This window comes from Dermacentor variabilis, chromosome 9 (genome assembly GCF_050947875.1).
Source record: "Dermacentor variabilis isolate Ectoservices chromosome 9, ASM5094787v1, whole genome shotgun sequence".
Taxonomy (NCBI): Eukaryota; Metazoa; Arthropoda; class Arachnida; order Ixodida; family Ixodidae; genus Dermacentor; species Dermacentor variabilis.
The window spans coordinates 69,038,671-69,182,849 of record NC_134576.1 but is presented as its reverse complement, the minus strand read 5'-3'; the positions used below and the strand labels follow the sequence as shown (position 1 = coordinate 69,182,849).

Sequence of the window (144,179 nt, the reverse complement as noted above, 5' to 3'; positions counted from 1 at the left end):
TTTGGACCCCGATACGCCGACGAGGACTGTATGAGAAACTATTGCACGCTATTTCAGACCCTACAGGGTCATCCGGCGTATTGGCGCACTAGACTATGAGATCGTGCCAGACGGCATTTTGCATTCACAGCGGCGCCGCGCACAATCTGAAGTGGTCCGTGTGGTGCGTCTTACACCCTTTTACGGACGCTGACGAACTTCCTTATTTTCTTCTTTTCTTTGCTACAGGTGTTTTTATAACTTTCGTTTGTTTGCAGCATCGGGTCGATGCTTTTTAAGAGGGGAGGGGGGGTATTGACACGTGTACTTGTTTGTCTTTATCGGGCGACACGTTTCACCGCCTAACGAATGTTATCGCACAACTCAGGACGCGCCTGCATGTGTCGGAAGTTTGTGGAATGTTATTCATGGTTCCATCCGCTGTCTGTGACCGAATCTTGTGTAATCTGATTGCATGTGTGCGCGACGCGAATAATGTAGAACTTTGTGGAAGGCACGCGGGCCCCAGCGATTACTCTGGAACATTCGACGACTGATGTATAAAAGCCGACGCGCTTGACCCGCTGGTCAGATTTTCGCCGATCGCCGACTGTGTTCACCGCTGTCGCCGTTCTTTGAGTGTAGCCCGTTTTTGAGGGCACAAGTTCGCCCAATAAAACGCTAGTTTAGTCTTTCCCAGTTTGGCTGCTTTCTTCATCGTCACTACCACGTGACAATATGTTAGCACCAGCAGAATGCATTGATTGTACGCGTTTATTTTCAATGATAGTGGTAAGCGTCCAGTCAGGATCTGTTGATGCCTGCCGTATGCGCACTGACTCATCTTTTCTCTTCTGTAATGTTCCTTTTCATGATCAGGGTCCCCTGCGAGCAATTGACCTAGGTGAACATACTCCTTCACAGACTCTAGAGGCTGACTTGCGAGTGTGAGCTCTTGTTCCCTTGCCAATCTATTGGGCATTACCATTGTCTTCTGCATATTAATTTCCAACCCACTCTTACATTTTCTCTGTCAAGGTCCTCAACCATTTGTTGTAACTTATCCCCAGTGTTGCTGAACAGAACGACGTCATCTGCTAACCGAAGGTTGCTGAGATATTCGCCGTTGATCCTCAATCCAAAGCCTTCCCAGTTTAACAGCTTGAATAGTACTTCTTCTATGCATGCAGTGAATAGCATTGGACAGATTGTGTCTCCTTGCCTGACCCCATTATATATATATGTATTTTCTATTTTGCTTTTGGAGAATTAAGGTAGCTGTGGAATCTTTGTAGGTATTTACCAAGATATTTACGTAAGCGGTCTGTACGCCTTGATTACGTAATGCCTGTATGACTGCTGGTATCTCTACGAAATTAAGTGCCTTCTCGTAATCTATGAAAACCATATAGAGAGGTTAAGTGTACTCTGCAGATTTCTCGATTACCTTATTGATGACATGGATGTGATCCATTGTAGAGTATCCTTTCCTGAAGCCAACGTGTTCCCTCGGTTGACTAAGGTTCAGAGTTGCCCTTATTCTATTGGAAATGATGAATATTTTATAGAATACTGGACCTAAGCTAATGGGACTATAATTTGTAAATTCTTTAACATCTCCCTTCTTGTGGATTAGTATAATTTTGGCGTTCTTCGAGTTCTCTGGTACACATGAAGTCATGAGGCATTTCGTGTAAAGGGCTGCAAGCTTTTCAAGCATGATATCTCCTCCATCTTTAATTAAATAGACTGTTACTCCATCTTCTCCTGCCACTTTTCCTTGGGTCATGTCTTACAAGGCCCTTCTAACTTCATCGCTAGTTATAGAAGGGGCCTCTGCATCATGTCCATTACTACTTAAAATGGAGGTAGCATGGCTGCTCTGGGTACTGTACACGTCAGAGTAAAATTCTTCTGCTGAATTTACTGTATCATCGAAATTGCTGACGACAGTGCATACATTTTGCTTGTCCTATGCCAAGTTTTCTTCTTACTGTTTTCATGCGGCATCCATTTTTTACTGTTTACTCACGTTATAATTTCGTATATCCCTTACTTTCTCCTTGTTGGTCAGTTTTGACAGATCCGCGAATTCTATCTGATCTCTTAACTTGGAGACGTTTATTTTTTGTCATTTCTTTGTTAGGTCCTTCGTTACTTGGGAGAGCTTACCCAGGTAGCACAAAAGAGATACGTAACGTTTTCGTAGCGTTGAGCCAAGACGACAAAAACGGGTTAAAGAAGACACGAATGAGAGAACTTCGGCGCGAAAACGTCGTATACGTCTGCTAATGTCCGGCTTAATTACTTTCTTGAGACGATCTAGAACAGGTCTGCAAGACGTAATAGAAAAGCTGGTCTAGAAATAGGATTGCGAAAGACACAAGTAATCCCTTTGTCAAAACTATTCGTAACCAATTTCTAAACGTTTTTAGGACGTTATCAAAAAGCTGGTCTAGAAGCGGTCTTGAAAGGTTTACGATCATCTGAAGCTAATTTTCGCGGGTGACGGGTGCGATCAGATATCGTTGTTCAAAACACGCGTTTAGTTTCGCCTCACGCGACTGGCCTATGCCGCGCAGACGTCGTCAGCCGCACCCGTTGGCACGGCCTAGGCCAATCGCGTGAGGTGAAACTGATCAGGCGTTTCGAACAACGATCTCCAATCGCGCCCCAGATGAGTAGAAGCGTCGGTGTTGACTGTAAGAGCCATGGCGCAGTGCCAAGCACTGTTCCCCGCATGACCGGCGCATCCTCTACCAAGTCACACGAAAATGAGCCTGTTAGGAATAATGAACCTTTAATACCGCCGTTAGCAAGCTACGATGCTTGCAACCAAAATGGGAATGACATCCTGCAAAGAACAAATGGCCACGTCATTGCAGGCGGCCAGACCAAGCCCTTCATTCCAAGAGTGCATGAAATGAGAACATTGTGACAAAGCAAAAACACTTTATTACAATGTAATGCTTATGCAAGGTTCGAACAAACTGTGTGAGAAATGCAAATAGAAGTATATCAACAATGTCAAAAGTCGCAGAAAGAATTCGTAATGAACTCGAAAGTGAACATTCACTAGTACATAAACAAAATTCCAAGTACACATACAAAAATGAACAGAAAAACCTGGAGTGTACTTAAGTTTCTCATTTATCATAGTAAAGAGCACGTGCTATTAGCTGGACTATAATTATGCAGAAGTGACATCGGAGCGAATGGAAGTAGACTGAAAAATGCAAGAGTATCAATCGGATGGTAACTGCCTCCAAGCAATGTTACCAATCAGCTAGAAGCTTGAAAAGAGCACAAAATTAATACCACCGCATACCATCATAAAACAATCCTGTGACAGAAATAAAAAAAAATGGGAACAAAGCAAAATTGGAAATATTGCCTTTAGGATATATCAAAGAAGGTAACGGTGAGAAAAATAACCATACAACAAAAAAGCAATAAAGTAAAGTTAGTACAGAACACTTAAATGGGGGATTCAGTGTAATAAGTGAACACTACTGTAGTACAGCGAACGATGAAACAGTAATGCTGCATCTTGCCACTTCGGAACGTGAGAAATTAATATGCTAGCCTCATATTAGAAACTTACATAAACATGGAAATAAACTGGAATGCACTGGAAGCTGCATTTGTGTAACAAAGGAAGCAATTGTCATAATAAATAGTAAGTGGTTTATCTAAGAAGCCCTGTACAAGAGGCAAAGTTGTACCTCTCTGGCAAAAACAAAGTTGCAACGAATAATTTGCAAACCAGCAAATACATTACTTAGCACACTGACATGTCACACTTTGCGCACATCTCCAGTCTCCTAAAGTAAACGAAAGCACTCTGAATGAGAAAAAGGTTTAACACATGTAGCACCGAGCAAATTCTTTGCCAATTCACCCACACTTTCACATCCAGAAACATTTGCCACAAAGTCCAGGCACAGTTCAACTGATGTTTACCAATTCACCCCCACTTCCACGTCCAAAAATATTTGGCACACAGTCCAGGCAGAGCTTCATAGATAAACAGCTTGAGAGCACCCTACTGATTATTCTGCAGTCCCGCTGCTGGAAATAGAACTGCCGCACATGCTGGTAGTGGTTTCAATGTAGACACACTTGCTGCCCTGGACAGGTATGCTCAGATATCTGCACTGGTGCTCCATTTTGTCGAAGTAGACACATTGATGCACTACGCTGGTAATTGAAATGTTGTGAATGCACAAGTATTGGCTTCACCAGAAAGACTTGCCCACATACCACCACTGGCACATATATGCACTTGCTCTTCACTCAGTAGCATTGAACTTAAAGTGTTCCCTATGTGGGAGCCATGTGTAAAACCGGTGTCACACGAGCACTCTCGATCGCGATCAAGCCCGATCCGGATCGAAATTATCGATGCGACTGGCTCACTCGCGTAGCTTGCGCAAAGGAGCCAATCACAACCGAGAAATTCGATTTGTAACGAACTGGATAGCGGTTAAAACAGCCCCATGTGAAACCTGTATCAAATAATGCACAGACGTACGCTAGGAAAATGTGTTGCACAAGGACAAAGAACTGCAGCATGCCCTGTTGTGCGAAGCGCGTGAACAGAACACATATAAAAAAACCGCACGAGCGCTTCGCAAACTCCTTGCGCACACATGGCACCCGCACGAACTCGACAGGCCGCCGACAAAGTAAAGCGGAAGGGCGCACAGCGTGCATTCCGACACATGTCCCAAATTGCAAACAATCGTACTACCTAAAGCATACTGTTGCGTTTCGCCTGCGACACGTGGTTTTGCCGGCGCGACTGCGGCGGGGCGGCAGACATTTTGGCCCGATCGTCGTCGCCGCAACACTCATCGGCAGGTGTTTCCAGGCGCGACTGCGGCGATGCGACCGCAAAGGATCACCCTCTCATTCCAGTCATTGTGCCCGAAACAGGCGATGCCAAAGCAGGGATCATCCTCTCATTCCAGTCATTGTGCCCGAAACAGGCGATGCCAAAGCAGGGATCATCCTCTCATTACAGTCATTGTGCCCGACCGGCAGCGCTACAACAGGGTGCTACGAGATCGTGCTCGACATGGTGCTACGGCGTCGCTACGACAGGGTGCTACGAGATCGTGCTCGACATGGTGCTACGGCAGCGCTACGACAGTGTGCGTCACCATTAGCCCATTGTACATTCACGTGCTCGTCTTTTGAGGGGTTCCTTCTTGCCCTCAACTGCGAGAGTATAAAAACAGCTGCCCCCGGACGCCAAGAAGGAGGGCTCCGATTTCTTCTGTTGAGTGAAGTGCTCTCCCGTCTCTCTACTTCGGTCAAACCTGACCGCCAACTCTTTGCGATGTTAAAATAAACAAGTTGTTTCGTTGTTACCAGTCGACTCATGCTTTGCCGGGACCTTCGGATGCTTCCAGTTGTACCCCAGGCCGCCAGGCCAACGCTACCCTTGGGGCTTGCGACCCAGGTACAACCACGGGCGTCAGCGCCGAGTTCCCAACAGATCGTACCAGCGGTGCGATCCAAACATCTGGTTGGCAGCGGTGAGATCGCCTCCGACTTCAAACAACTGTCTGCCAGCGGTGAGATCGCGACAACGGAGGCCAGCAGCAAAGAGATGCAGTTGACTGTATGCTGAGCAGCTCAACGACGATCCGGGAGCAGTGCAACGAGCCCTGTGTGACGACTGGTTGCCTGCAGCGGAACGACTGCGCGGAATTCCTGCCTGCGAGGTTTGGTGAGTGCGGGACTTTCTTCTTCTGAGCTTTGCCAGGCTTTTTGTTAGTGTCAGAAACAGAGCTGGTAATTGTGGTTGTCGTTGCTGCCGGGTTAGTTTGCGGCAAGACAATAGTAAGCAGTAGAGAAAGCAGCATTCAGAGCAGCCATGGATTTGAAGTCGTTGCGCAAACCGAAATTGTTGGAGCTTGCAAGAGAGTTGGGTCTGGATGTCTCAGACAAACTAAGAAAACCTGAACTGCTAAAGGCTATTCTTGAGTTAGAGGCTGAGGATGACGAGCTGTCGGAATGCCTTGAGACTATTGAGGAGAGGTCAAACAGACAGGAGCGCGAATTTAAAGAGCAAAAAGAGAGACAGGAGCGCGAACTTAAAGAACAGAAAGAAAAAGAAGAGCGTGAACGTAAAGAACAGAAAGAGCGAGAGCAACAAGAGAAAAAAGAAGAGCGCGAACACGCTTTGGAAATGAAGCGTCTCGAGGTAGAGATGGAACGCGCTCGTAATGGAAGTCAGGCACACGGTGCAGGAGAACGCGTATTGTTCAAAATGACTGACCTGATGCGGCCGTTTAAGCTTGGAGAGGACATTGGTTTGTTCCTGGTTAACTTTGAGCGAACGTGCGAGAAGCAGGGGTTCTCTCGGGAAACGTGGCCACAGCGCTTGCTCACTTTGTTACCCGGCGAGGCGGCCGACGTAGTCGCTCGCTTGGATAGAGAGGAGGCAGAGGATTTCGACAAAGTGAAATCGAGTCTTCTAAAAAAGTACCGGCTGTCTGCGGAGGCGTTCCGTCGGAAGTTTCGGGAAAATGAGAAAGGCAAAAGTGAGTCATATACAGAGTTTGCGTATAGGCTTATGTCGAACATGCAGGAGTGGCTCAAAGAAGAGAAAGCGTTTGGTGACCACGATAAAGTTCTGCAGTGCTTCGGGCTAGAACAGTTTTATAGTCGGTTACCGGAGAACGTGCGATACTGGGTCTTGGATAGGCCAGACGTTTGTACGGTGGCTAAAGCCGCTGAGCTAGCCGAGGAGTTTGTGACGCGTCGGGCTCGCGGAGCTAAGGACGGTCAAAAGGGTGAATTTGGCTCGAAGTTTGAGAGGCCGAAGTTCACACCCATGAGAGCAAAGGGGGACACGCGTAGTGAGGATGCGAGTGAAAGCAGTCCGACCAAACGTAAAGAGACGGCGGCAGCCAAACGCAGAAAGCGGTTCGAGATGAGGCGAGCGGGCGTTTGTTATACGTGCCAGAAGCCGGGTCACTTTTCGGCGCAGTGTCCGGAAACAACACCAAAAGTTGTGTTTTTTTCAATAGGCAGCACTGACGAGAACATGAAGCTTCTCGAGCCTTACATGCGAGACCTCCTCGTGAACGGGAAAGAGTGCCGAGTGCTTCGCGATTCCGCAGCTACGATGGATGTAGTTCACCCGTCTTACGTAGAATCCCATATGTTCACGGGCGAGTGCGCATGGATCAAGCAAGCCGTGGAAGCTCATAGCGTGTGTCTGCCGGTAGCAAAAGTGCGTATTGAAGGACCTTTCGGAGCGCTTGAGACGGAGGCGGCAGTGTCATCTATGCTGCCACCCCAGTACCCGTACCTATTTTCAAACAGGTCCGATCACCTCCTGCGCGAGAAGGGGCTTTTGTTTGGTGAAGCTAGTGTTCAGGCCTTAACCAGATCGAAGGTTCGGGAGCTCGCTGCAAAGGCGGTAGTTGCGGGGCCGACGTTATCAAACAACGAAAAAGGGTCAGAGGCGCAGCAAGCTGATATTCCGAGCACGCCCGAACTGAATAAACTTGAGTCTGTAACGTTAAAGGCGCCAGATACTGGAGAGGAAACGCCCGACACGGGAAAGTTAGAAGAGCTATCTACTGATTTGCTCATCGCGCCTACGTCAGACGGACTTGATAGGTTGCTAAAAGTCAGCCGGTCGGCTTTGATAGCCGAGCAAAAAAAGGATGGTAGCCTAGAAAACATACGCTGCAATGTCAAAGAAGGTATCGCCAGGAAAACTGCGCGTTTTGTGGAAAGAGGTGGAGTCCTGTACCGGAAGTATCTAGACCGCAGAGGAGTGGAGTTCGATCAGCTGATCGTGCCTCAATGCTATCGTCAGGATCTGTTGCGCTTGTCACACGGGGGTTCGTGGTCCGGACACCTTGGAGTTAAGAAAACTAAGGACCGTCTCTTGCAAGAGTACTATTGGCCAGGGTGTTTTCGGGACGCAGACCATTTCGTGAGGACATGTGACACGTGTCAGCGGGTGGGCAAACCCGGGGACAAATCGAAGGCGCCGTTGAAATTGGTACCTATCATTACGGAGCCTTTTAGACGGCTCGTTATTGATACTGTGGGACCTCTGCCGGTAACAGCCACGGGGTACAGACACATTTTGACTGTGATCTGCCCAGCGACAAAGTTCCCTGAAGCAGTGCCGCTTAAAGAACTCAGCTCAGTTGAGATAGTTAATGCACTACTGTCCATATTTGCGCGAGTTGGTTTCCCTGCGGAAATCCAATCAGATCAGGGCACAGTGTTTACTAGCGCTTTGACGACAACTTTTCTCGAAAGGTGTGGGGTAAAGCTGTTACACAGCTCAGTGTACCACCCACAGTCGAATTCCGTTGAGAAGCTCCACTCCGTCATGAAGCGCGTGTTGAGAGCATTGTGTTTTGAACATCGAACTGACTGGGAGCTGTGTCTGCCTGGGGTGATGTTTGCTTTACGGACCGCGCCGCATGCAGCTACGGGGTTTTCGCCAGCTGAACTGGTGTACGGTCTCTCGCTTCGATCTCCGCTTCGCATGCTTCGAGAATCATGGGAAGGTAGGGGCGACGACCCAGTCGTGGTGGAGTACGTACTTAAGCTCCTCGAACGCTTAAGAAGGGCACAGGAGTTGTCAGGTGAAGCAATGACAAAGGCCCAGCAGAGGGCCAAGGTTTATTATGATCGGACAGCCAGGGCCCGTCGTTTTGAGGTTGGCGATGAGGTCATGATATTGCGCACATCGCTAAACAACAAACTAGACGTGCAGTGGGAGGGCCCAGCACGAATTGTTCAGAAACTGTCGGACGTTAACTACGTGGTAAGTCTGCCAGGAAAGCGGAAAGCACAGCAAGTTTACCACTGTAATCTGCTCAAACCTTATAGACAAAGGGAAGCAGTGGTGTGCATGATGGTAAACGTTCCTGAAGAGCTTCCGGTCGAGCTTCCGGGACTAGGCTCAGTGACGAACAGGGAAGACACCGGTCAAGTCATTAGTGACCTTATCAGTAAAGCGCCGCTGTCGCCTGAGCAGAAAACCGAACTACACCAGCTATTACAAGAGTTTCAAGGTCTGTTCTCTGAGAGGCCTGGTAGGACTTCTGTACTTACTCATGATATAGAACTTACCTCCCCAGAGCCAGCACGATCCAAGGCGTATCGGGTGTCACCCCGCCAGAGCGATATTATGGAGGCTGAGGTAAAGAAAATGCTACAGCTCGGTGTTATTGAGGCAGGTGAGAGTGATTATACCTCCCCTTTGATTTTAGTTGAGGTACCGGGCAAGGAACCTCGTCCTTGCGTCGACTACCGCAGGCTTAATTCCATCACTAAGGATCAAATTTATCCGATCCCTAACATCGAGGAGCGCCTTGAGAAAGTTAGTAGTGCTCAGTTTATTTCCACCCTAGATCTTGTCAGGGGTTATTGGCAGGTTCCACTTACAGAAGAGGCTAGTAGGTATGCGGCGTTCATTTCACCAATGGGAACATTCCGTCCTAAAGTGTTGAGTTTTGGTTTGAAGAACGCGCCATACTGTTTTTCAAGTCTCATGGATAAAGTGTTGCGGGGACAGCAAGAATTCGCTTTACCGTATCTAGACGACGTAGCGATATTCTCCGCATCCTGGTCTGAGCATATGGCACACTTGCGGGCAGTGCTAACCCGCCTGCGCGAAGCGGGCTTGACAGTCAAGGCTCCTAAGTGCCAGTTAGCACAGGCCGAGGTTGTCTACCTCGGTCACGTGATTGGTCAGGGTCGTCGCCGCCCCTCTGAAATAAAAGTGGCCGCTGTGCGAGACTTTCCGCAACCGCGCACCAAGACCGATATTCGGTCGTTCTTGGGTGTCGCCGGCTACTATCAGAGGTACATCCCTAGGCACTCTGATATCGCGGCTCCCCTGACGGATGCTCTAAGAAAGACAGAGCCTCAAACAGTCGTCTGGGACGAGACAAAGGAAAGAGCTTTTAGCGCCCTAAAGAGTGCCCTAACAAACCAGCCTGTGCTACGATCGCCAGACTATACAAAAGGGTTCATTGTTCAGTGCGATGCTAGTGAGCGAGGCATGGGCGTTGTACTGTGCCAACGGGAAAATGGAGAAGTAGAACACCCCGTCCTGTATGCTAGTCGTAAGCTGACCAGTCGTGAGCAGGCGTATAGCGCCACCGAGAAAGAGTGTGCGTGTCTCGTGTGGGCCGTTCAGAAATTGTCATGCTATCTAGCCGGCTCGAGGTTTATCATTGAGACGGATCACTGCCCTCTCCAATGGCTGCAGACCATCTCTCCCAAAAATGGCCGCCTCCTGCGCTGGAGCCTCGCTTTACAACAATATTCCTTTGAGGTGCGTTACAAAAAGGGGAGTCTCAACGGTAACGCCGATGGCTTAAGTCGAAGCCCCTAACGTAGGAATCAGCCTCAAAATTGTTGGTTACTGATGTTTTTCTTCCTGAGGCAGGATTTTTTTTAACATATTGCTTTTGTTTAGTGTTTCAAGGTGATGATATGCTTTCTAGTGCAATTTTTCAATTTGTGGACGCGTTCTGAGTGATGCTAGACTACTGTAAGGAACTAGGCAGTGGTATAAAAAGGGGAAAGAGCCTGGCAGGGCTTAGTGAGGGTTGTGCCGTGCTTGCTGACTGAGCGGTTGAGTTTCAGCGTAGTTCTAACGCTTGCCGGGAACGAGAACAAAAATGTGAACTCTCCCGAAGTCACTTTGCAGTGTCCCGTGCGAACCTGAACGAGAGAACGAGGCCTTCTCTGTGCGCTGCGCTCAAGAAACGTCGAGGGACGCCCGAATTCGGTTATGAGCATCATCGAGCGACATCCCTCCGGCCAGCGGATGCAGTCCCCTGTCCATCGGGATCTCCTTCCCCCGGCGGGGCGGTCTGTTGCGTTTCGCCTGCGACACGTGGTTTTGCCGGCGCGACTGCGGCGGGGCGGCAGACATTTTGGCCCGATCGTCGTCGCCGCAACACTCATCGGCAGGTGTTTCCAGGCGCGACTGCGGCGATGCGACCGCAAAGGATCACCCTCTCATTCCAGTCATTGTGCCCGAAACAGGCGATGCCAAAGCAGGGATCATCCTCTCATTCCAGTCATTGTGCCCGAAACAGGCGATGCCAAAGCAGGGATCATCCTCTCATTACAGTCATTGTGCCCGACCGGCAGCGCTATACAACAGGGTGCTACGAGATCGTGCTCGACATGGTGCTACGGCGTCGCTACGACAGGGTGCTACGAGATCGTGCTCGACATGGTGCTACGGCAGCGCTACGACAGTGTGCGTCACCATTAGCCCATTGTACATTCACGTGCTCGTCTTTTGAGGGGTTCCTTCTTGCCCTCAACTGCGAGAGTATAAAAACAGCTGCCCCCGGACGCCAAGAAGGAGGGCTCCGATTTCTTCTGTTGAGTGAAGTGCTCTCCCGTCTCTCTACTTCGGTCAAACCTGACCGCCAACTCTTTGCGATGTTAAAATAAACAAGTTGTTTCGTTGTTACCAGTCGACTCATGCTTTGCCGGGACCTTCGGATGCTTCCAGTTGTACCCCAGGCCGCCAGGCCAACGCTACCCTTGGGGCTTGCGACCCAGGTACAACCACGGGCGTCAGCGCCGAGTTCCCAACAGATCGTACCAGCGGTGCGATCCAAACAATACAAGTTATTTTATACCAAAAGCATACTCCGCTCACGTGCGCTGTATCCACAAGCGAGTTATGCAGCGTACATGCTGTGTCCATTCGCCAAGTATAGTAAGATTGATAACAAGCACAAAAAAGGGACTCACTACATTACTACCATTTGAGGCGTCAAATAAAATCGAATTTGGCCGTTTCATATATTGGACACAATATATGGACACACGTGGTACCCCGTAACACCATGAAATACCCATCACGTGGGTAAAGGGCGCGAAAACACAATCGAGAACCTGAAGCGCAAACGATAAAACCACGGTATGGTGCACGCAAAATGTTGTCGGTGCGCTGTCGCGCGAGGGAAGAAAATAGGGCGGGCACTTGACCTCACCTTTTGGGATACCGTACTAGTACTGAATCATTTAAAAAAAGCCTGTTTGAACCAGTTCTCTTGTCTGCAACACTCTTGCTAAACGGGAGACTAAAATAGCACGATGACGGCTCTATTGCGGAGATCGGCAAGGTGCGCAGACAGAAATTTTGCCGCCTTTCTTCGCATTCTGCAAAATGCTTTCTTGTTAGGATCACGCGCAGCGGCCGATCCCGACGCTAGGGACACACAGGCACGATTTCGTCCCCCTAACTTTCGTCCTTATACTGCCCTTAACGCCTTAATTACAGCGTCAGTGAAAAGGCGCCTCACATAACATGACAATGAACTTGAAGAGCTGATTAGTGCCCTCCACTCGGCGCCCTGCAATTGAAAACACTACTGATTTCCAAATTAAAGTGACACAAACAGATCGCAGAACCCAAACTAATCGCAGAATGTCGTTTTCTTGACGGCAAAACACTGCAACACTTAAGCTGGAACAGCATGGCGCGTTTTTCACGAGCGAAAAACGCGAAGGGCGGCCTACGCCCGCGTTGCCGCCGACGCGCGAGCACCCGTACGAAAAAAAGGAGCGGCGCTTTCGCGCCGCGTTTTCCGGGTTGCCAGACAACATAACTCTCAACGACATGTATTGCTGTATTGTCTCTGTTACCGCAGATATAATATGCCCTTAAACTTACAGAACACTACAATGAAAATAATCTGAGTGTAATTAGACAGCGACATTTCTTTCCGAAGTGTATTTATCAAGCTTAATTTCAAGCAGCAATATTCTGTGCGAAACTGCGACTATATACCTTCCGCAGGCTGAGAAGCCGCTGCTTGTTTACAACTTCACATATAAAAAGGAGTGTCGGCCGCTTACTACCGAGCAGAAGAGGCGATTGCTACTATTAAGGGGGTTGCTGATACTGAAGCAAGAAAAAATGCGGGTCAGGAGGTACATGTGGGTGCGGCCGGCGCTGGGTGCACGCGCGTGGCAGCAGACGACCCCAAGTGGAGTCCGCTGCTGCCACGCATGAAGACGTCACAAAAAGAAAGCTTAATAAAAAATACGTCAAGTGCTAACGTTATCGTTTTGTTGTTAAATGCACTACGCCTAAATAAATAAAGCGTTTATTTTATGTTGCGTTTTAAAATCGAAAATGACTGTCGGCGCCTACACACGCGTGCACGCAGTGGGAGGACCATTGTGATTCCTTGTGGCTTGGCTGTGTGGTGTGTACTGTAATACTGGTTCACTGTGTAATATCGGCGAGTACGAATAACGTTGCCATTACGAAGCTACAGATGCTTCGAACGAACTGTGCTGCATCCACGAAACAGCACGACATGTCGCCTCATTTGGACTGTCGGTTTCGAAGAGTCGTGGTAACATAGCGCCGACTGCATATGGTGCCGACACGGATGATGCATATTGCAGGGTGTGTCATATGTAGCGATTCTCTAAGTTGTGTGTACGCCTTCTGGCAAAGCCGGATGCCTGTTTGGCCTTGGACACCACGTCGACACACTGCTCTCGAGCTCGAAAACGCAGAAGTGGTGCGCGTCGTCATTGACGTCGATGTAGGGTGCATACACATTTCCAAATCGCTTTGCAAAGTAAGGGCGCCTTTTGTCGATAAGCAAAGTGCATTCAAACATTTCGCGTCGCCTTACGCACGCAGAAGCCTAGTAACGAAAGCCTGGACGTGAAACGTGAATCTAACAGAAAGGCCTGTTCCCGCCTGAAGGCAATGTCAGCAAGTGTCCGTGACGAGTGTCAAGTGACTCACACGAGGCTGGGCGTTGTACAATGTGTGGAGTGCCGCTGCTTCAGACTGGCCAGGGCCCAACCCGCTTTCATGAACCATTTGAAATGCCCAGTGTATTAGTTGCTATAGATTGTGGTGAAGTGAGACAGCCATTCCGTAGCAGCCATGAAAATTACCTGTGGAAGTAACAGTAATGCGATAGGCTTTCGTGGTGATTGTCATTATGTATCACATGCATTGGAGTGCGATCATTTGCGCCCTGTGCACGTGTTTAGATAAATGCTTTATCTTCTGAAGATATGGTACAGCACCTGGACCTTGAGTGGATCTTTCACTGTACAGGCTATACCAAAACGTTTCTACCTTTGTGTGCTTCATTTTTGCCAACTGCCTTTGCTCTACAAAGAAGGCCAAGTTTCTCTCACTGAGTTTAACTCACTAAGGGAACAGGCTTGTGCGTCTTAGCTGGACTTGCAGCAATAAACAGGGGTCAAACACATGTGGTATAGCTTTAGTGGTACAATATTCAATTGGGGGCCATCGTACATGCACCCCTAGGAAATCATTTTCTATGGCAAATACTAACGTAGTGGCATTTCTTTTTTAAATTTGTATGCCTTAATAATATTTTTCAAATATAGAAGTATGTCTGCAAATTTAATAAATTTGGAGATCCTGACGTAATTCCTAATGCATGTTGGTACGTTATATTATTCCCAACGGACTCCTCAGTATCGCTGTTATTTCTCAGCATTCTCCCACAGCAGGTATTGTTCTTTCATCTTTGAAACAAACGAAAGTCGTCCCGCTTTTCAATCTGGTGACTGAGGCATTTGTAGCTATATATAGATTGATCTTCTTAGGACCTTATTCAAGTAAAATGTTAGAATACATAGTTTATAAGCATACTGTTGAATTCATTCAATCACATAATGCCCATGTAAGTTCTAACGTTGCTTTTTGCATGGATTTAGTACCATGTCGCAGTTAACTCACGACGTCACTCATGCTTGTGTTTTCTAGCAATGTCAATCATGATTAATAGTTTGCACTTCATTTGCTTGCTTTTTTTCACATTGCATAGTGTGTGCATATTGTTCTTGTATGTATACCTGAATAAAAAATTCAGTTACAAGTCAGTGCTCCTGTTGCGTTTTCACTGTCCTTCATACTTTGTGCACTGTTTCTACTCTTTCAAAAACGCACTAACTCGTCCAGCTCTCAGTAGGGAAGCTTAAAGTCAGCTGTTAAAATGAGAATCCAGTAAACATGGAGACTGTCTGTAGGACAATAGCAATGATTTTACTGTTTGCAACATGCAGTTTGTACATGTTGGTACAAGAAGATTTCAAAGAGATATACGGAGTGTTACAGTGCGCAAGGTTGAATGGTCCCGTCCCTGCCATGAGTACTGCAATATCATCATAAGTGTGCATAGGTCTTGCACTGCAAGCCAGAGACTTGCTCCAGGGCTTTCTTATTCTATTAAGTGTCGGCTGCTTGCATTCATAACGTGGTTGGTAAATTGCTTACCTATTTCCCATCTAAGTTCCCTGCATTTCATTCTGCTGTACTCACCGACTTATTTTCAGCACCTTTCTTTCAATGACATTAAGGGTTACATTCATTTTGTGTCAAGGTGTTTTCTAATGCACCAAGATTAAAGATTCTGACAAGTTTTCAAACCTGACGCAATGGCAAAAATATTCTCGGCCATAAAGTGTGCTCATTGAGACACCAGGCACCTTGTCCCACAAAGCATCAATCAATTCTATTTTTAGATAAAAGCACATCAGTTTCTTACTTGTCAAGCTACATCTCTAGGCGCCGCATGGTCTTTCCAAAAAGAAGGTTGCACAAGTATTTAAATGCACTGTTTAAAAGCTTACTGTTAAGACCTGTGTTTCCTTCATTTCAGTTGCAATATGCGAAGTAGGTAGCAAGAGTGCTTAGCTTTAGTGCATCTGCTGTTGACAGAGCTAAGCTGACATGAAGGTGAAAGGGCATCCCTACATATATCAACCCAATGTAAAGGTATGGCTTGATAAAGACATGTTGTGCTGGAAAGGTTAATTAAAGGTCAGCAGGATTCTGTGGTAATGTGGCACGCATAATACAGCTGGGAAACACTATGCTGATTACTTTGCAATTACTCATTCGTGTCTTGCTTTCTTTCTACAGCATAAGTCTGCATGCTATAGTTATTTATCTTCATAACATCATAAAAAAATTGCAATTCATTGCTCAGCCAGCTAAGCCATTCTTGACATAAAGCTTCTCAGCCTGGTCTCTACGTATGTTAGCTTTGAGAATGTCTTTTCACACAAACATGTCACAGGAACTCTGGAAAGGAGGTCAAGAACGCAACATAAATCTTTGGAAACTGATTTGTCCAGCCCAGTATCATTTTACGGTCCTGGCTTTCTTGATGCCAGTTTAGGACTTAAGAAGCCGCAGCTTAGCATGCAAGGTGTCGAACTATATATATTTCAGGGGAGCTAGACTTGAAAAGCCATTTTATTATCCCCCACATAAAGGCCCAAAATGCTCTACATGAAAACTATGAGATAAACTTGCGTAAATCCCACGCAATGTGGGAATTTGATGGTATGTGAAGTATTTTACAGGTAGTTGGCTATGCCAAGGTGACGTGTTGCTATCAGTTGTTCCGAAACGAACACTCGTGTGAAACTTCCTTTTGAATCTCAAACAGAGGCGACCAACAACAGGTGTGTGTGCTGCCGCTGAGACACCTGGATCTTTTCATGTGAGCCATCTGGTTCCAACGCAGGTAGCGTGAGAGTTGCGTGACAAAGCTAGAATGACGACAATGCAACGAACACGATGGCATCACAAACACAACACATCCACACATCTAGTGGCACAAGCTAATATACAACTTGGGCTACTGGGTTGGCACAAAAACATGTAAGAGTAACAACCCCCATTATTGAAATATTTCAATACAAACTATAACAAAAAATTTAGTGCTTTCTTGCACCTATAAAACTACATAAAAAATCCTATACTAACATAAGCAAATACACAATAAAAAGTCCATTACAGCAAAAGCAATATTGTATTACTTATGCGACTTTATTTTATTGATGAGGCCATGAAAGTAGAAATGCCAGGTGATAACACTTTGCCAAAGCTCAAGCAAATGTCTTGTTTAGTCCACTTCCTTTGGTGGACTTTAATTTGCTGGTCGTTGATGCTTGTACATGTTGACATAGCTCCTGCCAGTCATAGCAAAAGCTGATTTTATTATGATTATGGCAAGCAGTTTCTCAACTCCAAGCCCAGCTGCTGCTCTTTTCTTTAGCATAGCTTCCTTCAGTTGCAGCAATAATATACAGTTAATATGTACTGGGCCAATGTACAGATACTTCTGTACTCTTGCATGTCATCCTATCTTTTTACTTCTCCCATTTCTGCCCAGAATGATGCAGTTGATTCGATTTCCAAGGTTGCTTTTGCATTGCTTGTAATTAACCTTGGAAGGCAGCATTCTCCACTCTTTTTCTGTCTTTGCTGGATTAAGCAAGAAGCAAGAATACTGCTTCAGGTGGCACAGTGGTTGCTTTATTTTGTCCTCCAATGTAATAGCAGTTGCTACAAACTTAGCAAGAACCTGGTCCAGATGCCAGCAGTCCTTTCTTCACCTTTGTCACAGATGTCTGACAATGCAAATTAATTGGCAGAAAATTTACACATCATCCACTTCAACTTGCTCACCAGCTTCAATGCAGGTTGCTATGCAACGCTTGCAGTAGTTTGTCCAGCTAACACATTCCACTGCCAAAAAAACTTGTGTGTCTGTATCAGCATCACTCTTTTCTCTGGTGTTTGGTTGGATGAAGTTCTGCAAGAGAAGAATCTGCCTAATCATCGCACGAATTCCTGAGTATACATTAACCAAAATAATAATTGAATTGGTTTAAGCAATGTAGGTTGTTGGGCGAGTTGGTTCAGCGTTGCAGGCTTGTAAAAGTCTGTAAGATACAAGGACAATTAAAAGAAAGGACAAGAATCAGTAGTGCATGTGCTACGTGTGATTTGTCCTTTCTTTTGTCCTTGTACTTTAGGTGCATTTACATGTCTGAAATTACTTAAGCATGTCGCATCTTAGTTTCAACAGGTATGGCTGACTAGATTTCTTGTGGTTTTTAGTTTTCCTGCATGGGGTTTACACCTGAGAGAGAAAGAAAGGAACAAGGAAGGCCGGATAGGTTAACTAGAAGTACATCCAGTTGGCTACCCTGCATGGGGGTGAGGGTATGAGGGGTTAAAAGAAAAAAAGGAGGCAAGTCGAGACAGTCCACTCGCACAAAAGACAGATGGTGTCTATAAGTATCTTTTCAGATTCGTTTATTTTAGAAAGTCATAAGAGCATGTATGCATAGCTTTCGTCATTAATATGGCCAAGCACCCAGGATCCTAGCCTCTGTGAAAGGTCAACTTGGGTGCACTCTAAAAGTGCTGACATTGGACATCAAAGACTGACAGGGGAGGTGTTCAATGGTCTTCTTGCAGTTACAGTGGTCACATTTAATAACGAAGGACAGTGAATTTGTAAAGGTACTTGATTAAGTATGCCTCTAAATACCAGGGGTTACAAAGAAGGCCCAGATGTCATAAACAGTTCTAATAGAGCTTCCTCTCACCCCGAAAGGGAGATGGTGATGTTGCAGCAGGAGCAAACATCTTTAAAAGTGGAGGCTAGTGAGTAACAATGGTTCTTGAAAATGTAGCCCGAGAGCTCACCACTTTCAAGCAAACGAGATGGTACTCAAGCAAGATGGTGGAATGTTGAATATGTGCTCTGAGCCCTTAAGTATATATAGCTATGTAGGCCGAGATTAGGTCTCTGATGATTGCAATTGTAACAATTCAACTGTTAACAATCGTGAGTGTGTTTTACACGCAGTAGATTCAAGAAAATACTACCTTGACCATGGTTATATCACTAATTTAACCAGTTCAACACTAAACTTACATTTCAAGATGCTACAGGTCTCGTTAACAGCCATGCGCTCAAGAGGGATTTATTTAGAATTATTTGCCCAGCATGCCATACATGTACCCGCCTGTTGTGTTGACTAGGACAGGGACCATTGATTTATATTTGCAGAGGCTTTGTAACAGTGAGGGCTGTCTTTAGGAATTCAGTAGCCACACAATACACGATTTGTAGTGCAACCAAAAGTATATCTGACTGTGCTCCACAAAGGCAATGAGCAAATCACTTTTGTGATAGTGCATTTCGCACGGATGTAAGTGTAAGTCAGTGTGCTTTTTTTTCTTTTTTTCTCACTTCCTTTCTTTAGTCCCTTGCCGTCTAACACGGAGAATAGTTTTCCCAGCCTGGGGCTGGGGCTTCTCTAGATGCAATTAAATTTTCTCTCGAAAGAGAGAAGAGCTAGATGTTGAAGATTCCACAGCCACTGACAGTCCATAGTACACTCTAAAAAAAGTTTACACCCTTTGGGGCTTGTTTTGTCCTACAGCGATAATCGTCATATCTGCCTTACTTGCATGAATATTTCCTTTCTTGAAAACTCGGCGCTCGATACTTTACTGTCGAGAGGGCCGTGTCAAGCTGATTACGCACAAGCCATTCGGGACTAGGAAGTACCGGCAAGACAAATGACGATTATTGTTTGGGAACAAAATACAACCCAAAGGAGTAAACTTTTTTTAGAGTGTAGTCATAGCTTACATAAATCCACATGCGGGCGAGGTCTTGTTTGCATCTCATAATGGTCGACAAATTTGCTTTATTTAGCTTCACCACAACATAGACATTTTGTGGACTCAATTGTACAAAATGTAGTGCAGAGAAGCATATGTTCTAATATATATATATATATATATATATATATATATATATATATATATATATATATATATATGTACACCTACACGTGGGCAAAGGTCTTGTATGTATTTCTTAATGGTTGTTGACAGATTTGCTTTATCTTTACCACAATACAGACAATTTATGTGGTGAGTTATACAAACTGCATTGCTGTGAAGCATACTGAGATTGCAATGGGGCTCAGTTCAACTCTCACGGGGACTATAATAAGAGTCCCTAATTACACACGTGCGTACGCGTCGTCTCCGGTCACAGTATGAGCACTGAACCATCTAATATGTGTGCCGACATGCACTCAGAGGTGTTTCTGGTGTGGTGTTTTAAGCCGTTGTTTTGCCCTCAGGATTTCTCTCTGTTCGCGCCCTCTTTACACAACCACTTGCGAACAACAATAAAACCAACTAATAAACCCAGCTATTCGCTGCAATTAATAATTGATGTCTGCAAATGGGCTTTACAGCAGCATTAAGTATTATGCAGTGAAGCGCTATCAGAAAAAAATTTTTAACTCCGGTAAACACATTCCGCTTCATCATGTTTTCGCAATGTTCAGTGTCTCGCAGGAAGCCAATATATAAATGCAAATCAAGTTTTTACGATATGTTCTCAGCAGTTGCAGTGGCTGCGATGAACTTTTACACCAAAATCTATCGGCTTCATCGCATAAAATTTGTGCTGCAGTGAAAATGTATTCGACGTGTACTACACATATCCGACTGCACTGGTACAATAAACCATCCACAAAATTAAGCCAATAGCTGTTTAGCTTGAGTTTCGTAGTTTTAGTGTCTTCGTGCGAGTGAGATGTTTCCAACTTTCTAGTTTTTTATCAGTGAGGTTCATTCTTACGTTGTACTGCAAAGAAGCTGCATGTCAGAAGTACATATTCTTTACTCGCTGCGCAGCGACTAACAAATTAGTGGTTCTCGCCATGAACTGCTGTCCATATTCACAATGGTCACAGTGATCTCACAGTCTCTGCAAGTCAGTACTCATTCGGCTCATACTATGTGTCTTTTGGTGTGCGCTACCAATCAGTGACTCATTCTGTCTGCTATTTGCAGTCGTCCATTAAAGCTGTATCTGCTAGCATTTAGAAACTTGGACAATGTTAGAAACTTGGACAATGTGCACTGATTTACTTATTTTTATGTTTTATATTTACATTTTTGTTATTTTTCCCTTCTTATCTTTAATGTAATAGAAGGCGTTGTGCAGGTTAACGATGCAGTACTTGTAAATTTATTAAGATAGCTCTGTTTTTTGAACACTCTTAACATGCATGGTTTTGAATCTGCCTTCGGTTATGTGTAAAAGGCAGGAATATCTTTCTGGTATAACGTTCTTGGTTGCAGCGAAGGATGTATGAATATAGCTGATTTTGTAATAGCTTCACGATTTTTCTACGCCGCAGTTCTTTGATAGCGCACTACCAATACATACAAAATACACTATAAAAATGTCTTTCCGCACTACACATTACAATTTTTGACGGGGTGTTTGCACCTGTGAAATTCAGGAGCTGTTGTGTTGTTGCCGCCCAATTTACGTGTCCGACATTTGTGGCACATTCGCTAGTATAGGAAACAAAGGTGGCAGTCAGAAAGTGCTCTGCTTTCTTTTTACCCGATCATGTTGGTGTTCTGATGGTATATCCTTTAGGTAGTCAGAGTTGTAAGTTCATAGTTCGTTATCTACTGTCATCGAAAGCTTCATAGTTAGCCTTTGCGAAATATGAAATAGATTATCATATCTTGGTGGTGAAGCAGCGCACTGACAAGGACAAGGCGAAGACACCTAAGAATTTATGACACTAGCTGCAAGGTATGATGATTAATCGCCAACTAGCCCAGCTTTCCACATTTATGAAATAGATTATTTACTTGTAGCATGAAACAATGACGCAATAGAAATTTCAGCTTTTCATATGAAAGCATGCAGTGATTCATGCATGTGTACTTTTTCAATCCAGCGAGTCCACTAAGGCAGCCCTGTCAGAATAACTTATTCTTATGTGAGAATAAACCAAAGTTATTGTTGAAATGTTCTTTCCCATACTCACTTGAATGACTGAGATGCCTTTGTACTTAACTAGAGATAGCTAGTTGGTCAGCACACTTGGTCAGACAATGGCCTGGCCAACTAAGGTACCACCTTGCCAGAAATTAATGGTGGTTTTAAATTACACCTTATTGTGCAAGTAGAACACCACACAATAAATTAAATGAGTGACAGTCACTGAACAAGAGAATCTTCTGCCTGGAGTCAATGTTTGGACAAAGGGACTCGCCTTATTAACAACTGATTTCCGCATAGCTCATCGCTCGCAAGGGTCGAGGAGGATAAGCAGGTGCGTAAGAGTAAAATGAAGGCTATAGATAGAGGAAGTGGAAAACTTTGAAGGCAAGGATTAGTTTGCGATACTAAAAGGGGTGTGCTAAGGGTTCTCCCAAGTGGGGTAACGAAAACAACCCACAGAACTTCAAATGAACCATTACATACAAGTAGGCGTCAACCTACTGTGGCAGCCTTTTAGGAAAACCTTCTAATTAAGGTAAGACTTGCACTGTCAACTCTGTGGACAGCTGAAAGTATCTCGTAATCATTTCACGTAATTTCCTGGCCATGACCAAATATAATCTGGAGCTCCTACTGTTACACTTGCCCTTTGTATTTACTATGATATAGTGTTACCTGAAAACACATCTTTCTTTATGGACAGCTTTTAAACTTGCAAAGCCTTTGCTCACTTTAACATACTCGGGCTTCTTAAGCAAGATGTCAATTTTATGAGCTTTTTGTCAATGGGTAACTGTTCTAAGACCTGTGGTGTACAAAATTTATTTGTCTTCCGATGCTTACTTGTTCAACATCTCCCAATATTGCACATCATTTAATATTTAAGACAACAGCAGTTATAGTGGACTAAGGAGGGCTCTATTGACTGATGGAACTACCCACATGAAAATATTTCACTTTTAATACTCTTAAGAGTTCAGCATTTGAATTGTTGAAACATTCAAATGTGGTCAAATACACTGGGTTACAATTATTGGATTGTGTCTGCATTAGAAAGAAAAGAATGAAACTGCTGCCATGTCATGTACGGAACACCTGGCTTATAAATTAAGTCATGAACTCAAACCCTAGCAGGAACATGGCTTTCGTTTTTTCTACAATGGTTTTTTTTTGTAGGATCACTTCTGATCACTAACTCAGTCACGGTAGCACCTATGAGTGGCTCCCTGACGGCTAAAGTAATATGTGGTACGTTATATTTTAAGCTTGTTTTTTTAACTAATATATGCGCTTGAAGTGACTTGACTTATGGTTGTGCAACTTTGCTAAGGTTCACTTTTTATATATTGTATACGCGTTTAACGGGTTCATGGCAACTCTATTTTCATTAATCACTCTGTTGTGGCAATCTAAATGTACCAACAACCATCATCTTGCACTCATTTCTCTCCTTCCAAGTTGAAAAAGAAACACAAAAGAAAGAACCATGGTCACTAATAAAAATGTTTTGCCTTTATGTACATAAGACTAAACCTGTATTCCATACGTACTAATACAACTAGGAAGACATTACAGCATGGAGCCCCTCTGGTTACTTGAAAGTTCCGAGATTCGTGCAGCTCTAATCAATATCAATATAAGTGACCTTTCCTCTGTATATGTTCCAAGTACTACTTAATGAACTGGATTGTGGAAATAGGCCTAATGCTGATGCTATTAAGCTAATTTGTCAAAAGACATTGCTACCTGATTTGTGTGAAGCCTGTCTGCAGCTCCTTTCTATAAATATAGGTGTATAAAAAAGGGTAATATTATAAACCTGATGATAAGTAGTCGTTGTAGAGAGAATCTGGTTCATACTTTAATGTTTGGAACAGGAGCCAGGAATACCACCGATTTCACCTGCCATTGTTAATGATTGTTGGCATGTCCTACATACATTATTCTTAATCTGCTAGTGAGCCCCCCCTCCCCCCCTTTTAAATCATCTTCTTTAAATCATTGCCCAAACAGAAAGAGCATGTAGGTGGCTGTGTTAAGACTTATTCTTCATTATTGCCTTTCACTGAAAGCCATGACCCAAGGTCTTAACAGTATTCCTTAGTCTAAGCAATGCAACTTTTTGTCGTGAAGCTTAATATTAAAAAGAACTGGTCTGCCAAAGGCATTTTCATAGTAGCCTAATAATTTACCCGCAGTTTCTTTGCAAAAGCCACCCAACATTTTTCACCGCATGCCTTGCATTCTTAGACTTTTGTCCTTGCTGTCTAGTTTTGGAATCGCTGATGTACATCATTTCAGGCGTGCTTTATAGCAAAATTGGTAGACTTAGCTTTCCGTCAATTGTATAAGCAATACTTGCCAGGTGTGCCAGCTTGTGTTCCCCTACTCGATTCTGAAATGAAATACTTGTACACATTGTGGTATGTTTAACATTTCCCGTGCCTTCGACGAGCTAGGTTCCTCCGTGGCTTTTTGCTAAAAATGGCTAAAGACAAGCTCAGCTTATAAACAGTACTTCGCATTCTCTAGCAAAGCCATGGACAATATAAGATGTGTCTCAATGCTTAGTTAGGCTTTTGATCGAAGGCAATGCATAATCCATGGGGCAGCACAAAAAGCAAATTTATTCTTTCTGAGCAGGTAAAACACGTTGCCAACTGTGGTTTTAAAAATACATTAGCCACTTCTGGTCAAAATAAAACGAATTGTGTGATTTTACATGCCAAAACTATGATATGATTATGAGGCACACAGTAGTGGAGGATTCCGAATTAATTCTGACCACCTGGGTTTCCTTAATGTGCGCCAAATGCACAATGCATGGGTGTATTTGCATTTCGCCCCCATCGGGGTGACAGTGCGACATGGAAGGGGATAAAAAAGCGCTTGGTAGTACATGCTGCACGAGTGTGCTTAACTGAGCTGGTTAGTGCACGTTTATAATTGAATTTAACAGTGCTGAAGATTGGTGGAGAGAAGACGACAGACATCGTTAGAGGGGTGAAGCCTCAAAACGCTGTAAATAATTTAATATAGTAGCTTTTTTACAGCCAATATTGTTTGCCAGGAAGATGCTATGCCCTGATGTTACGACGCAGTATATGGTCATGTGGCAGCAGGACATTGCGATGTTACGACACGCGCTCTAGCTCATTCAGTCGTCCGCTAGGCTGCTACATTGGCCTTCACAATTAGCAGCGCACAAGTCGACCGAGCTAGCCGGAGGCCTCACGTGACTCTCCCTTCTCCCACGTGACCACATACTGTGTTGTGATGTCACTACACAGTACCCTCCTAGAAAACGAAACCGAAAGCGGCTCTAGGAAAGCTATTATACTAAATCACGCCACTCCAAGGCTTGTTATTATATTTTTAGAGCTCGAAGCCTTAATTTAATGAGAAAAAAAGGAATAATTGAAATTATCATGTCAGTACCTCTTCAAATGGAACTTTGCAGATAATGTTCGGCCTAAGTGTATCGGGTGCTTTGAATAAGCATTTATGGTCTGAGGATATGTTGTAAATGCCAAAGAAAAGTCGAAGGGGGATAGCCCCCAGGCATAGTTTTGTTCGTAAGGTAGTTTATTTGAAAAACCTGAAGGAGCTAAGTAACATTTCCTTGATGCAAATATTGGCTTGCATAGCTGTAACTGGCACAAGAATTGTTGAAGCTTGAAGCAGCATCGACTCTTTCATGGGCATTCAAGCAGTGGGGATTCCTTCTCTGGACAAAGAACTAGAGTGAGGGGGCAGGGTAGAACTGAAAAATATTGCCGTCCAGCATGAATGCAAGGACATACTTAATGTTATGCACAACATACGGTATCTGTCAACAATAAACTTGCGCACAGTCATAAAATACAGATATGCCTGCTCGTGGATAGACATACATGGCTGCCTTGTACATGACATTTAGCATGACAGCCATCTGGCTCTGCCGAGGTATGCAGTAGTGTAACAGCCATGCAAGTGTTGGCAAACTGTATGGCAAAATCTATGCAAATTAAAGGGCAGGCTATTGCTTCATGTCAAGATAACTTGATTCAGTACAATACCAGTGCAATTTATATCTCGGTATGTCTGCCCAAAATAGACCCTATTTACGCATTGCACTTCTGCCCACTTTAACTCTCACACTGCTGCACACAAATGTTCTTTTCTTTCCCATTGCCGAACTCCTATTTTGGTCACCACTATAGCAGTTTGACTAATTAATAACCTTTCTACTAAGCGAAAACTGCACACATTCAGCTTATCCAAGCCACACATCCCGATTTCCTCACAAGGAACAAATTTTATTCCATCTATTTCAGGCTTTCAGGTTGAGTTTGCACAGTTATGCAATTTTGGAGCTGTTTATAATGTTTTGTGTATCGTACAGTGGGGCAGTATTATTTTATTATTGTGTTCAAAAGGAAATCCTTTTTTAAACATAAAGTATTATTTTTAATATTTTCTTGCATTCAGGTGCTTGAGTTCTTTCCCGCAATTTTTCTGCATTCGAGTGCGTGACTTGTCTGTCCAAGCTGCCAAGTGCCTCCGCTTCATCCTTGTACTCTTCTTAGTGCCTTCAGTATGATGCCTGTCTGTTTGATCACACACGAAAGTGCTAAAACTCTCCTTTGACTTATCGTTCTGGTTCTGATCTTAACTGCCACACCTTATTTCAAAGAATCCTTGTCTCGTTTTTCTGCAAGCTTCATCCCCCCCCCGCTTTGTTTTGCGTTTTTGTCTTTAGCACAAATGTTTAACATTTCTTTAGCAGTGGTGCCAGATGGATTATCAGTCCCAGTTAAAGGAAAGCTGTCGCCGTCTTCAGGGCAGACACAGCACCCACTGACCGACACAGCATAGCAGACCTGCTGACGGAGAACAGAATGGCTTTTGTGGCACAAATTCAGATTCGCCTCTGAGTTTCTGTGCTTTTGGAGCTATGACTGTTGCTTCTGCAACGCACCTATTTGCTGTGAGAATATCGCTACTCAAGTAGTGGTAAATTTTTGCAGCATTCTTTAGACAGAGTTACTTAGCTTCATCGATGGGCATCCTCTAGTCATGTGAACAAACCAACTCTACGGCCTGCTTATTAAAATCCCTGTTCGCATAGCGGATGTGTAACCTGCTTTCTAGTCTAATTTGGTCAATCGGACCTCGAGCTTCACTTTACTGCAGCAGATGTCCAATTCAAACTATTCACAAACCTCTACGTCGCTCTTGTTGAAAACAAACTAAGTTGAACTTAACAACTATTTGTGACATAGATGCAAGTATTCAATCACTTTTCTTTGATGTCAGTGTGGAAGAATATTCCCATAATTCTCAGCCACTCAATGCCCCGTATTTCAGTCTTTTACGTCCCTAGGGCACTTGTGAGTGCACCCCCCCCCCCCAATACAAGGATGCTACATAATTCAAATCAAATCAAATCATATTTTATTCTCCAGCAAGTATCTGGATGGTCACCTGGGCTAAAAGCTGTACGAACAGCTTGACGAAGACCCAGGAAACCATTACATGGCAGCAGCAGACAGAACGAAATAACAATAGCAATACAGCAGTAGTCATCAAATCAAATCAAGTACAGCAATAACACAGAAGTTTTCTTAAACCACATATGAAGAAATACGGATTACATGTGCACAAAGTATGTTCGCAGTTGTTTTCGACTAAAACCAGCATCTTCTTTATGTTTATTGAGAAAAAATGGCAGATTGTGAGCCAAGTATTGCAGCTTGTAATCGGTTCGAAACTGTGGTAAGGACCAAGTGTCAGTATAACGAGTGCTAACTATTGGTGTACGATATTCAAGGGAAGCTAGTTCTGTGAGGAAATTACTCATACCTGTGAAAGAAAAGTATGTTATTTGTAACAAACGAAATTCATATATATTATCTACACGGATCAAATTGAATAATGATATTGTGGGATTAATACTCGACGTTGGTTCAATGTTAACAATAAGGCGAATAATTTTCCTCTGCAATACACGAAGCTTGTTCATATTTCTTTTATTTGTTGTAGCCTATACCAGTGTACAATAGTTAATGTGAGAAAGAAATAGGCCTTAATATATTTGTAGTTTAGCGCTTGTGGGAAGAAATGTGCGGCAGCGTGAGATTACACCTGTAGCTGCAGACAGTTTTCTGGAGATTTCAACAGCATGAGCGTCCCATTTTAGATGGGCAGAAAAATAGACACTCAGAACCTCGTGCTCGGTGACTATTTCTATATGCTGATCTTGAAAAATGAATGAATTCACCGGAGGAACTGCTTTATTCTGAGCACGAAAAATAGATGCTTTGGATTTAGTCGGGTTTACTTTGATTTTATTTACTCTAGTCCATGCCGATAGTTTAGTAAGGATATCATTGCATTTTGGCTCTAGTGTGCTAATATTACTCCCACATAATTGTTAGTAACCACCAGTGATCCTCGCAGTTCCTCCCATCTTTAACACTGCCATGGTGGTACTGGATGCTTGAAGGGCAAAGCTTCCAAATTTCAGATGGGGTGACCTCAGCGTCAGGCCGCCATTGGAATATGAACCTGGTAACGTTTAACGCTAGAACATTATCTAGTGAGGCGAGCCTAGCAGTGCTATTGGAGGAAATAGAGGGTAGTAAATGGGATATAATAGGGCTCAGTGAAGTTAGGAGGCCAAAAGAAGCATATACAGTGCTAAAAAGCGGGCACGTGCTGTGCTACCGGGGCTTAGCGGAGAGACGAGAACTAGGAGTTGAATTTCTGATTAATAAGAATATAGCTGGTAACATACAGGAATTCTATAGCATTAACGAGAGGGTGGCAGGTCTTGTTGTGAAACTTAATAAGAGGTACAAAATGAAAGTTGTACAGGTCTACGCCCCTACATCCAGTCATGATGACTAGGGAGTCGAAAGCTTCTATGGAGACGTGGAATCGACGATGGGTAGAGTGAAAACAAAATACACTATACTAAAGGGCGACTTCAATGCCAAGGTGGGCAAGAAGCAGGCTGGAGACAAGGCAGTAGGGGAATATGGCATAGGCACTAGGAAAAGCAGGAGAGAGTTATTAGTAGAGATTGCGAAACAGAATAATATGCGGATAATTAATACCTTCTTCCGCAAGCAGGATAGCCGAAAGTGGACGTGGAGGAGCCCAAACGGCGAGACTAGAAATGAAATAGACTTCATACACTGCGCTAACCCTGGCATCATACAAGATGTGGACGTGCTCAGCAAGGTGCGCTGCAGTGACCATAGGATGGTAAGAACTCGAATTACCCTAGACCTTAGGAGGGAACGGAAAAAACTGGCACATAAGAAGCCGATCAATGAGTTAGCGGTAAGAGGGAAAATAGAGGAGTTCCAGATCAAGCTACAGAACAGGTATTCTAAGGTATTCTAAGGACTAAGGTCCTCTTCCTTTAACTCAGGAAGAGGACCTTAGTGATGAAGCAATGAACGACAATCTTGTGGGTATCATTAAGGAGTGTGCAATGGAAGTCGGTGGTAACTCCGTCAGGCAGGATACCAGTAAACTATCGCAGGAGACGAAAGATCTGATCAAGAAACGCCAATGTATGAAAGCCTCTAACCCTACAGCTAGAATAGAACTGGCAGAACTTTCGAAATTAATCAACAAGCGTAAGACAGCTGACATAAAGAAGAATAATATGGATAGAATTGAACATGCTCTCAGGAACGGAGGAAGCCTAAAAGCAGTGAAGAAGAAACTAGGAATTCGCAAGAATCAGATGTATGCGTTAAGAGACAAAGCCGGCAATATCATTACTAATATGGATGAGATAGTTCGAGTGGCTGAGGAGTTCTATAGAGGTTTATACAGTAACAGTGGCACCCACGACGATAATGGAATAGAAAATAGTCTAGAGGAATTTGAAATCCCACAGGTAATGCCGGAAGAAGTAAAGAAAGCCTTGGGAGATATGCAAAGAGGGAAGGCAGCTGGGGAGGATCAGGTAACAGCAGATTTGTTGGAGGATGGTGGGCAGATTGTTCTAGAGAAACTGGCCACCCTGTATACGCAATGCCTCATAACGTCGAGCGTACCGGAATCTTGGAAAAACGATAACATAATCCTAATCCATAAGAAAGGGGACGCCAAAGACTTGAAAAATTATAGACCGAACAGCTTACTGTCAATTGCCTACAAACTATTTACTAAGGTAATCGCAAATAGAATCAGGAACACCTTAGGCTTCTGTCAAGCGAAAGACCAGGCAGGATTCCGTAAAGGCTACTCAACAATAGATCATATTCACACTATCAATCAGATGATAGAGATATGTGCGGAATATAACCAACCCTTATATATAGCTTTCATTGACTACGAGAAAGCATTTAATTCTGTCGAAACCTCAGCAGTCATGGAGGCATTACGGAATCAAGGTGTAGACGAGCCGTATGTAAAAATACTGAAAGATATCTATAGCGGCTCCACAGCCACCGTAGTCCTCCATAAAGAAAGCAACAAAATCCCAATAAAGAAAGGCGTCAGGCAGGGAGATACGATCTCTCCAATGCTATTCACAGCATGTTTACAGGAGGTATTCAGAGACCTGGATTGGGAAGAAATGGGGATAAAAGTTAATGGAGAATACCTTAGTAACTTGCGATTCGCTGATGATATTGCCTTGCTTAGTAACTCAGGGGACCAACTGCAATGCATGCTCACTGACCTGGAGAGGCAAAGCAGAAGAGTGGGACTAAAAATTAATCTGCAGAAAACTAAAGTAATGTTTAACAGTCTCAGAAGAGAACAGCAATTTACAATAGGCAGTGAGGCACTGGAAGTCGTAAGGGAATACATCTACTTAGGGCAGGTAGTGACGGCGGATCCGGATCATGGGACAGAAATAATCAGAATAATAAGAATGGGCTGGGGTGCGTTTGGCAGGCGTTCTCAGGTCATGAACAGCAGGTTGCCATTATCCCTCAAGAGAAAAGTATATAATAGCTGTGTCTTACCAGTACTCACCTACGGGGCAGAAACCTGGAGGCTTACGAAAAGGGTTCTACTCAAATTGAGGACGACGCACCGAGCTATGGAAAGAACAATGATAGGTGTAACGTTAAGGGATAAGAAAAGAGCAGTTTGGGTGAGGGAACAAACGCGAGTTAATGACATCTTAGTTGAAATCAAGAAAAAGAAATGGACATGGGCAGGACATATAATGAGGAGGGAAGATAACCGATTGTCATTAAGGGTTACGGACTGGATTCCAAGAGAAGGGAAGCGTAGCAGGGGGCGGCAGAAAGTTCGGTGGGCGGATGAGATTAAGAAGTTTGCAGGGACGACATGGCCACAATTAGTACATGACCGGGTTGTTGGACAAGTATGGGAGAGGCCTTTGCCTTGCAGTGGGCGTAACCAGGCTGATGATGATGATGACCTCAGCGTTCCAGCCTTGCAAACCTTGGAGTGTCCATCACGATGAAGGTGCAGAATATTGGCGGGCAAACAGCTGGTGGTTTCAAGGGCTAGGCCTGCACGATCAGCCTTCCGATGAGACTTGCTATCCCAGCCTTGTGAGCTAAGGAGCAGTCATCGTTGTGTTTGCGAGATAAGTCTGCACTTTATGTGCCGTTCACTTCAAGGGCTAGGCCTTCAAAATGGATGTCACTGAAAAATTTTATCGCCCCAGCCTTGCAAGCTTTGCAGTTGTCATTGCAGTTGTCCTTCGCATCGGTAGGCAGGTCAGCGGCTGCTCCAAGGGCTTGGCTGACAGGTTGTGTCATTCACCTCTAGGGGCATCCTGGCTTTGTGAACTTTAGGCCGTTGTGCCGTTGTGTAAATCTTTACGATTTACTTCCCCTTCCAGGGGTCCATTAAACTTTTGTTGCATGTATGCGATGGCTTTATTTTCTTTTGGATACTACGAGGTTTTGGGCAAGTCACCAATTCCAAATATATATAACCGACATGATATCTACTGATTATTGGTAGCCATGTGGAAAGCAGGCAAATGCCGTGAATATGTAATGGATAAAAAATCACTCAACATAGTTAGATGGTCTGTTGAGATTTTTAGGCCTGCCAAAGCTATAGGAACACGACAGTGCAAGCCGTAAAGTATTTAAATTTAGAACAATATACAAAATATTATTCGGTTATTTACTATGTTGACTATTTATTAAATAAAGACTGGCATATTTTATTCCGTAATGATGCTGTGAACAGCCATGCAGCTCAGTATAGTTGCAGCCGCAATGGGTCTGTGCTGCGCAGAAATGTATATGAAGTTTATTAATTAAATATTTACATAACATCTGACGAGAACTCAGTTGCCATATACATGTAGCCGTGCAGGATCCATGAGCGCAAAAACAATTAGGCCATAAAAATCGCTGAGTGGCTTGTTTTATTTGAAACTGATTTTGCCTAAACTACACACAAATAAAAATCATCACATATCTGTCTCAATATGACAAACATAAATGAGGGGGGAAATGGCAAGACGAGGAGGAGAACAAAGCCAGAAAGATTGGGCTTGGTTCGAAACCCAACAGCAGCTTCAAAGCATGGTCAGAAGGTTGGCCCAGGATGCTAAAAAATATGTGTATGTTGGGAAGAGTTCGAGGGCATTGTGGTCAGCCCCATGTTTGATCCATAGTACTATCTGCAATGCGTGTCAATAATTGGCCTCCTGAAAGTTGTTTCCTATGTAAGCATGGCTGTGTATGTTTCAGCTCAAGAGCGCAAGTTATAGTTACCTTCTTCTGTGCCTGAATTGACAGATGAGCACGCTTAATAAATCAGGACGTGTCAATAGTGTACTGAGTAGGCGTATGTTAGCAGGCTAGGATTTTATTTGTCACCAGTTATATTTCACATCATTTTACCTGTTGCACAATGTAGACCAATGAAGGCCCAAGCACAAGAGGGAAGATGAAAAAGTGAATGCATACATAACTTTCTTTAATGACAAAATGAATGTTTTCTGCATTAATGTCATAATACATACCTGCCAACTTTTACCATTTCATCACAAAATGTCAGATTTCTAGAGGTTGCTTATAATTCTTCTATTGACGCAAATAATTATAATGTGGGCATTTCTTAGGCACTTCATCATCTGCACATGATCATCATATGATCGTGTTCTTCATCTTCATCTCTTGTGGGGACCCATCTTAAGATTCATCTGTGCCTTCAGTGTGATCGGTCCACCATGTCTTCGGGCCGTATTGGGTGGTGGTAACAACTTTATTGACACTCTGCTCAGTTATGACCTGGCAGGCCCGAGTCCTAGAATGGCCCCTCACGAGGAGCGACCCTTTCGGCCCAGGCAACGAGGGCTTTTTGTACTTTCTCGTCAGGCGTTCTGAGCAGCTCTTCCCACGTCTGTTGTGAGGGAGCTGGGTCATGCTAAATGCTACGTCACAATAACATTTTTTTCATTTGCATCCTATTAAAGGCAAAACTTGATCTTAACGGAATGCAAATATTATCAATGGGCAATTTTCAGAGCCAGACTACTCAAACCCACTCAGTTATTCAGGGTTACTGGCAGCAGTGCCACAATAAAACGGCAGGTAATATTTTGGCTGACGTTACATGAATATTTTGCGAATAAATATCACAAACATTTGTTTTTCTATGACGCAGATTATGTTTGCTGCAAATATATGGTATGGTATGAATAACTTTATTTAGGTCCTGAGGGATCAGTCTGGGACTGATGCGGGCCGCTCCCACGTCGGTACAGAGAGGCCGAGCCCCTCTGCCGTCTCGCGGCCCTTTGGACAGCCCTGAGTTGGTCCGCCAGCACTTCACTGTGCAGCATCCACTGCCACCACTGTTCACCTCGAGAACCATCACCGGCCAACGCCAAGCAGCGCCAAAGCGTGTGTTCTAAATCGAGCAAAACCCCACGCTTACTACAATAGAGTGAAACCCCGCAGTCCGGATTAATTTTATTCATGATGACCGGGTTAGGGTACGTACGTGTCTGCAGAAGCCTTAATGTAACCGCCTGTAGCCTATTTAATTAGAATGTGGCAGGGGGAATGCCCTGCGCCCTAGGTAATAGTGCTTGGTGATTTCGTTGTAGGTTAACAGCTGGTCCCTGTACCCAGGAGCGGGAGATCCAGCCCCTTCGGGGAGTACACGGCACACTAATCCTCGTGCCTCCATGTACGCCACCTCGTTGAGGTTACGCGGGGCTCCCTCCACTGTCCCCATGTGCGCCGGGAACCAAGTAACTGTATGCGAAGTGATATCCCTACCCTGCAGCAGTTTGTTAGCCGGTTCCGCAACAAGTCCTCTCGAGAAGGCTTTAATCGCAGATCGCGAGTCACTAAACACCAAAACTCTTCTTGAATCAATTAGTGCTAGAGCAATAACCACCTGTTCGGCAACCCCCGGATCTTTGGTATAAATGGAAGCAGCATTTCTAACACTCCCTTTGCCATCTACCACCACCACCGAATAAGCATTTTTACCATTAATCCATGCGGTGTCAACAAAAACAGACTCCTCCTCCTGATCCTTTGCCTCGCGCAACAAAGCCCTAGCTCTCGCGACCCGCCTCCCTACATTGTGCACGGAGTGCACATTCCGCGGAAACGGACGAACCATGATATTTGCCCTAAGGTTCACGTTCAACGCGTGTAGGGGCGCCTTATCGTGCAACACAGCCACCGATTCTTCAACTGACTGTAAAATAGACCTACCCGCTGGTGTACCTAGCAACCGCTCCCTCTGTGCAGTACGCTGAGCCTCGGCAATTTCATCTAAAGTATTATGCAAACCGAGTCGTAACAACATATCGTTTGACGTAGTCATAGGAAGACCAAGCGCAGCCTTGACGGCTTTTCTTATTAATGCTTCCAATTTCTTTTTCTCCCCCCTATTCCAATTTAGCATAGCTGCCACATACGAGAAATGACACATAATAAATGCGTGAACTAAGCGCATCGCACCTTCTTCTCCTAAACCCCTATGCCTATTAGAGATCCTTATAAGTCTTACGGCCTCCTCCGTCTTCTTGGTGATACGCTGAATGGTTCTAATGTTCGATCCGTTCGCTTCAAGTACAAAACCCAGGACCCTGATTGCTTCAACTTTGGGTATCACCGACCCTCCCCTAGTATGAATTCTAATGCAAGGCTCAACTTCCGGTACCCAACCCTCCGGCCTACGACCTAGCTTCTTAGATTTTAAGATCAACAACTCCGACTTTTTATTGGAACACTTGAGCTCCATGAGACCCAGATACTCCTCTGCAAGCGTTACCACCTTCTGCAGCCTAGCCTCAAGCTCTCCATCACTACCACCGACACTCCATATAGTAATGTCATCCGCGTAGATAGAATAGCCAATATCCTGGACAGGGTCTAGTGTATTAGCCAACTTCGACATCGCCAGATTGAACAACATAGGCGAGAGTACGGATCCCTGCGGAGTACCACAGCAACCCAATTTAAAGACTTCCGACTTTATCTCCCCAAACTTGAGACATGTCCTTCTATCCATGAGGAAAGCCTTGACAAAATGGAAAAGCCGCTGCCCCATGTTCAAGTCCGATAGCGCCTGTAGAATGAAAGAATGTCGGATTATATATAAAATAGTGTTTAATAGTGCTGCAAATATAGAGCAGCGTGCCTTTTCATAGCACCTCTGCAGAATGAAGTCATGTAAGGTTCCCAGAAGTGTTGCATAATTCCGTTTCCTAAAATCAGCTTCGCCACAATACAGTCTTGTTATGCAGTGAAGCATATGCAATGAACGGCGGCGAAGCATATTATAAAAGTGGAAAGGGGCCACTGTCACGGGACATATAATGTGTTCATTAAAGGGACATTAAAGAGAAAAATTATTTCTTCTGCATTAGTAAATTAGCTTTCTACAACACCAAAAACACCACTCTTACCAGTATAAGACGCTTGGTAGGCCAGAAAAAGCGCAAAAACGAAAGACGGGTGGCGACGCATCCTTGAAGTTCCCGCACCTGGTCGCTGTGACGTCATGGATTTGGATGGTATCTTCTAGGGCCTACTTAAGTACATAGCGGTACAGACTGTCTACATTGTGTTCTAAAGGAACCAAATGTGAAGTTTCGGGAATTTTTACTCAGCCAGCGCGGCCCAAATGCAAAACTTTGGAATCCCTGACGTCGCACTGACGCAGCTGCGTTGGGAATGAATGAATGAATGAATGAATGAATGAATGAATGAATGAATGAATGAATGAATGAATGAATGAATGAATGAATGAATGAATGTGTATTGTTTAGTGGCGCAAGGGCCAGGGATGGCCAAAGAGCGCCATGACTGATAGTGTTTTGTTAAGTGCTGATTTGTGAGTTTCGATGGTGGGATGTAACATGGCTGTAAAGTGGCCTAAAATCAAACCTAATCATAGAAGCGTAAAATGATATATAGTATAAAATTATGATAGTGATACATATAGTCTATGGATATAGTACGCGTCGTAAGTGATCATGAAGCTAAAATGCAAGAATATGGAATAAGCACCTATGCCTCCGGGAGGCCTTTGAGCCCAAACGCTGGAAGGCAGGTGCTTTCTTTAATGCAGTTACCGCAGCAGAAACCTCAGTTAAGAGGCCGTGCTACGGATTTCCTGGTGATATGACTTGAAAACTACGTACATCTTTTAGAAATTCGAACAACGATTAATATTTTAAGAGAGGTTCTATACCTATGAACATTTGAGGATGGAGTGGAATTCGCTGCCGATGTGGTAGTGGAAAATGCTTTTTCCTATTTGTGTCTAATTCCCTGCATTGCATCAGGATGTGAAGCAGGGTTAGTGGCTCACCACATTTATCACACGTGGGTGGATCGCCGCCGGACAAGAGGTATGCGTGTGTGCTGTATGTGTGTCCTATCCTGAGTCTGCAAAGTGTTACTTCTGTATGGCGGTTCTTTGATACCGGGGGCCCGTTGCCAAGATACGGCTTGATAACATGTAGTTTATTTTCTGTTTCGTTGTCCCACATGCGCTGCCAGAAAGCCCTTAGCTTTTTTCTTATTGAGGGCTTGAGGTCCATTACAGGGACAGTCGTGGAAGTGTTGTAAGCGTTCGTGTGAGCCGATGTGGCTAGCTGGTCAGCCAACACGTTTCCCTCTATCTCTCGGTGCCCCGGCACCCAGCATAGGACGATATGCTGCTTGGACGCATAGGCGGTTAGTAATGCTGAGTAAAGAGATACAATGACAGGGTTTTGATATTTCTTGACACTTTTCAAAGCGTTTACGACGCTCAAAGAATCTGTGTATATAACTGCCTTTTGGATATTAAATTCTTTAATGTGTTTAACGGCGGCCAATATCGCGTAGGCCTCTGCTGTGAAAATACTTGTGCTAGGATTCAATACACCGGAATCCGAAAAGGATGGACCGACCGCTGCGTAAGACACGCCAGAATAACACTTCGATGCGTCTGTAAAAAATTCAGGAGAGGAGTATTTGTGCTGTAATTCGAGGAAGTGCATTTGGATATGCGCGACAGGCGCGCGCTTTGTAACATCTACGAAAGATGTATCACAGTGTATAGGTTGCCACTGCCAGGGCGGGGGCCGTATAACCGGGGGCATAAGGTAGTATTCAAGCAGTGGAACCCTTGTTTCTTCAGCTATGTCTCTAACACGTAGTGAGAAAGGCTTTGCCACTGTGGGCCGGTTGCGGAAAAGTTGAGAACTGAACAAATCATTTATAGTGGAATACGCGGGGTGCTCACTGTTTGCGTTCACTCTCAGAAAATACATAAAAGACGAATATGTTCTCTGCAGTTGAAGTGACCATTCATCCGATTCAACGTACAGGCTTTCCACTGGGCTTGTTCTGAAGGCGCCTGTGGACAGGCGAATTCCTAGGTGATGGACAGGATCTAGCATCTTCCGAGCAGTTGGAGTAGCCGACTGGTAAACTATGGCTCCATAGTCTAGCCGTGTGCGTATGAGGCTTTTATATAAGTTCATAAGACATTTTCTATCACTGCCCCATGTTGTGCGGGACAGCACCTTTAAGATATTCATTGTTTTCATACATTTGTTTTTAAGATACTTTATGTGCTGTATAAAGGCTAATTTCGCGTCTAAGATTATGCCTAAAAATTTATTTTCCCTATTTACAGGCAGATGCTCACCATGCAACACAATTTCAGGATCAGGGTGCAGGCCTCTTTTTCTAGAGAAAACGACACATGTGCTCTTTTGTGGGTTCAGTCTGAACCCGTTCTCATCCGCCCATTTGGAGACATTGTTAAGAGCAAGCTGGAACTGTCGCTCACATATTGCGAGAGAACTTGATTGAAATCCTATCTGCACATCGTCAACATATGTTGAATAGAAGACGTTACGTGGTATGTGTAGACGAAGGGAATTCATTTTTACTATGAAGAGCGTGCAGCTGAGCACCCCGCCCTGCGGCACTCCAGTTTCCTGTACAGATGTTCGTGACAGAACGTTGCCCACTCGAACACGGAATGTGCGATTAGACAAATAACTTTCGATAACATTTAACATATTACCGTGTATACCTAACTGTGAGAGGTCTCTCAATATCCCAAACCGCCACGCAGTATCATATGCTTTCTCCATATCTAGGAATATTGATACGAAAAACTGCTTATGAACAAAAGCTTCACGGATACGTGCCTCGATACGTATGAGATGGTCATTGGTAGATCGACCCTCCCGAAACCCGCACTGGTATGGGTCGAGCTATTTGTTTGATTCGAGGAAGTGTAGTAGGCGACAGTTAATCATTTTTTCGAATACTTTGCAGAGACAACTTGTTAGTGATATAGGTCTGTAACTTGTTACAGAGGAAGGATCCTTTCCGTGCTTCAGAATGGGAATTATTATAGCCTCCTTCCAAGCAGAGGAGATCTCGCCGGAAAACCATATAACGTTGTAAAGGGAAAGAAGGGTTTTCTGTGTTTCGGATGGTAGTTGTTTTAACATCTCATATATTACGCGGTCTGAACCTGGGGCGGATGTATTACAACAGTTCAGAGCTGCCTGCAGTTCTGCTATGCTGAATGGTTCGTTGTACGCAGCACTTTTTGCACATTTTCTTTCTAACTTTTGCTTCTCTATTCGTGTTTTGTAATTTAGGAATGTTTCGGAGTAGTGTGACGAGCTGGATATGTGTTCAAAGTGTGTACCAAGAAAGTTGGCTTGATCTTCCAGGCTTTCTCCGTGGCTATTTACTAAAGGCAGGGAATATGTTTGCTGCCCATTGACTTTTTTCACTCTATTCCATACTTTCCTCTCATCTGTCTACGAGTTGATGCTTGATATATACTTCGCCCAACTCTCTCGTCTTGCTTGTCAGCGCGTTCTCCTCGCCTGGGATTTGACGTGTTTAAAGTTTTCCAGGTTTTCTACTGTTGGAGAAACGCGAAGCATCGCCCACGCTTTGTTCTGGTTCCTCCGTGCTTGCCTACATGCATCGTTCCACCAGGGAACACGCCGTTTGGAACCAATGCCCCTCGCTTGAGTAATACATTTGCATACGGCGTCAAGTATAAAAGCTGTAAAATATGCAACAGCATCATCTATGGTTATACCGGACATCTCAGACCAGGTCGTGTGTGTAAGAGTTCGGTACTGTTCCCAATCGGCTGAGTCAACCTTCCACCGAGGGACCTGCGGGGGAAGTTGATCTTGTTTCGGCGTAGTTAGGATTATTGGGAAGTGGTCACTCCCATACGGGTTGTTAAGCACATTCCATTTAAAATACGGTAAAAGCGTCGGCGATAAAATTCTAAGATCTATGGCAGAGTATGACTTGTTGGCCAGGTTAAAATATGTGGGCTCTTTCGTGTTTAAGAGACATGTTCCAGAGGAAAAAAGCACCTGTTCAATGACACGACCTCGCGCATCACAGCGTGAATCACCCCACAAACTACTGTGTGCATTAAAATCACCGGGAATCATATAAGGCTCTGGGAGCTCATCTATTAATGATTCTAAGTCGCGTCTGTGAAGCTGATAATGTGGTGGTATGTACAAAGAGCAAATGGTAATGAGTTTATTTAAAAGTACGGCTTGAATGGCCACTGCCTCAAGGGCCGTTTGGAGCTTGAAATGCTGACATGCTATACTTCTATCAGCAATGATAGCTACACCGCCAGATGATGTGATAGCATGCTCGCGGTCTTTCCGGAAAGTAACGTATTGTCGGAGGAAGTTAGTGTGCTTGGAAGTTAGGTGGGTTTCTTGAACACACAGCACTTTAGGTTTAAGCTTACAGAGGATTTCTTGGACATCATCTAGGTTTCTTAATAGTCCTCTAACATTCCACTGTATGACGTCATCCATGTTTAAAAAGAAATTGTGCTGTGTGTCTCAAAAGTGACATTACTTTACAGAGCCTTTGTTAGGCCCTGTAATTGATGTTTTGTCTTTTTTGGAGCGGTCAAGAGAACCTCGCCGCTCCTGCGACGCTACTTGCGCCGTTTGGCTTGGACCGGTGTCCATAGCCTCTTGCGAGGCACTGGACACCCGCTCCAGAGAGCGATGTGTGCGTCGCGTAGACTTCATCTCAAGCGATGAAGTCTTCGTCCCTACCGGGGCAGAGGTCGACAAGACCCCTGTGGCCTCTGCGGTGCCCTGGTTTCTGCCGGAGCTTGAAGAGGCCACTGGTGTGGACAGTTTGAGAGCTGGCAGGGCAGCGCTGGCTGCTCCCACCGTAGGGGCGGGTGGCGCTAGCCTCGGCACGCTAGGCGTGGTCCGGGCTGCCACCAGAGGCTGTTGTGGTGCCGCCCCCGTTGCACCACTTCAGCGAAAGTTGTTTTTAGTGAAAATAACGAGGAAACCCTTTGTCGTGCTTCACGGAATGTTACGTTCTCCTTAAATTTTACAGTAATTATTTCCTTTTCTTTCTTCCAGGCTGGACAAGCTCTGGAGTATGCAGGGTGACTGCCGTCGCAGTTCGCACAATGTACCTCATTATTGCAGTCGTCAGCAGAGTGACCGGTTGTGGCGCACTTTGCACACATAAGTTGTCCTCGGCAGCTCTGGGATGCGTGACCAAATCTCTGACATTTGAAGCAACGTCGCGGGTTCGGAATGTAGGGTCGAACATGAAGTTTTACATAGCCGGTTTCAAGTGTTTCGGGTAGAGTAGTTGAGCTGAAAGTGAGTATTAAATGCTTTGTTGGAATTTCGTTGTCATTTCGTCTGATTTTGATGCGCTGCACATGGATTACGCCTTGGTCCTTCCATCCATCCAGGAGTTCTTCTTCATTCAATGTCATTAGGTCTTCATCTGATACTACGCCTTTTACTGTATTCATGGTTCGATGTGCGCTCACAGAAACAGGGATGTTACAAAAGGCTACGAGGTGTGCGAGCTTATTGTACTGTTCCTTGTCTTTTAGCTCGAGGAGCAAATCCCCACTTGCCATCTTTGTTACCTTATAGCCAGCTCCAATGGTCTCTTTTAGGCACTTGGCCACAAGAAATGGTGAAATTGTTCTTGCTTTTGTAGATAATTGTTCGCAGTGAAGTACGTGGAATTTCGGGAATGTTTGCTTGCTTTTTGGAATGAATGGAGAGGTTGCATCGGTGCGTACCCTTTTCGAGGCACGATCGGGTGAAAACGGGTTCGAGGATCCCATAGAAAAAGTGATTTGTTCGGCAATGGCGTCTGCCACCCACCACGGAGCCCAACAAGGGGACGTGGCAGAACATGTAAACAAGTCTGCACAGCGCCAGCAGTATGCCGTTACTATAACCCAATATGGTATACCCAAGGTAGGACAGCCACACCAGGTTAACCCTTGCCGCCAGGAAAATTTGAAGTGAATGGAAAAGATGAGAGGATAGGAAAGATTAAAAGTAGAAGAGAAAGACGAACATGAGGGTAGAGAGAGACAGGAAAAGGCGACTGCCGATTTCCCCCGAGTGAGTCAGCCCGGGGGTGCCGTCTACGTGAAGCAGAGGCCAAAGAGGCGTGTTGCCTCCGCCGGGGGGCCTTAAAGGTCCGAACACCCGGCATCGGCTCAACCCCCAGGATCCCCCTTTCCCCGGACACGGCTAAGCCGCGCACGGCTACACGCGGGAGGGTCCAACCCTCGTGTGCTCGGGTCTGTGGTGTCGCAACACACCAAACGGCTGCTGACGCAGACGCCCCTGCTGGGGCAGCTGCGTTGGGGTTTCGGCGCGAATTTCAAATACTGATACTTCAAACTTCATTTTCACATCCAATAACCAAACTATTGTTTTAAAATGACTGCCTGCATAGTTCTAAAACAATGCTTTATTAGTCTAAACTAATTTATTGCTTCGCTTTAGTGTCCCTTTAATGATACGTGTGTGCACCCTTCGTCTCCTGTCAGTAAAAGCACCAATACACCTATTAATTGTACTAGCAGGCCATCAGAGCTACTTTGGACATGGCTGTGGCAATGTGAGCTCTTATTTCAACCACCTTGCAAGGATGTAGCTAATATTCTACAAATAATAAACACTTAAAAACATGAACACTATAAACTTTGGCTTGATAAACAAAACGTTACTTTCTTACAGCTAGGGCCGCACTTTTCACCCCAGAACATGGGCCTTAAGTATCCACAGAAACAGCTTTGAATGGCTGCCAGTACAGTTATTACATGTGTCGGTATTTGTAGTATGACAGGGGACAGTAGGTGCGCGCAAGTGTAATTAAGGAACACACATGTCCTGTGACTACGGCTGTATTACGGAAAAAATGACTTTAGGAAACCAAGTTATGTAACATTTTTAGACCCTTGCCCAAAGCCAACCAAATTTCTTTCACGAGAACGATTCTCGGAATTTCTTACTATATTCCAGTGTTTTCTGTCTGCAACGGTAGTACTTTTTGCATATAAAGTTGAAGAGTATGTAATACAAATGGTTTGTTTGTGTGTAAATTGTCCATCAGGGTAGCTTAAGCGCCAAGTAGAACACAAAAGGAAGATGACATATAACACAGAAAAGCTGAAATTTGGCCTAGACAGCACAAGATAGCACGAATTTTAGTTCTTGCGTAAATGTATTTTGACCATGAGTTGAAAAACCCTGTTCACTTAATGTTGAAGATAAAAGCTACAAGGAAAAGTACACAAATTCTTAAGGAATGAAAATGCACAGGGTAGGCTCATCAGAAAGTATAAGCTTTGCCTTTTAGTGAGAGTTTCTCAGAAATTTAAAGGTGGTTTGTAATGAGAGCTAATTTTGAATGCTGATACTTCTAAAAATTCTATCACATTGAAGTCATTTAATAAGGATCTAGCTTCTTCGCTTTTTCCTCCAAGTTTGGCATCGGCATCTAACCAAGTAGACGTAGCAGGATACAGCTGTACAATGGACAGGGAAAATGTGAACATTTACAGGACAAAGGACTCCTGCCAGATAGATTTAGCGGAAGGGCTCTGCACTTGCGTGATTGGTGTATTTAACATTAATAGCTCATGCAATTCAGAGATGCTCAAACAGTAAACATGTTTAATACTTCGTAGAGGCATGTCTGTCACCTCTATCGCAGGCGAAAAAGATGAGCTCACATGCAGGTAGCGCGAGAATAGATCACGCTAGCGCACTTGACCAAAGCGGCCGCGGTGTCAGCCTGCCCCGAGATCCCGTGGCACCATGACTGGCTGGCTTAAACAAACAGTGGCTATGGCGGCTACCTCTTCGCTCCGCCTCCCACAAATTGATGACACGGATAACCGAGCCCAGCCTCCCCACAACTTGGTGACCAGGACGACCGAGTCCTGCCATGCCTGCATCAGCGCACCAACTTTACCAAGGCGAGTAGTGACGTGGCCTCGCACGGTTTGGCAGACGTCCTGCGATTGTAGGGTGCACGGGAATTCTACATTGACATGCTGGACATCTGGTTCATCCCGCTAAACAATGGTTTCCTTCTCAACAAGGTTCCAGGCTCCGGCTCTCAGCCCATACTCTGGCTTGTACAAGGACTCGTGGGCAGCCATCCTTGCTCACTATGTCACCTCGAGTGCTCATTCTCCTCCAGCTGGTGCTCCATCACAACAGCTCTTGCCATCTATCGTGTCATTCTGCATCTGGTCGTCCCACATCACCTGCGTCCACCCGTGCCGGTCGTCAGCATGCGCCGACCCCAGCATCAAACCTCTACTTAGTCCGTGAGCTTCCTCCCCAGCTCAAAGGCAGCTGCTCAACGACTCTTTCCAAGAAATACACTGGGCTAAACGCAAGCGCTTTCGGCTACTCTACAGCTCGACGCTCTCCTTCCTTAGACGTTCCCACAAGCTGCCCGCTTTCCGCTTGGGGCAACTCACTCATCGACGATTTAGAGGCTCAGCCACTGGCTCCACAAGGCGCAAATTTCACTCTCGCTGGCACGGCGTTGCCACAAGCACAACCTTCGTGATGCATTGAGTGACCACTGCAACCCTGATGCTATCGGCATTCGAGATTCCACTGCAAGTAGCAGCAGGCAAGCTTTCCGATGTTGTGCTCGCACCTTCTGCGGATGCATGGCCTACCGAAGTTTTGCAGGAGCAACTCTGCCATCCGGTTTCTTCAGCTCGAAAATCACTTCTACGTCAACAACATGAGTGACCAACACTTGCGCTATCTCCACGCAAGTCCCTAGCTGCCAGACGGTCTACTTTTGGACCGCCGACTTCTACAGGCATGGTCATCTACAAGTGCCTGTGGCAGGTTGCGATTTTTCACTCTGGTATCATTGTGGCTGCGCCTCACACACAACCTATGCTGCCGGTGCTGCCTGGTATGTCTCTCTCAGATTGCGTGAACCCGACACTACCAATGACGACACCGTCTGCACACTTTACCTGAGCTTTACCATTGGACTTTATTTCAATTGCACTTCGCACTAGGAGATGGGCTCTGTAGCCGCGCGACTATAGCCTCCAACACAGGCAAAGAAGATGGGCTCACGCACAGGCAGAGCAAGAATAAAACATGCTAGTGCACGCGACCTGAACAGCTGCTCCCAAGATCCCGTGACATCATGGCTGGCTGGCTTGAATAAGCCGTGGCTACCTCTTCATGCTGCCTCCCATAAATTGGTGACCAGGATGGCCGAACCTAGCCTTCCCACAACTTCTTTGTACATACACCTCTGCTCACAGTGCTTCTGTCACAAGTCAGAAAAGATTGCCTTAGCCTGCAAGTCATTATTGCATTCATGTAATTAACCATGAGGACTTGTTAATTTGCATTCCAGCAGAAGGGTTAAACATTTACACAAGTCGGAAATCAAAATGGAGCGACTCCCATGCATTATGGGAACCAATGTTATGGTAACATTTTGCTGGTAACCCAACATTGTTATGATTAACGTGAAGTGTTGCTAGGCGGACCAACATGTTTGTGTAAAATGAACTATGTGTGTAACGAAAGCAAAAAGACGTTAGTGACTATGATTGTGTGACACTGACGGCATGATTTCTACTCCGGCCATTTGAAGTCAGCTTACAACATGCAGACTGTTGCGTTCTACATGTGTACTGGACGAGCATATGAAAGAGAAGCATGGATTGTGAAGTTATCAGTGATTATGTGTTATACAATCGTACGGTACCTATGGCTATGTCATGTGATGAATGTTAAAACGATGGCTTCATAGGTTTCTCAGCCGAAAGCAGTTTTTTAGAAATCCATAAGGGATTTCTATGAAAAAAAAGTTTTATAGCTGAAAAAAATTTTCTCCAGGTCCTGGGATCGAACCCAGGACATTGTGCTAAAGTCAGGTTGATGAGAATTTTCCTTTTCGTGAACCCTCCTTGATTTTGCGGGCTTCCACAGACCTGATTTGCCATTAATTGGGCTTAGGAGCAGGCAAATGGTCGACGGCCCTAACTTTGACCACCTAAATGCCTTGGGGTAGCATACAAGAGTTTATTGGCTACTAGCCTGCTTCTAAGGTCACATGCAATTAAAATGAGTTATATTAACTAACACATGCAGGATCATGCTAATAACATATGCCTCCATGAACTCAAGCACTGCCCAAGATCATAACACGCAAAAAGCACAGTTCTCATTAGTAGGCCTTGCAAGGCGTGCCAAGATGCACACCATGAAATTTATTTGGATTGTTTGAGTGCTTCTTAATATGGTCATTTATTGGGACACTAAAGGCAAATACGAAGTAGATGTGACCTATTAAAGTAGCATTCCATAAACCTCACAGTGCTTGTTTCGTGCCACGAAAAGACTTAGTTTACGAGAAAATTGCGTCTGAAGGGTTCGCATACCTAGAGAGCAATTCAAATCGCCTGCTCCTGAGGACAGTGTGGCGACGTTGTGCCATCACTGCCCTTCACTTCCATTGGTGAGTAAAACAGCACCCTACAGACGGTGCTACAGTTTTCTGTGCAAAATGCGTAAGCGCGGCCATGGAGCAACCGAGCCAAGACAGAACGTTGGACTCGTCGCTGCAACTGCTCTTGATCAAGTAGCATGGACTGTTCGGGAATCCCGAAACATCACATAAACATAGAATTTTCTGTAACTTGCAGTTTGTGTGAGTTTCGCGAGCCAGAAAAGCCAGCTCAGCACTATGTGATAACAAAACTACTAAAACGTGTAAGCGTGGGTGATGCTTTCAAGGGTAACCTCAATGGTTTCTTTTTTCTAAAAATCAAATAGAACTAGACGAGTAGCATTTTCTTTCATTTTATAATGCAATGCAGCAATCTTTTTTATTACTAGTAGATAAGTCCTAGCGACAGAAATTTAATGAGGAGTGCCTTCATCATCGGGCTGGTACTTGAATGTGCTGGGGCAGCCTCTAATTGTGTCCTGCAGTTACTTCCATTTATCAATTACTGAAGCTCTGTTCGCAATAACAGTGATGCCTTCGAGGTTCTCGAGCACTAATCTATTACTTTAGCTTGACTTAATAATTGCCTTTAGTGTCCCTTTAGACACTAGTCCCTCTGACCTGCATAGCAGTTGCCACAGCAGAGAGGTATTACGCTTATAACCCCCACAGCACAACACACAAAGTGCTTGGCATGGTTCTTCATACATCCTTGTTTCTCAGTACTCGTGTTACAAAGACACAATTGGGCTGATCACTTCGGTGCGGGAGAAACCACTGGGACACCATATCTACCAGCCAAGTTTTTCAATTTTGGCTAATTCTGCGCACATATGGCACGAAGTCATATCTAGTGATATCTGTCATATTATGTCCGATGGTGTGTCCTAGTGAGGAACACTTCACCTTTCAAAGAACAGATTTGGTAATAGCATGTACAACAAATTGAGTGAAGCTGGATTTCAAATGCCTGTTCATTTCATGAAATGGCATCAACAGGCCACTTGCCCCAATTGGGCAAATGGCCAATAAACCATCATACCCTATCTTAGGGCATCAAGGGGCAGTTGAAGTCAGAGCCCTCGAACAGTTGCCTGCTGATGTATTTCATGATGCCTGCAGTTAAGACGTCTGCTGCTGTGGCTGTGAGTGGTAGTGGCTTATGCCAAGGGGATGGGAGGGTGAGTGCCACAGCAGCTGAATCGGTAAGGCACCACATGCCTAATGAAAGGGGTGTGGATTCAGCTCCTACCTACACCAAGCTATCTTTTCGTCCACTTTCATCTCCCTTTCCATATTGTCTATAAATTCCAAAAATGCACAATTAATTTACTCTATGCTTTCTCCAATTTCATTGTCTATTTTCATCATCCGTTCAAACAATTATGGCTCAGCTCGATGTGGGCTACTTCAGCTTGGAAGATAAGAACATCCGAGGAGGCCAAAGGAAGTGACTTGGTTGGCAATTGTGGATACTGTTCAGAATCTGTTTTAAAAACATAGAAGGTTTTCAGCTAAACGCATAGCAAAGACAGTTGATTTGTCATAAAGGTGCTTAGAGTAAATACTCACTATTGCACTAATCATGAAAGCTTTAGCTAAGTGTGCCCCAATTGCTGACAAGAAATGCAGAAATAAGGTTACTTGTCAATCTAGTATATGCTCCTGACAGTGCAGCTTGCCGGCGAGCGCCGCAACACCCGTCACAGCATAAGCGCAACTAGGGGACAGATGGGGGAATAGGCACCCTGCAAGACAATGCAGTTTGCGGCGTTGAAGCTGGTCGGCGCACAGCATGATATTGGCGTGTTCAATAAAAGCATGAATCTTTTTAAAAGGCGGGAGATGACACATACGCTTTCGATTCCGCGTTGTGGTACTTGTCAAGTCGTCAGTCCTCACATCACCGGCAACTGCGCTTTCCGTGCTTGTATGTTGACATTTCTAACCGCATTGCCGGACATTTGTGTCATTCTTCTGCCTGTCCGCGTAGAGGCTTGGTTAAGATGTCCACTTTGCCACATTAGGGCACGACAATTGTTTAATAAAGCAAGATTAACATAAAATACATGTTTTCTTTAGATTGTTGCTCCGGGTGATCTAGTGCCTCACTTGATTCCCCCACCCCCACCCCAATGCTTCATAGGCTTCATCGCCTCTCTTGTTTCATCCTGACGACGAGACCAGGCTATAGTTACTTCAGCGTCCGGTGAAGGTATGAGCCTGGGGGTGCTATTTACATGGAGCAGCAGTGTTTGCCTAACCGGACCCTTTAATCTGATTTGCAACTAGAGACAAGTTTTACATTTAAACTAGTGTGAAGCTTGTCACCGACTTTTGATAGCACTGCAATGCATACTAATTATGCGGCAAAGGTCGTCCATGAGGCAGCCCTATTACAAAAATCTGGACTTATATCTACCTTAACGCGCCCCTAAATCAATTTTCCATTTCGCTTTCCTCAATGGCACTTGGACTATCTTGGACTATCTAGTGACGTAGATGCGCTCGTGGCATGTTTTGAAAGCATTGTAAAATCATGTATAGATCGATTTGTTCCTTTGAAAACTAAGAAAAAGAAACAATAACCTTCCCTGGATGAACCGAGAACTGCTGCACTTATCGCGATGTGCTGGCAGACTTCGCACTAAATACTCAAACAATTCTCAGACATGCGTTTTGTACGCTCAGGTAAAAAATGAACTGCAGAAAAAAAAACTCGGCCAAAAATTTCTTCTATAATGTTCAGTTGCCAAAACTGTTCAAGTCTAACCCCCGTAAATTCTGGTTTTTCATATCTCCTGGCTCTTCTTCTTCCACATCTTTTAAAATCAACAGTTGTTAATGATCCATTAGAGATTTCAGAAGCGTTTAATACATATTTTCAGTCAGTGTTCGCCTCGGATGATTCCAATCTTTCAACACTTACAACTAACGATTTTTGTGCAACTGATGATATCAACATTAGCCTAGGTGTTTTGAATCTCGTACTAAACTTAGATACTAAAAAACCAGCCGGCCCTGATGGAATTCCATGTTCCTTTTTAGTACGATTCTCGCTATGGACATCTAAATATCTGTTCATTATATGTCAGAAGTCCCTTAATAGCAGCTTTGTGCCTTCTTCTTGGAAAAGAGCTAAAGTACTACCTTTATATAAATCTGGTGACACACAGCTCTCATCTAACTATAGGCCTATTTCTTAAACCACAAGCTCATGCATATTACTAGAACACATAACTTATAAGCACATAATAATGTTCCTTGAAAATAATACCTATTGAACAGATTGCAGCGTGGCTTCAGGTGCGGCTTTAGTACTGTAACCCAACTTGCCGAATTCACTCATGACCTTTCCCATTACATCGACTTAGGTAATCAGATTGACACCATTTTCATTGACTTTAGCAAAGCTTTCGACACTGTACTACAATCTAAACTTCTTTTGAAACTCCATAATATTCTAAATAACCCTCAGTTAGTGTCTTGGGTTTCCAATTTCCTTTCTTTACGTTCCCAATTCGCATGCGGATTCATCTGTAGTCGATGTCACCTCAGGGGTCCCACAGGGATCTGTACTTGTCCTTCTACTATTCTTATTGTTTATTAACGACCTTCCAGACCATGTTACTTCAAAAATGCGCCTCTATGCAGATGATTGTGTTATGTACAGCCCAGCTGACTCACTCACTGATCATCAGCGCCTTAAAGATGCCTTTGTTTCATTTTGTGACTGGTGTGCTACCTGGAAAATGAGCATCAATTTTGATGAAACTGTTATAATGTATTTTACTAAGAGAAGCATGCCCGTATGTTTTGATTATATATCCAACGGTGTACCACTAAAAGGAGTTCTTCAATACAAATATTTAGGCGTCATTTTTACACCCACCTTGTCTTGGTCCAAACATATAATTACATTTGTAGTAAAGCGTTAAAAAAACTTGGTTACATCTGCCGGACTTTGTCTGCTGCTCCAAGGGACACTAAATTAGTAGCATACAAAACACTGATTCGCCCAATTTTAAAATATGCTTCCTCCGTATGGAACCCATATAAACAATGTGAAATTAATTGTATTGAATTGGTCCAGAGGAAGGCTATTCATTTTGTTTACCGTCGCTACGACTGAGGCTTTTCACCGTCAGCTGCTCTTGCGGAATTACACCTCCAGTTTCTTTCTAGACGGCGGCACATAGAATCTCTGAAGATTTTCTATTCTTATAAGAACTCTCTTTGTCACCTATCAGATCCCTCCCTTTTAACGCCTGTTTGCCCAACTTCAACTAGAGCTTATCATGCCTCTAATATCAGACCACTCCATCTACGCACTAACACTTTCACATAGTTTTTCCCCCGCATGATTGAACAGTGGAATTTGTTACCTGCCGAAGTTCGTTTAATACCCATTTCTCAATTTTTAAATGCTATTGCTGATGTATAGTTCCTTTTCATTTTCTATTTCGATGTTCCTGTTTCTGCATATCATAATTAGTTTTACTCGCATGTACACCCACTCCTGCCATAGCCCTAACGGGCCGCAGTATGTATATAAAAAAAATGTGTGGCCGCAGTAGCAGATCCAGCGAAATGCAGATATTTCAGTGGCGCGAATATAATGGTCACACTTTATCTTTATCGCCGTGCATTAGCTTGAGAAGCGGCTAATGACTTTGAACACGCTAGAGTGAGTAAAAATTGAGGGCTCACTAGAGCGTCGAAACAGTGCCACAAAAAAGCGAGCTACTCGAATATCAAGCCGAGTCATGCTCACAGACTCTTCTGAATTGCTATCTCAAAGCATAAATTCATATACAGTGTGGCAAAGTAAAAAACAAAAATTTTGTGTTTCCATTGCTATGAATGTTGGCTCTCCAGCAAAAAAAGACCCTTCTTTCACGCCAAAAATGTATGCAGCAGTGTACAACATTTGTCTATGTGAAAGTGAAAAATTTTGCTATCGGCTTCCAGTAACAAAGCAAAATTCGTGCCATTTCTGTTGCTCTAAGCAAGATCATGCATGCAGTTTCGATAATAGCACAACACTGGCAGACCAGTCCTACCGTGCCAGTGTTGACTCAACTTGTCGTGTGAAGCAATGATAGCTTTTGCACCGACGCGCCGCCTGGGCAGTGCCAGAAGCTTGTACGCTATTGTGAAGAAAGGCATCTGTTTTTTGTAGGTTACTCTTAATGAATTGGCACACGGTTATTTTTGTACAATGTCAAAACAAAGAAAATTGAAGACATTTGTTCCCCTCCAACCTAAGGAATTTAAAATCTAAATTTCTGCAGGTAAGGTACGGCGTCCATGTTTTGGGACCAAAAAGGAATCACCTTGGACTATATTTAAGTGGGTGCTACAGTAACAGCAGTGAATTATTTATCACTGATTGCAAAATGAGGCAGACAAGATCGACAGGCTTTTAAAAGCAGGTTTATCCTATAGGTCATGCGTGCCATGGCCGAATCCATTTCCCGAAAGCTGAAGAGCAGCTCGACAAGGACTTGCTAATCAGATGTAAGCGGAACAGACGCCACTAGACCTGAGGTGTACAAATTGTACACCTCATGTACAAATATGTGCACAAATTTACCCACAGCTTCAAGAACATGCCTGCTAGATACAATATTCCATTTGTTCCTTTACACACCTGTCAAATTAGCCCAATTGTGTTCTCCTACCAAGAGACAAGTGTGTATGAAAAATCACGCCAACCATTTTGAGCATTGTGCTGTGTGTTGGTCATAAGATATCCCTCAGCTGTGGCAAGTTCTACGTGGACCAAACGGCCCAATGCCTGAATGACTATTTGAGGGAGCATTCAAACAATTTAAATAAACCAGATGGTGCAGCGCATATTGCAAGGCCTGCTCATGTGAGCCGTGCTTTCGCACATTATGATCCTGGGCAGGAGTAGCAACAAAACATCGCGTGAGCTCACGAAGGTATATTTTATCAGAAAGGTTGTGCACATGTTAGTAGCACTTCAGTTGCCTTAATTCTTCACAGGTGCACTTGTTTAATGGCTATTTGTAGCATTACAAGACAAACTAGCACTGTCACAACATTCACCTCTTGCGTGTGCGCAAAACTTGTACACTATGTTCTATCCTTTGAATCATTAAATCAGTTGATAGTTGGCACTTTCCTGTGTCCTCCCTCTGTAAATAGATTTTCGCGCACAAAAACAATGTGCAGCAGACTTCACCAACTTGCCCAAGACGAAGTCCTAGTCAGACTTGCGAGATTTTCTTATTGTGATGAGAATTTCTGTCACTGCACGGCACTCTGTTCGAACAAGGCCTTCACTGATAAGATGGGCGAAAAGAAAGGTTATAGAGGCAAAAATTGTCACATTGCCACTCAGATATATTCCCTAATGCAATGCCTAAAAGATTTTTTTTTTGTTGGGCTAGAGGATCAGGGTAAGGCTCAAGACCTATGAGCATTCTTTTGCACAGATGAAGGGATTAACCAAACAAGCCCTGCGAAGTCAAGGAAGATTCACACAATGGAAACTTGGCATTTGCTTGAGAGTGGCATGCATGGACCTGCAAACTCACACCGGTCATATTAGCGTGCATCTCACATCTATAACCTAATGCATGTTCCTGCAATGAACCTGCATCGTGTTTGTAAACAAGTTGCGAGGAACATTCGCGCAAACCTGGTACCTCGCATAACGCCATCAAAAGAAGCAATACTAAATAGCAGCTTAGCAAACTAGCTGGAAGAAATTTAATAACATTTCTTGGTCTTCAAGACAGCCAAGCTTTACAACAAAATTGAGCCAGAGTAGAACTATGAGCGGCTGGGCCACGTTCTGCAATATATGTCTTCATTGTTTCCATTGGGGTTGCTCAACATGTGCCTTTTGAAATGTGGCGAGCAAGTGCTCAAGCAAGTCGCGATTCGCTAGCCGCCAAAATCCGATATAAACAAGGGAACAGTATGAACATGCAAGACAAGAAACAGTAGAGGTAAATGCGACATCGAGTGCCATATAAAAATTGCAACAGCTCACTTACTCGGGCAATATCTGCAACAGCAATCATACGAAGGATGAAACATCTTTTTTTTTTTCGCGATCGATGCACAACACTAAGCGGCAACTGCAGCAACAAGCACTTGGAACGAGTTCAAACGTTTTTACCATAAGAGCAAAAAGTTCTGCCAAACTGAGAGCCCACGTATGCCCCATTCACATCAGTAAATTCAACAAACAAGAGCAACAGCACTGAAAACCGTAACAGGAGCTGCACAAGACCACACTACCAACCATAAACGCGCTCCAAGGCATAAGGAAACGAGCTGCTCCAGCGTTGCGCCCAAATGTGGCTCGAGATCGCAAGCTCGAGCACCATCCCGTTCTTCCAGCACAACCAACTAGAACAACATTCTATCGCACAACACAGTAATTGTAAAATTGTGTTTTAGCTAAGCTGAACAGGTGAAGCAGCTCCAGCAGCGCGCGCAAAGCTATAAACCGGAACACGCCATACTTGTTTGAACGTCATCATTACTGTGACGTCACTTCCGTGCGTGGCAGCAGCGTTTTAGTATGGCATTTCGCTTCTACCACGCGCGTGTCACCAGTTACCGCCTTTTTCTACTCCGAGCAGCAGCACCTGGCGACGCGATTTCGTGACGGATCATGCTGGGCACGCGTCAAAATGACGCGCACATCCCACCATCCGTGCGTCAATCGCGCCTGAAATCGCGCCATGCGCTTCCGCCTTTCCATGACAAAGGGCAGCGGCAGCACATTCAGAACAGCCGCAAACATACCACAGCGCAATGCGAGTGCGATAACGCTATTATGCCCGGCTTAAACAGATCGCACACCCCAAACTAATCACAGAATGTCGTTTTCTTGACAGCAAAACACTGCAACACTTACATGAAAAAGGGCAGCGGCAGCACATTCAGAACAGTCGCAAATAGACCACAGTGCCATGCGAGTGCGATAACGCAACTATGCTCGGCTTCACGAATAACGTGGCCGCCTTGGTCACATTACAGTTGAAAACACTACTGATTTCCTAATTAAAACCACACAAACATATCGCACAACCCAACCTAATCACAGAATATCGTTTTCTTGACAGCAAAACACTGCAACACTTACATAGCAAAGGGCAGCGGCAGCACATTCAGAACAGCCGCAAACACACCACAGCGCAATGCGAGTGCGGTGACGCCTGGTGACGCGACCAGACGCGACTATGCCCGGCTCGCCCGGCTGCCCGGCATCACGAACCACGTGGCCACCTTGGTCACATGATTTGACGACGGTATCGCCACCTTGCGCAAGGTGGGATCGCGTTGATGGGTTGTTGAATATTGTAGAAGCCGCTAAAGAGGCTGACGCGCCGTGGCGTGGCGCCTTGGTGTGCGCGTCTTGCGTGTCGTGCGCATTGCGCTTTTGTACTTCTCGACCCGTGAATCATGTTGCGCAGAGCCAGACGCCGCGCGCTCTTCCATTGTTCTTTAACCACTCCATCTGCAGCAAGAGTGGCGAGCTGGAAGTTGCCACTGGGTGTTCCGCAAGGCCTTTCTGTTTCCTCTCTCATTTCGGACGCTTTCCGCTTTCAGTGCCGCGTCAGTGCGGTTACGGCGTGTTAAAAAACAATTGCCGCTTCTATATAAGTGCGATCACACCACGCTCTGCGCCCAAGCGCGGCGAGCCTATAACGACGAGTTTCAGAAATATTAAAGCGAATAGCTTTCTGTCTCTTCTCCGTCGGATGTTTTCGTAGTTCAGTCGTCGGTGGTCAGTCGTCGGCCTGTTGATTTGCAAGGAAAAGGCTCGCGCGTTCGTTCGTTCGCTCTCACGCTAACTATATTTCGCTCTCTCTCTCGCTCGCTGTCTCTCGCGTTCTTTTGTTCGCTCGCTCGCTCAGTCTAATCGCTTGCATTAACAATCATCGACGATGGTTTCTGCAAATTTTTTTCTATGTACATTGTGCTCACAGTATAGAATTCGTTGCCACACTTCCTACGAAGCACCGTTACTAGACACGACTGTACCGATGTGTCCCTCCGTTGGCACCAATAGTGAAGTTCGCTTATTAACTCGATACTTTTATTTATGCTGCATGTGACATTCATGATTTAGCGCCCTGGAGCCAAGCTCCAAGTTGTTCACGGGGCCCAGGGGGAAGCGCGTTATTTGATGAATAATGTACGCTTACTGTATTGCATATGCATAAGATATCACCTCAAATTTCATATGGAGGTGAACATGTGCACACACACATACACACATTTCATATAGATATATATATATATATATAATGGTATAACCAAACCGCAGTTTTCACTATTCAAACGATTGGGCACATTATGTTAGCTTTGTACGCACGAAAACTGTGCAGCCCTCGTGCCTCAGTAGTGAAAAAAAATTTAGTTCAGCGGTAAGGTATTCACCTCACTGCATTGTGAATACGAGGAAACACGGCAGAGCTGCCTTGTCCAGCGATAATTCTGAAGCATTTGCATGCGACGCCACTCATTTTCCAGGAGCTCATTGTCACATTTAGTGATGACACCTTTGATATGCCAAACACACTGGAAGGAACCGAGTAGTCATACCCGGTTCCTTCTCTTTCTTCCTGCTGATGGCTCAGCCGACTACCATTGCCGTAAGGGCAGCTTTGATGTTTCTGTACTCACGCCCCACTTCCTCCTGGCCCAAAACACTTCCTGTTGGGATGCCAACTTCATTTGCAATCATTCGTCTCTTCTGACGTTAGGTTAACACCGCTAAAGAATTGCTTTTTCTTACCGCACTCATTCTAATGTAGGTCGAATAGAGGAGCAGTTGACAGGACGAGTGCTGTTTGACAAGCGAGGAATTCTCCCGCCAAAAATTACGCTGTCGATAATGTACCCGGTACGCTTGATAACTAACGAGATAGAGCTAGTCATGTGAAGCCGTTTTCAAAACGTATTCACCCCTCCTTTTTTAGCTGCCTGGCTTCCAACGTTATCAAAACGTATTCACCCCTCGTTTTTAAGCTATCTTGTTTGGAACGTCTTTGATGCGTCGATTTTGGTCAAAAATCCGTTTCAGACGTTGAATCCCTTAATATGACGTTTTCAAGACTGTGTGCTACAACGTCGGTGTGCCCTTCTAAATACTCGACGAGGCCTTTTAGCTCCGGGTCTGCTCGTTGCTGTTCAGTGAAGTCTTCCGCGCTTATTATTCCAGGGAAGGCGTCGTCATCCTCGTCCTCTTGCGGCGGCGGGTCAGTGGGGGCGCGTGATAGACAATCGGCATCAGGGTGTTTTCGCCTGGATTTGTAGGTTACAGTGATGTCGTATTCTTGTAGTCTGAGGCTCCACCGTGCCAGTCGTCCTGAAGGATCCTTTAAATTCGCTAGCCAACACAAAGCGTGATGGTCGCTCGCGACTTTGAATGGCCTGCCATATAGGTAAGGGCGAAATTTCGCTGTAGCCCAAACGATGGCGAGGCATTCCTTTCGGTTGTAGAATAATTGCCTTCCGCTTTTGACAACGACCGGCTAGCGTAAGCTATCACGCGATCTCCCTTTTCGCGATCTCCCTCGTTGACTTCTATTTGCCAGTAGCCAGACTTGAGATCCATCGACGAGAAGTATTTTGCGTTGCAGAGCCGATCTAATGCGTCATCTATCCGTGGTATGGGTTATATATCCTTCTTTGTGATCTTGTTCAGTCGACGATAGTCGACGCAGAAACGTAAGGTTCCGTTATTTTTCTTCACCAAGACAACAGGGGATGCCCACTGGCTTTTCGACGGCTGGATGATGTCGTCGCGCAGCATTTCGTCGACTTGTTCTCTTATAGCTTCACGTTCTCTCGTCTAAACTCGGCAAGGGCTCTTGCGGAGTGGCCGAGCGCACTCTTCAATTATTATGCGATGCTTTGCGACTGGTGTTTGTCGAATTCTCGATGACGTCAAAAAACAGTCTTTGTATCGCCGGAGAAGACTTCTGATCTGTTGCTGCTTACTCATGGGGAGACTTGTATTTATGTCGAAGTCTGGTTCGGGAACTATCGTCGTTGGGGTAGATGCGGCAGAATCCGGGAGGACAAATGCATGACTGGCTTCCAGAATTTCCTCGATGTACGCGATCGTCGTGCCCTTGTTGATGTGCTTGAACTCCTGGCTGAAGCTTGTCAGCAACACTTTAGTTTTTCCTCCGTGCAGGCCAGCGATCCCTCTTGCGACACAAATTTTAGTCTAGCAGTAGACGTGGGTCACCCTCGATGACGCCTTCTATGTCGGCAGGTGTTTTGGTGCCGACGGAAATGACAATGCTGGAGTGGCGCGGGATGCTGACTTGACTTTCGAGCACGCTTAAAGGCATGGTGACTGCGAGAGCCCTCCGGCGATATCGCTCGATCTTCCGACAGCGTTATCGACTTCGACTTCAGGTCGATGATTGCGCCGTGTTGGTTCAGGAAGTCCATGCCGAGAATAACGTCTCGTGAACACTGTTGGAGGATAATGAAGGTGGCAGGGTAAGTCCGGTCATGAACGGTAATTCTTGCCGTGCCGATTCCAGTCGGCGTGATGAGGTGTCCTCCAGCGGTCCGAATTTGTGGGCCTTCCCATACAGTCTTAACTTTCTTCAACTGGGGCCGATGGGTCCACTCATGACGGAGTAATCGGCTCCTGTGTCTACTAAGGCGGTGACTGCGTGGCCGTCGAGAAGCACGTCGACGTCGGTGGTTCTTTGTCTTGCGTTACAGTTAGGTCTTGGTGTCGGATCACGGCTGCGTCGCGTTGACCTGTGGCTGGTACGGGGCGTCGTCAGGTTCCCTTTCGTCGGCGTATTCTTTTCTTCCGAAATTCGTCGGGACGGCGGCGTGTCGTTATGTCGTCGAGGTAGTTTCTTAGGCGTCTTCGTCGGCGGCGGAGGATCTTCGTCACTTCGAACAGCAACCGCACCTCCATCGGTTGCAGCTTTTAGTTTTCCAGATATGGGCTCGCTGACCAGCCCCGGGCTGGGCCAGTGTATGGTCGGCGCTGCGGCGACAGGTAGCGGCCTGGTGACGGCGAACGGGACGGTCGTCGAGGGCTCCGCTGAGTGGCGGCGAGGTAGTTGGCGATATCGCGAGGCCGTTCGCCAAGATGTGGTCGCGGCGCGTTAACGGCGAACCCTCGTAGTCCCATCTCCCGGCATGGGCATCGGCGGTAGACGTCACCCGCTTCTCCGCAGCGGTAACAAGGGCGGGCGGTGGTCAGGGGCGCGCCAAATGTCCGTCTTCCTCGCGTAGCTGCGCTGGGCGTAGTGACGGCGGCGGCGGTGGACGGCGGAATTGTGGCGTTGAAGGGCACTGGCGCGGTCGCGCAAGGGGGCCTTGCGGGCGGGCGACGGAGGCGCATCGCTTCCGGCTGGGGTTGCGGTGATTCTGGTTGCAGCTCAGGAACGCAAGGGATCGCTGAACCTCATCTTTGACCATTTCGGCGATTGAGGCCACTTGAAGCTGCGACCTCGGGTAAGACTTCTGCAGCTCTTTCCGCACGACCGCTCTGATGGTCTCGCGCAGATCGTCGGTGGCCAGTGGTTGAATTCCTGCGTAGTTTGTAGAGTTCGTGCTGCGGTTGAATCGCCGGTTCCGCATTTCAAGTGTCTTCTCGATGCTGGTGGCCTCTCGAAGGAACTCTTCTACGGTCTTCGGTGGGCTTCGTATCATTGCGTCGAAAAGTTCTTCCTTCACACCAAGCATGAGTATGCGGACTTTCTTCTCCTCGGGCATATCCGGGTCGGCGTGGCGGAAGAGACGGCTCATTTCTTCCGTAAAGATAGCAACGTTCACGTTAGGTAGCTGCGCTCGGGCGTCCAGCGTAGCTTCGGCCCTTTCCTTGCGCACGACTCTCGTAAAGGTGCGCAGGAAGCCGCTACGAACAGGTCCCATGTTGTCAGGTCGACTCCCGGTTCTCAAACCGCGTTCTGGCGGCGTCTCCTAAAGCGAAGTATGCATACCGCAGCAATTGTCGTCGTAGTCCCAGTTGTTGAAAGACGCGATTCGTTCGTAGGTCTCCCGCCAGGGTTCCGGGTCTTCAGTCGCTGCTCCATCAAGGTCGGTGGGTCCCGATGTTGTTGGAGGATAACGGGGGACACTAAGGGAGCCATTGGGGTTGTCTTGGCCACGTTCTTCTTTGTCGTCTCAGGTAGAATCTGTGTTCTGGGGGCAGTCCTTGTAGTCTGCGGCTAGCACGCTGGTCTTGGGCGATGTTCGTTTTGGCCTCGGGCTTGGATCGCGGCTTTGCGGGGGCGCTCGGTGCATGAACGCACAAGCACCTCCACCAGATGTCACGTGGTAGTGACGGTGAAGAAAGCAGCCAAACTGAGAAAGACGAAACCCAGGTAGCCCACAAAGTCTTGAAAACGTCGTATTAAGGGATTCAACGTCTGAAACGGATTTTTGACCAAAATCGACGCATCAAAGACGTTCCAAACAAGATAGCTTAAAAACGAGGGGTGAATACGTTGTGATAACGTTGGAAGCCAGGCAGCTTAAAAACGAGGGTGAATACGTTTTGAAAACGACTGAAGGCGCCACGCCACGGCGCGTCAGCCTCTTCAGCGGCTTCTACAATATTCAACAACCCATCAACGCGATCCAACTTTGCGCAAGGTGGCGATACCGTCGTCAAATCATGTGAGCAAGGTGGCCACGTGATTCGTGATGCCGGGCAGCCGGGCGAGCCGGGCATAGTCGCGTCGTCATGGCGTCGTCGCGTCACAGCACTCGCATCGCGCTGTAGTGTGTTTGCGGCTGTTCTGAATGTGCTGCCGCTGCCCTTTGCTATGTAAGTGTCGCAGTGTTTTGCTGTCAAGAAAACGATATTCTGTGATCAGTTTGGGTTGTGCGATATGTTTGTGTGGTTTTAATTTGGAAATCAGTAGTGTTTTCAACTGTTATGTGACCAAGGCGGCCACGTTATTCGTGAAGCCGAGCATAGTTGCGTTGTCGCACTCGCATGGCACTATGGTCTGTTTGCGACTGTTCTGAATGTGCTGCCGCTGCCCTTTGTCATGTAAGTGTTGCAGTGCTTTGCTGTCAAGAAAACGACATTCTGTGATTAGTTTGGGTTGTGCGATCTGTTTGAGCCCGGCTTAATAGCGTTATCGCACTTGCATTGTGCTGTGGTATGATCGCGGCTGTTCTGAATGTGCTGCCGCTGCCCTTTGTCATGTAAGTGTTACAGGGTTTTGCCGTCAAGAAAACGACGTTCTGTGATTAGTTTGGGTTGTGCGATCTGTCTGTGTAGTTTAATTTGGAAATCAGTAGTGTTTTCAATTGGAGGGCGCGGAGTGGAGGGCACTAATCAGCTCTTCAAGTTCATTGTCATGTTATGTGAGGCGCCTTTTCACTGACGCTGTAATTAAGGCGTTGAGGGCAGTATAAGGACGAAAGTTAGGGGGACGAAATCGTGCCTGTGTGTCCCTAGCGTCGGGATCGGCCGCTATGCGTGATCCTAACAAGAAAGCATTTTGCAGAATGCGAAGAAAGGCGGCAAAATTTCTGTCTGTGCGCACCTTGCCGATCTCCGCAATAGAGCCGTCATCGTGGTATTTTAGTCTCCCGTTTAGCAAGAGTGTTGCAGACAAGGGAACTGGTTCAAACAGGCTATTTTTTTAATGATTCAGTACTAGTGCGGTATCCCAAAAGGTGAGGTCAAGTGCTCGCCCTATTTTCTTCCCTCGCGCTACAGCGCACTGACAGAATTTTGCGTGCACCATACCGTGCTTTTATCGTTTGCGCTTCAGGTTCACGATTGTGTTTTCGCCCCCTTTACCCACGTGATGGGTATTTCATGGTCTTACCGGGTACCACATGTGTCCGTATATTGTGTGCAATATATGAAACGGCCAAATTCGATTTTATTTGACGCCTCAGATGGTACTAATCTATTGAGTCCCTTGTAGCTTTGTGCTTGTTATCAATTTTGCTATTTGGCGAACGGATACAGCATGTACGCTGCATAACTCGCTTGTGGATACTGCATACGTGAGTCGAGTATGTCCTTGGTATAAAATAACTTGTATGCTTTAGGTAGTACGATTGTTTGCAGTTTGGGACATGTGTCGGAATGTACGCTGTGCGCCCTTCGCGCTTACGGCGGCCTGCAGAGTTCGTGCGGGTGCCATCATGCGCACACGGTGTGCGCATGGAGTTCGCGAAGCGCTCTGGCAGTTTTTTATATATATATATATACATGTGTTCTGTTCACGAGCTTCGCACAACAGGGCATGTCGCAGTTCTTTGTCCTTGTGCAAGGACAAAGACATTTTCCTAGCGTACGCCTGTGCATTATTTGATGCCGGTTTCACATGGGGCTCTTTTAGCCGCTATCCAGTCCGTTACAAATCGAATTTCTCGGTCGTGATTGGCTCCTCTGCGCAAGCTACGAGAGTGAGCCAGTCGCATCGATAATTTCGATCCGGATCGGGCTTGATCGCGATCGAGAGTGGTCGTGTGACACCGGTTTTACACATGGCTCCCACATAGGGAACACATTAAGTTCAATGCTACTGAGTGAAGAGCAAGTGCATATATATGCCAGTGTGGTTGGTGGTATGTGGGCAAGTCTTTCTGGTGAAGCCAATACTTGTGCATTCAAAACATTTCAATTACCAGAGTAGTGCATCAATGTGTCTACTTCGACAAACTGGAGCACCAGTGCAGGTATCTGAGCATACCTGTCCAGGGCAGCAAGTGTGTCTACGTTAAAACCACTAGCAGCATGTGCGGCAGTTCTATTTCCAGCAGCGGTACTGCACAATAATCAGTAGGGTACTCTCAAGCTGTTTATCTGCCTGGACTATGTGCCAAATATTTTTGGACGTAAAAGGGGGGGTAAATTGGTAAACATCAGTGGAACTGTGCCTGGACTTTGTGGCAAATGTTTTTGGATGGGAAAGTGTGAGTGAACTGGCAAAGAATTTGCTCTGGGCTACATGTGTTAAACGTTTTTCTCATTCAGAGTGCTTTTTTTTTTTACTTTAGGAGACTGGAGATGTGCGCAAAGTGTGACATGTTAGTGTGCTAATTAATGTATTTGCTGGTTTGCAAATTATTCGTTGCAACTTTGTTTTTGCCAGAGAGGTACAACTTTGCCTCTTGCAAAGGGCTTGTTAGATAAAACACTTACTATTTATTATGACCATTGCTTCCTTTGTTACACAAATGCAGCTTCCAGTGCGTTCCAGTTTATTTCCATGTTTATGTAAGTTTCTTATATGAGGCTTGCGTATTCATTTCTCACGTTCTGGAGTGGCAAGATGCAGCATTACTGTCTCATCGTTCGCTGTACTACAGTAGTGTTCACTTGTTACACTTGTTACACGTTTAAGTATTCTGCACTAATTTCACTTTATTGCTTTTTTGTTGTATGGTTATTTTTTCTCGCCATTACCTTCTTTGATATATCCTAAAGGCAATATTTCCAATTTTGCATTGTTCCCATTTTTTTTTTATTTCTGCCACAGGATTGTTTTATGATGGTATGCGGTGGTATTTCTTTTTGTGCTCTTTTCAAGCTTCTAGCTGATTGGTAACATTCCTTGGAGGCAGTTACCATCCGATTCATACTCTTGCATTTTTCAGTCTACTTCTTCCATTCGATCCGATGTCACTTCTGCATAACTCTAGTACATCTAATAGCACGTGCACTTTACTATGATAAATTAGACACTTTAGTACACTCCAGGTTTTTGTATGTGTACTTGGAATTTTGTTTATGTGCTAGTGAATGTTCACTTTCGAGTTCATTACGAATACTTTCTGCGACTTTTGTCATTGTTGATGTACTTTTACTTCTATTTGCATTTCTCACACAGTTTGTTCGAACCTTGCATAAGCATTACATTTTAATAAAGTGTTTTTGCTTTGTCACAATGTTCTCATTTCATGCACTCTTGGCATAAAGGGCTTGGTCTGGCCAGCTGCCAAGACGTGGCCATTTGTTCTTTGCAGGATGTCATTCCCATTGTGGTTGTAAGCATCGTAGCTTACTAAAGGCGGTATTAAGGATTCATTATTCCTAACAGGCTCATTTTCGTGCGACTTGGTAGAGGATGCGCCGGCCATGCGGGGAACAGTGCTTGGCACTGCGCCATGGCTCTTACAGTCAACACCGACGCTTCTACTCATCTGGGGTGCGATTGGAGATCGTTGTTCGAAACGCCCAATCAGTTTCACCTCACGCGATTGGCCTAGGCCGTGCCAACGGCCTAGGCCAATGAGGTTTGTTTCGCGTGAGACGAAACTAAACGCGTGTTTTGAACAACGATGTCTGATCGCGCCCATCACCCGCGAAAATTAGCTTCAGATGATCGTAAACCTTTCAAGACCGCTTCTAGACCAGCTTTTTGATAACGTCCTAAAAACGTTTAGAAATTGGTTACGAATAGTTTTGGCAAAGGGATTACTTGTGTCTTTCCCAATCCTATTTCTAGACCAGCTTTTCGAATATGTCTTGCAGACCTGTTCTAGATCGTCTCAAGAAAGTAATTAAGCCGGACATTAGCAGAGATATACGACGTTTTTCCGCCGAAATTCTCATATTCGTGTTTTTAACCCGTTTTTATCGTCTTGGATAAATGCTACGAAAACGTTACGTATCGCTTTTGTGCTACCTGGGAACTAGCGTTTTATTGGGCGGACTTGTGCCCTCAAAAACAGATTACACTCAAATAAAGGTGACAGCGGCGAACACAGTCGGCGATCCCTGGCACTGCAAAGGCCTAGCCGTTAAGTGCCTTGATGCGCACCGGATTCTCGCGCGTCGCGTCCGCGGTCGCGTGATCTCAAGTTTCCGATACGCGGTGCGACGCGTTCGCTCACGTTGTGATAGCGAGTTCGTGGTAATCGAGTGACATCCGTTAATGCTCGCCCGAGCGCGCGTGACACCGATAAAAACTACGAACCTTATTTCATTTAGTCGTCTCATTTACCATCATGTTCCACCTTAAATTTCTGGCGAACTCTTACTCTTTTCTTTTTTTTTAGCTCTGTACGAATATCCGCATTTTTTGCCCTTTGTTTTTTTATTTGTGGGCGCCAACAGCGGACACTAAGCGCGATCAGCCACGACACCCAAGATTTGCAGTGCGGCGCGACGCATGCAGATCTCGGGCGCCGTGCGCCACGTCCGTGCATTGCTCTCTGCGCGATCTGCACCACGCATGCGCTGACGCTCATAACCGCGCTATTATGGCCCGACCTTTGTACGATTCGTTTATAAGCGCATATTAACAAGATACCGCCCATCAGAAATGCACTAGGAATTTGTGAAGTTGTTAATTCTGAAACTGTAAAAATTTGAATTCACAAAATTTGTTGTTTAACGATCGTTTTTCGCTGCAAGTACAACTTCGTTATATATGGAGGTTCGACTTACTAAAAAGCAATCAGTTACTTCTACGTTACTTTCCTCCACACTTTAACATTGCACAAATACAGTAAATATTAGATATAACGAGCTTGACTGGCTGTTTAAGTGGATCTTCTGCTGCCTCTTACATGTTGTTTATCTCCTACTGCTACAAAATCAAACTATTCATTAAACTATGAGCTACAAACTACTGCTTTACAAAATCTTTATTGGTCATTTTTTTCTTGTTTTCTTTATTGTGAAATCAACAGCCACGACCCTGATAACTCGCATGGATGCTAGCAGGTGTTCACATGCTTCGAAAAGGTGGTCAAATGTGCAATGCAGTTCAAATCAAGCTGAATATTATTCAGCCTTAAAAATAGACTTCATGTGTTGCAATTTCAAAATTAGTTGTATATAAGTTATTTTGACACACTGAAACATGTGCTATTAATGGCTGTAAACCTCTCGTTGTATCAGAGAAGTCATAGACTGTACCAGAGTCTTTGAAAGCATTGAAGGGCTCTAACTGTACAAAGCAAAAAAAAATTGAGGAGCAGCTCTGAGCACCTTATCTTAAAAGAGCTTTTGTAGTGGCTACAAAAGATATAGTGGCTATGGTGTTGGGCTGCTAAGCACGAGGTCGCGGGATCGAATCCCTGCCACGACAGCTGCGTTTCGATGGGGGTGAAATGTGAATGCACCGGTGTGCTTATATTTAGGTGCACGTTAAAAGAACCCCATGTGGCCCAAATTTAGAGTCTCCCGCTTCGCTGTGCCTCATGATCTGGTTTCGGCACGTAAAACCCCATACTTTAATTTTTAATGCATCTGCTGAGGCCTAGTCAGTTATCAGTAATGATAAAACAGAAAGCAGTGGACAGCACACACCACAGAAGGAGAATAAAAGGACTAGATAACCCATTTTAATGTGATTATCCTTCTTTTTGAACTTGACCCAGTATATGGTATCTGTATGCTTGTCTTTGGCTATCTTTCATGCCAACTTGGGTCGCTGGGTAGATGGGTAGAGCGTTGGGGCTTCTGTGCTGAGGGAACAAGCTTCAAAACCAACCATCTGACCAGCTTGGGTCATCAGGTATATGTTGCTCTTCTTCAACAAACCTTCTTATGACAAAATGGGTCACTGGGGATGTTCCACTCTTCAATGAACCTCTTTTGACACTAACTGGGTCACTTGGAACTAGGATGTGAGCAAGTTCTCGTGGCCCACAGGTGAGGAGCTCGCTTCCTAGCACTGGGTGCATGCTACTGATGGTGCATAACTAGTGCACCATTTGCACAGCCATTTTAAATATAGATTGCTAACTACACTAAAGCCTCCAATCATCTCCAAAGGATGGATGTGCCAGCAACGCTTTGCGTCTTCTACTGTGCGCTCCTTCCCACGTTCTGAAGTGTCTGGTCGCCAACTCGCACAACTGCCGACTTATCTTTGACTACCTTACATCCCAAGATAGCCATAGACAATTGGCAATGTTCATTCAAGGACCTTTTACAACAACTCGGCACACAAAATACTTTGAAATTAATGATATCATACTGACCAGCATTCCTGCATTCTGCCCCATCTAATGCAGCTGTCGTCGCTAAAAGTCAAACGCACAAACTTGGGCTCTACAGCAAAAACTGCATGGCCAGTGAGCAGCTACTGTCGAATCCAGTGCCACAGCAGGACATGCAAGTCAGACTCAAAGAAAATGTGTATTTCTTCGCAGCTGTCAGCTTCTCACAACCTCAAGAGAGTCAGCCAGGTAGTGAAGAACAAAAAGACAAATATTGCACGCTGGAAGCAAAGTGCAAGTTATTACCTGCTGGCAGGTCACTCCCTTTGGCAATGTCTGCACAGTGCCCGAGTCAGCAATTCCACTTTGTCTATTGGAAGTCCACAGTGCCCAGGTTTCTAAACTATTCACTGTTACAGCTCCATGTTTTATTCCTCACGTTGTCTTTTTTTTAGTTTTTACTAAACGTATATATACACTTTAACCTGTGACCCTCAATTCTTCCAAGGCCAAAAAATGAGACGAAGTCCAGCCTAATTCATGCCGGATGGCATGGTGAGCCTTTATCACTTCAATTGGTATTGACTAGTAATGAACTTTGAAGTACATTCTGCTAACAAGCTAGCAGCAAATGCAAATCATGCTGCTCTGTTTGCTCAGACATACTACTTTATATGGTCCACAATCTGGCATAACTAGTGCAACAGAGTTCCTTTTAGATTCAATTGCTTATTTTATGATTCTGCCGTCTTCCACTACACATGAATAAAACACCTTGTGCATTGCTTTTGGTTGTGCATTAAAGCGGCAAAAATGTTGCATTATAGCGGACCAAATGCAGCGTTTGCTTGGCCAAGCAGTTATGAGCTAAGGAACGAGCTATACTGTAATAGCACACAAAATACCAAGGCAAGAAAGAAAAAGATTCTCATCAACGTTCATGTTTGAACCAAGAACTCCACACCTTTGAAACGAGTACCCAACAACTACACTACAATCGCACTGCACAAGAAAAAGTTGTATTATAATCTTACTCTCTTCGTTAAAAACGCCCACCAAGCAAGGCACAGTGCGCCTCGTCACGTACTTCTGAAATTCGCGGCCATCAGGGGATAGCAGGCAACAAGCAACCTTCTTTGCTAGTCCACACGAAGACACTGGGGCACCTCTCTCAGATGACAAGTATATTTGCCAAAAACTTGTCAAGCTGAGCGAAACTAATAGCGTGCTGTACCAAAGGAGGCCCAGAAATCCCATTCTCTACTTCTGACTCCCTCATACCTTTTTCCAAGCACACATGCATGCAACTGTCTTAGGCCCTCTCTCTCCCTTGGGATGTGATAAACCATCACAGTGAATGCAGATTAGGCCACCCCATTGGACAGGTCTGTAGGCAGTATACTACCATGGTACACAGGTCCTCGTGATGTCCCCACACCTTCTCACCACATATCATTCTGCACACCATCACCCCATCAGTGCCTTATATCTGGATGAACTAGATCATGCCTTACAAAAAAGGCATGTGCCAGACTGTAGCTGCTGCTGGCATGCCACATCCGCCTCATGACAGTGTCACCTACACACCAAACATGCGTGATTAATTACGACCCAGATGTACACACTCGTCCTTTGCCAAGCGTGAACTAAAGGACAAATGTGCATATCTGACTCGTATTTATTCCCACATGTTTGGTGTATAGGTAATACTGCAAGAGGTTTTGGTTGCCTTCCTACTTCAACTTGACGTGTTCCACTTTGGACTTATTTGTCATGCGTCTCTTTCAGTACAGCACTTGTATTGTCCTTTCTTTTTGTATCTGTCAGCTGTGCTCATCCACAGTTCTAATTAATGTAATGAATTTAAATTAATGACTGTAATTCAACTCACCCACTTTTCCATTTTCACCCAAATCATTTTGTTGCTACTTGAAGCACAATGAAGGAAGCCTATGTGAGACATTAGCACCATACTTCTTTCTAGGATTCAAGTTTTACAAACACTCTCGGGCGCTCCTCAATGACTCATACAGATTCATGACACCTCAGCAATGAAGTAACCAATCGAGAAGTTCCTGACATTGCCGGGTAACAAGGCTAATAAATCCCAACCGTGACTCTCAACTGATATGATGACCGGCAGAACTTCCTACAAAAATTACCCAAGGGAACTGTGGCCCTGCAAATAATTCAGCTATTGAGGGAATGACGGTTAGTATGTGAAGGTATAATCTTTATGCTCGTAACTTCATTTACTGCACGTTCACTTTCCAAGTATTCAGTTTTCTAAGCACGGCAAGGCAATTTGCACACATGCATAAACAATGCAAATCACTAAATTTGCAATGCAATGCTGTCTTGGAAATCATAAATTTGAGAAGTTGCAAACCAAAATATTTGAAAGCATCACGACAAAGTTTTGGCAAGTCCATCTGCAGCCCACAATTCCCCATGCCAGCTGAATCACCATACTTGAAGCTCCTTTATATGACTAGCAACAGAGTTCCCCAAGTAATTTTAGTAACTGCAACACTATGGTTTAACCCGCTTAGCTTCAAAATGAAGCATCTCTCTAACATTCAAGATCATGTTAGGACGCAACTTGCAGAAGCCACATTTGTGAGCACTCATCATGACAAGTATATAGAAATAGGCTTACAGGGACCAAGGAAAAGTTCAGGGGTGAGATTGCGCAAGGATCTTGCTTTCCGAATGTTTGCTTTGCCTCCAACGTCACATACCAGGTAGTTTTCCATTCGTACTCGCACCTTGCCATGTTGACAACCTCTGGCGAAAGCGCTGCACAGGCCAATCATGAGAGTGCAAGCTAACGTTAGTAAAGCAAGATGCTTTAGCGACCTCACTCCAGCACGTTGACATTCATTACTGGGCCAACAAAGCTATAATCCAGAACAATGTGCCCAATGAAAGGCATTCGCCATAACAAGAAAAAAAAAAACACCAGAAAAAAAGACTTTATAGCGCTGACTATCACACGAATGTGGTCAGCTTGTAAGGCAATACACAAGTCTTTGCAGAAAAACAGTAAAAAGGAACAAAGGTGTCGGAAAGGACATCTGGCTTCTAAAAAACCAAGCGCAACATTCACAATGCACATATAACAAGTGTTCAAATCATGCGAATGCCAAAAACAGCAATTCACTTTTTAAAACACATCAGCTAGTTATATTATGTCTAAAATAAGTTCCGAAAGAGTGTGTGGGGCAGTGTCACCAAACAAAGAAACGCACACAAGAACATACAACCACGAAGTGAACACTTCTGGATAATCATTTGGACAGATGAACCAGGCCAAAATGCAGCCAAAGAGATTCCTTACACAATGAGAGGACTTCATCCACTTGCAAATTATACATTTGTTTTCGCTGGTCTGACACGAAATACACTTTTCATGATAAAATGCGACAGCATTATCACAAGTGGCTTTAGAAACGCAACACAGCGCAGCTCCATTTCTCTGCAGTGCTCCAACGACCTGAAAGGCTGCCCGAGAGCGCCACTTGATAGCCATGACTGAATAAAAGGCCCACCTGCCATTGGTATAAGGTGCGAGGCAAGACAAACAACAGTGTGGATAATGTGTGCTGTGGAGAACATCAGTTTCTTTCGTGAGGCTTCAGGCTACTTTGCAATTGAAGCAGGCCTAAAAGCAGGGCCTGAATATCATTCAGTACCATGCATGCCTTCATTCACTTATGCTCGAGCACCATAAGCAACAGGGCACCAGAGACCCTTCTTCATACAGTAGATTGACAAAGGTAAGTGATGGCTAAACAGGGAAAAAGAAGCTTGAGAACACTGTACCAAGCGTCATTTAAGGGCACAGGCGCATCATGTCATGCACCCATAACCCAAACAAGCACAGCAACACATGCACTGGGAGTCAAATTTCACAATGACTCTGTCTGGAGAAATTTGGCTCTGCCACGACACACAGCAAATGGCCTTTCATGCAGGGGTTTCAAGTCACATGCAAGCATTGCCGTTTCGTTTTTGCACTCATGGGAGAAAGAGCTGGAAGGCGGGCCAGCCACTTTCACAACTGAATGGCACAAAGCACACATTGGTAGACTTTGCTGTACTATTATAAAACTTCACTCAGTGCCACGTGAAGGCATATGGGACATTGGTTTTTGACCCACAGCTATGGCTCACTCGCAGGCAGAGCTGTCAAAGGCCTTGTTGTGTGTTATGACTGCCACTGTCAATACCACAGCCCAGCATAGTTGCCTTGAAGGCTCGCGGGCAGGGGTCCACCAGCTGCAAACAGCCGCAGCCCCGAAGGATCATAGCAGTGCGTGTAGATGGCTGGATTGTACTCAGTGTTCCAGAAAACTTCACGGTACAACTCATCGGCATGGACCCAGCCCCTGTTGGCTTTCAGGGTGCTGTACCTGGCCCTATCGGCGTCTTCGAGGTACTTGGAAGCGCGCAAGTCAAAGAACAGCAGCACACCTATACCAGTACCGATGGTTAGCAGGTCATCCATGAAGCTCAGAGACCGTATACCGCAGCCGATATACTTTGACGGAACCTTGTGCGTCTGCTGAAGCGTCCGCGAGTCCAGAAACGTGACGTACGACTTGGAACCGACCGCATAGACGTTGCGCTCCGGCTGCTGCGCGAGGCAGACGTTCTCTTGGCAGTAAGGCATCTTGTGGGATGCCTTCCAGCGAAGCGTGCGCGCGTCCCATTGGTGGATGTAAGCGTTGAGCGACAGCGCGACGATCTCGTCGTGCCGTCGGCTGAACAGCAGCGCTCGGATCTTGTCGGCGTCCTTGCAGCCGCGCACGGCGAGCGGCCTCACCACCTGGTAGCGCAGCGGCAGCAGCGAGGGCGCATCCCAGGCGACGTCGTCCCAACCGCGCGGCTCCTGCACTCTCCACAGTGCCAGCGTCGCGTCCCGCGAACCAGTCACGTAAAACTCGTCATCGAGCCATGCCAGGTCGAAGATCCAGTCCGTGTGAGCCCTCTCGCCGACGCACACTGGGTCCAAGGTGGGCAGCCTGTAGATGGCCGTGTCGTTCGAGTGCTGGGCGCCCGTCGCCAGAAGAGTCCGCGACGGGTTCATCTGGAGAGCGTGGATGCCGCAGTGGTTCTCGGGCGGTGGGCTGGCATGCGAGCTCTGCAGGCTCGGAATCTGGCAGAGCTTGCCGTTCTCCGAGTCAAGCACCATGAGTTTGTTGCACTTCGTGCCGAACACTATTTGACGCTCCGAGAGCCACGCCGAGCAAAATACCTTGTTTATGCGACCTAGGCTGATCTCGCGCTCGCGGTAGAGGCCGTTCTGGAGCAGGTGTCGGGCGCCGTACGTCTCGTTCACACCCAGCCGTTGTCTATGATGGAGGCCCAGTTCGCGGCTCTGCACGTAGTCGCCGAAGTTCCGCGATGTTCTCTTCGAACAGTACATGTCACGTCGAATGATAAATTCGAGGCGTACCGGATCGTTCAAAAGCGACGGAGTCGTCGTTCCACCGTTCGCCGATTCCCCGGGCCAACCAAACTTGTAGGAGGCGTCGAGATTTCTGTCGTCGTCGTCATCGTCTGTGCGGAACCCGCTGATGCTTAGCTTTCTTACGTGGGCCATGGCGTTTCCTTTCCCTGTTGTGCTATACTATGGACGGGTTTAATCTGTAGAATAAAGCTGCGCAGGAAGCCTTGACACCTACGAACACAACTTTCGCACATTCAGAGCAACGTTTCGCTGATTCAGAGCTACCCAGCTGATGACTGCCATGACAGCGAGAGATGCCACTTCTGACCGCCAAGTGTCGCCTATGTAACGGCTATTTCGAAACCGAAACCGGATTCTTCTTGAAGTCAATCCAATCCTTAGCTTTTAGCTAACTCCGTTTGTGGCGCACACTTTGTTGTTGCGAATCGCAAACGTGTTCTGTCACACAAGTTGGGCAAAGCGGACCAAGCGAAGCTGTTACCACTTCAGTACCACTGGGTCTAGTTGGTATGGCATCGTTCGGATTACTGCGCTGTTTGTTCACTCAAAGGACAAACTAAAAGAAGCGGACGCGCATGTGCGTACATGTGTGTCATATTCATTCATCTTGTCCTTTGTGTGAACAGTACAGCGCAGTAAACAGAACGCTGTTTTCAGTCTTCATTTCTGTCGCTGTGTCGGAGAAATAGAGTGACTGTCTTTGAGGCTTCGACGAGTTTGACTACAGGCCCGTGAAATTCGCTGGCGGACGGACGGGTGTGCGCTTTATGTGGTGTGCCCGCAGTAGCGCTGCCATGCAGCTTTGACCAAAATCCAACGTGGGCACATGCCTCCTGCGCCTGTGCGAGCTATCGCTCTATTCAAGACATGCTGGCTCACGTGGACGCGAGCGGCCAACTACACTTCAGATCTGACGCCGTGCAGTTGCTCCAGAACGTTCATGTGCAACATTTCTGCGACAGATGGAATGCGCCTACGGCATCCACGAAGCCCTCAGCGTCGACCTACATCACTAACTTGCGGACTGCATTACCCTTAAAGATAACGGTGCTGGTTATTACCTGGTTGCTCCATGACGTCCAGAAGACAGTCGAAAAGAAGGTGACAACGTGCCCAAGTACTCGAGCAGTGCTCCATCTTAGGCTGGTAACTACGCACTTAATGCTTGTGGAAGGTGCTTGGTGAGTACTATCTGGCTCCTTCTGTTGAGCGAACCGTAGAATTTTTTGTTCACCTATGAGTGCTCTTGTGTGTATACTTCATCTCACTTAAGTGCATGCGGTAAGAAATCACGTGTAGCAGAAGAATTTTAAAAAAGAAAAATGGCACGGCCCCTGACACTCTCTTATACAAACAGGCGGGTACAGTAGTAGGTCAGCAGCTTCCAGGTTTATTTTGTGCGGACGACATTGTGTCGCTAGCTAACAAGCAAATTTATTCGCAACGTCTGGCTAATATCTGTGGACATGTCTGGCTAATATCTGTTGACAGGAAGGCAACAATTTAGGTTTGAAATTTAGTGTTAGAAAATCAGGTGTTATGGTATTCAATGAAAACAGTGAACAGACAGTGGAGATGCAAGGCCAACAAATAGCTCGGGTAACAGAATATAAATACCTTGGTATATGGATAAACGAAGGCAATAGATATATGTAAACACATGTAAACACAGGAAAAAACAATAACAGTGAAGGGGAAGAGAAATGCAGCCATAAAGAAGCACAGAGTGCTATGGGGATACAATAGGTACGAGGTGCTCCGGGGTGTGTGGAAAAGTGCAATGGTTCCAGGACTTACGTTTGGAAATGCGGTTGTTTGCTTTAAATCAGGGGTACAATCAGGACTCGGTGGGAACCAAAGGTCACTGGGACGCCTCGCATTGGGCGCTCACGGGAAGACTACAAATGAAGCTGTGCAGGGTGATATGGGCTGGACTAGTTTTGAAGTGAGGTAAGCTCGCAGTGAAATTGATTATGAAGAACGACAGGAATATGGCAGGAAGTAAATAGGCTGGGCGAGTGTTGAGGTATCTGTACAGGAAAAACAATGATTCACAGTGGAGGAAAAAGAACTAGGAAGCTTACCAGCAAGTATGCAGCTTGTAGGGTGGGCAACACAGCAACAAAAAACGTCAAGTGGAAAGTCAGAGAGGCTGAAATACTTTCGTGGGCGGCAGCAGTGGAAAAAAAAGCCTGTCATAAGTAACTACTAAAGAGGAAAAAACGAAATCAGGAAAGAAACAATTTATCATAACTCAAAGGCAAGCTCATTACTTTTCGAAGTGAGATTGGGATGCTTTAGAACATGCACCTATAAAGCCAGATATCAGAAGGAAAAAGCATGTGCTTGCTGCAGTAAAGCTAGAGAAACTATGGAGCATATTTTATTAGAATGTCAAGACGTCTACCCAGCGGTTGATTTAGGCACCACTGGCCTCCTTGAAGCCCTTGGGTTCAGCGAGAGCAGTGGAAAAGTAACATGTCCAGAATAGAGATTAGTAAGAGGCGATAGGAAGATTGGTGGAAGAAAAGTAGGGAAATGACAAAAAACGGAGATGTACAAAGTGAAGTTTGCAAAAGGGAATTCGAAAATTTGGTTGTGGAAGTTCAGTGTTCCTTTTTAATTATTTTTTTAACCTAGGTAGGACATTAGGCAGTATAATAGCAAGAGCTTGGTGGCGCAACCCACCGCCCTGTTCCAAAGGGGATGCTTATACATCCATCCATTTTCAAGTCAAGGAGTTCATAGTGTTTTCTTTTTCTTTCTTTCTCAACTTAGGTAGGACATTACGCAGTATAATAGCAAGAGCTTGGTAGTGCACCCCACCGCCCCGTTTCAAAGAAGACACTCATAACATCCATCCATCCGTGTGCTACTCTACCGTTGACTGGTGCGGCGTTGTAATTAGTACGGCGACTGTTGTGTTGTGGCGAACTGTTTGCCTAGTTGATGATTTTTGCAAACACAGTGACAGTGATGTCACTAGGCTTCGATCGGTCCCCTGGCTCTGAAAGTTGATTGCCCGAACCTGAAAAATGTCAGTGCGTGTAGTCCGCTCCTCTCTAAGGTAGCGTTAAGTAACCACTCCTATTATCTTTTTCAGGCAGCAGCAAACTACACTGATCTTGCAGATTATTATAAGTAACATTGTAGAGTTCATCAAGTACAAAACAGTTTCACTGTATACGTTGTAAAGTTTGCTTCTGCGCTCTTTAGAAACTGGAAACCGCCGTAACGTTCGACGGCAGAACAATTGCCACTCATTTTAACTCTTAAAAGTTGTCCATGAATGCATAATAAGTTCAAAACGAGAATTATTCATACAGCTTCACTGTGCGCATATCCTTCAGACCACCGTTATGCTGCTGCCGTACCACGCAGAAAAGCTGGCTTTGCAGTTTAATTGAAAAGAGTTCAGTGACACAAAGCATGCAGTGCAGCACATTTTAAAGCACTGGGATTGCTTTTGCAAGCTTTCTACTGTGTGAGACATACGACAACATTAAGAACAAGCTATGCTCACCTCTCCTTGAAACAGACTTGATCAACCTATTGCACATATCGCGCACTGGACTTGTGAATACTTTTACCAGATCATGTGCCTTTCACTACGGCACACAGGAGTAAATCCTAATGTCATCTACAACATTAGGATATCTGTAATCAACTCAGAAAGCTAGATTATCCTATGAATCGTTTAAAACCATTTTTCCAGTCTCTTACGGAGGCTAGGAAATGGAATTTTATGCCGTCTAGCATTGCAGCTGCCACCTATGCTCGTTGTTCACCTCCCTTGCACCGCTCCTCCTCTAATTTCACCATTCAAATGCCAAGCATTCGCAAAATTTTTAAAAAATATATTTGTGAATTTATTATTTTCCCACCAATACAAGTGTTTTGTGCCTGCCAAAATGGCAACACGAGCACTGAACAGATCACAGAAGCAGACGACAGCGAACTAGTTATAACTAGCGCCACTCTGCTTGTACTCTCTGTCCCTAGCGGCAAAAGGGGCGAACTGGACCAGGCGTGCTAGAGCAGGGAGATATGTGCAGGTCTGTAGTTCAGTAGGTCGTGGTAAAGACACACTTTATAGAAAAAGGACATCTAATCTTAAATAGAGTGTTGTAGTTGAGCGTCGTTACAGTCTGCTCAGAGTTTCCCCACTAAGTCACAGCGGAGCGGCGTGCGATTAGAGTGTTTTAGTTTGGTGTTTTTACCTTCCGCTCAGCAGCTGAGCGGAAACTTGAATGCGCAGCATGTTGGCTAGCATTGGCGTCAGAAAGGATTGGATGCAGAAAGCAAGCTCGCTGGTTATCACGTGGCATTCCCCAAGACGGCGCTTTATTTTCCACTGGATAAACTGGACTAATAATGCATTGCAAGCGCACATCTAGATACTTCATGAACAAATTGCATTTCCCTAAATCTAAATCACTTGCATACTCTCTACGCTATAAAACCCTGTACATTGGTCCTAAACGATATAATATTGGCAAATCATGTAACTCTGTAAAAGAAATTGTGTAGCAGTCATCCCGTCCTCTACAAAAAAAGAATCAACCGGAACTCGCACCCAGAAATGATCTTTCGTTTTCTGAAGTCTTTACTATCGCATGCAGTTATCTTCCAAAGCGCGAGCTTGTATCTAACATCATATCATAAACAGACAGCAACTTGTTAATTCTAACAGAAACTTTGCTACACAATGGCGTCACTGATAGCGAAGTTTTGGCCGAGCTATCTGACTTCCAAGTTTATCGAACTGACCGCGTAGGCACAAGGGGCGGCAGTGGTCTTATAGCAGTTAACGGGCAACTTTTGTGTTCATTTATTAACATTGCATCAAAAGTCGAAATACTATGGCTATTATATTGCACATCACCACTTATAGTGCTGCTGGGGGTTTGCTACAGGCCTCCCCATGCCACTCCTCGATTCTGTGGGGAGCTCAATAACAACTTAATACAACTTACAACAACCTACCCTAATGCCTCCATCCTCCTTTTCGGCAACTTTAATTTCCCAAACATAGACTGGAGCAACTTACCATATTCTTCAATAGTAGGTCCCCCAGAGGCAAGAAATTTTATCAACATTTGTTTGAACTTTAATCTGACACAATTAGTTTCAGAGCCAACGTGTGTCGCACTAGAATCCGCAGCCATTCTGGACCTAATCCTGACTGATAATCCCAGTACACTCTCATCTATTACACACCTTCGAGGAATTCGTGACCACAATGTCATTCATGCTACTTTCTATTTTCCTGTAACACCAAATAAGAAACATTAGAAAGCTATAAGGCTTTACGAAAAGGGTGACCATGACGCAATTCACTGCGAACTTGAGACCTTCCCCACGTTTGAAGCCGCGTATCGGAATTATTCAATATTCGATAACTGGTCAATGTTTAAGGATAAGTTAACAGATTTGGCTAACAAATATATTCCTAAAGTTCACATTCGCCCCAGTAATCAAAAACCATGGTTTACTAATGCCTTAAAAAACTAGAAAATAAAAAGAAACGTCTTTACGAGTGGCTAAAAATAATGGAAACTAGGATCGATGAGAAATCTACTACAAAGCTGAAAATGAATATCTGATTGCTATCCGTAGCGCAAAGCATTCCTTTTATGGCACCAAACTCCCAAATTTGCTCTACACTAATCAAAGACAATTTTGGCAAGTAATCAACCCTCATCCTGTTTGCACTATTATGTTCACCAATGACTCGCACAAGGAGATTACCGATACTGAATGCACCAACACTTTTAATTCCGCATTTACAACAGGATTCACGAAAGAAATCGAAACAAATGTTTCTTTATCTTTGTTCAGTATTGAAGGTCACATGCCATGCATCACATTTTGTGCTGACGGAATTTCATCCATAATCCAGAAGACTAAGCTATCATCATCAGTTGATGAAATCAACTCTAAATTTCTAAGAAACACAATACACATTGCTGCATCATACTTGTCCTTACTGTTCTCACAGTCACTCTCTTCAGGAAACATGCCGGGTGATTGGAAAGTGAGAAAGGTCGTTCCAGTCTACAAAACAGGTAACAGGAATTCTCCATTAGATTATCGAACCATCTCACTAACAAGCGTGTCGTGCAAAATCATGGAACATGTCATCTACTCTCAATTCATTGCCTTCTTGGACAGTGATCACTTTTTTCACCCTTCACAACATGATTTTTGCAAAGGTGTCTCTTGCGAAACTCAATTAGCTCATTTCGTTCATGACTTGCATACTAACTTTGACATCAATGTACAAACTGATGCAACCTTTTTGGATTTTGCAAAGGCATTTGGTAAAGTATTCCACTGACATTTGCTACTAAAACTTCAACTGTTGAACTTGGACCCAAACATTCTAATCAGGATGAAGGAATTTTCGTCTAATGCACACAAATGGTTTTAGTCAACAATAACCTATCAAGTCCCCTCCCAGAAACTTCTGGCATGCCCCATGGATCTGTTCTTGGTCCCCTGTTATTTGTAATATAGTAGTAGTAGTATAAGACTTTTATTCAGCCCAAAATTACAGGCCGAGCATATCGACCGCCTGGGTGGCCAGTCGACGCTTCTCTTCTTCACCTTCAGCGTCGAGCCAGTTGGTGATGGAAATCGAAGGGGGAGGATAGGAACTTGATTGCTGAGCAGCCGGACCGTAGAATAGGCAATGGGATAGGTCTGCATAAATAGAGGGGCAGTTGGGACAGGAGGGGTCGGAGCGATAGAGAAAGAGGCGGGAAGGAGTAACCAGTGCATTCATTTGGATGTGCTGCAGAAGGCGAGCCTCCGGCACAGTGAGTGATGGATGAGGGGGAGGGTAGAGGCGCTTGTCGAGGCGGAGCTGGAGGTAAACTTGAAATGATTTACCTCACTGTGTCTCATGTAATATATGCACGTTTGCAGACAACTGCATCATCTACCGCTCGATCAATAACTCCTCTGACCATACTGCTCTCCAAAATGATATTAATAGTGTTTTAGAATGGTGCAGCAATTCGCTGATGACCCTTAATGCCAACAAATGTAGATTTGTGTCCTTTTCCCACCGTCGCAGCCTTTTCTTCTTCCCATATACAATTAATAACACACCATTAAAAATAGTACAATCCTATAAATATCTAGGTGTAACCCCATCTCATGATTTGTCTTGGCATGCACATGTCACTAGCACTATCTCTGCAGCTCACAAAACCTTAAATTTTCTAAAACGGAATCTATGGCACGTCCCACCAGATGTAAAATTGCTAGCATGTAGCACTTATCAAGCCGAAACTGGAATATGCATCAGCCATCTGGAACCCGCATCAAGCATTAGAATCAGTTCAAAATCATGCTGTTAGATTCATTCATACCTCATACTCACACAACGTCAGTGTTTCATCTCTGAAATCAGAATCCAGCTTGTCAATGCTTTCATGTCGACGTCGACGTTTCCAGTCTTTCCCTGTGCCACAAGTTCATCTTTTCTTCCCTTAATCAAAAGCCTTACATCACAGCAGCAGCAGCACGTATATCTCATTGCACCAGCCATCCACTTCATGTAGCGTGCCCACGTGCACAGACAAATACCTTCACAGCCTCCTTTTTCTTCCGTACCGCCGCAGACTGGAACAGCCTCCCCACCAACATCGCTCCTACCACTTGTCCATCTTCGTTCACAGAACTTGTAACCAGCCATTTTGTTAAATAATTAATTCTGACGATGTCTTCGCTACTTTATAAAAGCCCACCCCTTATTAATCCTCTGCGGGGCACTTTTAAGGTAACAAAATGTCAACTGAACTGAAATAAGTTATATATATATATATATATATATATATATATATATATATATATATATATATATATATATATATATTATTTTCAATACTGCTGCTCTCCTTTAAGAGCGTGGCAGTTGGGCAGTACAATAATTCAACTGTACGGAGCACAGAAATCAAAGTATAGGTTACTCAAAAAACGACATAAGCAGTGCGCGTTATACATACTATTCAAGTTAACCATGTTAAGATCATACGGAATAGTAAATAAGGAAAAAAAGGGGGAAAAAATCAAGAGGCTTTATAACGATACCACAGGTATCACTAGGCACAAGTAATAAAACAGAAGTAACTAAAATAAAACTGAGTGTTAGAGAATTATGGCAAATGAATAAGCTGTCGTAAATGAGAGGGTTTATTAAAATTTCCTAACAAATAAAGCTATCTGTGCCGGTGTCCCTGCATGCATAGGTACTGTTATTCACACACAGTTTCTTTCTGTTTGTGAGATAAATTCAGATAATGATTCAGTGTTGGTGATAGTAGCATAAAGTTGGTTCCATTCTGCTATTGCGAGTGGGAAGAAAGAATACTGAAACGTGTCATTTTTACATACGTATTCTGTCAAGGTGTGCGCATGCTTGTTACGTGTAGGTCGAGCCTCGGAAAATGAAATGTATTTGGAGGTATCTATCCTGTAGTTATTTTTTAGTGGTTGAAACAAGAATTTTAAGCGAGCGTGTTTTGTTCTTGTGGATAACATTCGCACACTGGACTGGGTTAAAAGATTTGTTGGCGAGTCTGTACATTTATTTGTTATGGATGAACCTGGGCAGCTTTCCTTTGTATTCATTTTAGTTTCCCTATGTTAGTGTATGTGGAAACCAGTGTTAGCGTATTCGAGAACAGGCCTTACAAAGGATGTGTAGGCTAGCAGCTTCGTTGACTTGGTTGCAAGTGCCAGGCTTCTTTTTAAGAAAAATAGTTTGCGTAGCGCCTTTGAGATTGTTTACTTTATAAATTTTATAGTAACTATGAATATTATAATATATAAATATAATATAAATATATAAGAATTATATAATTATAAATATATATACATTATAAATTTAGATTTTACTTTATAAAAGTGATCAATGGGTGCTTTTTGTTTCTTTCGTTACCCTGAATTTGGCCAGAGGGTGCTGCAAATATGAAAGGTTTGCTCCACTGTGGCTTGGCAGGGCAACTCGGAGCGGAGCATACTGTGAAGACGCTCAACTAAAACGCTCTATTTTCACATTTTAGTTATACGTTTAGTGTAGCGGAGTGGACGGATAGATGTTATGAGCGTCCCATGGATGAGGCACCGACGACATACCAGGAAATAACAAACTATTACAAGCAAAAAAGGCGACTTTACCCGCCTCCAAACGCAAGCCTCACGCGAGCGCAAGCCTCGATCCTGCGTCGAATCCAAACTAAATCGTTCCCCAACCCACATTGGCTATCCATAATTACCAACGGGCAATGGAACCCAATGTGTCAAAATTGCACAAATCAAACATTGGCTACCCAAAATCACATTCTTTGGGGGTGCGAGGGCTTACCCCCTCCCAGGTCGCTCCTGCCAGCTCCCTCACAACAGACGTGGGAAGAGCTGCTCAGAACGCCGGAAGAAAAAGTACAGAAAGCCCTCGTTGCCTGGGCCGAAAGGGTCGCTCCTCGTGAGGGGCCATTCTAGGACTCGGGCCTGCCAGGTCATAACTGAGCAGAGTGTCAATAAAGTTGTTACCACCACCACCTATGAGCGTCCCCTTTAGAACGGGGTGGTGGGTTGCACTACCAAGCTCTTGCTATTATACTGCCTAATGTCCTACCTAGGTTAAAAAAGAACAACAACCCATGCTGAATTCCCACAACCAAATTTTCTAACCCCCTGTTGTGAACTTAGTTTTTGTCGTTTCCCTACTTTTCTTCCACCAATCTTCAAAATGCCTCTTACTAATCTCTACAGCAGACATGCTTACTTTCCCCTTGCTCTCGCTGAACCCAAGAGCTTCAAGGACGTCAGTGGTGCCTAAATCGACCGCTCGGCAGATATATTCAAATTAATTTTAATAAAACATGCTTCATTGTTTCCCTAGCTTTACCGCAGCAAGCACATGCTTCTTCTTCCTTCTTATATCTCGCTTTATAGGCGCGTGTTCTAAGGCATCCTGATCTCGCTTCGAAAAATAACAAGCTTCCCTTTAGGTTATCATAAATTGTTTATTTTCTTATTTCATTTTTTCCTCTTAAGTAGTTTGTCATGGCAGGTTTCTTTTCCATTGCCGCCACCCATGAGATTATTTCAGCCTCTCTGACTTTCCACTTGACATTCTTTGTTGCTCACCCTACAGGCCGCATATTGGCTGGTAAGCTTCCTAGTTGTTTTTCTCTACTGTGAATCAATGTTTTTCCTGTATAAGTACCTCAACACTCTCCCAGCCCATTTACTTTCTTCCATATTCCTCAGTCATTCTTCATAATCAATTTTACTGTGACCTTCCCTCACTTCAAAGCTTCTCCAGCCGATATCACCCTGCACAGCTTCATTTGTAGTCCTCCTGTGAGTGCCCAATGAGAGTCGTCCCACTTACATTTGGTTGCCATCGAGTCCTGATTGTACCCCTGATTTCAAACAAACAACTGCATTTCCAAAAGCAAGTCCTGGAACCATTACATCTTTCCACGTGTCCCGGAGCACCTCGTACCTATTGTATCCCCAAGCGCTCCATGGACCTTTCGTAGTTGCAGCGCCCTCTAACCAAATTCAAGGTAATGAAAGAAAATAAAAACACCCATTGATCAGTTTTATAAAGTAAAACACACGTGTGTGTGTGTGTGTTTATATAGATATAGCTAATTTGTCCATGACGTATCTAGACGTGCGCTTGTAATGCGTCACTGGTGCATTTTATCCAATGGAAGATAAGGCACCGTCTTGGAGAATGCCACGTGACAGCCAGCGAACTCGCTTTCTGCATGCAATCCTTTCTGACGCCAGCGCCAGCCAATGCGCTGCGCAACACACTTCGCTCAGGCAGCTTGTAAACAGACTGTGTTTGTCGCTCTGCTAGCCCGCTTACGGCTAAGCAGAGGGTGCATGCACGCTTCCGCTACGCTTAGCTGCTGAGCAGAATGTAAAATTGCCAAACTAAAGCACTCTAATGTCCCATCATGTGTGTGCCTAATGCATCCAGTTCTTTAAGTAATGTTTCTTTACTTGAGAGGGGTATTCTTATAATCAACCTCTTTTGTGCATGAGGAAGTGTTGCTTTTCTTTTTTAGCATCATTTACTACTGCACGCTTTGGTGCCAATTTTTCCAAGGCCGAGACTTGCACTGGGACGCTGCATTGTGCTGACGCTTTTTCTTTTTTTTTTTTTTTAGTCAGTGTGACAGCTGGTGCACATGTGGCACAACAGCAGGGTACTTCACTGGACAAGTGCATGCACCTTGTAGCTTCCTTCCACCAGACTGTACTGTGGTGAGACTTTATGAGAAAGATAAGTGTAGAATCATTGCATTCTGCCAGTACTAACATACAGAGGAGAAACTTGGAGGCTAACAAAAAGTGCTTGAGAACACGTTAAGAAAGAGCAAAAGAAACAAAAATGTCAGGCATAACCTTATAGAAGACAGCAAAAAAGTCGCACAGATTAAAGAGCAACTGGTGGTAGCTGATATTCCACTTGATATTAAGAGGAAAAAATGGAGCTGTGCAGGACTTGCATAGGGCAAATAACTGGCAGTCTATTAGAGTTACAAATTGAGTGCCAAGGGAAGGGAAGCGTAGTTGAGGACGGCGGAAAATCAAGTGGCGTGAGGAAAATAGGAAATTTACAGGCATAAGATGGGCGCCAGCTAGTGCAAGACAAGGGTGGTAGGAGATCACTAGGAGAGGCCTTCGTCCTGCAGTGGACATAAAGATAGGCTAATCATGATGATGAGGCCACTGAGAGATGTCTTATAGTACACTTAACTGGTTTCTATCGCACTGCCAACTCTGTATACAGAAATCCAGAAGCCTCACAACAGTGGATCCAGAGAAGGCATGCCTGAGCCAAATGTTAAGCTATTCCCAGAGCTATCAGAGGAGGCATGTGGCCAGACTTCTGTTGGATCATGCTTGGGCTCTTAGCTTGAAGTTGAGAACGCTCCGAGCTGGAGTGCTGTTCTCTTTCAACCAGCCAAAAGTAAGCCTCACTGCAAAGGCTCTCTACAGTGACCAACCGAACACACCAGTAATGGTATGCCGAGGGAGCATTGTGCACAGGCTCAGGTGACTGCAGGATCAGTGGTCCTCTTGCAGACCATTGCAAAACAAAGAAAATATGAATGCAAGCTAAGCTTGGCAGCACATGTGTACTGAATTGACATAATGCTCAAAAATGCACATTTATATGCAAGGCCTTCTGAATAAAAAAAACAACATTGTGTTCTACGTTCCAAGAGCATAATATAATTGAGCAACCTCGTGCTTAACACTGCAATACCATTGCAGCTAAGCTACTGTGGCAGGTATTTTAATACAAAAAACTGATCACTGCATTAGCTTACCTTTTATCAGAATTTTAATGAAGAAATTCATTACTTGAATAACAGGGTGCATGCTACGCCCATGATAGAAGATTTAAATGGTATATTGGGCTTCCTTGAAGCATGACGCAAGCGTGCCTTTCATGCATGTAAGCATTAGTGCAGTAAAACCAGTTGATGTACAGCCCTAGCCCTGTGGTGCTTTTCCTGTTTGCCTTTGACTTCCTTGGTACTGTAACCTTGTCTCATAGTGCCAGTAATTAACTGAGCCATCCTTCAGCAATATTGTTTTAGTTCCCCGCAGGGTCTTCTGCGTTAGAAAACGTTTGGTGTGTTGCGACACCACGGACCTGAGCACATAAGGGTTGGGTCCTCCCACGCCTAGCCGTGCGTGGCTTTGCTGGGTCTGGCGAAACGGGGACCTTGGGGATTGAGCCTATGCCAGGTGTTTGGACCTTTATGGCCCCTCGACGGAGGCAAGACACCTTTTGGCCTCTGCTTCACATAGACGGGACCCCCGGACTGACCCACCCGGGGGAAATTGTTAGTTGCGTTTTCCTATCCTCCTCTTCAATCTTCGACTTTCTTACTGTAGCGAAGAGAGACGCTAGTGGGTTCAGCGCTACTGGCTCTAAACGCTAGTGGGTCAAGCGCTCCTGCTCAGCAACGGCTCTCATGCTTGGAAGCTGTGACTGCCCTGCCCGTCGACGTCGCGCTGCTCTGAGCTCTGCCAAATAAACACCTTTAGAATGGGTGGAGGTGCGGGGTACCCTCAGACGATCATCCTGGAACTCCGGTCCCGTACCCTACCATCTACCATGCCCCAAGACGCCTCCCAGCAAATGCCTCCTCCTGCACCCACTGCGTGTCCCAGGGTGCCTCGTCATCGCAACCCTCCTATCTACACTGGAGCGGACGACACTGACGTGGACGAATGGCTCACGGCGTACGACAGGGTAGGCGACCATAACAAGTGGGACGAAGCTGCCAAACTGAGCCATGTTATGTTCTACCTCGCTGGAGTGGCCAGCCTGTGGTATAAATAACCATCAAGCAGAGTTCCAGACATGGTCAGAATTTAAGACTTCCCTCGCCAATGTATTTGGTCGCCCTACTGTTCGCAAGCTGCGTGCCGAGCAACGTTTGCAAGAACGAGCTCAACAGCCAGGCGAAACGTTCACCAGCTACATGTATATCGAAGATGTCCTGGACCTATGCAGGAAAGTCGATTCGACCATGGCGGAGTCTGATCGAATCCGAAACATACTGAAGGGCATAGAAGGCGATGCCTTTAACATGTTGCTGGCCAAAAGTCCACGCTCTGTGGCTGAAATTGTCACACTGTGTCAGAGCTATGAAGAACTCCGCAGGCAGCGGTCACTGACCCGTCGATCGCTACCGCGTGACGAACACCTCGCTGGTTTGGCTGCCATGCCCAACCAGGCAGCGTTGCTCGCAGAAATGAAGGCGTTCGTCCGCAAGGAAGTTGCCCGGCAACTCTCGTTGATGGATTTTGCACAGCCGCAGTCGGTACACGTGCCTACGCCAAGTTTTGCGCCTCCGCTTCGCCGCGTCATAGCACAAGAACTGTGCGAGGTTTTGCCTGAGCACCACCAGCGTGTTCCTGCGGCTGCGCCTCACAGCTACGCCGAAGTCATGGCCAGGCCCCAACAGATCCCGACAGCTGTGCCACTCAGCTACGCGGAAGTCGTCACCCAGCCTCAACAACTCCCTCAACGAGGACCTCTCATGTACGCCGAAGTCCTCGCTATGCCCCGCCAACAGCCTGCTATGCAATCACTCCACCAGCCGCCACGTCCAACGCGTCCTTCCACATGGATGGGACCTGCCGCAACAACTCGGTGGCGTACAGCGGACAATCGACCGATATGTTTTGCGTGCGGCTATGCAGGCCACATCGCACGCCACTGTAGTCGCTTGCAGTCGCCTAGCGCTACACCATATGGGCCAAGCTCTATGGCGGGTTCTCCACGCCCTTATTACGACGACGAACCTCAGGCTGCGTCACCACCATTCCGCCGGTCCGCAACATCCGCCGCTCAACTTCGCCACGCCGACGCTCCTCATCACCGATGCGGCCTCGCCCCGAAGCTCGGGATGAGGAAAACTAATCGTCGCAGTCCATGAGGCAAGGGCTGCGACCCCGTCGAAACGCGGAAGTCCTCAACGTAGCCCGACCAATGTGATAGACGTGTTAGTTGACGGTGTGCACACATATGCCCTCGTGGATAACAGAGCCGCTGTATCAGTTATGGACGCAAAGCTTTGTCGCTTCCTTCGAAAGGTTACAACACCCATTGCTGGACTCGCCCTCCGAACAGCAGGCGCACAGCGTATTCACCCGATTGCGGCGTGCACCGCTCGTGCTCTCATCGAGGACGTTGTATACGCCGTCGAATTTATTGTGATTTCCTCGTGCTCCCACGAAGTTATCCTGGGGTGGGACTTTCTCGCCTGCCACGATGCCGTCATTCATTGCACACGGGCCGAACTAGAACTGTCGCCGATCTCAGATATGACGCTTGCCGATAATGCTTCTTTTGCGAACAAACTATTCGTCAGGCACGCCACAAACGTTCCTCCCAACTCGTCAGTGATTGTATCAATGCATTGCAGCAGCCTCTCTGACGCCATCGCACTACTTTCTCCGTCTGGCCACTTTTATACTTGAAAAGGTCTGCTGCTGCCTTTTGCGACTGTGAACGTCAAACAGGGCTCCGCAGCTATTTTGTCTGTAACCCCTTCTCATACCCTGTGATGCTGCTCCAAGGCGAATGTCTTGGCCACATGGAAGTGATTGATGCCGTACAAATTACAGATGTTCCTGAAGACACGTCCTGCGCCAGTTACAACACGCTCGGTTCTTTCTCTACGTCGGACCCTTTGCCCACAGGTGTGTTCAATTCATCTATTGCCGATGGCCTCACCCCACCTCAGTGTTCGCAGCTTCTGCGCATCTTAGAAGAATTTCGTTCATCTTTTGATGTCGGGCAACCTTTCCTGGGCCAGGTGTCTGCTGTCACGCATCATATTGACACTGGCTCCCAACCGCCATTGCGGCAACGACCATATCGTGTCTCTGCCACGGAACGTCGTGTGATTAATGAGCAAGTGGACGATATGCTTCGCCGCGAAGTGATCCGACCCTCAAACAGTCTATGGGCATCCCCTGTCGTCCTTGTTACGAAAAAAAGACGGCTCGGTATGGTTCTGTGTAGACTATCGGCGCCTGAATAAGATCACTCGCAAAGATGTATACCCGCTGCTGCGAATCGATGACGCCATCGATAGCCTACACGAAGCAGAATTCTTTTCATCTCTAGATTTACGCTCCGGTTATTGGCAAGTACCCATGGCTGACGTCGATAGGCCGAAGACAGCCTTTGTCACAACCGACGGCTTATACGAATTTAACGTCATGCCGTTTGGACTTTGTAATGCGCCAGCAACCTTTGAAAGCATGATGGACACAGTTCTCCGTGGTTTGAAATGGCACACACGCTTATGTTATCTCGACGACGTTGTTGTTTTTGCCTCTGACTTCACCACGCACCTTCAACGCCTACGGCGTGTTTTGACGTGCTTAGCAAACGCTGGCCTCCAACTGAACCTAAAGAAGTGCCGATTTGCAGCGCGGCAGCTCACGATACTAGGTTACGTCGTCTCGAAAGATGGAATCCTCCCCGATCCAGACAAACTTCGTGCCGTAGCTGAATTTCCTAAATTGACGTCTGTCAAAGAACTGCGCAGTTTTGTAGGTTTGTGTTCCTACTTCAGGCGCTTCATACGCAATTTCGCCGCCGTCATATCGCCCCTGACGAAGCTCCTTGGCAGCAACGAACCTCTCCATTCGTGGTCATCCGAGTGCGACGAGGTGTTCACTAAGCTCCGTCGTTTGCTGACGTCTCCTCCCATTTTGCGCCAGTACGACCCAATGGCACCTATTGAGGTACACACAGATGCCAGCAGTGTTGGCCTCGGCGCTGTCCTATCACAGCGCAAAGAAGGGTTTCCTGAATATGTTGTGGCATATGCAAGCCTTATGCTTACTAAAGCTGAGACCAGTTACACCGTCAAGGAAAAAGAATGCCTGGCGATCATCTGGGCACTTACCAAGTTACGGCCCTATTTGTATGGTCTACAATTTGATGTCGTCACGGACCACCATGCACTATGCTGGCTGTCGTCATTGAAGGATCCCTCAGGCCGTCTCGCCCGCTGGGCGCTTCGCTTACAGGATTACGATATCCGCGTACTGTACCGCAACGGACACCAGCATGCTGATGCTGACGCCCTCTCACGTTCTCCCTTGCCAGACAACAATGCCTGCTGCGCAATATCCCAGCTTGACGTTTCTTCCGTCGACATTGGGACCATCACTTCTGAGCAGCGCAAGGACCCCTGGATTGCCTCCGTCATAGACTGCCTTGCTGATCCGCCATCGCAGCCAACCACTCATGCATTGCGCCGTCAAGCTCGCCATTTCGCCATTCGCGACAACCTGCTTCACCGACGCAATTACACCTCTGACGGCCGCCAGTGGTTATTAGTTGTGCCTCGAAGCCTGCGTTCTGAAATCTGCACATTGTTCCACTCTGATCCACAGTGTGCTCACTCGGGACTTTTCAAAACCTACCAGCGCCTCCGACGACACTACTACTGGCGAGGAATGTACAACTACATTCAAAAGTTCGTTCGCTCATGCCCCGACTGCCAGCGCCGAAAATCTTCACCCCACCACTCGCCAGCTGGTCTGCAGCCTCTACCCAGCCCTAGCCGGCCGTTCGGGCGCGTTGGCATGTGTATCTGTGGCTACTTCTTGTCTCCCACTACCTAATCACCCTTAGAAACGAGGGTGCACCAAAGAAGTATTTAGGCTTTTCGCTGTCAAAAAGCGAATTTTTCACGATTTCATGTCATACACTCAGAGAAAACCAAAAAGGCAGCTAGAATGATCTCTCCTTTTCTGGTTTTGAAATCACTAACTGAAGTTCTGGGCCAAGGCTATAAAGTTTCCAAGCTAGCAAGGGAAGATCTCCTTATGGAACTGCACGATAAGAATCAGTCTGAAAGGATGCCGAATCTTCTGTCTTTTGGGGACGTTTCAGTGAATGTGACCCTGCATCTTACCATGAACACCAGACGTGGTGTTGTATGTGATAGTGACCTGATTGATCTGACAGAGGCTGAACTACTTGAAGGCTGGAGTGAGCAGAACATGATCTGTGTAAAACAAATCAAAATGAGACACCATGGTAAATACGACCTAAGCATCTTATTCTGACATTCGGTTCAAGTGTGCTGCCGGAAGCAATTGAGGCATGCTATGTGAAGATCAGGTTCAGGCCATATATTCCAAATCCCCTCCGATGCTTCAAATGACACAGGTTCGGCCACAGTTCTCAGAACTGCCAAGGCTGACCAACCTGTGCCAAATGTAGCAACCATAAACATCCATCTGAATCATGCGAGAACGCTCCACACTGTGCGAATAGTGATGGGAGCACACCACGTACTCGCAGTCCTGCCAATCTTAGAAAAAAGAAAGAGAAATAGTGGCAATCAAAATCAAAGAATATTTAGTTTTAAGAAGCACACAGGCTGGTATTCTTCGTATTAAAGAATAGCTTTGCCGAAGTGGCGCATTAGGGCACAGCGCCACAATGGCCTCCAGCGGATGTCCAGCCCAACCACAGTGAGCCGCCAGTGATGCCACCCGACCTCCAGGTGGCTGCGGCTAGTGCTGCTCCGCCATCCCAGAAGAAGTGGCCATAGACCTCTGGGCTGGTGGCCCCAAGGGTCTCGCCTCTTGAGGCAAGGCCTACAAGGCAAACAAACCGCTTGAAAATGCCCCGGAAGAGACGATGGATGCATCTTCCAGCCGGATGGCACCGCAAGCACCTAAGGAGCGGCTGGAATCTCTTGAACGCTCCAAAAAGAAGAAACGTCGGATTACGGGGCCAGCAAAGTGCCCTGTGAGCTACCTTTTTTCTCACTATGGATACGCAAATATTACACCGTAACGTGCGGGGACTTCTCCACAATCTGGACGATGTCCAAGAAACGCGCCTAAAGTTAACACACATGAACTTTCTGAGGCAGTATGCGACTTTCCACAAAAAATGCAGCAACGCTGTCGTCTCGTCAGGGAGTGTAGCCATTATAGTCAATAAAGGTGTTTCCTGTCAGAAATTAAACCTCCCTTGAGGCAGTTGCTGTCCGAGCAGTGCTGTTTGGTAAGCTAGTCATGATTAGTTCTATCTACATCCTGCCTTCCTATCAACTTTCCAGAGCACATTTTCAGAGCTTCATCGATAAACTTTCTCTGTTATACGTAGCCATTGGTGATGTAAACGCTCATAGCCCCCTATCGGGCGACCCTCACTGCGGTGCATGAAAGTGCCTAATACAACATTTTCTCCTTTCTTCAAGTGCATGTTTACTTAACAAGAAAGAGCCAGCGTGCTAAGCATTACATAACATACTCATTTATAGAGCTAAGCATAATGTCGAGTACATTAAGGCCGTACCTGGGGTGGTCCATTCTCTAGCACCCCTTTGGTAGCCACCACTTCCTAATTAGTTAAACTCACTAAAGCAAGATGGGTGCTCGCCACATTTTCCTCAATAGAACATGAACTTGGTCAACTGGAATCTGTTCCCAGTTGCGAGAGCTCAAGTATTTAGGCGGTGAGGACATTGCTACTTTTAATGTAGGCGACGCTGTGGCATATCTAACAAGTTCTATTATCGACGCTGCCGCAAGATGTACTAAACAGACTAACAGACTGGCTAATAAGCATCGCATCCCATGGTAGAACAATGAATGTCGGAGAGCATGCACAAATCAAAAAGGTTGGGGATTACTACCATACCATCACTCTCATACCACATACAATATTTTATTCTGTATATGTGGATGGCATCCAAGTTGGCTACAAATCATGTAATCTTAGTATCTGCGAGCGACAAGTACAGCTTGGCTTGAATTAATTGTGTAAGTGGGTGGACAAGAACAGTTTTGAACTAAACCCTCAAAAAAGTATATGCATTCTCTTCTCAAACAAAAGAGGTGTAATACCGGACCCTGTTATTGACCTTAACACATTATGGCCCACGATAAAACTGCCAGTGCGATTTTCATCAGAGTTTTTGAATAATGAAAGAATACCACAAATATCACGTCTTCAAAAAATTACCGAGAAATATTTCTTGTTTCTCAAGTTACACATCTAGTACATTGGGAGCATGGGGTTTCAATCGCCACAGTAGTTGTCATTATGCTCCCACCTCCTTGTAGTATGTTTTTACACACTTTTTCGTGGCATAAAGTGGCCGTGCACTTCTCACATCTCCATAAGGCTCAAGTGGGACAAAATTGGCATCGCAGTGTTTCCAGATTTTTTTTTTTTTTTTTTTTTTCGGAGCAGTAACCGTGGCCATCCACTACAAGCATCCAAACACACATGTATTGACATCAAGTAAGCAAGGCAATGGCAACTTATATGTGTAAACAAGTCGTCATCCCATGCTGGTTACCTGTCCACAGTGGCGTAAAAGGCAATGAAGCTGCTGTCGAGAACACTACCACAATAGCTTTTAGCAACGCCGACACAAACATACGCATTCCAGCCACAGACCTTAGGCCATAGTTGTGTCATAAGCTAAAGAAGTGCTGGCAGAAACAGTGAGATACCCAGGTATCCAATAAATGCACTTGATAAAACCTAAACTAGGTTTCGTTTTCTGAAAATTTGCATTTTTTGTCAATTTTTGATAAAACATTGACAACCTAAATCAAAAATTCACAACCAACAGTCACCAGATTTTAAGTTTTTCTTTTAAATGCAACAATCCTCATCAAATGTGCAGTAGTTGCCGAGGAAAATGATTTCTACTTTTCCATGTATTTAGTAGGAGGCCCCTAGCTAAAGCACCCTTTAAAAGAATGTGCTGAGCAACAGCCCCTTGATAGGAAATGTGCACGAAATGGAGATCACAACGGCCCATTTAATTTAGCTGAACTGAAAACTTCTGTCACTTGTTGCAACAGCTCAGTGCCAAGCGGTCACCTTGTCATGTATGAAATGAGCATGCACTTACACCCCAAAACACAAAAAACACTTCTCTCTCTTTTTAATATCATGTGGGCTGCCGGGTACATTCCATAGTCTTGAAAAGAAGCAATAGTAATCCCCATACTTAAACAATGCAAGGACCTGCCTTTACCTAGCAGCTACACACTTATTGCTTTGATAAGCTGTCTTTGTAGGCTTCTTGAAAAGATAATAAACAGGTGGCTTGTCCATCTCTTAGAATGTAAGAGAATACTACATCCTTACCAAGAAAGTAAATCGACAAAAGACCATCTTTTCTACATTGAGTCAAATATGAGGGATGTGTTCATGCACAAACAGTTTTTAATGCGTGAGCATTCTTTGGCAAGCTCCCCAGCCCCGTCACGGAAGAAGTAGAATTCCTTGGATCAGAACAAAAATGCATAATATGCAAAGTTAAGACATTTAATTGTTATGATAGTGTAAATGTAGATGATTGGAAGCTTTTAAGCCATATGGAACAATTTAAGGCAAAAAAATAACAAGAAGATACTACCCTTTAAATACATATGACTCCTTAGAAAATGCATGGGGAAGCTTATAGTAATGGTGGGCCAACTGAAATTTAGGTGTGGTCCAACTTGAAATTTTAGGGTGAGCCAACCTAAATTTGGGGGTGGGCCAACTTCTAATGTGTTGTAGGCCAACTCAAATTTTGGGGGTGGACCAACTTAAATTGGGGGATAGGTCAAGTTGAAATCTGGGGGTGGGCCAGCTTAAATTTGGGAGTGGGCCAACTTGAAATTTGGGAGTTGGCCAACTTGAAATTTGGGAGTTGGCCAACTTGAAATATGGGAATGAGCCAACTTGAAATTTAAGTGTGGGCCCACTTAAATTTAGGGGTAGGTCAACTTAAAATTTTGGGCTGAGTCTATTCGAAATTTGGGGTTGGACCTAATTAAATTTTCATCATAATCATCATCAGCCTATTTTATGTCCGTGGCAGGACGAAGGCCTCCCTCTGCAATCTCCAATTACCCCTGTCCTGAGCCAATCAATTCCAACTAGTGCCCGTGAATTTCCTAATTTCATAGCATCTCCTAGTCCTGTGCCATCCTCGACTGTGCTTCCCTTCTCTTGACACCCATTCTGTAACCCTAATGGTCTACCAGTTATCTAACGTGTGCATTACATGAACTGCCCAGCTCCATATTTTTCTCTTAATGTCAATTAGAAATATCACCTATACCCGTTTGCTCTCTGATCCAAACTGCTCTTTTTCTCTCTCTTAACATTATGCCTAGCATTCTTCATTCCATCACTCTTTGCATGATCCTTAACTTGTTCTCAAGCTTCTTTGTCAGTCTCCAAGTTTCTGCCCCATATGTCAGCATTGGTAAAATGCACTGACTGTAAACCTTCCTTTTCAATGATAGTGGTAAGCCTCCAGTCAGGAGCTGACAATGTCTGCCATATGCACTCCAACCCATTTTTATTCTTCTGCGAATTTCCTGCTCGTGATCAGGGTTCCCTATTAGTAACTGACCTAGGTAAAAGTACGCCTTCACAGACTCTAGAGGCTGACTGGCGATCCTGAACTCTTGTTCCGTTGCCCAGTTATTTATGATTATCTTTATCTTCTGCATATTAATCTTTAACCCCACTCTTACACTCTCTCTGTTAAGGGCTTTCATCATTTGTTGTAACTCGTCTCCAGTGTTGCTGAACAGGAAAATGTCATCTGCAAATCGAAGGTTGCCGAGATATTCGCCGTGGATCCTTACTCCTAAGCCTTCCCAGTTTATTTGCTTGAATACTTCTTCCAAGCATGCAGTAAATAGCATTGGAGAGATTGTGTTTCCTTGAATGACCCTTTCTTTATAGGTGTCTTCCTACTTTTCTTGTGTAGAATTAAGGTGGCTGTGGAATCTCTGTAGATATTTTCCAGAATATTCACGTAAGCTGTCTGTACTCCTTGATTACGCAATGTCTCTATGACTGCTGGTATCTCTACTGAATCAAATGCCTTTTCATAAACTGTGAAAGCCATATAAAGAGGCTGATTGTACGCTGCGAATTTCTTTATTACCTGATTAATGACATGGATGCGATCCATTGCAGAGTATCCCTTCCTGAAGCCAGCCTGTTCTCTTGGTTGACTAAAGTCCAGGGTTACCCTTATTCTATTGGAAATTACCTTGGTGAATATTTTATATAATACTGGGAGTAAGCTAATGGGCCTTTAATTTTTCAATTCTTTGTCTCCCTTTTTTGTGGATTAGTATAATGATTGCCTTCTTCCAGTTCTCTGGGACAATTGAAGTTGGCAGAAACTTCGTATTGAGAGCCACTAATTTTTCGAAGCATTATGTCTCCTCCATCTTTGATGAACTCTACTGTTATTCCATGTTCTCCTGCCACTCTTCCTCGTTTCATGTCTTGTAAGGCCCTTCTGACCTCATCGCTAGTTATAGGACGAGTTTCTGCATCCTGTTCATTACCACTTTGAATGGAAGCATCCCGACTCCTCTGGGTACTGTACAGGTCAGTATAGAATTCTTTCACGGCTGTTACTATACCTTCGAGATTGCTGATGATATTACCCTGCTTATCTTTCAGTGCATACATCTTGGTTTGTCCTATGCCAAGTTACCTTCTCACTGATTTCAGGCTGCGTCCATTTTTTACGGCTTCTTCAGTCTTTCTCGTGTTGTAATTTCGAATGTTTCTTATTTTCGCCTTGTTGATCAGTTTTGACAGTTCTGCGAATTCTGTTTTATCTCTTGAGTTGGACACTTTCATTCCTTGTCATTCTTTTATTAGGTCCTTTGTTACTTGGGAGAGCTTGCCTACTGGTTGCCTTGGTGCCTTGCCTCCCATTTAATTGCTGCCTCTGAAGCCAGCCTAGTTATGGTTTCATTCATTACTTCTATGTCATCTTCATCTCTCTGTTCTAAGGCTGCATATTTGTTTGAAAGTACCAGCCTGAATGTGTCTGCGTTTACCCTTACTGCCTCTAGGTTGACCTGTTTCTTCTCGACCAATTTTACTCTTTCTGTCTTCAAATTGAGATGAATCCTAGCCCTCACTAACCTATGATCACTCCACTTTACCCTACCTATCACGTCTACATCCTGCACTATGCTGGTGTTGGCAGAAAGTATGAAATCAATTTCTTTTCTTGTTTCACTATTAAGGCTTTTCCAGGTCCACTTTCTGTTGTTATGCTTCCTGTTCATTATTCGCAACTTATTTCTTTCTGTGAATTCTGCCAGCATCTCTCCTCTAGCGTTCCTAGAATCGATGCCATAGTTGCCAATTTCTTGTTCACCAGCGTGTTTCTTTTTCGCACTTTGACATTGAAGTCACCCATTACTACATTAACGCTATCAAAAGTGTGCAGTAAGCTTCCATTGGGCACTATGCCCCATGCACTGTGAAATAGGTGAAGATGCTTATCTCAATAAGATTGGCGGCGATACCTGTGAATGCAGCATGCGACGACAGGGGAGGAAATTTGCTGGTACTGGAATAGTAAACTGATTGTGCACTGTCATTTTCATGTGAGACAATCAGGCGAGTAGTGTGGCTACTGTTCCTGATTGCGCACGCCTCGCACTTTTTCTTGTTTGCATGGGACCTAGCTGCTGCAATATGTATCCCAGCGGCTTTTAGCATGCTCGAGACGGCGGCACTCCTTGAGGATCGTATCGATGCTGGTGACATTCGTAAACACCAGTAAATTGAAGGCATCGTCAGCAAAATGCCTTTGAGGACTTGATTAACCTTATCGTCCTCAGACATGTTCGGGTCAGCCTTGGCACAAAGGGCCAGGACGTTGAGAATGTACGACACTTAGGACTCGGTCAATATCTGTACACGTGTGGCAAGGGCTTTCTTGGCATTGACTTGCCGACCGAACGGATTGCCAAAAAGGTTGCGGAGCTTTTCTTTGAAGAGATTCCAGCTCGAGATCTCCTCTTCGTGAGTCTGGAACCATGCCAGTGGAGCTCCGTCGAGGTAGAAAAGAACGTTGGCAAGCATAATAGTCAGATCCCACCTGTGACTGGTGCTGACACGTTCGTATAAGCGGAGCCAGTCCAACATCAGGACTGCCGACTTCGGTGAAAACACCAGAATCCCGAGGGGGGGAAACGGCGACGTAGGTCGGGGCTGCAGGCGGAGACGCTTGCGTAGATAAAGTGCCGCCAGCAGGAGCTGAAGTTGCACTGTCGCCGTTGCAACCGCTGCGGAGCTCCACGATGGGTACGGGGAACGTCCACCTCCACCAAATTAATGTTACGTGTAGCTGATGCCCAATGCTATTTACAATTAATTTACAGGGGAGCTAACGGAGGCCAAAATGGTGACGCTGTATCATGTCATCTTCTTTCTCATGTCATGGGCACATGTCGTCTTCTTTCTCCTCAGTGCAGCCACACTGTGGTGGCTGTTCCATATCAGCATGATCGCAATTGGGCAATGTACTGAATGTTGGTGCCGAAAGATTGTGCTTTCCGGGAACGTTGGAACCGATAAAAGAGCAGCGTAACGGTATTGTATTTGGGCAATGTACTGAATGTTGGTGCCGAAAGATTGTGCTTTCCGGGAACGTTGGAACCGATAAAAGAGAAGCGTAACTGTATTGAGTCATTTTTTGCATTCTCAATTGCGAATGTTGGCACCTGGAAATCGTAGGTAATAGTATTGTATCACTGAAGTTCTCCTGTATGAAACAAAGAGAACAAGGAGCCAGTTCTTTCCTGACGCTCCTCAAGACAGAAGTGCACTTTCCCACAAGCACCTACTTTTGTATTTCTGTGCAAGAATTGTAAAAGAAATAATGCAGTTGGTGGAGCTATCACCAAATGGCCGCCCTTTCTTGGAAAACTAAAATTTGTAAATTCATTACCTGCATTGTTGCAGTCAGATGATGCCTAAGCAGCCAAAGAAACCATGGCTTACTAAGAGAAAAGTTGTTTGGTGTGGTCTGGTAAATGCTTTGAAAATAGCCAGGGTGCTCAGAGGTTTGGTGCTACAGTTGAACCCACTTACAACGGTCCCACACATAACAATCTATAGGTTATAACGACCACATTTCAATGCATTTACAATTTCCCTACCCTCCCTATGGAAACTGCTTCCAAATATAACGAATGTTTTTTAAATTGCCGTACTGCTACAACAAACGCTTCGAACCCAGTCACAATAAAAAGAGGGCACATGTGATGTGCCGAAGCATGAAAGTGGGACCAAGCTGGATGCACGGCAGCGCATGCCTTGCTGCAGTCCAACCACAACGATGATACAGCCTTTGAGATGGGCGAAAGACCACCTCGTGCGGTTTCGGAAGCTGCGAAGAAGGTCGTGCCCTAATGGTCACGTGTTTTCAAGGCAGGCTTCCAGGTCGGAGGCGTGCCACGTACAGCATAAATAGCATGGTGCGTGGTGTGCACCGGGGTGATGTTGGATGCCACGACATCATTATTGCGCAGTTGTCCATGCGGCACCATGTGCATTACGCCTGTTTTAACGATTTGGGAGGACTGTCTATGTCTTTCCACCATGGAAACTATGGCCGCGCAAGCGTTCCTGTAACCGCTGCCCGAGTCAGCGAGAATGCTGTGCCACCCACTGTCGCCAAGCAATGTTGCAAAGGATAGGCGGCCGCTACGACATTATCAGGAGATCGTGGTTTGCAATGACTTTTTACATTTCGAACATCGAACTTTTCTTTTCGTCCTAAGTGACATAGGTGACCTAATTTTATGGCTCTTGTGTGGCTGAGGTGCAGTCTTAATGCTGAGACCACAATGTCTGAGGCCTTCGCAGAATGGCGGCATGCTACAGTAGTTTCCAAAGTTTATTGTTCCAGCCAACTTCGAACGCTTCGCTCTGGTGTGCAGAATAGTCATGTCCCTTTGGTAGCAAAATATATCAAGCTTTCGAATTATAAAAAATAAGTATCATGAGCCATTCCACTCTGAAGGTGGTTGACCAGAGCTGTTTAGCACACGACATGGAGGTGACACATAATTTTGAACAGAGGTACGTACTCATTTATTGTCTTGGCGTATGGTCATCATGACAAAAGGTACGTACACTCATTTATTGTCTTGATTGGTGGTCATTATTTCACTCGCAACTGCAATCACATTCTTTGATAATGTTAGATCAATGCGTGTACACCATGGAGTGGTCGGTTGGGCCGGATCGCTGTGGCATCGCAAGGGATATGTCTGCAACATAGAATGCGTAAACCGCTCCCTTTCCGGTACCAACACTTCCCCATTGAAGTCACCGACAATGACAGCCACTCACAACTGAAATCACATTCTTTAATAACGTCAAATCGATGCACGTGCTCTGCTGGGTGGTTTGTTGGGCCGCATCGGTGCGGCATTGCAAGGGATATATGTCTGCAACACAGAACGCGTAAACTGCTCCCTTTCTGGTACCGACACATTCACATTGAAATCACCGATGATAACAGGGGTAATATCATCGCAGCTAATTCAAGCAAAGTGAATAGCCATGAACTTTATGGGACTACGAGTCATTGCATTTTTTGCTTGCTTACGAGAATATGAGCCATTGCTCACAGGAGTATGAGCCATTGATGATGACAGTTTTCGACATGCTGTTCTGTACATTGTATACATGATTAGAAAGAATTTAAGCACTGTTTGCTTCACTTTGCTCAGTGATTGTAGCCTCTGCCTTAATCCATTTTTGCTTGCTTACAGGAGCATGAATGCTTACGGGGTATGAGCCATTGATGATGATAGTACCCATTCCATTTTTGCTTGCTTACAGGAGCATGAATGCTTATGGGGTATGAGCCATTGATGATGATAGTTTTTGTTCACTGAGAACAAAAATGCACGGAACCCTAGCTGTATACAGCGTTGCTGTAAAAATTTGTCTCCAATCCATGCTGTGAAGGTGGTTGGACAGCGAAGCCATAAACGGCAACTAGAACAATCACCCATTGTGCCATAGCTTGAAAATTATTGACATGGGGACATTCACATGCACTTTATGACAGTCTGCGACTTTGCTTGCGCCACTACTTTCTGCACCGAAAAGAGTGGACCAGAGAGGAGAGAAATGCGCTTAACCACACTTCTGCTACGCCTCGCATGCATGCTGCTCTTCAGGCGCCCCCACTATGTGTGGGCTCCTCATAACACTGTCACAACACAAATCACTTGTTAGGCGGTTTTTTTTTTTTTTATGTACAAAACTGTAGTTACGTCTCTCCGTGCTTCATATGCTACAGTTGCCACTTCCCAGCAACTGCAGCGTATGCAACCGTGATGTTTACCGGGAAACACTTGCGGTGAATACTACGTGCGAAGGTGAGCTTTCTGGTTCTTTTCTTTCTTTCCCCCTCATGGCCAGCATTGTGGATGCGCGGAGGCAAGTGCCATCTGCTGATGCTGCAAGATACCCAGCGGTGCACACGGCACATGCCTCCCAATCAGAGCTGAGCTGTACAGCTTCACTGGAAAATCATAGCTGCACTTGAAGTTTCGAAGCGACAGGTTATCGGAACAGGGCGCCGTTTTGAAAGCTACAGGACGCCACATTTTGTTTTAGATGGACATTTCTAACGGAAGTTTGCAGCTAGGCGCGGGAACACACTGGGAACAAAAATGACACTGAAAGTCAGGTTTTTGGGCCAAAGTGCTTCCGAATTGTAACTTCTGATGCCAGCTTGAGTGCGGTTAATTTTTTAGTGTTTTTAAGGGAGAGTCCATATATAATGAACTACTTATATAATGACCACTTTCCGTGGAACTATTGAATTCATTATAGATGTGTTCGACTGTACATGTTTTCTTATTTCTTGTTAAAAACAATGAAATGATAATTTTTTGCCTATGCAGTACACTTGTAATTCGGCTGTGATTAATTTAGTTTTTTTGTCTAATCAAATCCTGTTGAATTGTTATTTTAAATAATTGATACCAAGCTTCTATTACTTTGGTCCTGCAGTTAGCTTTTGCTGGATAATTCGAACTTGACCAGTGAGCATGGACGTGCCTGACCACTATGGTGACCCCAATAGCAACTCCTTTAGTGGCAGCATGTCTTGGAAGAATTTGGAGGACAGTGAACGCACGTTATCTTTTCGGCTTTCCCTAGGAAGATTTTCAAGCAATAACACTAGACCACAATGTCAAATTGCGGTATTTACCTCGTTCTAACAGACACCTTTTTCTTCTTTTCTTTTTCCCAAGAAAATTGGGCTGCTAATTGCCTGCATGGTGCAATAGGATACAAGACCGTTTGCGGCAAAGTTAACTTTAAAAAACCCGCCACCATTGTGCAGCAATCCTTGGCACTTTTTCTTGCTACAAAATTGTATGTGCATTAGATTTCTACTACATTTAGGAGCTTTAATGATAATTTCTTTGTTAGTTTCGTTGTTTTCTGCTTTGGACACAGAAAGTGGGTGTGCACTTGGTTCGGGAGCAGGTTAGGAATGGGTGAATACTACCAAATGAATCAGCTATGTGTTTTGATATTTTTACTGCATCTTGTTTAATTTGACCCGCATAATAATTGGATCAATTTCATCCATCCTGTCAGTGTTGAGTTAATGAATGTCAACTATACTCCTGTCTCTTTCGTAAGAAAGCTTTGTATAATATACTCTGTATCACAAAATTTTGTCTCGCAATACTCTAGAAAATACGCAACGTAGCATGAAACTGCTCCACCAGCGGCTAACTTTACCCTCGTCTTGATTGATTCAGTGCAAGGTAGCAGAAAGATGGCTTCATGTCCAGTGAACAATGACTTTCAGCAAATTTCTGTGCTATCAGTGCTATGTAAATCTCTACTGTGTCATCCAGCGATGCAGTCTTATTTTTCTGTTTACCCTAGCTAACATTCGGAAACAATTTCCTTTGCTGTTTTAAAGCAAAGCTTTCTTTGCCTCTTCCTTTGACTTTCCCACTGCTGCTGCTGTCAGGCACACTGCATCCGTGGGGGCGGAGGTGGTGGTGCAGAGCCTATGTATATATGGCTGGAGTCAGTCAGTCGCATTGATTTGTTAATCCTCTTTCATAAGCTTTATTACAGTTCGCTCCATCATGCACCGTATGTGCTGGCCCCACCCCCTCGCCATTCCCTGCGTACAGGGCATCCCTTGCAAGTAACCCATCCACGCAGCCGTACTACAACCTTCTCTGCATCCTTCTTTTGCCGATCATCAACCGACTGAAACGGCCTGCCCCGTCACATATCCGAAATCACCTGTTCATCGACATTTGCTGATAAGCTTAATACTAATATTCTTCATTAAACTCGTGTGGCCACGAATTAGAATTAACAACATTTGTAAACCCCACCTCTTATGTAATACCCCCATTGAGGTGTCTTTAAGGAAATAAAAGGGAAGTGAAAGGCGACCCATAAAACTCGTTTTCACTCCATTGTGTTGAATGTGCACAATACCCTCTGGAGCTCCCTGGGCATCGCCCCATTCACCTCTTGACAGCTGTAATTATCTGTGGCTCCCCTCAGAAGCATTGCAGAAACTGCTGCACTTCCCTTTCTACTAACATGCTAGGCCAGAGGGGACCGAGATAGAACTGTAGAGAGGAGGGAGAATAGGCAGTTCCCATACAAGGGTGAGGTGGCGTGAGAAGGCAAGGAAACCCTACTACTTTATGACAGCAGTTGCAAGGAAACTGGATCAGCTTAAGTTCAAGGTACGGTACAGTATGTTGCTGCTATTTCTGAAAAATAAACACCCTGCAAATATGTCAAGCGGACAAACTATGCATGGCGTGTAGAAGCAGAGCCACATTAATTAAAGTGCAGCGCAAGGTCCAGGGGACACTATAGGAGCAGTCGACCGTCAAATTAACACTTCTGTGTGCCCGCTGCGGTAGCTTTGCAGCTATGCTATTGTTAGAGGTTGCGGACATGATTCCAACTGCGGGAGCCGCATTTCGATGAAGGCGAAATAGAAAACGCATGTGCACTTAGGTTTTGGGACACGTAGAGAACGCCACAGGCGCAAAATTATTCCGGAGTCTGCCACTACAAGTCTAATACTTCGACCACAGTGGGATGTGCCGTGTGAGGCAATGACAATGCTCAGCCCTCTCAGAGGTTATAAATTATAGCGCCAACAACGCCTCAAGCAAACACCACTCCCTGTGTGTTCTGTGTACTACGCAGACAAACAGCAGTGGTGTACGCAAGGTGCATCACTACACACCGTGCACAGCAATTCTAATTGTTGCGCACAACTTAATCGTGTCTGGGGAAAGGGGGATCCTGGGGATTCAGCGGATGCTGGGCGTTCGGACATTTAAGGCCCCCTGGCAGAGGCAACACACCTCCTTGGCCTCTGCTTCAAATAGACGGGGCACCTCCAGACAGACCCACCTGGAGGAAATCAGCTGTTGCCTTTTCCTGTCCTCTTCAATCTGTCTTTCTCTATCGCCTTTTCATCTGTCCTGTTATGCTATTCTTTTCTCATTTCAGAATTTCCAGATGACAAGGGTTGGCTTTGTGTGGGTAGCCAACCTTGTGTATACCATATTTGTTTATAGTAGTGGCGTACAGCTGGCGTTTGCAGGACCTGTCCTTTCCAGGTCCTGCAGCATCCTCTTGTTGGGCTCCATGGTGGGTGGCTGACATTGCTGCCAAACAATTTACGTTTACATATGGCGAGTTCATTGCCCCCTCTCCCTGATCACCCTCGGAAACTAGGGTGCTACGAAGAAGTTTTCAAGTTTTTTGCGTGTAATAGTGACCATTTTCCACGATTTCATGTAATGCATTTAGAGAAAAAAGAAAAGGCAGTGAGAATGATCTCACATTTTCTGGTTGCAAAAACACTGACTGAAGCTTTTGACCTAGGTTATAAAGTCTCCAAGTTTGCAAGCTGTGATCTCCTTCTAGAGCTCTGTGAAAAAAAAAACACGAAAACTGCCTAATCTAGCGTCATTCGGGAATCTCCCAGTGACAGTCGCACCACACTGCACTATGAACATCACCCGTAAAGTCGTTTCTGATGCTGATCTCATGGAGCTGACTGAAGCTGGAACTACTGGAGGGCTGAAGCAATCAAAATGTAATCAGTTTTAAGATAATTAAGATCAGCAGCGATTGCAAGGAGATCGAAACAAAGCACCTAATTCTAACTTTCGCATCAAGTATGCTGCCTGAGACCATTGAGGCTGGGCACATAAAGATCCGGGTCAGACCGTACAGCTCCAATCCTCTCCAATGCTTTAATTTCCAAAGATTTGGTCGCAGTTTACAGAACTACCGAGGCTGCCAGACTTGCGCTAAATGTACTGCCCAAGAACACCTAACTGACAATTGTGAAAATACTTCACATTGCGTGAACTGTGATGGGGAGCACAACCCATACTCACGGTCGTGCCCATCCCGGAAAAAGGAAAAAGAAATAGTAACAGTCAAAGTCAAGGAAAACATATTGTTCAAAGAGGCATGCAGGTGGGTAGCGCACCTGCCAAATAACAGCTTTGCCGAAGTGCTGCATCAGGGGGCAGCGCCACAACAGCCTCCGGTGGTTGCTCAGCCCACACACAGTGCGCCGGCAGTGAAGCCATCACCCCCCCCCACCCACCCCTCCTGGTGGCTGCAGCTAGCTCTGCGCTGCTATCTCAGAAGAAGCCATTGACCTCCGGGCTGGTGGTCCCAAAGATATCACCTTAGGGGACGAGGCGGCCTTTCCGTCAAACCGCTCGCAAGAGCGAATTTCCAGTGCCTCAGGAGAGGTAATGTACATAACAAGCTATCCAGACGGCACCCTTAGTGCCAAAAGGAGCAGCGCAGATCTCTCGACTGCTCCAAGGGAGACAAACCTCACATCACAGTGCCCGGAAAGGGCTCTGTGAGCTAACTCCTCTTTCTTAAACACACAGCACAAAAACCACATTAAACATAGATACAGAAATATTACACTGGAATGTTAGAGGACTACTCCACCGCCTCAATGACGTTAAATAAATCCTACGCAGGTTTAACCCAAAGGTGTTGCGTGTTCAAGGGGCACACTTTAAACCTGCACAAAGTTTTTCCAGCAACACAACGCTCTCCCGTGGTCCGGTGGTGTAGCAATAGTTGCAGACACATCTGTAGCTTGCCAACATGTGGTCCCTCAAATGCTGCTTGAGGCAGTGTCAGTTCAGGCAATACTTTTTAATAAATTGGTCACTGTGTGTTCTATATACATAACCCCAAACTATCATCTCAGAAAAAACAATTTTCATAATCTCGTTGATCAGCTTCCGGAACCCTACATACTCGTGGGTGATTTTAACGCTCACAACACATTGTGGGGTGACTCGCGATGTGACCCAAGAGGTAGACTTATAGGAAACTTCCTTCTGAACTCTGGTTCATGCCTATTCAATAAGAAAGAACCAACATATTACAATCTTTATCATAATTCATATCCATCAATAGACCTGTCGACTGTCTCTGCCTCTCTATTCCTTGATTTACAATGGCATGTAATCAGAAATCCATTTGAAAGGGACCACTTCCCAGTAACTCTAAACCTAGTAACACAATGTGGCTCCCCTACGCATGTCCCTCGCTGGAAACTAGCCGAGGCTAATTGGAAATGTTTTAAGCAATCCACTTACGTATCAAGACATTTTATAAGTAACTTTAGTATAGATCATGCTGTACCACTTTTTACTGCTTTTATAATTGACACCGCTGAAAAGTTCATCCCTCATACAAAAGGCCATTCATGTGGAAGACTAGTTCCCTGGTGGAACAATGACTGCAGACAAGGTCATGGGGAATTCTGCACCGATACCCAACTGCAGAAAACGTTCAAATCAAGCTTCAAACAGTCTAAATTGCAGGGAAGGCACACCCAAAGATAGGCTAGGAGAGCAATCTGGGAGAAGTTTCTTTCGGGAATCAGTTCTCATACCCAGGAAACAAAAGTGTCGAATAGTTCGGAAGGCTAAAAGGGCAGGAACTGCATCCGCTGCCCTTAGTGAATAACAAAGGTAACAGAACACATTTTCAGTATGTATCTAACTCCATGCATTATACACAGACATACATTAAACACAAAGAAATGGAAGAGCGCAAGACACTGGACCGCAAATGCATAAGAAACTATTTATATAACCGTCCTTTCAACATTGCTTAGCTTAGAGCAGCATTGAGCGTCTGCAAAAGCTCTGCACCGGAAGCAGACAGGAGCATGTATGACATGATCAAGAACATGTGCACGGACACACAAATTACATTGCTTGCACTTCTTAACATTTGGGCAGCCGGACGCCTTCCAGTGGCGTAGAAAGAAGCTGCCATTGTCCCAGTTTTGAAACAGGGTAAAGACCCATTCTTGGTAATAAACTACTGTCCCATAGCACTTGCAAGCTGCCTATGTAAACTTTTCAAAAAAAATGATAAATCTTGCATTTCCTAGGATCAAACAACATGCTTGATCCCTATAAATGCGGTTTTCGAGAAGGTCTGTCCAGAAGCGACCATTGTGTGTGCATTGAGGCAAACAGCTACGACGTGTTTGCCCATAAGCAATATTTCTTATCAGTTTTTTTAGACATAGAAAAGGCCTATAACACCACATGGCACTTCGGCATTATCAGATATCTATCGGAAATGGGTATCCATGGCAACATGCTTAGCATAATAGAAACCTATCTCTCGCACTGTACTTTTCATGTTAGAATTAGTAATACTCTATCTACGTTTTACACAGGAAACTGGGGTACAGTGGGGTGGTGTACTTAGCCATACCCTTTTTATTTTTAAAATGAACTCTTTACATTTTTGTATTCCACGAACTTATATTTTATTCAGCATATGTTGATGATCTACAGATTGGATTTAAATCATGTAACATCACAGTCTGCGAGTGACACATTCAGTTTGGGCTGAACGAAGTATCAGCATGGGCAAATCAGAATGGCTTCAAGCTGAATCCGTAGAAAAGCGCTTATGTCCTCTTTACAAGGAAGAGAGGCCTTGTCCCAGAGCCTAGTATCCAGCTCTGTGGTCAGCGCTTACCTTTGAACACAGCACAAAGTTTTTGGTGTCATACTTGACTTTAAACTTGCATTCATTCCACATATAAAGTATCTGAAAGTGAAATGTTTGAAAACAACGGACATTCTTAAAATTCTTGCGCACACGACATGGGGCAGTGACAGGGGCTGCCTAATGAACCTGTGCAGGAGCCTGATATGGTCACGTCTGGACTATGGTTCTGCAGTGTGTCAAACTGACGCTCCAAGTTCAATAAAAATTTTGGATCCCGTTCATCGTTTAGGTATTTAGGGTGCATCATTTAGGTATTAGGTTCATCATTAGGTATTTAGGCATTCTGAAGGCTCCTGTGGCCAGGAGCCTTCAGAACAAGTCCTATACAGAGTTTATACATAGAATCTAATGAGTGGTCACTCCACATGTAAAGAGCATATATAAGCTTCACTTACTACCTTAAAGTTCATTCTAATCCTGAACACCCTTGTCATGAAACCATTAATGATTTGACATCTGCCGCATTTCAAAACTGACCTTCATTGAAAAGAGCTTTCTCACGACACATGAGGAAGCTGAGCAAGGAAATGAACGTCCCACTACATGTGCATCCCCTGAAAACTCCAACAAGGCTGTTGCCACCGTGGTTATAGCAACTGATAGAATACAACACATCCTTTGTTGAAGTTACAAAGCATGTTCCAGAGATGCACATCTGTATGCACCTTCTGGAACTCCATTCGAAGTACTCCTGGCCAGAATTTTTACCGACGCATCAAAGTCGCCCAATGGCATATCCTACGCTACACTCCAGCCATCCTTGTTGGAATGCAATATTCTGCACGCAGAAACGAGCATCTTTACTGCAGTAGCTTATGCATTAAGCTCGGCTGTAAAACACATAAAGGCGTTAAAACTGCAAAAAATCTGTCATATTTACGGACTCTGAGCATAGTAAGAGCTTTAGTGCCTTTACAGAAACATAGGAATCTAATAGTGAATTACCTCTATTCGTGTCTGTGCACTATGTATGCATAGTGGACAACGCTTTCAGACGAACTTGCGGCATCCATAACAATGAGAGCCTGTAACGCTACCATAGCTATCCCTCCCACAGAGTTGAAGCCTTTCTTGCGTAGAATGCTGAGAAACCTTTGGCAATCTATCGGGACCGTGAAACCTCTAATAAACTTCATTTAATTAAACCGCACATATGAAATTGGCCTTCAGTAACAAAAGCGCGACAAACTGATGTCATGTTCTGTTGACTGAGAATAGGACATGAATACAGTACTCTTCTTACCTCCTGACTGGTAGTGAACTTCCCCTCTGTTGTAGGTGTGGTGAGAGGCTGACCATTCTCCATATCTTGGTGAAGTGTCGGGAAGCAGAAGCTGAACAAAAAAAAAGCACTTTCCTCTAGCGTACCGATGCTGCATTCCCGTTCATCCGATATTGTTTCTTGGAGCAGAAGCAATTTTTGTTCGCAAATCAGCGTTAAATCTTTTAACAAGATGTCGATTTATTGCGCATTATAAGCCTGTAGCACATCCTCTCATGAGAGGCTGATGCTCCGAGGTAGCGACCTGTATGGCACATGCCTCTGGGCCCTTGTGCTTAAAGGGACACTAAAGGCAAATACTAAGTCGACATGGACTATTTAAATACCATTCCAGAAGCATCGCAACGCTTGTTTCATGCCAAGAAAATACTTAGTTTACGAGAAAATTGTATATGAAGCGTCTGAATGCCTTTTTGAAAATTCAAATCTCCCGCCAACCAACAGGGGAAGTGGTGGCGTTGCATACGCCATTACCACCCTTTGCTGCCGTCGGTGAGTAAAACCCCGCCCACAGACGGCGCTACTGGGCCAAGACAGAGTGGTGGATTCGCCGCTGCAGCTGATTTTTGGTCAAGTGGAGAAGACCGTCCGGGCATCCCGCGACGTCACGTGGAAGTTGAATTCCCTGCTACTGGAAGTTTGTTCGAGTTTTGCAAGCCAGAAAAACCATTGCAGCACTACGCGATAACGAAACTAGTGAAATGCAAAAGCGTGAGCGGTGCGGAGTCAAGCGAAAATTACACATTTTGACTGCCCATGTCATTGTCAAGGGTAATTTCAATGAGTTCCTTTTTCTAAAAAATGAAATAGAACTGGACAAGTAGCATTTTATTTTATCTTATAATACAATACAAGGATGTTTTTTGCAGCGAGTGGTTGAGTACTATTGAGAGAATTTAACTGAGGAGTGCTTTCGTCATCGGGCAAGTACTTGAATGTCCCAGGGGAGTCTCTAACCATGTCCTACATTTACCTTGATTTCTCGATTATTAAGGCTCCGTTTGTGATAATATTGACGCCTTAGTGATTCTCAAGCACTAATCTGTCACTTTAGCTTGACTTAATATTTGCCTTTAGTGTCCCTTTAAGAGGAAGCTTTAGCTCGAGTGCTCCTATCTAAATACATGTAAAAGGAGAATTCGTTTTTCTCAGCAACCACTGCACCAAATTTGACGAGGTTTGTTGCATTTAAAAGAAAAATTTAAAATATAGTGACTGTTGGTTTCGAATTTTTGAGTTAGGTCGTCAATCTTTTATTAAAAATTGGCAAAAATCAAAAATTTTCAAAAAACGAAACTATCAAGTTTACAACTCTGTAACTCAACCAGTAAGAATGATAATACAATTCTGTGAATTGCATCTAAAAGTACATCCATAGCGGACAAAATTGATATGTTACACATGAATATAAAAAAATTTAATCATAGGGAAATACAACTTTTGTAGAAGCGTTGTAACCAACGTAACAAATTCATGTAAGATGTAAGATGACATATTGAATTTGTCCGCTTTGAATGATCTAATGGATGCCGTTTACAGAACCGCGATATCAGTTCTTGATGCATAGCTATCAATTTGTAAACTTCGTGCTTCTATTTTTTTCAAACGGTCAAATATTTGAAAATCGTTTTAAGAAAATTCAAGCCCTAAATCGAAATTCCACTTCCAACAGTCACTAGAATTTAACTTTATCTTTCAAATGCAACGAATTTCATCAAAATCAGTCCATGGGTTATCTCATAAAAACGTTTTTGCGTTTTACATGTATTTGAATAGGCCGCGTCGGAGTTGGGCCCGAGCTAAAGCTTCCTCTTAAAGGCCTTGGTGATAACCCGCCGGGGTTGCTCAGTGGCTATGGTGTTGGGCTGCTGAGTACGAGGTCGCGGGATCGAATCCTGGCCACGGCGGCTGCATTTCGATGGGGGCAAAATGCGAAAACACCTGTGTACTTAGATTTAGGTGCATATTAAAGAACCCCAGGTGGTCGAAATTTCTGGAGCCCTCCACTACGACATGCCTCATAATCAGAAAGTGGTGTTTGGCATGTAAAACCCCATAATTTAGGGCCTTGGTGAGGCAGTAGTGCTACCCATAGCAACATATTTTGGTACATGACCTCTTCGTAGTACATCGTTTCTGCATAGCAAATGTCATGTATCATTGTCTAGTTTTATTACAAATATATTGTCACAGTCGGTAATGTGGAAAGAAGACGACGCTGACGGTGGTCTTAGCATCGACGAAGAAGTGTTTAGCAGTATCGATGCTCTACGCTTGTTGGCTCAGCCATTAAAAGCCACTTGTAAATAGACGAACGCTTCTTCCTTCCCGTAACATCATTGGTGGATGTGCGGGGTAATCACTCGAGCAAGACGAAGCTCCGCAGCAGACGTAACCTGGCCGCCATGTCATCCAAAGGAGTGAGTTCAACTGCAGCCCCGTCGTCGCCACCGACGGTCATCCTGGCCCAGCCTCGCAACCCTGGCATGTTTTCCGGAATTGACAACGTTGACGTCTATGACTGGTTACAGAATTATGAACGGGTCAGCGCACACAACAGGTGGGATAACACGCTTATGCTGGCTAATATAATATTCTACCTCAAGAACACAGCACGGGTCTGGTTCGAAACACATGAAGAAGAGATTACGAGTTGGGACTAGTGTAAACAGAAGCTTAGAGATTTGTTCGGCAAACCCGTCGGCCGCCAACGTGCTGCGATGGCGGCCGACGCACGTTGACCTTGGGATCCGTGTACAGACGTCCACTGAATCTTACGTGGACGTCCTCGCTCTTTGCCACAATGTAGATAACAATATGGCAGAGGCAGACAAGGTCAGCCACGTCTTAAAGGGCATTGCGGACGACGCGTTTCACCTGCTTGTTTATAAGAACATCACAACGGTCAATGAGATCATTAACGAATGTCGCCACTTTGAAGACGCCAAGAGTCGCCGCATAGTTGGACAGTTTACGCGTCTACCTAATACCGCAGCTTCGTCGACGTGCGAAGGCATTTGTCCACCACGTGAGCCCACCTCCTCCGAGAACGTCGTATGTATCGTTCGGCGAGAAATCGAAGCAGCGTCTCCTGCCACGCCAGTGACGCAGTGCTTTGACGATTCCCGGCCGCTTGTGTCACTCATTCAGTCCGTCATTCGCCAAGAACTTGCCAATGTAGGTCTTCCATCCATCTGCTCCGCCAGCCGTCCTGACTTTGCTTCGGCTGCTGCCTCTGCCCCTGTTCCTCGTATCCAATAAGGTCCATATCCGAGCTATTGCAACCCGGCCGAATAGCGCACCCATGACGATAGACCCATCTGCTTTTACTGTGGACGTGTGGGCCACATCTCTCGCCACTGTCGAAGTTCTAGGCCAGCCCACTCTCGACCAAACTTTTCCGCGCCGCTCCCCACTGAATCCTCGCCCGCCATCACACTCCACCGAGGTTGAAGACGCACCTGACAACGCTCGAGCCACCGCGACCAGCCGATCGCCATCACCCCATAGTCGCCGCTCCCGTTCGCCTCAGCTGCGTCGCTCTCCATCCCCAGCTTACCGTCGCCGCTCTCCGACGGGAAACCAACTGGGGCAGCTCCTGGAGGTGACGCTGCTCTAGAACACCGGCCTGAAATTCCTCTGCTGACCCTGCCTACTAATCGGAACCTTCTGGACGTGGACGTGGACGGGTTGAGTGCCCGTTACAGCACTCATCGACACTGGAGCCCAAATTTCCATCATGAGTGCGGAGCTGCGAACGCGCTTGAAAAAAGTACTTACTCCTGCTCCGACTCGACTGCTCCAGGTCGCCGATGGTGGAACTCCGGCTGTGCTTGGAATGTGTACTGCTCGTGTCAGTGTCGCCGGTCGCCACTCGTCCGTTTTGTTTAGTGTGCTTGAACGTTGCCCTCACAATGTGATCCTCGGACTCTACTTTTTGTCCGCCCATTCTGCTCTGATTGACTGTTCCGCCGGTGTTGTACAACTTGACCTACCCCTACCTGTTCCCATTGACCTTCCTGCTCAAGTTCCAGCTCAGCATTGTTCCGCGGATTTTATACGCCTGCCATCTCTTGCAGCAACCTTCATCCGTTTTAGCCAGCCCACCTGTACCTGACGGAGACTATGTCCTTACTCCCGCGACGTCAGTCCTGCTTTCTCACAATGTCTCCTTCCCACACACCATCGTTTCTGTTGTGGACAATCAGACATGTCTTCCCATCCTAAATTTCGGACAGTGCCCGCAAGTAGTTCCTCGAGGCATGTCTCTTGCCACGTTGTCACCAACGCACGAGTGCCACATTTCTGCTCTATCTGTTGTGCCGTCTTCAACCACTGCTCATTCTGCGCCTTCTGCATCAGCCCCGACCGACGACTTTACAAACATGATTGCACCGGACCTCTCAACCCAACAAGCCGCACAGCTCCGTTGCCTCCTCGAGTCCTACTCCGAAATTTTCGATCTGAACGATCGCCCTTTGCGTCACACCACGGTCGTGACGCATCGGATAAATACCGGCGATGCAGCACCTGTTCGCAGACGCCCATACCGGGTGTCGGCCTCTGAGCAACAAGTTATCCAGAGCGAGGTTGACAAGATGCTTGCCAAAGGGATTATTGAACACTCTTCCAGCCCGTGGGCGTCCCCTGTTGTTCTCGTCAAAAAGAAGGATAACAGCTGGCGATTCTTCATTGACTATCGTAATCTAAACACGATCACCAAGAAAGATGTATATCCACTTCCCCGCATTGACGATGCTCTGGATTGTCTCCACTGTGTCACTTATTTTTCATCTATAGACCTTCGCTCTGGATATTGGCAAATTGCCGTGGATGAAATGGACCGTGAAAAGACCGCATTCGTCCCAACAGACGGCCTATATCAGTTCCGAGTAATGCCATTTGGCTTGTGCAATGCCCCGGCGACCTTCGAACGGATGGACATGCTCTTGCGTGGTTTGAAATGGTCCATCTGTTCGCGCTACTTGGATGACGTCATCGTATTCTCTTTAACTTTTGCGACTCATCTTGGATGTAATAGCCACAGCGACCCAAGCACGCCAGATTGCCCGCATTCGTCTTTCTGCTTCACAGACACACCAGAAGTGCCGTTACGACCAGCGCCATCACGACGTGAACTATGAACCAGGTGCTCTTGTGCTAGTTTGGTATCCAACTCGGCATGTTGGTCTTTCTGAGAAATTCCTCTCGCGATACTATGGCCCTTACCGCATCCTTCGCCAGGTGACCCCTGTCACATATGAAGTGTCTCCGCTAAATGCCACGGTGCCTTCACCTCTCTCTGATATCATCCACGTCAGTCGTCTCAAACCTTACCTTTCTCAGACTCGGACCAATGAGCCGCACCAATCAGGTGCTTTTTCCTACGGGGGTAATGGCACAGTCGGTAATGTGGAAAGAAGACGACGCTGACGGTGGTCTTAGCGTCGACGAAGAAGTGTTTAGCAATATCGATGCTCTACGCTCGTTGGCTCAGCCATTAAAAGCCACTTGTAAATAGACGAGCGCTTCTTCCGTCCCGTAACAATATTTATGCACTTTCCAAAGAATATCAGCCATGTTTCATCCATGTCTCGATGATCATTATTAATTTACCAATGGCAGTCTATTATCATAGCCTTGGTGCTCTTTTGCTTCTTCTGGCCCTTGTGCCAATAAACTCTAATCTTCATTGTCATCATCGTCATCATTCTTGGGATATGCCAATTGTGTGCATGGTGGGTAGGCTATGTGGTGTGAATAAAAGTAAGGTGGCAGTGCATGTTCGAGAGACTATTAGGGTTAGCATCTGGCATGCCGCAGCACCAACATCACGAGCAATTTAGTTCACAGGACCCACTTGCAAAATATATTCTTGTTCACTACTGTAACAGCTGTTATGAAAGCTAGTACATAACCAGCGACGCATATTTGGTGACGTGAGTTTGCATCGGAGAGGTTTATTGAAAAGGAGTACTTACCGAGTGGCAAATACTGTGTGACCTGAGGTGCTGGCAAAGAGGTTCATTGAAGAGCAGCACATACCTATAATAGTGGCCTAAAGCTTGGGGCCAGTACGCCAGCATGGCATCATGGATCGCAAAGTATTTTTCTCATATTGACTGACGTGGTTCAGTAAGTCTTCTAGGCTCCGTAAGTGCAGTCTTTTGCACATTTAAAACATATCGTCGTTCATTATTAGGGGAGAAAAAGAAAATTAACTAGGCCCGATCAAACTGTCAAAATACATGACGCCGTTGCGAGCTGGTTCAAGGTGGCATTGCCACCCATCTTTCATTCTTGCATGTTTTCTGGCTTGTTAAGCCTCTTTCTTGGGGTAAGAGTGTTTTTTTTTTTTTTTTGTATTGTAGGAGGGTAATTTACTAATGCAGCTTAAATAGTTTTTCTCTGTAGCGTCCCTGTAAATGTCATTATTTTCATCACTGCTGTTACATTTCATGTGTGCACATAATGCCTGAAGGGTATTTTCATTATAATATGCTGTTCACCATGGCAGTATTATGTTACCACAGAGTCCTGAATCAAGTCCACAAAGTATGCCTTTTTATGTCTCGCGCCACTACAGTTCCATTTGTGAAGTGGTGTTACAGCTGTCTGAGGTGGAGGATGCAGTCCCTTTTTGTCATCTGTCTACCTAGAGTGAATATTCCTGTTGGTAATCCGGCCAGTGTGCCTAGTATGCCTGTCATTTGGGCAAATTGAGTGTTACCTTGAAGGTGTGCACTTCACCTTTAGTGTCATTCACAGGCTGTCTGAGGGAAATGCTTAGTGACACTCGTTGTAGAGCATGTTTGCCTACAAGCCTGATGGTCAAGCTCACTTGATGGTCATGCTGCGTCGAAGTGTGTAGCCTTGATGGCAGAGCTCTAAATATAAAAAAATACTCAGTGGTCGGTCAGCACTAATTTTGAAATCTTTTTTCTATTAATTTCTTTGTGTGTTCCAAGTGTCCCTGCTTATCAAAAATGGGCATTCTTTCTCTGCCAATGAAATCATTGTTTTCTTAAGCGCCAGCACTTCATCACTGTCGGCACTGTCAAACAAGCAGTGCATCGCTTTGCTGTCGGATGTAATGTCATCTGGTCTTCGCTTCTGACAGTTGGGTATGTTGACGGTATTTTGTAGTGTTGACAAAAATGACATGTAATGTGCTGTCTCATTTGATACTGTCATCATTTTGAGAGGACTTTTTTCTTTCTTGTCTAGCAGTGGCTCTGTCGAAGTGACACTCGTTGGGGTGAACTGAACTTGCTCAAAGTGCTCAATTTGCCCGCTTGACTTGGGAATAAGTGTCGCCACAATAACATGGTGTAGGGTTTCAGCTACTAGCCTTGGTAGAAATTGGTGATGTGGCAGTGCATTTTATTGCGTTCTCGTTGACTTGTAATAGCTGAGCATGCCATTAATCAAACATTCCTTTATTAGCAAAGAGTTGGACGTAATAGTTCTGTGGAAACCCGTAAGGTGGAGAGAAGTAATTAATGAAGGGAAAATGGAAACATCCACCCAATCGTAGCAATTCCTTTGTAGCAATTGCTACAATTGGGTAGATGTCTCATTTTCCCTTTATTAATTAGCAAAGAGGCTCCTAAGGTGTGTGGCAGCTTTCAAGGAGGGACCAACTTGTGTTTACATAGTGGCAGTGATTTGGTGATAGATTTTGCTGCGTTGTGTTATCACATTTGAAAGAGCAACCATTTGTTTTTCCGTCTGAAGTTGAGTGCTGCCAAAGGCAGTGGGATGTTGTGAAGTAGTATGATAGGTGTGGCTACTTGTTAATTTATTTGGAAACATTATTATGTTATGGGAACATTATCTAAATGTATTGCCCTATGGCCCAGTAGAAAGGAAGGGTAATAATAATGAGTGTAAGTAAAGCTACTAGTGGCCTTGAAGCCCAGCTTTGCATGCAAAGTTCCTCAATGACACTGATGTGCACTGGATGTCAACCTGAATGGCTGGCTTTCTCTGGTCATGTTGACCAGAGAAAGCCAGCCTTTTGTGAGAAAAGCAGGCTTTTGTGTTCCCTTCTGGTTCATCCAAGGCAGTGGTACTTCCACAACAGATGACTGAAACCGCGGTGCACTCCTGTGTTGCAGGTCCGACAGTAGATGGCGGGCGCTGCAGAAGAGGGCGTTTTGTCCCGCAGAGATGCACCTTTCTTGATGACACCTCTCCATACTATGTCGTCCTCTTCAAGGTGGCCCTCTACCAGACCAGGGCATCATCCTCCGTGAGGGCTACTCCTATCATAGCTTTTGAACTGACCTGAAGACGGTGAGGGAGCTGCTTGGTGACGTGTTACGTGGCACACCTGCCCGAAGCTCCCTTTTAGCATGCATTCTGTCTTGTTTTCTTAGGTCCCATAGACCGATGTGCTGCATCGTCCATCGGCGCAGACGAGTGGCAGAGGAACAGCTTGTTATTGGCTTCATTTCCGAGACAGCCCTGCTTGTGTGCCCTGTACTATGTTTCATACTTAGCAGGCAATGCTGTGGAACTTATGCAAGTAGTAGTACCATCATGGAGGTTTCCCTTCACGCCTTTCGCTGTGCAACTGTTTTTCATCTGTCATGCTTTCTATGGAGATAACTGCTTCGTGTATAAGGACAATAGGCTACTTTAAGTTGCTTAATCTAGTTGGATCCTTGATTTTGGTGTTTTATAATTTTTTAAATTTGGAGGCAAAATTGGGTGTTATTTTGTGGAAAAGTGGAAACTGGAAGGAATTAAGATCTTTCTTTTGTCTGATAGCCCAAATTTCGGGATTTTTTCGGTAACCTTCACAAAAAAATAAAATGCAGGCAGTAGTCTTATTTTTGACACAAGCATTTTATTTAAGCAACCAAATTAATTGCAGGAACATGTAATTGCAAAGAAAACTGCTCGCGAGTCGTGATGAATTTATCTACACAAATCTTCAGTGTCAGGTATTATTAGCACTCTTAAACAAACCAAATACACATGAAAAGTAGAGGCGTACTTAAAGATCTCTTACCTAATTTGCTCTTTGCCCATTTTTTTTAATGAGCCAAAAATAATGCACAATTCATAGTGCACACAGGCATGCAGAGGTGCAATGCTTGTAATTACAAGCCATTGTTAACGTACATTATTATTTGCCTTTTGATCATTCTAGGTCTATCCTAGAGCTGCCAGAACTTAGCCAAGAAAAACATGTGCTCAAGCTCATGATTACAACTGCCAGTGCAGAGCGATGTCAGTACTGCCTTTGCTAAGTTGAAGTAGCGGCCGGTGGCATCCTGCCAGTATGGCCAGCACATGAGTGCTGCTCTCAGTGCTTCGTTCTAGTAGATATGCCTTAACTTATCTTTTAGAGAATGCACTTTGGGTTGAACTTTGGGGAGAAATCAGGTCTAACCTGTTTTTTCAGAAAGTGTTTTTGGTGCAAAAAGGGCAAGTTATTATTTTTCCCCAAAGCGAAAGACCTGAAGGAAATTTGTCCAGCTTCCTGCTTCCTGTACGCAATCTATAGTAATCTTCCATTAATTCGACTCCGATTGATTCGATTGTTTGGTTAATTCGATTTTGACCGAAGGTCCCGATCAGAGCCCGTGTATATTTATGGGCTCAAACTTTCATTATTTCGATCTCAAAATTGACTTTCACCGGATAATTCGAACTTCACTGCTCAGCTTTGCTGCAATACTGCGGTGTTGTGCGGTGAAGCATACCAAGAATGGAAAAGGGCCAATGTCACTTGGACATAGTACGCTTTTCTTAATTATACAAGCGCGCACACGCTGTCTCTGGTCAAAGTATGAGCACTTAGCCACCTAATACGCATACTGGCAGCCATTCAGAGCTGTTTGTGACGTTGCTGTGTTTATTTGAGCCCCCGTTATGACCGCCATGCCTGTCTCATGTATGAGGCCATTAACAAGGCCAAGTAATGTCCCAACCACTGGCACGCGTCGGCAAGCTTCGGCGCACGCCGACAAGCGAACGCTTCACTTCACGTTGGTTGGAGGAAGAGGGCATACAACCACTGGACAGAAGCTCTGACGCGCGCCAAAGCTTGCTCCTCGACTACGGCACACTGTTGCTGGACTATTTTGTCTTCATCCGTCAAAGTCTAGCCTAAAACAGCCTGCTGTAAACTAAGCTTGAAACGATGAGTTAGTGATCTGTATGCGCTTTTAGATATAAAAAACATGTTTGAATAATGAATATACGCCTGCCGTAACAGTTTGTTTTTATTTTTGAAGTAAAAATAGTGCACAAAATATCGACATCAGCGCTATCGCGTCGTCTGCCTGCAAGATCGCTTTGCAGACACCTGCACGATGATGCCATATCATATCAAAAACTGTTGTACCATTTCATTTTTTGGTAGCTCATTGCACAGCCAACTATGTAAGAATTAGGCATGCAAAGTTTCACTGAAAAAGTTTGTGTTGGAAATATTGTCACGTAGTAGTGACGGTAAATAAATAGTGCAGACTCAATCGCAACGATAGCGGCGAGCAATGCCGGCAATCGTCGAAAATCTCATCTGCGGGTCAAGCGCATCGGTTTGCATACATCAGTCGTCGAAAGTTACAGCCTATTCGCTGGTGCCCGTGCGCTTTCCAGAAACTACTACACAATTCGTGTTGCGTATGCAATCAGATTAACAGGGTTCGTTGACAACAGACAGAATCATCGATAACATTCGCGAAACTTCCGATACGTTCAGGCGCATCCTGCATCGAGCGATAACGTTTAACATTTTTTAGCCGGTGAAATACGGTAACCAGATACAGATAAGGCATCCATGTCAATATAATTATGCTTGTTGGTGCATGAAAGAAACATGAAAAAGTGGGTTCTGAGAAAATCAGCAAAAAAGAATTGAAACACCTGTAGCACTCACAAAAAAAAATCTAGAATAGCTAAAATTTATGTAATTTGTAGCTTGTCTCCCCCCGATTCTTGATTCTGTCAAATCTAGCCCATGGAGCACCTCTATTATTCTAGGTTGTTTTGATGCATCAACACCGCATCCGGAGGCCTTCACATTGAGTGTATTGCTACAAAACATTTTCATAGTGTAAGGGCCATGTTCTGTTCTAACTGGTTTCCACATGTCAAGTTTGTCTTTCTTTACATTAATGAAATGACATACCGTCAGATAATACAAGCTTGAGAATTGGAGGGTTTTAACAGGGGTCTTTCGTTGCCCTTTGCCAAGTAGTACTATTGGAGCGCTTATTCAAATGTATGGGAGCAGCTCATTTGCATAGTGTAAGAAATATATAAACAGGTTATTTTCACAATTTATACACTTCGTCAGCACAGTATAAAATTGCAGTTTATTGTTTTCAGCCTGCTGTGATGTTTTGACTGAGAAAGATATATTCAATTTGTTCTGCGAGGCACGTAATATTTGCTGTGGCATATTATTTTATTGCACAACACTGGATACAGTAGCCAGCCATTATTAAAATTCAGAAGAAATATAATAACATAATGCATATGATCAGGCACATCACATATTATTACACTTTCTTAATTCATGCCCTTTTTTTAATAGCACAAAAGCTACTGCACTGAAATGGTATACTAGTACATACTTAAAAAGCATCATTCTATACTACAATAATAATAATCATTCAAATGTTTATTGTAGTGCCCAGGAACAGCTAGAGAGCCTTTGTACTGGTGCACTTAACGAGAACTATGCGAGACAAAATGTACAGAAAACATGAATGTGGTAAACAAAAAATGCTAGAAAAACAAATAAGGAAAAAAGGAAACGAGGAAAAGGAAACGGGAGTTAATCCTACGTGATTATCTACAGATACACAAAACACAGGAAATGAACTCTGAAGTATGTTTTGGAGTCGAGTCTTATACAGCACAATCTTGCAACAAGGCCAGGCAACGAATGTAGAATACTACCTGGTATACTGTTGCGGCACGAACAAATGCATATGATCAAGAAGCTTTAGGGAATGTAGAATGTCATGGGCCTCCTTATAAAGGAACAAAAGATGTGATTAAGTCTTGAATCTAGAGGTGCGAGTTGAAGTATATTTGAGCAGGCTCAACTGTGGTCGCCAGAATGGCAAAAGTGGTGCTTTAATATACATATTAATTTATTCTGGATGCGTTCAGTGAGGTCAGAATTAGATTTGCTCGTTGCACCCCCTCCTACAGAGGCATACTCTAGTAGTTGGCGGCACACAGCAGAATTTCAGAAGCACGATAGGCGAGTGAAAATCATGCAATATACGGCATGCAATTCCAAGAGCGTGAAGGGCATGTTGTGTAATTATCTATGTGAAGAGAAGCTTAGCATTATGCCGAAGTACACACCAAGATCTTTCATTTCATCGACCATAAGGAGTGAAGCATCACATAGGGTGTATCAAAATTTCACATGGTGTGTTTTCTGCATATAACTTAATGCCATAGTATTGGAAGCATTTAAGAGTACTTATTGTTTCTGCACCAGTTTGATAGTGAAAAAATGTCTTTTTGGAAGTCGATGCAGTGGTGAACACTGTTCACAGTCTCAGATAGTTTTAAGTTGTTGGCACACAAAGTCATGCTGTTCATTTATTAAAATGCTCTTAGCACTAACAGAAAGCGAGGAATCCATTATCGAGTCATACTTTTTTGATGCACTGCAAAGGATAGATATAGGTCGGCAGTTAGTAACTGCACATCTAGCACCTGATTTGTGCATGGGCAATGTCCATGCTACCTTCCGAGTGCTAGAAAAGGTACTAGACTTTAGGGAACTATTGAAGATGTTTGTGAGAATAGGGAACAAGTATGCTTCCATACGTCTTAACCCTTTCGGATGCCGCTTTATTCCGTTGATTGAAAAGTTCCTTTCACCACATCTCTTGCATCTTCAGAATCGTAGAAAGTGTAAAGCTGCAGAAAATATTAAGAATTTTCAATTGTTTAGCGAATTTTCTCAAGTTTACAAAATTTCAACTCCATGCAAAAACTCACTACAGAAACACAAAATATGAGAACATGTACTATTTCGTGTTTTGAAAAGCTTGAAAAGCACTTATCCAGCCACTTGAAAATTATGCCTGGTGCATGACATTGTAAAAAACAATGAAAGAAGTGAACCTGCTACATACAACATACTGACACACAGTAAAAACACCCAGTATACCTTCCCACTCATTTTGCTAAAACATTCTGCACATTATCCAAAATTGCATCACAGTTCCAATAATAAGTGCTTCAAGATGTATGAAACACATTTTAAATACCATTACTTTCATCAGTGCTTTTGCTATTGATGCACTCTCCTGCTGTGCACATGTAGACAGCGTCTCAAAGGGTTAAGCACTGCGGAAGAAATACCATCAACACCACAAGAAAGGGAAGGTTTAAGGCACTTCATAGTACACATGAAAACAAGGGTTTCATTGACTGATAGCGTACACACTGTGCCAGACTGAGAAGGAAGGTTACTTAAAGAATATTTCACACCATATAGCAAACAAATGTTCTGCAAAGGCATCAGCAGTGTTCGAGACAGCACTACTATTTACATGAAGAAGACGTACATCTTTGGCACTGTTTTTAGAAGAGTGAGAGCGCACAAAGCTCCAGAAATATTTTGTATTATGTGTCACGCTGGCTTCAACACAATCAATGTGGTAATAGTGATGATTGTAATAATAATAATACTAATAATAACCTTAGTGGTAACTTGGCACTCTAGACTAAAAAAAAAAAGGCTGATGCCTGTATGTTAAAGCGTCTGATAACCAGCCATCTAAAGCAGGAATTTGCAGGATGTAGAAGACACCTCCTTCCCCTCCACGTGCACACACACGCACACACACACACCCACTTGCTCAATAACACAGCACGGCGCACATACACACACACTCGACGGGTGCACAACACACAGGAGTGCCAATTCAGTCTGGTTCCAAGAAAAGAGAATACAAATGGCCAAGGGGGGTGAAGAGAAAGCTCTGTATGGATTACATAAAATATTGAGTGTAGTAGTTCCTTCAGAAAACAAAGTCTGGCATAACCTATAAAAAACTCCTATTTTCCCCATGATAGGGAAAGAGTTAATCACACTGTCAATGGTGGTCACATTGGTGAAGACAAGCAGACTGAATGCGTCGTCCACAATACCCTTCAAAATGTGGGCAACCTTGTCAGCCTCGGACATCTGGTCAGCTTGAAGACACAAGGGTAGCACGTCCTGTATGTAGGAAAAGTAAGGGTCAGTTTACGTCTGGGTGTGTACCGCCAATTTTTTTTCTTGGTGGCGAGCTGTTGACCGAACGGGTTAAACAAGGTTAAAGCTACTGCTTGAACGCGTCCCAGCTGCTGAGATCGTCCTTGTGGCTCCAAAACCAGATGCGAGGGGTGCTGCTGAGGTAAAATGGGACGTTTGGCGTCATTACAGTTGGATACCAGCCATTCTGTTTGCCGACTCACTTGTACATACTAAGCCACTCATCCACGTCGATGCTGCTTGCCACTGAAAGGTCCCGGGATCGCAGGGCTGTGCGAGGGCAATAAACTGGGTAGTGGTTGCAGGCGTAGCTGGCAGCGACGGGTTGTCACCTGGAGGCATGGCAGTAGATTCGAGATGGCGCCTGCTGCAAAGCTGTGTCACCAGGAGTACCCCATACCTCCACCAAATAAATGTTACATGAAAGTACAGTAGCGAAACTACTTACAGGGTGTATATACAAGGGTAGTAAGAGCACTGGCCAACATGGAAGTCAGCCAACATCAGGCAATGCACATAATCGTTATCAGATCAACAGTGGCCACTTGTGAGTATGTTACATTAAATCCAGGGGTCAGCAAGGTCGTCTTCTAGTAGCACGTAGCAATATCACTTCGTCGAAGCGAAACTGTTATGCTCCTTTTGTATCATGAGTCAGTGTCATTATTTTGATGCTTATATATTTTATGCAGTTTACAGCGACCCGTTTTTAGGCCTCTTTACAGCCACATTACATCTCCATTTGCAACTCATTTGATCATTTCATACATAATACTTAGACAATTCATTACCACATGTGATGGCACTCTTTGGCCATAGCTGGCCCCTGCGCCATTAAACACCACCCATTATCGTGGCCACTGGTGTGTGTGCTGCTAAAGAATGCAGAATCGTCCAAGAAAAAAAAAACAACAGAAACACGAGCCACTCCACACCTGCATGGCACACCTTTTTCACATTGTGCAGCAAAATAAAATAAAAAGAAGAGAAGAAGAAAGAAACGCAAGCTGCTTTGCCACACCCACCTTTGTGCTGCGCACCTTGCAGGGGTGGAAGGAGACGGGAAAGGGCCAACGAAAGCATGCCATGCGGTGTGTGCCTTTGTCGGCCTGCATGACAAAAACATATCTGTTCTCAATGCCTATACATGTGCAAAACCTGCTGCTCTAGCAATTGCACATAATCCAAACATCAGAGGATCACAGTGGGACTCTTGGTGTTATGTGTAATAGAATATTTATTCTTTCTGTGATATATTGAGTGTGACTATTACTACCTATTGTTTCTTTTCTTACAGATGGTTTGGGAGTTCAGCAAGGCCACAGTTGCTCCATATGGTGCTTATGAGGGGGTGACCAGCATATGCAAGAATGAAGTCTTTCACCTTTCGGTGCTACATTTTGTAATATATACTTATGTCCACAATGGAATTTTTTTGCAGGGGCAAGAAACGACACAGAAGAAACCAAGCAGCATATTTGAACTGAGTCGTGTTGGTGGGGCGAAAAGAAAAAAATATTTTCAGCAGCCGTTGTTATAAAAAGCAAAAAAATAAAGATTACCGAGGCTGAAGTAAGCTAAGCGGAGCATAACTGAGAAAGAACGCAACTGGAAACTTATTTAAAGGAATGAAATAAAGTGTACTAGCATTAACGCATATAGCCAAAGAAAAAAAGCAGTACATGGATAATCTTCTCGTACCATGCATTCTTCTAACAAACAAATGTTTTTTTGTCCATGTCATTCTAAGTTTTGCTTATTTGTCATTACTGAAGAGTGGCCTGGTGTTAGCATGGTGTAAGCTCTTATCATATTACATTGTAAATAGGGCTCTGCAAATATTCAAATTTTTGAACTTGAATCGAATAGTGTTTGCTTTTGCTTCGTATTCGATAAGAGAAATCAACATTTGAAATTGTTGAATATGCTGATAAACCTCGATATAATGAGCTTATACGTGCAGCAATAGACTTTGTTAAATCGCAGATTCCATTATGTTGAGATTTTGAGGTTTCACTAGTAAAAATCATTTGACAGGTTCCCAGAACATTCCTGGTGGATAGCATCTTGTCAGTCAGCACTGAAAGACAAATTATCCCAAGAAGGCTTGGTTATAATTGCATAACAAAGAGTGCTGGTGTGGGAAATGCAGAACAGGCCGAGAGCAGGGCATTGGCATGGTTCACAAAACACTCGAGATTTGCTGGTGGCACATGGCACCATGCCATAAATTTTGGAACATGAGAGTTTACCACAGTTAGTACGCACAGCTGTTATCAGATGGCACCCACCGGGGCAGTCCACTTACAGTGATACTGCATATAACAATGTATCGGTTATAACAAGGAGTCGACATAAGAGTATCAAATTACGCACCAGAACTATGAGAAAAAACAAAACAGATATGTAATGGTATCTTAAGAGTGTGTTTCGGATACCACAATAAAAATTTTGCCTTCTGGATGGCACTTTCCATGCAGGCCGAGCTTGATATTTGCATTGTGAGAATCGTTTTTTAACAAACAATGCCGAGACTTGGCAAAAAGTTTGCCTATGTGAGTTCGTATTTGCCAGCATTGCCCTGTGCAACACATCCCACCCGAGTCCTGAGAAAGTTGCGGATAGCATCTCGATTTCGTGCAGCGTGCCACAAGATGGCACCCGCGTCACCCACGATCATGCTCCATATGCGTACAGGGAAGAAAGAGAAACAAAAGTGAAAAGTGAAGTCATAGGGCCCGCCCTTTCTACAACGTCTGTACCTCGGCGAGTGCAAAATTGCGCCATGGAAGCAGTGCTGAAACTATGGATAGCCCAGTTGCTAGAAGATGGCGCTGGGAAAATGGAAAGCTGTGTGGCTTCAGATGAAGCTGCAAATTTTACAAAACCTAAAGAAGTATGATCTGGCACAGACAAAGGTATCCACGATTCAGAAAACTGGGAGCACCATGATCCTGAATGTGTTTACCAGTGGCCTTGATGATCAACAGAAAAAAGGTTGGGAACAACTTTCCACCATAAGCAACTGTTTCCGAAAGGCTGACTTTGTGTACTAGGGTGAAATCACCCATGATAATAGACAGTTTTAGTATAGCATACGCTATACTATTGTGTACGCTATAAAATAGCTGGTCGTCACTGCGCATGCGCAGAATGCTAAAAGGCCCATAGCGTATAGCGTACGCATGCTATTTCTTGGATTTAGCGTTAGCGCCTTTGTGTGGTTTGCGGAGTTTGCGTTAAACATGGCAGCGGTCCCGGCTGCCGACTTCAAATTGAATTTGGCGTTGCTTTTGTAAAATTCACTTCGTTTGTAGCAAATAATTGTGTAAACAGCTTTCGCTTAGTCTCAGGCCACTTAGACGACAGAGTATTATGGATAACCTTGGGTGTTTTCTAGATCGCTTCTCGTTTCGAACGAGTCGAAGCCTAACGAAAGAAATATTTGAGATGTCTGCGCCACCTATCGCTAAAGTCGGGAAATAGCTGCAATGGTGGCATATGGCCTCTGAGATCAGAAGATCTCGCCAGTCAACTAAAACTAAAAAAATGTGCGCTGCTTAGCGTACGCTGCGCTTTTGAGTATAGCGTACGCTATAGCTTGCGTATGCTAAACTAAAACTGTCTAATGAGACCAACATGGTGGAAGTCACTGTCATTACCAAGCTCTCGGAACACGTCGCTACTGGAGATGAAACAGGTTGTGCTTCGATGGAGTAATTTCTCAGGGAAGGTATTGCTGCCTTATTCTGCGAAACAATCTCCGACGAGGCAATCGTTAGTGTAACATATGCCGAGGTTGTGTGTTGGAGGTAATGACAGCAGCGGCAGTGACAACGAGATTCACAGTGGCACTTGTTTGACCCTAACTCCGGTGCTCACGCGAAGTGCACGGTCGTCAGTCGAGTCGCTCGTTGATTTCGTGCACGCTAAGGGATTGCTGCTGGTGTTCTTGCACCATGAACCATGGTTGAAACTGCTGCAAAAGCAGTAGCAGATTCCTGACTATTTCAGTGAACCTAGCGCTTGACACGCTGTCTGGAGGTATAACTAAATGTTAAAATTTTCACAGCCTAATTTCTACGATTATCTTTTGGTATAAATGGTGAATTTCACTTCAGAGCTACAAATATACATTCATCACCTTTTTTTTATGGCAGTCTAGATGTAGTTGTGATCCCTTATAACAATACTATTTTTCGTTGTTTTTGATGTCGTTTTAAGCGGTGTGCACTGTATGGGCTTAGCCGTGCAGAGTCATGCGCATCCACGGTCAGGCTTTAGGGGAAGACACACTTGCCCCCCGTTGCATGAGCTTGTCGAAGTGACCGGGCGCTCACTCTTCCTTGCGCTGGAAAGACTGTTGTTGGGGTCGAAACATCAAGTGGAGGCATTAGAATTATCCTGCTGCAGAAAAACGCCCAGTTGTGTTGCAGACACACATCTTCCTAGGCAAACATGTGAAACTGCTCACTTATGCGCAATACCTTTCATTCAGTAAATAACAAGGTTCCTCCCTAGACATCCTGTAAATATACGACCTTAATCTCGACAAAGCGGTTTATCATTTGGCAAGTCTCACCATGTTTCGGTTCCTTTTGAACTGATGCGCGGTGCTCTCGTATTTCACTTACCTCCTTCACTGAGCACTACACTGTACTACGAGCATCTGCACTCATGCTGTTTCTTTGTTCAATTACTGTTATTGTCGTGGTGCACCTCCTGTGAGCAACTTTTCCTTTTTTCTCGTTTAAAAGCTTCACTTGAGCTGTAATGCAGTTGCTAAGTGCATCAGATGTGATTAATAATATAACTAAGTTGCTGTTGCCAAATAGACTCCATTATACCTTTACACGTTAATTTGTTTAGAAATTTAAAGCATCTGGTAGTATACAGTATTTGGAGGTCATCTTTATACAAGGTTTCTTTTAAATCTGATTCAAAAATGTTTTATTTAGAACACAAGCAATTGGAAACTAAGTGTTATACAAGTGACTGATCTGGTAACTTTTTTTTACCTTTTGTCACAGCAAGGCGTCATCACCACCTTACAATCGTCAAGAACCAGGAGTTGCAGCAGAAGTGCCTCAATTGTTGCGATCAATTCGACTTTGTAACCACCCGACAGTTTGGGAATTTTTGTATTTCATAAGGAAGAATAAAGAATGGCAAACTGGACATGGACGAAGAAAAGCCACATAAGTACATCTGCGTATGTGTGTGGATGCCTTTTTGTTCTAGCCCAGTTTGCACTCCTTTATTCTTGCTTTTGACAAAGGCTGTGATTCTAGTATTGTATCTTATTAATGCCACACTTAGGAGTACACTGTTGATAACAGCTTTGTTTCACTGCTTCCCTACCTAGTGTGTTTCACTGGTAGGTCGAAAATATCTTGAACTGCTGCTATACTACATTTTTACAACTTAGTATATTTGTTTTCATTAGTGGCTGTCATTTTGTGAATTTTTCTGCACCTGTGTGTCTGGTGCTTTCAGTAATATTGTTTTGTGCATGATATGATGTGGTCTTCTTTATTTTTAGTCTCGTGGTTTACTTGCCTGTATTTTCTAGTTATCTAGTGCGCGTGTCTTCTGCCACTAACCGGCTGAGCGCATAGGCAGACTATGCACCCTGTACCGATGTTCAAATTCAGCAGAACATATTTTTTCTCTTAATGAACTTTGTTTCCTCCGATTACCTGATAATTCGGAAAATTTTGCAATGCCTTTCGCAAAACAAAAGCCCTTTGGCAGCTGTACTTTAATGCGTAATAGGTCAAATATACATGAATATAACAAAATTTCGTTATAACGTTTGGTATGAAGAACTTTATTTATGTCCTGAAGGATCAGTCTGGGACTGATGCGGGCTGCTCCCACGTCGGTACAGAAAGGCCGAGCCCCTCTGCCGTCACACGGGCCCTCTGGACAGCCCTGAGTGGTCCGCCAGCACTTCACTGCGCAGCGTACGCTGCCACCACTGTTCACCTAGAGAACGATCACCGGCCAACGCCAAGCAGCGCCACAGCATATGTTCTAAATCGAGCAAACCCCCACACTTACTACAATAGACTGAAACCCCGCAGTCCGGATTAATTTTATTCATGATGACCGGTTTAGGCTACGTTCGTGTCTGCAGAAGCCTTAATGTAACTGCCTGCGGCCTATTTAATTTAGGATGTGGCAGCGGGAATGCCCTGCGCCCTAAGTAATAGTGCTTGGTGATTTCGTTGTAGGTTAACAGTTGGTCCCTGTACTCGGGAGCGGCAGATCCAGCCCCTTCAGGGAGTACACGGCACACTAATCCTCGTGCCTCCCTGTGCGCCATCTCGTTGAGGTTACGCGGGGCTCCCTCCACTGTCCCCATGTGCGCCGGGAACCAAGTAACTGTATGCGAAGTGATATCCCTACCCTGCAGCAGTTTGTTAGCCGGTTCCGCAACAAGTCCTTTCGGGAAGGCTTTAATCGCAGATCGCGAGTCACTAAACACCAAAACTCTTCTTGAATCAATTAGTGCTAGAGCAATAGCCACCTGTTCAGCAACCCCCGTATCTTTGGTATAAATGGAAGCAGCATTTCTAACGCTCCCTTTGCCATCTACCACCACCACCGAATAAGCATTTTTACCATTAATCCATGCGGCGTCAACAAACGCGGACTCCTCCTCCTGATCCTTTGCCTCGCACAACAAAGCCCTAGCTCTCGCGACCCGCCTCCCTACATTGTGCACGGAGTGCACATTCCGCGGAAACGGACGAACCATGATATTTGCCCTAAGGTTCACGTTCAACTCGTATAGGGGCGCCCTATCGTGCGACACAGCCACCGATTCTTCAATTGACTCTAAAATATACCTACCCGCTGGTGTACCTAGCAACCGGAGTCCTCTGTGCGGTACGTTGAGCCTCGGCAATTTCATCTAAAGTATTATGCAAACCCAATCGTAACAACATATCGTTTGACGTAGTCATAGGCAGACCAAGCGCAGCCCTGATGGCTTTTCTTATTAATGCTTACAATTTTATATTTCTCCCCCCTATTCCAATTTAGCATAGCTGCCACATACGAGAAATGACACATAATAAATGCGTGAACTAAGCGCATTGCACCTTCTTCTCCTAAACCCCTATGCCTATTAGAGATTCTTCTTATAAGTCTTATGGCCTCCTCCGTCTTGGTAATACAGTCGAACCCGGCTATATCGAACTCGCAAGAAAACGCCTATCAGTTCGATATAGAGCATAATTCGATATAAGCTTGCTAAATAATTGGATGTCATAAAAGCATATACCATTTATAAAATCACTTTATTGATTAAACTAGCTTAGTTTCGCACGAAATAGTCCTGCATTTTCTTCTGCTTTGGCAATTTCGCTGCCTGCGACGCACGCACTTTTCCACATTAAGGAGTCGGAGCAGCTGAGGCCGCAACTTTCCGCATTCGCGCAGAAGCACCGGACTAGTGCGAGCCCACCAATCATTTCGGAGGATGTGGGACCGTCGTTGCTTTCCTCATTGTGCCCACTTTCACTTGTGCTCGGTACGATGTTGGCAATGTAGTCTTCGTTTTCGGGCTCTCCCGTGGTCGCGACACATCATTTGCGCTCACAAACTCATCCACCATTGATTCGTCAACAGCTTCCGGAAATTCTGACAGTTCGCTCCAAACTTCGGCAACACTGGCAACGGCTTCGTCGCATTCATCAGAATTTACGGTCATCACCGAGCACGCGGAAGTCGGCACGGCTGAAGCAATTTCAGATTAACCACTCGTACACGGCCGTGCGTACGGGTCGGGCGCCACGGGCACCGGGTCGCGAGTTTGGACGCTTTAGCCCTAATCTCCCCATTATTCTTCAAGATCGTGCCGAGAGTGCTCCTCGGAATCTTGTGCTCTGCGGGGACATCCGACTTCTCACCGCGTTCGACACGATTTATGATTGCGAGCTTCACGACGAAAGGCAAATTCTGCCGCTTCTTCACGGCAACACTGCGGGAGAAGGCCTACAAGGCGCACACGAAAACAGCGAGACAAGCCGCACTTTCGCCATCTTGCGCGACGAGGGCACAAGAGCATCTGATTGGCTGTCTGAGCAAGCGCTGTGGGCGGGCCAGGATCATTTCTTGCAGGGGGGGTGCCGACGGCTCGTCCGAGGCAGCGCGTTCGGGCGCGGTCACGGTAGGGAGAGCGGTTGGATGGAGCCGCGCAGCCGGGTTTTCTCCTCCACCGCGAGGGAAAGCCAACTTCCGGAGGCACTTTCCGCCGCTTGACGTTCGATATATCGGGTGTCGCTGCTATTTTTGTTCGATGTAAGCGTAATTTTTGCGATATATACTCATTGTAACTATATCGTGTCCAGAAATTGTTCGATATATAGAATAATTCGATGTAAACGGGTTCGATATAGTCGGGTTCGACTCTACGCTGAATGGTTCTAATGTTCGATCCGTTTGCTTCAAGTACAAAACCCAGGACCCTGATTGCTTCAACTTTGGGTATCACCGACCCTTCCCTAGTATGAATTCTAATGCAAGGCTCAACTTCCGGTACCCAACCCTTCGGCCTACGACCTAGCTTCTTAGATTTGAAGATCAACATGGGCCTAGTCAAGCTGTCGAGACAGCTTTTAGCTCTTGACCCTTTCCAGGACCTATTATTTCTGGAAAAATAAAAATTGAATTGAATTGAACAACTCCGATTTTTTAGTGGAGCACTTGAGCCCCATGAGACCCAGATACTCCTCCGTAAGCGTTACCACCTGCTGCAGCCTAGCCTCAAGCTCTCCATCACTACCACCGACACTCCATATAGTAATGTCATCCGCGTATATAGAATAGCCAATATCCTGGACAGTGTCCAGTCTATTAGCTAACTTCGACATCCCTGTGGAGTACCACAGCAACCCAATTTAAAGACTTCCGACTTTATCTCCCCAAATCTGAGACACGTCCTTCTATCCGTAAGGAAAGCCTTGACAGAGTGGAAAAGCCGCTGCCCCATGTTCAAGTTCGATAGCACCCGTAGAATGAAAGAATGTCGGATTTTATCGAAAGCTTTTTCCACATCAAGTCCAATTAGTGCCTTAGTATCCCTTGTCCGCCGATCAAAGATCTGATGCTTAATCCTGATCATAGCATCGTGGGTCGAGAGGCCGAGCCGAAATCCTATCATCGAGTGCGGAAAGACCCCACTGCCCTCAACATAACGCGTTAGCCTATTTAAAATGGCATGCTCAGCGACTTTTCCCAAACACGACGTCAGGGAAATGGGTCTGAGATTTTCAAGCCCTATGGCCTTCCCCGGTTTGGGTATCAGAACAGTAGTTGCAAGTTTCCACTCTTCCGGGAAAGAGCCTTCCTTCCATCGGCAATTAATCTCCCGCGTAAGGAACTCAATCGACCCATTGTCTAAATTCCATAGCATTTTATTCGTAATGCCATCCGGCCCTGATGCCGATTGACCATTAAGATTCTGCAGTGCCATCCTTATATCACTTTCAGTAAATTCCGCATCCATAGCTGCATTTTCGTCCCCACTATATTCCAAAATCACGTCAGGTGTATCGTGCCAAGTCTCCAACGGAAGGTATCTCTCAGCCAAATCCTTCAGCAACTCCTGCTCCATGGAGTCCCGACACGCCTGATGGACCAGCTTACCTATCACAGTCCTCTGATTAGACTTAGTGTTTGTCTCATCTAGTAAATGTCTGAGCAAACTCCAGGCACCTCCCCTCTTAATGCGACCATCAATAGAATTGCACACTTCATCCCATTGCTGCTTGCACAGTACCCGACAATGGTCTTCAAGTTCCTGATTAACCACTGCTATACGCTTTCTAAGCCTTCTATTCAATCTCTGACCCTTCCATCTCGCTAACATCGACTGCTTGGCTTCCAACAAATGTGCCTGGCGACTATCCATGTGTTCCATGTCAATATCGGTCTGAAATTCTTCAGTGGACGCCTCAGCGTCACTTTAAAGGTGACTAGTCCACTGTTCCAAGGTCAACTCATTTCCCTCATCTTCGATTCTCTGCGCCCTTCGTTTCCTAAATGCATCCCAGTCAACCATCTTGAATGTGCGCTCCTTTTTATTAGCCACTACCAAAGTAATCATAAGTATGTAATGATCGCTACCAAAATCTATATTAGAATTGGACCAGGACGAATCCACCACCCCTCGAACAAAAGTGAGATCAGGTGTCGAATCTCTACATGTCGACGTGCCGCACCTGGTGGGGCACGAGGGGTCTGTAATCAGAGTTAAATTCAAGTCTAGTGCCTGCTGCCATAGTCTCTCCCCCTTAATAGTGTTATAAACATACTTCCACACACGATATGGTGCATTGAAGTCCCCTCCAATAAGCAACGGTGCATCCTTAGCCAGATTGGTTGCCTTGGTCAAGAGATATTTGAAACTCTGCTTCGTGTCCCGGGGGCTACTGTACAGGTTAAGCAGGTAAATGCTCCTCTGACATGACCTTCGCCGACCTAAGATTACTTCCACCATAATATATTCAATCTTGCAATCTGCCATGTGAAGATCATGTCTAATATACGCCAACCTCCTATTAATGAGAGTAGCGAGTCATCTGCCCTGTTCGTTATCCTTAACTTCCGCTTTGAAATCCGTTAAGGTCACATTAGACGTCAGTGTTTCCTGTACCATGATAACTTGAGGTTTGGCACCATGCGTTCTAACAAACTGCTGCAGAGACGTCTTCTTATGATTGAACCCCCTACAATTCCACTGCCAAATACTAAATGAACTATTTAATAGAGCCATCTTGACCACAGAAATTTCGTGAACTAGTTTTGAGCTCAAGTCCACCGTTATAACGTAGTCAAGCACTTATTTTGTCGAATTCGTTATACGGTGGAACCTCATTGATACTTCCTTCACTGTTATGTTTTCCTGGCTCCTACATATTTTTGTGGTCTCAACCTAAATCCCATTAACTCTTATGTATTGGGTTCCCATTATACTGTGCCATCCTGTAATTTTCGTTGATCTTGTCTTTAACGGTACATGGAGAAATTGGCTCTCACATGTTATAACAAGCGACCGCTTTATTGCAACAAGCTACCAATTCGTTGTAACAGTCATCCACTTCATTCTAGCAAGCAATCAATTTGTTGCAAAAAGTGACCAATTCCTTTCAACAAGCGACAAATAGTTGCAACAAGAACCACTTCGTTGCAACAAGCAATGAATTTGTTGCAACAAGTGACCGAAGTTAGCAATGAACGACTAAAGTGGCAGAATCCATGCCCTGCACAAACACTGACAAAGCCTGCACATAGCCGTAGCCTCCTATATACACAAGTGTATATACGAGGCCATGGCGGAGCATTTGTGAAGCATCTGAAGAAATGTGCATCAATTAAAACCTACACAAATCATGCACAGGGCTAGAGTTACTTCGGGGCTTGCAAAGGTCTTTTTTGCATTTCACGTCAGTTCTCGTTAGTCTGCTTCGGCCCAGTATAACCATGTTACGCATTGAAGCATATTCAAAATACTTCGGTAGGGGCCACTGTCACGGAATACAGTAGGTTTTCCTTTACTATACATGCGCATATGTGCCCTTCCTGGTCACAGTACGAGCACCGAGACATCTAACAACTGCAGCAGCATTCACTGTGGCTGTTTCTCACGTTGTGCTGTGGTGAGTTGTGCCTTTCCGCACGGTGACGGTTTCCCCATTGGTACATTATTTACAATCGTCAGTTTCGAAGCGTATCAACGGGGTTCTACTGTGTTGACTCATTTAACTGTACATGCAATACACTTGCCATTGTACAAACAGCTTTTCTATCCCAGAAAAGTTCTTCCAGAATGGCATTTGTACAGTCTCTGATAGGACAATTCCTGAACACCAAAATCAATTGACACGTGTGTTTTTGTTCACAAACTTCAAAAATTATGTAAGCTTTGTTTACTTACGTATCATACAATAACACACCCGTCTGGGTAAAATTAATAATGGGAGTGCATAATTGCTATCAGCCAAGTGGCCTACTTAGAATTGGAGTATACTAGCAGTGGCGTAGCTAGGTCGTCTGGCACCCGGGGCCCATAGGTCTTCTGTCACCCCCCCCCCCGGGTGTAGCCGGTGGAAAGAGGGGTGTCTTCAGACGATATGACACCCCTCCCCCCACCCTACTGGCCCCTTGCACCCGGGGCCCACGGCCCCCCGGCCCCCCCTGTTGCTACGCCACTGTATACTAGACTGATATAATTACATTATTTTATGCAGTGCGATGCTGGTTGTGTATAGTTACTGTATGCTGAAGTTTTGTGTCACTGTCACATGGATATACTTAACAAATAGGGCTTCTCGCACACTAAGATTCTTGCATTGAAATGTAAAAATATTTCCTTTCAATACTGAAGAAATACTATACTTCCTGTACGTAGAACGTACACTTGAGTGCTCTTGGTGTGTCCGAGATCCCTGGTTGAAAATTGAGGTAGACCAGTTGGAAAGAATACAGAATCAGGCTCCGATGTTTATACTTGCTACTTTACACATTTTAGCGTGTCTAGTGCTGGAGAAAGCATTAACTTGGAGACACTGCATGCGCGATAAAAGGAACTTTGATTAAAAATTTTTCACAAAATATTTTATTCGAAGACTGGTATTAATCACAATGCATTTCCTTCTTTTCATCTTACGTATCTTGTGCTAGGCGGGGGTTCGTTTATCTGTTCGTTTATTTTCCTGATTTCGGGTATAACTAACGGTTGTTCAACTACTTGCCATGGAGACTTAGTGGCTATGGCGTAGCGCTGCAAAGCGCAAAGCTCGCGGCATAAAGTGCCAACTACGGTGGCTCCGTTTCGATGAGGGCGAAATGCAAAAACCCCAGAGTCCCGTGCATTCGGGGCATGTTAAAAATCTGCAGGTAGTCAAAATTAATCTGAAGTCCTTGACTGCAGCATGCCTCCTGATGAAATTGCAGTTTTGGTGCATAAAACCCCATAATTCATTAATTCATTCCTGGTTGTTCAATTATTTTAGGCTACTAATGCCAGTCTTGCTTTCTGTATAGATTCGCCTGCTTGTCTTACTTTCCTCCCCCCCCCCCCCACTCTAATGCTGCAAAAGTGCTGTGGTTACTCTGATAAACAAATGTTTTTTTTTTTGTGTATTATAAGCAATTATAAACTATAGCACACTGTTTGTTGTAATCTCCACAGTGAATATCACCGTGGAGTGCACTAACGGAAAGTATTGCTTGTTCCGAGCTAAGCTAGCCTTTACATTGAGATACGACATATCTGCTTTACACATTTCCGAAGTGTGCATCACCTTGTTCTTCAGTGTTTATTATTTACCTATGTACTTGCTTATTGATTAGTGGTGCCTTTCATGCTTAAAGGGACCCCGAAATTATTTTGACGATATTGTACAAACGCTCTGAGTTGTTAGTGTAATTTGTTTTGATCAATAATTGACACATCTAAATGCTCTATGTAAAGCATGTAATTTATAGTAAGTTTTACAAATGTTCATAGCTACCGATTGCAGCATGCCACTTGGCCGTGTTTTCAGCCGCCCCTGACCAGGTGACGCAAGTTGACCATATGGTGCCAGTAAAGCGAGCTATCCGATTGGCTGCACAGGCCACATCATCGATGATTTTAATGTAATAGTGTTAAGGGCCACGTGTCGCAGAAATTTTTTGTCTGTATCAGATGTCGTTTTGCAAAATATCATTCCGAAACACAACCATGCAGACCCTCTTCATGATGCAAAAGTGTTAATGAACTAACTGAACTCCTTGAAGTAAAATGCATTGGAAAAATTGTAACGCATGACTTAAACACAACATACAGTCATGGTAGCGTTGGAGTTTAATTTCAATGTACCAGAAAACACAATTTTGTTATGCGGACACTGGAACAGTGTCTCTACCATTCATAGAGTGTCACAGCCCACCGGCTTGCGGATGCATTTGCCTCTGTGCATCTGCAAGAAAGCTGTGCTTCCCGGCAAGTGTGGCAAGCAGTCGGGGATCTTTGAATGCTATCATGTTCCACTCTTAAAAGCAAAGCTTAAGCATCCTCCAAATGTTTGCAACTCCATGGAGAACAAATGTTAGTAATAGTTGGAATGTTAGTTCATTTGTTTCTATGGAAAAGAAAGTAGCAGAAAGAGAATGCACAAGTACAATTTATCGCTACGCTCAAGACTTCCAGCATACAGCAAGCGTCGTCTGCTTGCGTTAAAACATGCTTCGTGTTGACGAGAGCTCTGCAGTCAGGGTTGGTCTCGATCTTTCCTTTCGCGGGCAACATGGTTCACCCTTGCTACATTGTGGGCTGCAAACGTAGGGACTCGCAATATGTCAAGCTGCAACATTGTGTCCTTTGCAAGGCAGCAGCAGAGCGGAGTGGCTGCAGCGCATAGCACTGGCGGTATCCAATCGGCGCCAGAATTTGCGGATTTGCATCCATCACTTTATACAATAGGATTACTACCACAATAGTGTTTTGCATATCCAGGATTCGGGTAAGCGCAAGTGCAAGCGGACTGGCCTTGCACATTTCATGGGATGAGCATTAGCGCAAACGTGAACGGTCTGCACGGTGCACTCACCTGGAGGCACAAAGCTCAAACACACTCGCAACTAACATAGCAGTAACGTAGTTTATTCTTCTTTGCTACTGGCGTAAATTTTTTAGAGGAACGTAATCATGAACACATCCTTTTTCTAAATGTTTAAACTGTGTTACGCTTGGTTAAAGCAATATTAGCTCTTTGTTTCACTGGTTAAGCTCTGTGCCACCAGTTGGCTCGACCATGCAGGCCACTCATGTACGTCTACGCTAAAGCTATTTCATCATAGCAGTAGTAGCGTAAAGGGGCATAATTTTACGCCTCCACCCATCCATTGAAACCCCCAGGTAGGCTGTGGTTACCGAAATACCAGACGCATTTCCTGCTGCGATAGAATGTTTGTAAAGCACACTGCTTCGATAGCTCTTGCTTGCGATCGGCTATAGGGCAGTGGGTGAAGAGCTTGCAGAGGCTTTGCGCGCTGGCTCCATGAAAAGCGAAAGTAAACAGCATGACGTCCCATCATGACACAGAACAAGTGAAAGTGGAGCTTAGCCCCGATCGGCAAACAACTTGAGAACATGCATGGCTATGGAGGAGGGTAAATTCTAATTGTCTGTAGCTCTCTTACTATGAGACGTTTCATACAAGCTGTGACGCGCAAATGATTTACTGTAGCTGTACCATGCACCTCTACACAATTTATCCGAGCCGTAACTCTGCAAACTGTGACACATTCAACAACTCTTACTGTTCTAAAAGGGTTCTTTGATGTGGCATAAGGCAATCTTGTTTGTCGGTGCAGGATCAAGGGACTCTACCTCTCTGACAACTACCGAAGATGGCAGGTCAGAACAGGGACTCCACTGCCGCTATCCTCTCTGTTACTACGAAGCAGAAATGCTGTTTGATCTAGAAAAACACATCAAGATCCACAAAGACGAGTGTACATTTCAATGTGATTTCTGCCCTCGGAGCTTCTCGTGAAAGGACAGACTCACAGCACACCTATGCATCCACACAGGCCACCGTCCCTTTGCGTGCCATTTCTGCCGTAAGACTTTTGCACGTGACTACAGCCTCAAGCTACACCTACGCACCCACACAGGGGAGCGCCCATTTCAATGCCATTTGTGCCCTCAGACCTTCACAGTGAAAAGGTCCCTGAAGGAACACCTATGTATCCACACTGGGGAGCGGCCATACAACTGCAAGATCTGCTTCAGGTCCTTTGTGCAGTCTGGTAATATGAACGCTCATATGAAAACACAGCACTCAGACGCCACTTAGTAGGTCACTTGCTGGGTTAGTTTGCTCTATGTATTAAGGGCCGTCTGAATTGCAAATCTAAATCTCTTTCTTCGGGTGAACGACTGTCTTGTGTATCAGGATGCACTAGTGTTGCGATATGTTCTTATATGTTGAGCTGCCAAGTAAAATAGCAGGGTGTTCGAGCACCACTGAACAAGTGGCAGGGACATGTGTTGGAGTAACATTGCGTAGATTACAACTGTGTTCATGTGATATCCCGTCATGTGAAGGCACAATAATTTGGACTCGATCATCCCTGAACTGTGTGTATAAAACACCCATTTCTGCAATAAAATAGTGATGATCAATTTTGATTGTAGACCTCTCACTGGGACTTACTGGTGCCCTCGAATTGTACTGCAACTTAAATGAACATCATTGTGAGTGAAATGGCCCTTCCTCATATTTGGACATTGCCAACAGACAAGTGTGGTGCATAGGTCACACAATGGCAATCGTCTCAGTAAAATAAGAAACCATTAACCCCAAAAAAAACTGAAATGCAGTGGGTGCTTTGATTATGCAGGGTAGAAGTTTGAGCACCTTCTTTTTAGCCGCCACTACTTGAACCTAGATGACACATGGTACAATTTTGGCTGTGACAAGGCGTCCTATACCCGCGAACGGCAAGCGGAGCTGAGGCATTTTGCCATGCCGTAATGCCAAATTGGACACCTCATGGGCAACAATTTAGTGTGAGGCACACAGTATGTTTCGGCGTCCAATACGGTGTCTGATACAACAGATGGGCTTCTGCACTGTTGTGGCATGGGGCTGCCGCTGCGTATTATGCGGGTGAGCGCAATCGTGCAGGCTTTATTTTGGAAGTAATCTACGGTGAAAAAATGCAAAATCTAGGCGTGCAAAGGTCTGATTGACTGCTTCTTGCGTGCAGTGTTCTCTTCACTTAGTTCCCAATGAAGCGAGAGGAAGCACGACGGGCAATTCGCTCGCTGCTGCTGCCCCTGTTCGTCACGCAAGCGTACTGACAGCAGGTGTCTGCAGTCGTCAAGTGAGACGTGTTCCTGTTTGCCTGTGCGCGTGAAACATGCTTGTTAATTTAATTAGAGAATGTTTACAAGTTTATCCGGCTGATAAAGCTACAATCCTTTCATTGTATAGGTGTCTAACAACTTTCCATTGCAATAGATTCTTTCCTTTTTGGGCAATACTGCAACACTATCTTTTGAGACAATGGGGCAAAAGCAGGATCATATTCTGTCTGCAGTGGCTACATTTCGATGGCAATCAAATGCAACAACACCCATCTACCGCGCGTTGTTCATGTTTAAAAATGCCAGGTGGTAAAAATTAACGCTTAAGTCCCCCACTACAGCATACGTCATAATCATATTGTGGTTTTCACTTAAAACCCCGGCATTAGTATAATTGAACCAAATTTTTTGCATTGACAAAGGCATGTAGTTGTTTTCTCTGTTAACTAAGCATTCCACAGTGCTTACATTTCAATAAATTAAGCATGTTGTCAGTGACGAACAAAAAGCTTTTAATCTTTGTATGTCATATATAGAAAGTTACTTAATCAAACGTTCCAAAATGTCAAGGTGCTGTTTAACACAACATTGCCCAGAGTCATAAAATAATGGGACAAGTCACCGACTGTAAATTGAGTAAAAATAGGGGGAATGCCAAGTGCACAAAGCGGCAGAACTTTTGTTCCTGGCTCAAATAAAACATTGTAAATAATTACTGAACCATCTTTTTTTTTATCAATACCTGATATGGGGGAGAAATGCCGTTTGTTAACCAGATGTCCTTGATAAGCTATAGGAATCACCTTGTTTATATTCAACTGAACTATGGGGAAGGTGTTGCATAATGTGTACCCAAAGTGTGTAGCCTAACTACAGCTTTTGCAATGCATTACATATGCAAGTGCATGAAAACCTTACGAGTATGCTTTATGAGCAGCACAGTATCTTGCAAGCTGCCCTGGCATGACAAAAGACGCCAGCAAAATTATAGTCAGTAAAGTTAGAGGAGATGTTCTTGGAAATTTGTGTCCCAAGTTAAATGCCTTTGCGTAAGTTATCGTCTTTCTGAAGACTTCTTAGGAAGTGCTTGAATTTCTCAGGCAACCGGTTTCTGCTAAATATTCTTATTTCCTATGAGAACGCTACATTAAAAAAAAAAATTGCAGCCTTAACAAATGCAGGGCACGCTAACTGCAATGTTTACTGAAAGATTAATGTTCTTGGCTTGATAAATAAAGTTAAAAATAAAATCGGACCCCTGCCATTTTGGGTGTTTTTCCATGTGTGATAGCATATTCGCTTGGTGTCCTTGGTGAGATGAACGAGGTTGCTTCTTTATGTTCAGTGACAGTAAGGGCCTGATAAAGGGTGATGTGTAAACAAGGCTGAAAGAGAGTGGCTTTAATGGGGCCTTGGAAATAAATTACGTATTCAAATGCTCTTCAGTGTTATGAAGAGATTTAACAAATGTTGCTCAATTTAGAATTGACAGCATGTTCTTTCTTCATAAAAAAAATAATGCCTGGTTGCGCTCCCCTACTATAAATTGTGTTCTGCCAAAAGCAAGAGAAAGCTCTGAAACAAAATTAGGCTCGTTCATAGAGGCCTTCGTTCTCCACTGGACGTTAAAATAGGCTGCTGCTGATGCTGATTGAATTGCTTGAAAAGGAACAGTACCGTCAGCGATCTGAGCCTCGGCCATTGTTACCAGAAACGTGTCGACCCAGCTCGTCCGAGCTCGTTCAAGCACCTAGCTTGGATGAGCACCCAGCTAATCCAAAGCACAGACACAGTTTAAGATGCATGAAAAACAAAGCGGTGTTTGCCTTGCACGGTACAGCGACATATGTACAGGCTTGAAGGCTTTTAGATGAGGTGGGCCACCGTCCCGAGCAACCGCAATGACCAGTCTTGCTGCTGTTGGCAGAAGCCGTAGCTTGAGCTACTGTGTAGCTATCGTGGCCGTTGTTACAGCTACTTCTGTGGCTGCAAGTCATCCCATGCCATTGGCAAACCCATGGCAAGGTCATCCACAAGACATTGAATGCTTTGAGAACCAGAAGGTGTTCCTTGAAGCATCAGTGGAGCTCTACAACTGTGAAACGCATGGCAGGAAACATCGTCTTACACAGTCGAACTCACTTTAACAATGCCGGTTTTAACAATATACCGTATATAACAATGAGCAGCCGACGCACTGTAAACTACAGTATATGCTCTATGGTAAAATAAAACTCTTACCGCAATGTTCCGATGTGGCGCTATGAGCTACATGATTAAATCTTGCCACTGAGTGTTCCTGCAGTGTCTGCATCAGCAGGCATTTGGTGTGTTGCAACACCACTTGCCCGAACACATGGGGGTAGCACCCTCCTGCGTGTAGCTGTCTGGGGAAAGGGGGATCCTGGGGGTTGAGCCGACTTTGGGTGTTCGGACCTTTGAATCAATAAATGAATGAATGAATGAATGAATGAATGAATGAATGAATGAATGAATGAATGAATGAATGAATGAATGAATGAGGTCTTATTATTATTGGACAAGATATCGTACTAGGCAATAATATACAGGAGGAGGTCCCGAGGTCAAAGACTAATGGGACTTCCTGTACAGTGTATTAGTAAAAATATAAACAAGAGTTGCATCAAATAGTGCAATATATTCAAAAAGATAGCAAACTTAGTATTGCTTTAGGTTTGGCAGTACTATGCAACTCAGCTGCAGACACGCATAAGGTGCCTTGGCAGAGGCAACACATACCTTTGTCCTTGGCTTCACGTAGACGGCACCCCCGAACTGACCCACCTGTGGGGAATGGGTAGTTGCCTTTTGCTATCTGCCTCTCCAATTCCTCTCTCACTTTCAATCTTTCCTGTCTTCTATTCTCCTCTTCTCACTTCCACATTCCCTGGTGGAAGTTAGGAGAACCTGGTGTGGTTATCCAACCTTGGGTATCTTACATGAGGTTATTGTAGCTATGTACAACTGGCGTCAAGAGAGCTGTACTACCAGACCCTTCAGTAGACCTTCAGATGTAACGACTATCTGTTATTTATTTACTTCAGGAGTACTGCCGACCTCTCATATGGGGCCTTAGCCAGGAGTGGGTTATAACACGAAAGCAGATTTGAAAACAAAGAGAAACAATTTTGGAAGGGCAACAGGAAAATTTGCCAAAGCCAGTCCAATGTAGGTACTAGGGAGAACATAATTCATGCACAAGTACAAGAAACTAAAATGCTAGAAACTCGAACACTAGAAATTATACAATTCAGAGGCAGAATAATGGCAACAGACATCTCTTCACAAACATCTCTACAACGAGTGAATATCCTTAATCAGCGCAAGATAAACTTTTAATATATTGTGCCTTGCAAACACCGAAAGATACACATGATGCCAAGCAAATATTTTTAGCACACTAAAAAGTACTAGAGAATAAGACGTAAATTGAAGTGTAGTGCGCGTGCGTTGAGCGAGGCCAGATAAGGAAGGGGCGGCATGGTACAACGAAGTAAGGTCAAGTGGATTGTTGCCGTAGCCCTGCCATGACCAAATGAACAGTAGTGCAGTTTACTGTATCAGCAGAAGGAGCATTCCATTCAGTAACGGTGTGCGGATAAAATAATTTTTAAACGCTAGTTTCTTGCAAGAATACTCCCTCAGTTTCTTTGGGTGCTCGGATCGCGTTGATCGCCGATTAACGGATTCTATGTACGTGTCCTTGTTTATGTGCAGCTTTTCATGATAAAGTAAAAACATGTATTTCAGACGGTCATGCTGTGTTCTTGTCTGCAATGTATGCAGGTTAGCATTATTTAGAAGTGTGATGGGGGATGTAAAGGAACTGTAGCGATTGTAAACAAATGTAATTGCTTTCCTTTGAATCACTTCAAACATTTAATGTTTTCTTAACTATGCAGATCCCAAACCACGGAAGAGCACTCGAGGATTGGAGTGATGTAAGTTTTGTACACAGTTAGTTTTAATTTTTAGGTGGATTTTCTCAGAGACGTTCTTAGAAATCACAATTTTTGCATAGCTTTCTTTTCAATGTAGGCAACATGCTCATTCCACCTAAAATCAGCGCTAAGTATAACGCCCAAATACTTGTACCAACGAAAGATAGTTTTTGGCCATTAATAGAATAGTCGTATTTTAAGGGAGACCGTTTACATGTCACGCTCATAGCCACAGTCTTCTTTTCGTTGACCTTCATTTGTCATTCTTCACGCCAAGAAGATATTTTGATTAAAGCTGTGTTTAAGAGAGCCTGGTCATGTGGACTGCATGTTTCCTGATAAAGGATGCAGTCGTCTGCAAATAACTTAATAGTAACCGGAATATCAAGGGTGATGTCACTTATTAATATTAAAAAGAACAGTGGCCCAAGCACTGAACCTTGAGAGATTCCTGACTTCAGTGGTCGTGAATCGGAGCACACACTGTCGATGGTGACATTTTGATTTCGATACGAGAGGTAGGCCTCGACCCATGACATTAAGGTATCATTTGTCAGTATAGGTTTGAGTTTTGCCAGAAGTTTGGGATGGGACACGCAATCAAACACTTTTTCAGTCTAGGAATATCGTGTCAATTTGACCTTTTTTTATCTAGGATAGCTACAATATCATGAACTCTGTTTTTCTTGTGTTCAAAGCAGTGTGTTTCTTTGAAGTCGCGTAGGGTGCTCGTACGACGTTAGTTTGTTGTTTGGAGGCGTTCCGCTTTCTATTTACTGATTTTGCTGCTGTGTGGAGGCGATATAGAGCCGAACCCAGGGCCCAATACGGCACAGTTTGAACGAATACTTGAAGGCCAAAACACAGTATTGAAAAAGCTGTCAGCAATGGAGAACAATTTCTCTGCTGAAATAGAAGAACTAAAGGCACAGATTGTGTCATTAGAAAAAACAATCACAGGAGTGGATGATATTCGTTCTTCACTAGCTAACGTTGAGGCACAGCAGCGTCAGAATCAGGCAGCATTGTCGACTTTTGGTTCAAAAATTTACGATATTGAGAATCGTCGAAGGCGGGATAATCTACTTCTTTATGGTTTTCAAGATAGTGATACTGGCGAAAACGCAACTAAATCAGGTGAACTTGTCTCAAACCTGTTCCGCACTAAACTGGAACTTAATGATGTTGGAATTGAGCGCGCTCACAGGATAGGAACCTATCGAGCAGATAAAGCACGCCCAATTATAGTGGAGTTTTCCTCTTTCAAAGAACGCCAACAAGTGTTAAATAATGCATGCAAGTTAAAGGGTACGAACTACAGCATTTCCGAAGATTTTTCGCGCGTGGTGAGGGATAAAAGAAGCCTTTTATAGAATTCTGCGAAACAGAATCGGCAAGAAGGTATAAAAACAGTACTGAGGTTTGATACCTTGTACATGGGCAACAACCGCTATCAGATTGATAGCGTGACCAACAAAGTGAAGCAGATGTGACCATCACCAATGACTAACATAAAGGAAATGCTCAGCGTTTTTGTGATAAACTGCAGGAGCATAAGAAATAAAGTCGATTCTTTCCATATCCTTCTTAGATCAGTTGAGCCGTCAATAGTTATTGGCACCGAGTCATGGTTTGACTCGAGCGTCTCAAATTCTTAAGTTTTTGCAGATGGCTATCATTGTTTCAGACATGATCGAGGAGCAAGAGGGGGAGGGGTATTTATTCTTGTTCGCTCAAGCTTATTGTGTGTACCACTGGAAGGTTCTACAGCCGATCTTGAGTCTGTTTTTTGCAAAGTGAGGCTATCTAATGGGAAAAGTCTAGTTATTGGATCATATTACCGTCCTCCCGGAACATCATACGACCAGTTTCTTCAGCTGTCTGCTTTCCTTGATACGCTTGAGAACGATATCATAATACTAGGGGGAGATTTTAATCTTCCGGTTATAGACTGGTCGTGCGATGACCCGG

The 144,179-nt window shown here is 44.8% G+C and overlaps 1 protein-coding gene and 1 long non-coding RNA gene across 4 annotated transcripts; one reads left to right on the top strand and one right to left on the bottom strand.

The window, feature by feature from the left end:
* Positions 1-68,804: 68,804 nt before the first annotated feature.
* On the bottom strand, positions 68,805-71,613 carry DCAF12 (DDB1 and CUL4 associated factor 12-like protein). Its single transcript, XM_075704462.1, has one exon. The coding sequence runs from the start codon at positions 71,451-71,453 to the stop codon at positions 70,071-70,073; it is 1,383 nt and encodes a 460-aa protein (XP_075560577.1). The 5' UTR covers positions 71,454-71,613; the 3' UTR covers positions 68,805-70,070.
* A 118-nt stretch (positions 71,614-71,731) lies between these two features.
* On the top strand, positions 71,732-137,559 carry LOC142592787 (uncharacterized). 3 transcript variants are annotated; one of them, XR_012830811.1, is made up of 3 exons: positions 71,732-72,502; positions 115,240-115,417; positions 136,746-137,559. It is a non-coding gene; the product is annotated as an uncharacterized LOC142592787 (long non-coding RNA). The 3 variants fall into 3 exon arrangements; XR_012830810.1 differs by lacking the exon at positions 136,746-137,559 and adding an exon at positions 122,671-127,226; XR_012830812.1 differs by lacking the exon at positions 136,746-137,559 and adding an exon at positions 115,501-116,567.
* Positions 137,560-144,179: the final 6,620 nt, after the last annotated feature.

Bases quoted from the DNA above. Each gene is read 5' to 3' on its own strand.
- DCAF12 (XM_075704462.1), bottom strand. From the start codon at position 71,453: ATGGCCCACGTAAGAAAGCTAAGCATCAGCGGGTTCCGCACAGACGAT.